The following is a 136,246-nucleotide window of genomic DNA, read 5'->3' as shown; positions in this document are numbered from 1 at the left end:
GCTGGAAGTGTACAACACACTTACCATCATCCCAGATGGAGACGACGTAACGATGGAGGAAGTTCTCCAAGCCTTCACGGAATACTGCAGCCCTCGAAAGAACGTGGTTTTCGAACGCCATCAAGTCAGCAGGAATATCGGTGGACAGGTTCATCACAGTGGACAGGTTCATCACAGAGCTACGCCAGAAGAGCAAAGACTGTGAGTTTGGCAGAAATGAAGATGACATGATTAGGGATAAATTAGTGTTTAGCATAAACGATATTCGTCTGAAGGAGAGACTGTTGCGTGATAATGAGCTCACTTTGCGCAGAGCGATGGACACATGCAGATCAGCAGAGCTCGCTAAGTCACAAATACAAGCGATGCAGACGTCACAGGTTGTCCAAGACACCTCAGTAGATGCTTTAAGGAAAGCAACAGGGCAAACGCGCACAGGCAACTGGAACGTGAGCAAAACAAGCAGCAAGAGGCATGTAACAACAACTGTCTGGAATAAATGTGGAAACAAGCATGAGCCTCGTCAATGCTACAGAGGTATGCAGAAGTCTTCACTGGATTAGGCGAGTTCCCCGGTGTTCATCACATACACATTGACCCCAGCATCACGCCTGTGATTCATGAATGCCGAAATGTGCCCCTCTCCATCATGGACCCACTGAGAGAGACACTCAAAGACTTACAGAACAGAAAAGTGATAACCCCTGTCAATGAACCGACAGAATGGGTGAACAGTCTTGTTGCCACAAAGAAAAAGAATGGCGCGCTAAGGGTATGTTTAGATCCTTGCAACCTGAACGAGGCAGTTAAGCGTCAGCACTATTCCATTCCTACACCGGAAGACATACGCAGCAGATTAGCAGGAAAATCCATCTTCTCCATCCTAGATGAGAAGGATGGATACTGGCAGATCAAGCTAGACGAGCCATCGTCTAAGCTATGCACCTTCAATACGCCGTGGGGCCGGTTCCGCTTCCTCAGACTCCCATTCGGGATCAGGTCTGCCAACGAAGTGTTCCAACAGAAGAACTCTGAGACCTTCGGCGACATCCCAGGTGTGTATGTCATAGCAGACGACATGATCATCGCAGCGTCATCGGAGAGGGAACATGATGACATCCTGCAGAAAGTGTTAGAGAGAGCAAAGACTGCACATGTGAAGTTTAACAAAGACAAGATCCAGTTCAAAATTGATACAGTAAAGTATATGGGACACATCATCACGGCAGCAGGACAAAGGGCTGACGACACAACGATCAAAGCAATTGTCAATATGCCAACCCCAGAAGACAAACAAAGTCTCTAACGTCTGCTGGGAATAACAAAATTCCTGGCGCAGTACATACCAAATGAAGCCTCACTCACAGCACCCCTCAGACAGCTGCTTAAGAAGGATATAGTGTGGCAGTGGTGCCCACACCACAGCTCAGCACTACAGACACTAAGGACCACCCTCACACAAGCTCCAGTGCTGAGGTACTATGATCACAAGCAGCCGCTGACTCTACAAGCTGATTCCTCGAAAGACGGACTGGGAGCCTGTCTGCTGCAGGACGGCCGCCCAGTGTGCTATGCCTCACGGGCGCTCACCGACACAGAAAAGAGGTACGCGCAGATAGAGAAAGAGTTGCTGGCCATAGTGTTTGCTGCTAAGAGATTCCACCAGTATGTCTACGGTAGACCAGTAATCGTGCAGTCCGATTATAAGCCTCTGGAGGTCATCGTGCGCAAGCTGCTGAGCAAAGCACCTGCGCGGCTGCAAGGAATGCTTCTACAATTGCAGAGGTATGATCTACACGTAACATACACACCAGGCAAGCACATGTACATTGCCGACGCACTCTCACGCGCCACGGCAAGCAGAGAAGGTGAAAACATTAACGAGAACCCCTGTGATGAGAGAGTTGTGTATGCCTTGGAGGCCACTGATTCCTTGAGCGAGGAAACACTCAGCCAACTAAAAAAGGCAACAGCAGCAGATAGCGTGTTACAAGCTGTATGTGAGAAACACAAGAATGGCTGGCCCATGAAAAAGAAAAGCTTGGACAAGAAACTACACGACTACTGGTCGGTCAAGGACAATATAAGCATCGATAATGACATTGTCATGGTCGGAGACAAAATCATCATTCCCCAGAACTTCAGGAATACGGTTTTGGAGAAGCTGCATCTTGCTCACCATGGAGTGCAGTGCACAAAAGCCAAAGCAAGAAAATCCCTCTACTGGCCCGGCATGGCACGAGACATCGAGGCAATGGTGGAGAAGTGCATTCAGTGCCAGCAGCTACAGCCCAAACACCAGGCCGAGCCACTCATACCACATCAGATTCCAGAACTGCCATGGATGAAAGTCGGAGCCGACATCTTCGAGCTACATGGTCAATCATATCTGTTGTTAGTTGATTACCTGACCAAATATCCTGAAGTGCTTAACCTGTCTGATAAAACAGCCTACACAGTGATCCAAAAGATGAAATCTGTTTTTGCCAGGCACGGGATTCCTAGGGAGATAGTGAGTGATCATTTTCCATTTGCCAGCTATGAGATGAAGTCATTTGCAGCGTCATGGGAATTCAAACTCACACACTCCAGCCCAGGTTTTCCCTCGTCAAATGGAATGGCTGAGAGAGCCATAAAGACTGTAAAACATGCGCTGAAGAAGGCAACGCAGACCGGCACTGACCCACATCTAGTGTTGCTGTCACTGAGGAACACACCGGTGACGGGACTGAATGAGTCGCCTGCACAGATGTTGATGGGAAGAGTTCTACGGAGCACACTTCCGTGTTCCAGTGCCGTGCTGACGCAGTCAGTCCCACAGCATCTTCACAGCAAAATGCAGAACCTACAGTTCCGCCAAAAGCAACACTACGATCAGCGTGCAAAGCTCCTGCCAGTGTTGACCTCGGGAGACACCGTACACATGCACACACGGCGCGGCTGGGAGCCTGCTGTTGTCATCCGACAGCGAGATGAACCACGCTCCTACACTGTGCAGACGCCGGCAGGTAGGACAAAAAGGAGGAACCGGCGACATCTGAGGAAGATACACCCGGATCTGTTCATAGACACTGACCGTGATGAACAGTTGGACTCGGAGGTACAACCCTCTCAAGTGTCAGTGGACTCACCACCACATGACCTGCCACCACACAACCCTCCTCCTGTGACTACGGGCAGTACACCCACATGCTACACAAGGAGCGGCAGAGCGGTTAGACGCCCTGCCAGATTCAATGACTGATTTCAGGAATGTTTATATACTCATTCACATGTTTGTTGATAAAAAAAAAAGAGAGAATGAGGACTGTTTAACCTGAAATGTTTCAAGAATGTTGAATGTTCTAAATGCTTAAATGTTTCTCCAGAATGCTTAGCAGGAAAGTGATTTGTAATGTTTAATGAAAGCCATTAGTCTATTGAGAACATGCTTTATTAATCATTGAAGTATGCAAGTAGAAAAGACAAGTTTAATGTTGATGCCATAGCGTTAATGGTAAGCAAAGAGTTAACTGTTGAGGTAACATACGTATGCCACTTCTCAGTCGGAAAAGAGGGATGTGGTATATTGGATCGAGCACTCGGTGCTCGATGGTGTTGGTCTGTGACGATGGACATGTAGCGTGTTTAGCCCGCGAGTAAAAGAGTGACTTGTACCGCATCCTCGTCTCCGTGCATTTGTGACTAACGGTGAGTTAGTTAACCCACGATTAGTACAGCTATAACAGTGTACTATACTAGTAGCATAAAGATACAACACATGGCATGTTAAGAATGACATTTTACCATTCATTAGCAATGAAACTGAAGGACGTTTGGGGAATCTGACCTCATGTCAGCACTTTTGGATTGTGAATTATGTGATGTTGAATAAAAAAAACAAGGCTGTTCCATAAAACCTGAACCTATTACCTAAATATACCCTCCAGGACCTGGGTATCTCAGGCACCGCGCTCTCAATCTTCTCATCCTACCCTACCTCACCGACCACACTTACCGGGTAACCTGGAGAGGATCTGTGTCTGAGCCTTGTCCTCTGACTACTGGGGTCCCTCAGGGCTCAGTCCTTGGTCCTCTTCTCTTCTCTCTGTACACCAACTCTCTCGGCTCTGTCATTCGCTCGCATGGCTTCTCCTACCATAGCTACGCTGACGGCACCCAATTGATCCTCTCGTTTCCCCAATCTGAAACACAGGTAGCAGCACGAATCTCTGCCTGTCTGACTGACATCTCTCAGTGGATGTCCGCACACCTGAAAATTAACCCGGACAAGACTGAACTTCTCCTCCTTCCAGGAAAAGGCTCTCCCACCCACGACCTGACTATTACCATCAACAACTCAGTGTTGGCTCCGACTCCGACTGCCAGGAACCTCGGGGTGACACTCGACAGTCAACTCTCCCTGACTCTCCCCAACATTACCGCAACGACACGCTCCTGTAGGTCCATGCTGTACAACATCAGGAGAATACGACCTCTCTTCTCACTCAGAAGGCGGCACAGGTTCTGGTCCAGGCTCTGGTCATCTCACGGCTAGGCTACTGTAACTCCCTCCTGGCAGGTCTACCTGCTAATGCCATTCGACCTCTACAGCTCATCCAGAATGCAGCTGCTCGACTGGTTTGCAACCTCCTGAAATTTACCCACACTACTCTGCTCCTCCGCGACCTTCAGTGGTTACCGGTGGCCGCCCGCATCTGCTTCAAAACATTGGTACTTGCGTACCGTGCTGCGAACAGATCGGGTCCATTCTACATCCAGGACATGGTCTAACCGTACACCCCACCTCGTTCACTTCGCTCGGCTTCTGCCAATCGGCTTGTAGCTCCTTCACTACGAGCTAAACACTCAAAGTCACGACTGTTTGCTGTGCTGGCTCCTCGATGGTGGAATGAGCTCCCCATTGACATCAGGACAGCAGAAAGTCTCTACACCTTCCGTCGCAAACTAAAAACACATCTTTTTTGACTATACCTTGAATAGGGAAGGTAGCGCCGTAGCAGCACTTTGGTAGCACTTAAATGTCTCTTACTGATAGCACTTTGTAGTTTAAATTCATTGAGGAAATTGTACTTGCTTGATTCTTGTTGTTCTGAGTTTGGACTCATGGTCTAATGCACTTATTGTAAGTCGCTTTGGTTAAAAGCGTCAGCTAAATGACATGTAATGTAATGTAAAAATATTCTAAATTGCTTTAAAAATAAATACATATACTACTCATAAGTTCTACATTTATTCATTAAGACATTATTTTGAAATGCATTCAGGAAACTCAGAAATCAGGTTGAGAAAGCAGCAGCTGGACCATCAGGGCTCCAGTCTTACATTATTCTGTGTTGAGGTGTATTATCATGGCTGACAGTGTAAGCATTGTCTACCTGTTTTAAGTGAATTGTGATTATGTTAAAACATGCATGTGCAGACTAGGATAAGTTCTCTTTGCTCTTTAGGGAACAGTCAGTTTGAGTGACAGTGACCGTCATGAAGTGAGTGTAGCAGTGTCCTGGACATGAGGAGTGAACCATACCATCCTGACCTTTAACTCATCAGAGTCCAGCAACTTCAGTACATTAAGTTACGGTTTCAGGCAAAGTGATAGTCAGTATCTGTGGCTGCATTGTAGCCCTACCTTGAAAAAGGTACTTTGTTTTCAGTGTGTCAAAGCATACACCATCAAAAAGACCACTTTGGACAAAAATAATGACCCAGCCTTCTGCTTTAAAGGATTTTAGTAATTGGAAAAATGCCTTTGGAAGCTTTAAACGCCATCAAGCGAGTAAAGCACACCATCATGCTGTAACAACAAATGCATTGGAGAAAACGCAGTTCACACCCAACTACTAACTGCAATGGCTAAAACACAGCAGGAGGCAAGGCACTGTCTAATAAAAAGTATGATAGATTTATTTTAAATTTTCTAATTTCCTTTGTCTTTTTTTCACTACACAACTGGTAAAAGTTGTTTATATATATCTTGGATATAGAATATACTGTTACACTATATTGGCATTTTAGCAGAACTTTTCTTATTCATTTATTATTATTTATTTGGTGCAGAATAGTGTTTTGTATTTTAAACTAAGGTTTTATTACTGTAATTATGTTTAGACCATTTCCAAGTTACACAAATGTTAATATATGCACAAGAAGGTGAGAAGACACCAAAAGAGAAAAACCTTCCTGTAAAACCTGCACCTGACCTTCTGGAGCCAGCTGTTCTGGGCTTTGTGGAGAGCGATCTTGTGCTTTTTCAAGTATGTGTCGGAGTCTGAGCGAGTGGGCTTTGAATCATGTCGTTCAGATTTTGAAGGTGCTGACCTCAAAGAATTGTTGGAAATCATGAATATATATTCACAACTGCCGAAGGCTTCCAGCAGCAGACAGATTGAGCAACTCTTGAGAGATCTTGCTCCTTAAAAACTGATTCAAGAGCTTTGTTGACATAGCCGGGCCAGCTAATAGTGCATGTTCGTGCATGTGAGCGTGCACACTGGCTAGCTCATAGCCGGACCAACCCTGTGGTTACCCCTCTGTTAAACAGTGTTTGCTCTGTCAGCTGTGAGCTGCCGGCTCCCCTGACAAGAGAGCCCTGTGTGCTGTAATGTCATACATTAGTATGCTCAGGCGTAAAAAATATATACTTTAATGTATTTAAAATACCCTTAAAATGTCAATAGTATATTGCAAATATACTATCAAAGAAGTGTACTTTCTGCAAATATATAAAAAGTATACTAAAGTCACGCTTTCGCCTATTTTAAAAAGTATACTTTTAACTCACTTTAAAATAATTGTACTGTAGTATACTTTCAAGAAATATATTATAAGAAAAATATACTTTAAGTGTAAGTTCTGTACAATTACTTAAATGTACTTCTTTGAACTTTGTTTTCTAACATATTTTTTGTATATTTCAAATATGCTCTAAATTAGCATTGAAACAATGTATTTAAAACACATTTGATAAATACATTTTTTGTAATTAGTAATTACACTTATTCATGCTATTATCTTTATATATTAATTGTGTTATAAATAAATATGCTAAGTATATATATTTTTCATCTGGGTGGTAACGAGTAATCACAGTAGGTTACAGGAGCAAGTCCACAACCCTGCATAACTTTTCACCAAATTTAATTGAAATCCCTGTGGATGCTGGTTAATATTTGTGTGTACAGATGAATGTATTGTTTCCTCTTTTTTCTTTCAAATGTTCTGTCTGAATAAGTTATTGTGACTGCATGTAAACCAGAACAAATTCAATAAACTATTGTTCAACCCCCAAACACTTTGTTGCGATATCCTGCTTAATTACATAGACATATGTTACAACTTTGACCAAGGACATTACGTTGGCAGTGATTAATACATCAAAAAGAATAGTTGAATTGATACAGCGGAGTGGTATAACAGCAATGCATATGTTGGCCACTAGGCGTCTCTGTTTCGTCAGAAATGGCACCTCCTCGGGCCTTCAAAGAGCAGGTACTTTCACATACTCGTACCTCTCTGCGTGTACAACAAAGTACTAATGTACGCCTGAGAAATACTAAACACTGCTAACGACTGTTACATTAAATTAATTTCAGCCACACTCCGCCCCCTCTCTCTACGATGCACAGACTGAACCAATCACGGCCCACCTGCAAGCTGCAGCTGTACTGACTCAAACTGTGGGAAGTGGAGAAATGCCAAAGAACCAATCGCATAGCGGCGAGCCGGCGCTGAATTTATCTATTGGACTAAACTCCTGTCAATCACGACAGAGCAGCTCTGCGAGGCTGCGGTGAACACTGGCTGGCTGCAGCACAGAGATGTGAACAATTATTTGCCATGCCGCAAAACCGGGTAAGAAACTAACTGTTTAATATGATACGAAGTGCTGCTGTGCTTTACCTGCTGCAGCTGCAGTTGACTGACACGTGCGTTCAGCCTCTAATTGAATGTGTGACATTGACGTGAAGCTGTTATGTCAGAGCTTTATGCATTATATCTTCATTTATAGAGCAAATGTAACTGAATATGTCTCGGTTTCAGTTGCAATGGGCAGCAGTAAACACCGGAGGGTCGTGTAACTCTGCTGCCATTTTAACAAACGCACTCGGGCTTGTTGCAAGGCAGTTACCCACACGGGATTATGTTGTGATGTAAACAGTTCAGAAACGTCCTGCCAAATGTTGAGGGGATCCGCTGAAGCGCATGCAAAATGTGCGCCTGTTGTGCTTGTAAACATCTCAAACGGGACTGTGCGCGTGTCGTCACCTTGTGTCACACGCAGCTTTCATGCGGCAGCAGCTTTTAAAATGTTGATGAAATGCGGGTTAGAAATGTAACATCCACTCATACAACACTGCCAGGAGAGGAGGATGAAGACTAAATATTGTTAGTAGGGTGAAATGGAATGACTGTCTTGTTTAATCCATGCAGTGTTGGATTGTATTTAGATTTGTAATTAACAAATGGGGTTAACAGTGAAATACTAATGTCTAATGTAGGGAAAGGAGCAGTTTGTAATGTTGTGCTTAAAAAAACAAAATAGCTCTGCATTATCATTCAAATAATAAATAATCTTCACAGAATCTAAAGCTGTGTGCTACTTTCTCAATGACAGTATCTGGACAGGACAGGTGATGAATAGCCGGAGATCTTCTCGTTGCAGTGCGAGCCCAATCACTCCGCCTGGGGGCTGACCACTTACTCGGAGTGCTCGAGTAATAAACGTTGCACCCGTCATGGAGGGCACACACACTATGTTGCTCCTCTATGCACCCATCTGTGAGCTAAGCAACATCAGCCTATATTTCCCCAAGAGGCGGCCCTCAGGCTTCAAGTACAAAAGCCCCGCCCCTCATTCCAGAGTAGGCTGTAATGACCATGACCGGGAAAAGGAGGATCTCGCTGTGTCCGAACAAAGAGGCCAGTCTTCCGGTTCCTCGGGCGAACTCCTCATCACCCAGCAGGCAACAAAGGAGGCAGTTGCAGAGCTCTGCTGGCTTGCGGCGGAGCACCACCAGTTGCTAGCAGATCTCTTATCGCTGTGTAGGGATTGCGCCGTCAAAGTCAGGATGGGTAACCAGGATGGGAAACTCCAGGATTACATGAAGGGTCCGGAAGTTCACCGTGGAGGTCAGGTCCTCAGCAGCAGCAGCTTTTCTCTCCCGGTGTCTCCAGAGCATAAGAGAGCTACATCCAAGAGCAAAAAGCTGAAGAAGTTGGGAGGCAAGAAGCTTGACAGCGGCGAGAATATCCTGCACGGTAAGATCAAGAGGAAAGGTCAGAGTGGAACTACATCTGTTAAGCTTCGTTCCCACAACAGTGTGTCCATATGTTCAGCCTCAGTAATGCAGCAGATCCCAGGTACCTCAGCTTCTGGCCATGTCACCGACAGCGGCTCTTACGTCTGTGCAGCCAGTAAACCCATCCTGCCCATGGAGGAAGCCTTCCAGATCACTCGTGAGGGTTGGGACTTCATGGAGGACAACCGGACATTTGACCCCGACATTGATTTCTGCAACGACTTCTCTGAGTATGACGGTGAGCTGGGTTACGAGTCGTCATTCTGCAGCCTGATGGACGGTCTGACCCGGCGAGAAAACGGGAACAACCTTCGCCCAGTTAAGAGGTCCGATTCCCTGGGTGAGACCGTTTCTGAGACTGTATCAGCAGCCATGTCCGCTCAGCAGCAGTATGGTGAACTCAACCATATTAATAAAGGCGTCAGGGTGGTGGCTAAAGTGCAGGATGTGGAAGGGAGAGTGCAACTTGTCAACCATACAAGCCCCGACAGGGCAGGGCATGTAATGCTCCATCCATCCTGCCACCAGGGGTTTGGAGAGAGGAGGGGACCAAACAGAGATCACCTGGGAGGCAATAGAGAAAAGATGGGTAACAAGCTCTCTGAGGGGCTACGGTTGCCCTTATCACATACCACCCACCCTCACCCCCCAGCTAAAACCCACACAAAGAGCCCTTCTTCACCATCTCTCGCTGGGGTCTTCAACACATCTTTCCCCGCCTCCAACAGTCTCCAGAGCATGTCCCCAGTCCTGTCCCCTCTGTGCTCCAAGCTGGCAAGCCCACAGCTCAACCACCGCATTGTTCTGCTCTCGGATAAGGATGTGGACCACGAACAAGACAGCTCCAGTACCAAAGATGAGCCCAAAATCTTCTCCGAGGTCATCGACAAGAACGGCAACAAGCGCACCGTCACCCATCTGGAACTGAACCTCAGCAGGCGGCCCAGCAACTTCAAGTGGAACTCCTCCAGCAACTCCACGACAACAGGTGAGTCATTAGAGATCACACTGCTCCTCCTCTGAACACACCGCTTCATGTTCCTACTCCCTGCTGTGACGCAAATGTCGACAGAAGTGCTTTTATCATCTTCGTAGCAAGAAGCGATTGTCAAAATGTGCCCTTCATTTTGGCATTGCTGTTGCTGGATTTCAAAGAACGGAAAAAGAAAAAGAGATTTAAGTGTGTGAGTCTTTGTCAGCAATTACTCTGCAGCATTGTAACTGACAAACATTTTATTTTGACACCCCGGCCGTTATCTAATAAACCAGCTAGTCCATTCAATAAGCATTGCTTTCTAAAAAGTCTCTGTGAGCCCTGTCCTGCTAGTTTCTTTGTATTGCTGTGTTCACATCTTGGCTGTGACCACACATTTAAAAACTACCCAGCAGAGTTGCACAAGGGGCAAACGGGGCCTGAGAATACTTTGGCTGATGATCCACTTTAACTCTCTAAGCGCCGTAGGGAAGGCACAGATTAGAGGCAGTGTCCCAGATCAAAGGCTCAAAGTAGACACGGGGTTCAACCTGACCAGGGTTCTCGTGAGCAGTGTTAACTGAAGCATTACCAATTTGGACTTTTAGGGACCTGCTGTCTCTCCCCTAAACCCACATCCTCTCCAGTTCACAGGAAACTGACAAAGGATCCGTGACCCAGCAGGCCCAAGGGTTACACAGAACAGGATTATGACTATTCCTCTTTCGATAATCTGTACCATTGTGTTTTACGCCTCCAATTTAAACACTCAATATTTGCAAAGCCTTAATAATGTGCAGACGCATTATTGCATTATGTACCTCTGTAACGTGGTTAATCATCCCTTTCAGTCAGCACAACACAATCTAAATCTAAATCTAAATCTTAATTTGCAGCAGCATCAGATGGCTTTCCATTGACTGATTTACTAACAGACCGTGGGTAATGGTTGGCTTTACCTCTAATTCAAGAACCGTGCTGCATTTTTAAGGAAGCTTCAGAGTATTTCAGTTGCTTCATCACATCACAGACCAGCACCAGCTCAACCGATACAGCCAGCGATGCTCAGCAACAGCCGGAGGAGGAGGAGTGCTGAGCTCTGTGATGCTAAGATAACTGGAGGATAGGGGGATAGATAGCCCAGCATTACTCATGTGGAGATAATTCCGATCAGTTCCTACTGAAATGACACTGTCCCTGTGTGTCCTCCCCTCGGCACAAACACACATACACACACACGCACACACACATATACACACACACACACACACACACACACACACACACACACACACACACAGGCAGGCATCAGAGCACACCTTTTTAAAATGTCTTTTTTATTAAATGTAATGTTCTTGCAAATGTGAAAAGTGACACTATGAGCAATGTTTTTTTTTATATCCTTAGCATGGGCCTCAGCTGATGTAACTGTATGATATTGTAAGCCATAAGCTGTCTGTATGAGACTGACGGAGCAAAGATACACTTACATTGTTGCCTACGTCATGTGAACCAAATGCTTCATGCTGCACAGTCCTCCCGGTCAAGGCTTAAAGCTTTAATCTTAAAATAGATCATTTTTGTCAATTTTTTGACGGATCTTAGCTGTTCACTAGATCGCCCTTGTGTTGCTTGATAATGGAATACACTTCAGACGTTAACGCAGATAAATGAACATCACAGGGTCCAGCCAAAAGGGCTAAGTGGGTCTGTGAGAAGCCCGGCCTCTTTATAGTTTTCAAATGGTGAACTAATTATAATCCAGGTTCTTTCATCTCAATGCTTATTAATGATTGTGATGAAGCAGACAGGAATTGTGATTTGAAAGTTATACGTTCTCTTGTTTAATGTGCTAATGCTCCAGCTCTGTAGTCTGTGGAACAGAATACCCCAAAACATTCACTGTATGTGGTTGCATGTGTGTTTACACATTATATACGTAATGTATGTTCCTTAGTTTCCATTCACGTTAGCATTTGTGTTGCTTGTTCTCTTATCTACTCTCTTTTCTAATCATCAGTGTGTAAGAAACTTACAACCTGCGATAATCGATTGGGGACAGCGGAAACAAGCTACACACTGACGTATTATCACCTCTCAGTGGAAATGGGAAACATTTTTCTATACATTTGCCTATTTTCTACATCAAGAAGATACATTGTTACATTAGCATTTATTTTGGCCACCTGGTAAATGTAAGTCCACGGGGGCAACTGTGGCTCAGTGGTGAGCAGGGTCGTCCTTCAATCAGAGGATCGGCGGTTCGATCCCCGGCTCTGCTAGCCTATGTTGATGTGTCCTTGGTCAATACACTTCACCCCAGAATTGCTCCCGTAGCTGTGTGTGTGTCAATGTTAGTTACTCCTGATGTGCAGGTGGAACCTTAGCTCCTCCCATCAATGTGTGAATTGCTCCTGCTAAACAGCGTAATGCTCCGCTCTGCTCCCCAGCTAGCCATTAACTTGGTCTGTTGGCCGTTTGTTGCTGAGCGTGTGGCATATAGTGGGTTTGTAGAGCTTTTACATTGGCCTGTGAATGAAAAATGATGATGGGACAATAGAGTTGTGGTACAGAAACCAGAATAATAATAAGCTTAAAGATGCTATAAAGCTCTGTAGAGCTGAGGGCAACCCTTTTCACATTACACTGACCCACTGCCAAAATATTGATAACAGCTGCTTTAAAACATCACTTCTAATCTCTCTCTCTCTCTCTCTCTCTCGCCCTTCCCTCCATTCTCTACTTATTTTATTGTCCGACATATGGCAGGCAATACCATAATCCGATTACCCAATACGTTCCTGCAAGGTCATATGAAACTGATCAGTGCAGAGCAATATCGCCCCACTCTCCCAGCTAGCTGTCATTCAACACAAATGTCCCTGCCGAGCAACATTGTTCCACCCAGTGAAGACAAGGGCCGGCTCTATTCAGATAATGAGGTGGATTCTACCAAAACAGGCTTCTCTAAGTCTGCATACTACATGCAGTGAAACAGGGCACAAAGATCCTTCTCATACAGTGTAACTGGTTTTCTTTACCTACTACCATCTTGGCAAATGTTAGATATGTGCCATCATGCTTTTTCCGTATGAGCAGCTTTTTAAAGGCCACTTCTTTTAAACATTCACCCACCACTGGACTGGAGTGACTTTAACCACATTTCCTGTCTTCCAGTCAATAGCCCACCAGGCCCAATGAAAGCACTCCTCCCTCTTCCTCAGTTCTGTATATCCCATTAGCCTCCAGAACTGCATTTCAAATGAATAACGATGCATCATGTCATGCTACATTGCTGCTCTGGCCCTCAAAGTGCAACAGCACTGCTCCCTGAGTTTCAACTTGTAGCTACCTCTTACATGGACCTCAGCACTGCCGGCCAAATCAGTCAATCAATCATCCAGCCTGACAGCCATGCACGGCCGACAAGCCTGCGTGGACAAATAATTTTTACCGGCGCAAAAGAAACCTGGTGATTTATAACTCAAGTCTATGATGCTTCTTCCTGGCTAAAAAGGGATGGAGGGATGGAGGGAGGTTGAGGCTGCCAGGTGCACTCAGTATGCCACGTGGCCCAGCTCTTTTACTGATGAGGTTATAGATTTGTACTGGATAAAATAGGGCAGACTGGGCAAAGCTGTTTGAATGTCTGTAATAACAATGAGACGTTAGTGTGAGAGGAGATGGACTGGTTTTCATTTGTGAAAGTTCTGCAATTATAGATATGCCTAATAGATTTCATGTCTGCTTAGTTGTGTTCAACACAGCGTTCTCTGACCACTGGAGGAGTTATGATAAGCCGACTCTGTGGAAGTGGATCATTCAGCTCTTACAACACCCACCTGTCAGGGTCAAACATCAGATGACCTTTGAGCTGTGCCAAACACTATATTAAAATCCTAATGCTTGCAGTAACACACGCGTCCTGTCTGACAGCTGCTCACTCACACACTTTGATTTTTCCCTGTCAAATCACTGCACTGTCAGTTAACACCTGCACGTACTGTAGAGGTCTGAACGTCTCTATTAAAGTATACAGGCTTTGCTAAAGGGCAATGTACTATGTATGTGTGCAGACTCAGACAGGTTATCTCAGGTTAGGATGTTTCAGTCGGCCTTGCATACTTTGCTATCCGACCAAACTGCACTGCACCTTGTGTCCCCTCAGTTGTGGGCGCGGTGATTTAGTATCAGGTTTTTGAGCAGCAGAGAGAGAGGTTATATGGCAATAAGCACTCAGTTTTCCCAGTGACAGTGAACTTAGAAAAGTGCAGCGCCTTCATTACCTATTTCATATAAGAGTTGCTTCTCCAGATTACTGTCATTACATTGCAGGGTTGTGCATTACATCACTATGTCTCCTTTCTAGCATTCAGCACTGACATCAGAGCTCCACTGCAGTGTTTAACTACGGGGAGAAAACATGCCTCTTCCTCTCCCCGTCCAGATGGTGGCAGTGTGGGCCACCGGGCACTTTGAATTATGCCACTGTCGATTTGGGAAAGCATTGGCATGTATAAGATCAAGGTTGTTTAGCCGAGTCGTGAATGAACCTAGGAAACATATAGGAATAGGTGTTCATTGTTTATTTATGCCTATTTCATATATTTAAGAGAGATTGTAGAGAGAGAGAAGGCGAGAGAGCTGTTTCTGAGCACTAGTTTCTTTCCTTGGCCCGGACTGGGCTTAACTCTGCATTTGGAAGTGTCCCAACCTACAGTCAGCAGTTCCCACTGCGGGACCATGCAGCGCAGCATTATCATAATGAAACATTATTAATCTAATCCTTTTTCCCCCTGCTGTCCAAGTCCTAGATAACTGGTGGGACTGCAGGCATTGCTGCTGTCTCATAATGTGGTAGAGTACTGAGGCTGAATCTCAATGCTTCCAATTTTTGATGAAACCCCCCATGCGTGTGTGCGTGCGTGTGTGTGTGTGTGCGTGTGGCTTTAAAGAGATTCAGACAAGGGTTTAGAAGTGGCTACTGGGCAACAATATGGCAATACCGTATGTCCTCTTCAGGGATACTCATTACAAAGAGACGTTATGGGATATGTCCGCAGCTTATCAAACAGGAAGAGACAATGTGATTTTTCTCGGTTTCCAGCTCATGATTCTCCCAAGCAAGTCTTGGTGTTGTTTTACAGCTGAGGGGGAAATTGAGGTCAACGAGCTTCAAGATCTGCACCGTCCCCCTCTCATCCCCACACTTCTCTCCTCCGTCTCCACATCCTTGTTCTTTCATCTCACTGTCCCTGCGACATATCTTATCTTGCACTTTCTTGCATGACTGATACTGTGTTTCAAATCGCATTCTTGCTTCTTTTTTACTTTTAATACGTACTGTAGCTGCCCTTACAAAGTACGTACGGCTTGTGTACTGCACATGTGACAGGACGCAGTAGGACATCCTACATTTGACATACTATGTTTTGGTACACACTAGATCTTTCTCTAAATGTTGCATGCATCAAGGCAAGCTATAGGCTATCATGTTCCCATACACGTGAGGCACTAGCCTGGCTCCTGAAGTCAATACCATGTGACTTGGTTGTGGCACAGCGCATGAGGGAGGTTCTTCAGGTTGAGGCTGCAGTGTGTCACTGAGCAGTAAATATTAAGGACCAGGTGTTCTAAAATGCTCTGAATTAATCCAACCTCTCCGGCATACTGCGGCATAAACAGAACTGAGGGAAGACATTTTATTGAAAAGTTTAAAATGTACGTTTGTCAGTTTTAACTTCAAATTCTGAAATGTTATGCGTCACCTTCTGTGTGACTGCCTGGTCAGCAGATGGCAGTCGTTCCCCATCTAAAGTCTTGTATTTACACTCCACACACCTATCTGCAGCGGACCTTATTGTAGTAATGCTGAGCAACGCCATAGCTCTGTTGCAGTGCATCTCTTGAATGCAAATCAATAATGCTTTTGAGGCTAGTGCTCTGCAGCCATTGTTCCTTATTGGATCTGTGTGGCTTTCTGCTGGTGTCAACAATGGGAACAGGGCCGGGCTAAGTGCAGATAAAAATAGCTGTGTGCCTCAGGCCTACAGCACAACAGTGGTCTCTCTTGCTTGATGCTAAAAGATTCTGATGCCTACTTTCTAACTGGTTCCGCTTTTATTCCCCATGCCGTCTCAGACAGTGCTGCTTAGTTAGCCTTGTCACACACCTGTAATGCTATTTTGTTTTTCCATGCTACGTTTCCTTGCACAAAACAGTGTTAATTACCCTGTGGCGGTGTGTTTGTTTGTATAGAGGATTCCCTCTTGCGTCATGATGACATTTGGATGCTGGATGGTGATGACCCTCAGGAGCCCCTCTCCCGCGCTCCACGCCCTGATCACCTCGACTTCCTACGCATCACACCGCCTGAGGATGACATCCTCGGTGACACACCCTACTGTCCCAAGCTTGAGTGTACGGTGAGGATCCTCAAGCAGCGCAAACACCTACAGATCAAAATGAGTTGTAATGTGAATTTTCACATAGAGAGCAGTGCACCATAGACACCCCCCCCCCCCCACCCCCCTCCCTCCCTTTTTGGGACTCAAAGGGATTTCTCTCTACTGGGGCATTTAACCACCTGATTAAATTCTTAGAAATGGATTAACAGGTCACGGATTCTAATCTGTAGAACGTGGTCATAAACCAAAACTGTACGAGATCACTCCACTCAAACCTTTTCCGTACAGAGCAGAGACAGGAAAAGCTCTCCTTCCTTTGTTGCATTATCTGAAAAATCGTTCACCTTATTTTGAAAGGTTTCGGCTATTAGGAGTAATTAGTGTGATTTCTATTTGTTACTGAGTGGAAGTTGCAACACAGGATAATTTGCTTGCCTCAGAGCATGTGACTAATGTAATCCTACTGTACACTATGTGTGTCTTCAGCAACAAAAAAAGAAAGCCTGCAGCAAACACTGCGTTGTTTGTTTTCCAGGTTTTGTAAGTATGCAAATACGTAGTATAATTTAAGAACTGTCAAAATGCTCATCTAAATATATCATTGATAGCATTATGTGAACTATTTCCAAGTCTTTCCAAATTTCATGATGTTGTTTGGCAAAGGTCATTAATTCCTTTGGCAGATGAGACGGATTACCTGGGTGTGGTTTTAGGCGGGTAGTGTGTCAACACAAGGCACGCATTGTTTTGTAAATACCAGTTAACATACCAGTATGACAGCCATGCTGTACAGGATGAGACACTCTGTTAAAATGACAGCCAACTCGCATACTTCATTGTCACTGTCATCCATTTTCATGTCATTAGAAAGACACACCTCATGTTCAGTGGGTTGAACACAGCTGAACACAAAAGGTTGTGACGCACAATCCAATTATGTTGGTTAGACTTGATAGTTTGTTAGACTTGATAGTTTGTTGTGTTGGCATGATCTGTAACTTGTAAATAAATTATTTCATTCAGATCTGCGTTAACATCACAGTCCTGATGATCAGTTGTGCCTCTTTCTAATAAAACCTCTGTGGGAGATTTGAGTGTATGAAATACCGTTCCTATTACATAACTTAATTCCTTGGCCAAACAAGTCCCCTTTCTATGTGTGGCGAGGGGGAAAATAAACTGCATTACTAGAAAAATGCAATTACAAGTGAAGTTTCTTTTATTTTGTTTAGATGTATATTGTAAACAATAATTTAAAAAATGCATGCAGTTTTGTTGCTGGTTCCATGTTCACTATTTTGAAACTTAAATATTTTTTATTTCTCAGATTTCTCTTTCAGTTGTGTTTCTTATAGCATCATAACTAATTATTTATTTTTCAGAGCAAGACATTATTTAAATGTTTCATTTAGTGAAGTAGTTTTACTTGAATACAAACATTTGAAATGCACACTGTATAAATGTGGCCCTTAGTACATTTAGAACACCTTTTTAGCTCCAACTATGTTTACACCATCAGGCAGTCTAAAAGGATCCGTTCATGGAGGTTTTGTTGCTAAGGGCAACCATAGTCTGAATTTTCCATGCATTTTATTTTCTCATATAAATGTGTTAGTTTTCCCACACAGATTGTATTACCTACTAAACTTACGCTAACGTTAGCTTGCACACCTTTTACAGCTTTTTCTCTGTAGAAGACACGTGTCCTTCAGTAGATAGAGACTCATATGGTAAGTGATTCAACATGTCTTTTGTTGTTTTTTACCTAACTGTTTTCTGTTTGGTTGTTCATGAGCTGCTAATCACACATGATAGCCTCTTAGCACGTTAGCTCAAGCTGGCCAAGGCAAGGCTGGCTAATCACCCCATCTTAAGCCCCACATTGCAATAGCTCACTGCTTAATGGTGCAATGCTGGGATAATGGACCTCAGCAGCTCTCCACCTGACCACACAGACTGACTGTTCACTCTGTACTCTGGCAGCCATTTTAAGGAAGTGAGCCGTAATCAGACACCTGTAGTGCTACGATCTGCAGGTCCCCTCCCAGGGAGGGAGGAACCTGAAGGGAGGCGTCCCCAGACTGGGTAGACCAGTGAGACACATTCTTTTCGCAACCTGTAGAGGGTTTTTTTTTTTCTTCTCACACAACAGCACACAGGGCTTTTCTGTGAAGTGAGAAACAAGCTAAAGGAGACAGAGACTACAAGAACAGCTTAGTCATGGACGGCAGTGTGTGTATACCGGCACATAGAGAAGGATAACCCACAACTTTATGGGTACTGCGACTCAACTTGCCGGAAGAGTCGGGAATGCTTGTGTGAAAGGCAGGTGAACTATGCTCTCCTGCTCTCCCAGGAAGATTACAGCAGGACATGCTTCCAGCCACTCAACAGCTTGACTTCACTTGCAGCGTCATGGGAAATCTTATTGGCACAAGGGAGACTGAGCGTTACTGCTCACAACATACAGTCAGTAGTAGACTCAATGTGAGATTATGAAAGTCTACTACGTGGAACCTGTTTGCTTTTCACTAAACGGGAATACAGCATAGTGGTAAGAGGAGCTGGAGAGATTTGTCCATACAAAGGCCTTTTTTTCCCATACAGCGGTAGAGGTGGAATAGGAGCCACTTGGATAACTGGAGGTGTTGACCGTTGATACGTTTTGAATGGACACTTTGCCAGAGCTACCTGTTTTGGTTTTTACTCTCAGTTGGTGTGGCGCTTTGAGCAAAAAATGGACAGTTTGAATAATAACTCAGAGGGACTGGGGAAGCAGCCCACCAGTTCCCTCCTGAATGTCTTCAGCAGCATCTTCAGCCGAGAAAGACAAGCCTCCTCAGACAGCGAGTCGGCCGTGCTGACGTCTTTCAAGGAGCTGTCAGATGAGGACAATGGTCTACCTGAAGGCGATCAAACTACTAACAGTGAAAACAATCTCCAAGGGAGTGAAGATGTGCATCAGGATAATGTGAACACAGGTCAGAGTGCTGAATCATTGGAAACCTGCAAGGGGTCTGATGACCAAGTTAAAACTGCAGTTGGAGCCTTGGTTGATCTAGATCTGGTCCAGGTCACTCGGGTGGAAACATATATTGACAATGAGGAAAATGAAGACGAGGAGGCGGCCCACAGCAGTGCTAGTCTGTCGAAGCCCACCCTACCTGAGGAGGAGGAGGAGGAGGAGGAGGATACTAATACAATGGAGCATGGTGATGGAGATGAGATAAAAGATGAGGCTGAGTATCAAGTGCCTGTGTTCAGAACACACAAATTTACGGAGAGATCCCGCATAGAAGCTATTCTATATTCAGACAGGTTTGTCAACAGATCTAACACTAGTACATTTTTGGCCTCTTTAGTGTCCAAACAGGCAGGTGGCAGCAGTCTCGAGAAGAGCACCACCACAGCGTATTTGGATGTAGAAACATCTGGTGCAGGAGAGAATAGTAAAGAGGATGTAGGAACAGATAAAGGCGAAGAGTTGGCTGGAATAGATGGTTATCTGCCTGTTTCTTCCATCATCTCTCAACATCTGGATTTGGCCTCTGATCATAATTCTGCCACAGCCTCTCCTCTAAAGAAGTATTTAGATAATACACAGAGGGAGGAGACACATGCGCTAAGGGTTCAAGCTGAGGAGGGGGCTAAGGAACCTCTCTCCAGCCAGGTGTCCTTCTCTGTTCCCTCCGGCCCCAAGACTCCTGAAGTTTCAGTCTCCAGTCCAGAGGAGCAGTCGGCCTCTGGTGGTATCACAAGTCACCCTACAGGGACTAAAAACCCCATGCCGCTGTCATCTGCTCCTGAAGAGTCTCCAGGGGACATCCAGCCAAGTAACAGTCCTTCCTCACAGATCACAACTTATTTAAAGACACTAGAAAAAGATTCACCACCTCCAGCTTCATCCACTGCGCCCACCTCAACTTCATCGCCATCCACCGCACCCTTCCCCAACTCATCCTCATCCCCGTCCACAGCACCGTCCTCCACCTCATCCATGTCCACAGCACCGTCCTCCACCTCATCACCGTCCACTGCACCCTCCTCCATCTCATCCCCGTCCACTGCACCCTCCTCCACCTCATCCCTGTCCACAGCACCCTCCTCTACCTCATCCTCATCCCCGTCCACAGCACCGTCCTCCATCTCATCCCTGTCCACTGCACCCTCCTCCACTTCATCCCCGTCCACTACACCCTCCTCCACCTCATCCCCATCAAGGGGGACGCTCTCCTCCCCCCCTTTCTTCCAGATGCCGGCTCTCTTCAGTGGGTTGCGGGTGCTGAAGAAAGGAGCGTCTGGGAATGACAGGGAGACCGTGTCAGAGATCAAGCAGAGCGAGAAGGATGCTGACCTGGCCCTGCTCAGCCTGAAGAAGACGGTAAACAAAGCCAAGCTCATCCCCGAGCAGAAGACGGCCACCTCCCCAGCCAAAAAACCGGCGGAGCCTAAACCTATTGCGGAAACTAAAAGCACTGTAATGGGACATCTCAGTCAGCTGCTCAACCTAGTCAACCACGATGAGACCAAAAGGTCAGACGTCGGGCAGGATGGTGATCCTGAACACCGCAGAAAAGAGTCTGAGAATGGAGAAGAGGTTCTTCTAAGCCCAGAAACCCCCACATCCCCACAGGAGAGAAAGAACACCTCAGACCTGGCCTATGAAACCTTCAGGAACATCCTCGGCCCCAAAACTGTCAAAAAGGAAAAAACAGGAGTCGTGGATCTGGAAGCAGTGAAAAAGAAAAACAAGAATGACAAGGAAAACCTGAGGGCTATTTTTGAGAGATCCTTCAAATCCCCTGGAAAGGAACCTAACAGTGCCGCAGAAGTTAATGTATAAAATCACAATTATTTTTCATATTTTGTTCGTTATTGGAATTTTAAGTTGCACAAGGCAGATTGTTGCTGTATAATTGCATTGCCAGTGCCAATTGCTTATGCATGTATTTTCTCCCCACAGACGGAGCTCACGTCCCCTACTGACAGTGAGGACCGGACCCCGGGGCGTCTTCAGGCTGTGTGGCCACCACCCAAACCCAAAGATGAAGAAGAGAAGGTGGGGCTCAAATACACCGAGGCAGGTAAGAACCTCAAGCTTCCATAGACACGGTAGTCTGTCTTTACATCTAAGGACCAGGAATGCTGACGGAGCATCACGCCGTTCATACGTACACTGACAAACCTCATGTTGATTGACTTTCTGGATAAGAGTATGTAAATCAGAGTATTTTTGAATAGATTTTTTGTTAACACTGAAACAATAGTCACGCCTTTGAGCAATCCCACTTTATCTAAAACCCTAAAGTCATGTAGAGCTAGCTAAATATCGTCAACAGGGTGGAACACCTTCTTTAAATCCATTTAATTAAGAACACAGTGAGGCTGTGTCTACACCTTAATTCTGTTTGTGTGGTTGCTGTTTCGTCACACCACAGGATCACATGTGTGGGTGTTCGAGGTAAAAACATTTAATCAAGTATACTCTGGGCAGCATGCCATGTTTGGCCCTTCGATTAAATTACAAAGTAAAAAGCTTTTCTTTCACCTTCTGGGTACATGTGAAATTGTGTTGAACTAAACGTGTATAGTGCGTAGCTGCAGCAGTGAAGCAGCTGTTGGGTGTTCTGTGCAGCTTCATCCCAGAGAATAGATTAAGACGAGCAACCTCGGATTATTTTGTTGATTGGTGTTCTACGGTCGAGCTTTGCTCTTGTATAAGAGAATAGTGTGTGGACGTTCAGAAGCAGAGCAAAAGTCCTGTGTGGGCCATATAGATACACCAACACATTCCTATCATATGCATTTCTTAAAGACACTTGTCTGTTATTTAGCACACACTCAGGGCCTTAGATCGCAGTGCAAATAATTTACTATTAAGTGGAGTTGCAGTATATTTAATTGATTTTCATGATCAGCCTGATTTGATTCATTGACTAGTTAGTCAATGCTGGGGATTTTATTCTTTATTATAAATTGGAATAATGACTTAGAAGTGTAAAAATGAGCCCCAAACTCAGGCAAAAAATAGACGAGACGCTGGTGTATACTGTGCAACTCTGTAGTTAAGGATACCAAGTCACACGAAATATAATAAGGTGTAAAATTGCACTTCATCACCAACTTCGCAGTAGAAAATGTCAGTCTGTGTGTCCTCGGCTTCTTTGTCTTTCTGGGAGTGAGAGGGTGGGTTTTGATTACCTATTACGATTCCCAGCTGTCAACTATTCCTAATGGATCGTTGTCCCTTGTCCTGGGTGCTTGTTGACCCAGGGGGTGATGAAACATCACAATACGCTTAAGTACAAAATGTTTTTTGAACTGACGAGGTTGCTCTGTATTGTTTGGTGTCTATTGTAGTTGTTTATGTTTCTAAATCCTACTGTATTATCATGGGGTTTAGGTCCTATATCCATAATTCTCCTAAACGTTAGGAGAAGTATGTTGTGGGTGATCTTTTCCCTTTCATGCTCATATTAGAACCAACAGATCAGCATTTCTTGTGTTTTGTGTTCATGTTGTTTTGTCTGTGCTTTCATTTGAGGCAGCAGTGTCATTTAAAACTGGTTGGTTGGGTTGTAGATTTGGCACTTTAGATTGAAAGTGACCCACCCTTCTGTTGAATCTTACCAATAACCAGCAGGTCATTTTGGTTTATCCCTTGTCTTGCAGATTAGCTTGATAATGATTTGCCATAACAATCTTTTAGCCAGTAGCTCAAGAAAACCTCAATTTAAACCCTGTTCAATTCATGAATAATTAAGAAAATGAGCTGTGATTTACAAATTGAGTATATTTGTCTCCTTGTTCTGCCTCCTTTCAGAGCACCAAGCTGCCCTCTTGCAGCTAAAGAGGGAATGCAAGGAAGATCTGGAGAGGATGCATGTAAGTTATCAAATGACTTGCGGACATTTTATGAACACTGACACTGAACACGTATAACATATTGGAGAAAACAAGCCCAGGCGTGGGTCTCTGTGGGCAGACTAGTTTAAGTTAAGGAAGGAAGTCATTACAAATGTTAAATGGAAACCAACTAACATTTGGGCTTTGTGAAATAAAGTCTAGTTATACATTTGTAACAATAATTCATGTGTGTGACACATACATGAACAGCACTTTAAGTTACATTTATCAGGCACTATGTAATATCTAGCCTGACACGGCAGTTGACTCTCCTGAACACAAGGTGGCACTAAGTAAGTATGAAATGCTCCAGTGCAGCCGACTGGTGCTGAACATGTACTTGCAGCAATAGAAGCTTTAGGATGTCAACGATTTTTAAGTTGCCCAGTATTGTGTTGGACATTCTTGAATGTAAATTGTTGTCAACCTGTCCATTAAATTATACATATTTAAAGTGTTAAAGTAATTGAAAATGTATCAAACTGTTACAAAAATGTAGTGTGCCTTCAAAATATTGTATATGTTCTCAAATGAGGCACAGATGAGGAATAATAACCAAAGAAAGAGCCTGAAGGGAGTAAACTAACACATACAACTTTTTGAATTAATGAACTATGTGTTCCTAATGACTTAATGGCTTGATATATGACTTTCAATGAGACCTTTAGCAACTTTGTACAAAAAGTACATAAAGTTAATTATTTATGTGACATAAAATATAGGCAAAATCTTACAAAACACGTTGAGTTAAAACTGCACTGTCGATTAAAGAAAATCCAAAAGATCCAAAAATTATATATAATTTTTACTTCCAAATATCTTCCAAACACACATCCAGAGATGTCATCCATAGTTTGTCTCCAATATGACTGCTCATTCCTAATTCAAAGCAACTGTATCCTTCGTCAAAAGGAGAGGTTAAGAACAGTGCTTCACAGGTGTTTTTCTTTTGTCCGTCAACATAATCAAGAGTCAAACTTATTGAATTCCCTTTGGAAAACCAAAAGAACATAGCTGTGGTTGTGTTGCATCATTCATACCACTGATGAATAGATTTCTGGGCTGTTTCTTTGAAAAGTCTGACCTCAGAGTTGGTTTCTCAGCCTGTCTCAAAGCCTTTAATTTGACGTGGAACTTTTAAAGGACTGATGCTGACACTGAGAAACATGTACCGCAGTGGAGAGAGAGTAGGAACGTGCCTAATGCTAATTCTAAACGGACACAAGTTAATAAGGAACATGAGCAAGATTTATTGCAGAACAATTTATTTTCTGTATCAAATCAATACTTTGCTTTGGTAAGATTGTTTTGGGATGGAAAGTGAGGGAAGATTCTGATACTCTGCATTTGTTTTGTCTCTGGCTTTTGTCTCTTGTTCCTAACAGTCTGATTTTGAGCTACAAATCTTCCAACTGCGAGGTGAGCATGCTGTCTCAGTATCGCACCTGGAAGGACTCATTGCTAAGATGCAAAGAGACAAGGGGTACAATGCAGGTCAGGAGCGTGGCGAGCTCCGCGACGTGGCTGTGTCCACATCAGATGACCTGACACACAAGACCTTCCGCACCGTGAGTATCCAGACGGACAGGGAGACCTTCATAAAGAGCCCCGAGAGGGACGGTGACTGGCCTGCTCAAAGCCCCATCCAGAACGTGCCAAAAAAACTCAACCTGGACTCCATCGGACTAAATCTAAAAGCTGGCCCTTCTGGACCACCCCCACCTCCGCCACCTCCTCCCCCTCTCCCACCAGGCCTCTTCGGACCTCCTCCTCCTCCCCCTTTGCCAGGCACCACTGGAGCACCGCCGCCACCACCTCCTCCTCCTCCTCCTCCTCCTCCCCCTTTGCCCGGCAACACTGGAGGACCGCCACCACCCCCTCCACCACCTCCACTCCCTGGTTGTGGTCCACCACCCCCACCACCACCTCCCCCGCCACCTCCTGGCCTACCTGGATCGGGTCCACCTCCTCCTCCTCCTCCCCCTCCTCCAGGTGGAGGGCCGCCACCTCCTCCCCCTATGGGGGGCTTCAGTTTCGTCCAGAAGGTGGAGAAGGCCCCACGGAAAGGTGCCATTGAGCCTGCCTGTCCCATGAAGCCTCTGTACTGGACCAGGATACAGATAGAGGACGACAAGTATGTGTAACATTGTTTAAATTCCCTCATATTGCTCTGAACGAATATTTGTGTTTGATTACAGCTTGGCTCATATGTTCAGTGTTTTAGCCATCATTTCAGATTGTAATAATAACATTATACTCAGAGTTGAGGAGAAATCAAAGGCAAAAGGTAGAATTATTGTCCACACTGTCCGTTGTAAAGGTCTATCTCAGTTTACAAACTGACTTCCTGGTTCAACTTTGACCTACCCTAATTACCATAGTTGTGTGCACACATCTTTTCTGTGAAATAAGGGGTAATTGTCCACATTTCAGTGGTCCACACTTTGATATTTACCAACAATAGAAGTTGTGTAGTTGTGAAACTATTGACTTGTTTATACCCTCTAATTATCTGACCTGGCACGCCCCATTGTAGATATGTTGCTGGTGTACGTCATATTATAAGTTTATTTATATTTAAAAAATTAGCGCCAAAACTACAAAAATACAACTCAAATTGTCATTGATATCCTTTTAAATTGCAGTGATTAAATCATTAGTAGCTCACAAAAATCATAGCATGGCTTCTCACACTTGCATTTCTTTTCCCTGAACTAATTTAAACCGACGGCTACAGAAGGTCAAGGCCTTGAATAACTTCAGTTTGTATTTGTATTTATTATATATTACCGTGATAACTGATAAAATAACCTGATTTTAATCAATGATTGTTTGGTGGATTACTGCAGAATGTCATCAAAGTGAAGTTTAAAAGTTGTTATCCCCGAGCTAATGAAGCTCTGGGCGTCATTGGCACTGGTCTAATGCAGTCTTAGTTTGGCCCTGAACACTCGTGTTCAAAGAGATATTAAAGATACGGCTGGTGCACACACTCGTCTACTGGCCCTATTGAGATACTCTGTAATTGTAAGTGGATTATCCAGCCCATTTACTGTGGCTGTGGTTGTTGCCTTAGTGCCAGGCTCCCAGGTTTACGGCCTTGTATTTCCATGGCTGGATTAGTGGGAGAAACGTGGTTGTGGTTCTCACTCTCTCTGGTTCTGGCGAGCGTTGGAGGACGGACTGACTACACTGCAGCAGTTTCAAGTCATCTATAAATTTAACCGTAAAGAGCCAAGTCAAGGGGCATTAAATGGGTCAGATGTTTAACTATAGCTGGATCAGCTGTGGGATCTCTGTTAATGGTGTGAGGTTCTGAGTTATGAGGGGGGAGCAGTGTACGGTTTGAAATGGTGCCAGGTGTCTGAATGTGAGCCGAAACTCAGAGTACTGTGAGCAGGATGCGGGTTCTCGTGGAGCTGCATAAAGAAAAAAGGGAACGGAGCTTTAAGGGGGATTCAAGCTCAATTATTGTCACGATCTGGTCAATTAGAAAGTTGTCTTGCATGGAAATAGTTCTTGGTTTGGATGTAATTTTCTTTTCCAAGCTAGTTTCCTGCGCAGTTGGGTTAAGAATCGGCGGCTGTTCGCTGGACTTATTTTCCCAAGTCTTTCAGAGAGGAGTGCAAAATCACAGGCGGATTTTGGGACAGTATCATTATGTGTTCAACAGAAAACTCTTGGCTGCCCCAGATGAAAACTCTTACCACTGCAATAGGAGGCCAACTGCAAGCAGAAATTGGACTTACTCAACCCTAATTGAGTCACTGGTAATGCAGTTGTTCTGATATTTAAGTCCTGATAAGCCCGCCAGCGCTTGTGTCAGTGGGCCGTGTCCAGGTTCTCTCTCTCACTGGGCTTCGACTTGGAGAGACGGACCTGCCATGAGACATAATGTCGATAAACAATGACCTGCAACGTGTGATAATAAGATAATAGAAAAAACTGTAGTTATGCACGTACAGCATATTATAGGTGTCGTCATTCCTTTATTTGTCACCGTTTTTTGATGTCGGTTTTATTAATATACTGAAGGAAGGAAAGCATATACATGTGATGATAACAGCAACAGAGTGCTTAAATCCTGAACATCCTCTTGACTTTAAACACTTCTTGTTCCTATTCTGCCTCTGTTTGTTTATTCCATGTTACTCGGCAACTTCTGAAACACATCGTCGCCTCCCGTCTCCTCGTCCATTTGCTGGAAATGATCTTTTATTCCCGAAACAAGCTTGTCTTAAAAACTTTTGTTATTTTTTATCACCTCCCTCATAAACAGTGCTTCTTAAAGTTGAGATGGTCAGTAATTGCTGCCAAGTCTGTGTGTGTGTGTGTGTGTGTGTGTGTGTGTGTGTGTGTGTGTGTGTGTGTGTGTGTGTGTGTGTGTGTGTGTGTGTGTGTGTGTGTGTGTGTGTGTGTGTGTGTGTGTGTGTGTGTGTGTGTGTGTGTGTGTGTGTGTGTGTGTGTGTGTGTGTGTGTGTGTGTGTGTGTGTGTGTGTGTGTGTGTGTGTGTGTGTGTGTGTGTGTGTGTGTGTGTGTGTGTGTGTGTGTGTGTGTGTGTGTGTGTGTGTGTCGGACAGCGAAATGGAAAATGAAAAGCAGTGGGCAGGATGAATAAACTCTGTAGTCTGAGTTTCAATTTAGATGCCTAGAGTTAAGTTAAATAAATCACAAATTCAAACTTCACTTAATTTTCCAGCAACAACACCCTGTGGGGTTCTCTGGAGGAGCCAAACATTGTCGGGGCCAATGAGTTTGAGGATCTTTTCTCCAAGGCCACGCTGCAGACGAAGAAGAAGCCCCTGTCCGACACCTTTGAGAAGAAAGCCAAAACGAAGCAGGTGAGTCACACACTCCTCCTCAGTTTGGGTTACAACTTCTCATTATCTTAGTTTTTCCTTGACGTTGATTGTGTGGAAAGGACAATTCCTTGTTTCTTGTTTTGTTTTTGGCATACGATGGATATCTTGTGCACTTTGTCTCTTGCTGCGGCCTCCTACTTTTTGAATGCTGCCATGTTCAATCCTAAATTAAAGAGAGAAATAAAAGGTGATCTAGTGCAAGCCTCAAAGTTGAGTTTTTATAGACTAAACGAGTTTAGAAAAGTCAGCAAAGGTGTGCTTTTGTGCCAGATTGATCTACCGTCACCCCCCCACCATCAAAGACACACTTGTTAATGTCTTGTCAAATGCTGCAACTCTGCGTCTCTGCTGCAGCCAGCGCCGTGTCAGCAGCCTGGCTGACTCGTGGTCCTCACTGTGGCGTCCAAGGAGTTAAAAATCGGCCAATGCCCCAGACTGTCCCCCCTAAATCCATACACATCGCCTATTCTGATCAATTTCTTAAGGCTCCACTCTGCTCCAGAGGGTGTGTATGTGTGTGTGTGTCTCTCTCCTCTCAGTCTGGTCACTCTAAAGTGGCAAACTGTCCAACATTTGATCCAACTCAGATCCAGACACTAATCTTGCCAACTGTCTCCTGTCTGGACATCAGCCTGTAAGAGGTTTGACCCCATTAATGAAAACACAAATTATTATCAATCCAAAAAACGCCATGTCCAAAATAACAATAACAAATACAAATGTTCATTTGAGAGAAGGACCCATATAATATAGATATTGTCCACTGGCTGTGGCTGATGTCTATGTTTAGACATTTTGTCCCCAGCACTGTGATGAGACGGAAGTCTAATATTTAATATAACAGTCTGTGTTCTGATTCTGATTCTGAAGTGTTTAGAGTCAGCGAGAGCATTCAGAGTCCAGCTCCACGATTAAAGAGGGGAAGTGAATGTGTGAAAGGCATGGTTGCTTTCAGCCCGCTTACGAGTCCAACTCGCTGGAAAGGTTGTCACAATAAAAAATTGTTTACTTCATTATTTATTTATTTGTTATCCTTGAAAGTTTATACTCTGAGTTATAGGGAGAGAAATCATTTGAGGGAAAAATCCTCTGAATCATCAGCTGATAATGGCTTCCAAGAAGTTCAGCTGGTTAACGAGTGGGAAAGAGAGCGACTGGGATGAGAGCAGTGTTGGAGACTAGGTGTTACTGAGGTGAAGATGATTGGATCATAAAGGTGGACTGGATGGGGGCTAAAATGTGAAGACCTATTGGATGATTTTTCTTATTCTTCTCTCTATTATAGCCATTGTCCAAGCAATGTATTCCTATGTTATGCCCAGAGCACTTGTTGACATCTTGAAATATAAAGCTTCAGACCAACGATACAAAATACTAATTGATTCAATTCACTATCATAGAATAAGAAGCACAATAGAGAATATTTGTTTTTTCCATTTTCCTTAAATACATTACTTTGAAAAGATTTATCAATTCTGAAAATGGTTCCAGATTTATTTTCTGACATCGACAACTTCATCAACAGTCAGTCATTGTTTTAACCAAGTCTCTTTAATGAATGGGATTCACTTTTTTTGCTCTCAATTAGTCTCTTGAGAGTGTTTTTAGTATGAGTCCCTTAAGTTTGAGTTACCTGCCAAGGCGAGAGTTTGGGGCGACTAACACTAATACCGGTGGACACTCATTGTACGCGAGATGCCTCCACTGAATCCGAGTGTTTCAATTAGCTTGTTTGTTTGCTTCTATGTGCGTTTCGCTGTGCGTGCGTCCGTGTGCTGAAACATGCGTGGGCACGTGTGCGCGCGCGTGTGTGTGTGATGACGGCACGTCCTCACGAGTCATTATGCACTTGCCCAGAAAGTGTTGCCAGATCATGCTAACACCACAGCCCGGGGCGGTGTGTGGCGAGAGGAGATGAGTGGGGGGGAATGGAATGTGTGTGTACATTATGCATATGAGCCACTTCCCCGCTTTCCAACAACTCCACAAGCCAGAAGTTGAAACTCGGGGGATGCAGCCGAAGCCTACATTAGTAAGTTAATCTTTATCATGTGTGCCATAGAAAAATCAAAGCTCTTGTTTACTCTCGAGCCCTTCTCTCTCTGATGATTAGCATATCAAAGCGGAGGAGATGACATGGAAGAGAGCTCTCCCACCAGACCGGACCAGACTGGACCAGGTGTATAATTGCAGGCATGTGGCTCTGCTCCACTGGCGAGAGGAGGCAATGAAGACCGGGCACCTATAGGAGAGGTGGGGGAGGATGCGCATGTCGGTGCATTCTGGATTGAGGGATTAGAAGGGAGGGAGAGGTGGATGAAGATGAGGAAATCAATCGAGCTGAATGTGCTGTTGAGTTCGTACGTGAGCAAATATGCACATCCGTAAACACAAAAACAGCAATTTCCTCGACCGACATCAATCAAACCCGTATCAAGTTTATACATGGCGGATCTCCTTAAACAAACAGCAGCTTTAACCGGTTTATGGGGATGACTTATGAGCAATCATAGTGCGTTTATTAAAGACATATTTGAAGCTCTGGCTATGACGTGGGAGAGTGGGTGTAAGATTAACACCGCTGGGTGAGACTGGGGTTGATGAGTGTATCGTAGGTGCTTATTGATGCGAAGTCTTGATCCAGTTGTTATTTTAACATCTGCCCGGGTGATTCCAGACAGATAATCAGACAGACGGTCACGGCGGAGCAGGCTGGCTGCTCAGCCGTGGTTGTGTAAACTATCTGCTCGGCTCTGTACCAGCATCACCCTGCCCACCTCGCCTAACATCAGCCACCTGCTTCAGCTCAAGCTGCTGATACTGCCAGTGTCTCCCTCCATCTTTTGGTTTATTTTCTTAGGCCGCTCGCTTTTTCTCTCCCTCCTCCCTTCTCCTCTTTCCTTTGACCCGTCTGTGTTATTCAAGTGTCCGCAGCAGTCTCCAACGAGAGCCTCTGAGTTCCCTTTTTGTCCACAGGAGGGAGCCGGTAACTATTGCTGTCTACCTGTCTCAGCATCAGCATCCCACGGCTCCCTCTGCTTACCCGAGCTGTTTGCATGTCTGATACCAAGCATTCAGCATCAGTTGTCTTTTCTCATTAGCGTAACTGTTTCGGCTAATTGGCGAGTTCTGCAGCCACAGTGAGCGGGAAGGGTTCCTGGCCTGCTTTTAGTGTGGCCCGTCCAAAGTGGTTAATTAGAGGTGTTGGGAAAGCCCCCAGAGTGGGAGATCCCCAGTGATCCAGGTAATAGAGCTGGAAGCAGCATGGCACCCTCTAACGCCCTGTAATGCAATACCCACTTCTAAGGCTTCTGCTCTCCAGCTCCCATTGGACAGCCCAGTAGCCGACAACGCCATAATACCTAATGAAGAAGCCTGACACATTAACTTTTAGAGCAGGGCTTTACCTTGCCAAAACTCGCTCTGGCTTTACGGCTAATTCAGTCATTAGTAATTGTGACCATGTGTAGGCACAAATAAAAATCCTGTGAATTTATAGTTTGTTATAAAAGCTTGCTCTTCTAGACTGTCCTTTTATGGTGCCACTTATGCCTTTGTACTTTCACTGCGACTTGATATTTTTTGATTATATCTCACACATGTTCTTCGGTAAACTGGAGGAGGTGCTTTTCTGTTTGACTTTGCTCCCCTCATTGATGTAACTTGACAAAGTGTGTCTCGGGCTTTGTATGCATGCTCCGCACTTCCCAGTCGTTTGCATCACGATGATGGGTTATGACAATGTGTGTTGATTAGTCTGGTCGTTTGGGTCGACCCAGATGATCCCCAGGGCTGCTTAGACTAACTGGTGCTCCAGGCTCTGTGTCGCGCTCATCGTCTATCATCTGCTTCCACGAACGGGGGAAGTGACTAAGTGATTTTCACCCGGCCTCTCATCGCAGAAATTAAATTTTTGTTCACCATCTGTTCCTCAGTTTGTTTTATGCCTTTTGTTTGAATGATAGCATTGGTGATACACATTGGTGTGAAGAAATCTGAGCTATGGTTTGGAGTAGAGATAAGACACCATATCAGATTTGAAAGTTATTGACAGTAAAAATGACTTGACATTTGAAACCAAAATCATACAATGTGGTGTTAATGTACATGAATGATGTTGTTCTCCTCTAAATAAAGAGTCGCTATCCTGTCAACCTAAAAAGAATATATCAGCTTAAGCCGTATTAACTGAAATGCAGACTGTGGGTTTTACACTGAATTCCACGAATATAATATAATAATATTTATATAATATGAATCCATTTGTTTTCTTTTTTTCCAGTTTATCAAGCTGCTGGATGCGAAGCGTTCACAAGCAGTCGGCATCCTCCTATCAAGCCTGCATTTGGAGATGAAGGACATTCAGCAAGGTGAAAAAAACTATTCTGATGACCGTCTGTTCAACATGTCAAGTTGCCTGTGCACACCATAATATCACTTGAATCTCTCAAGAACTGAGCTCCTTTTCCGATTCAACGGCAATAAACTGAATTTACAGATTCTTTTAACTGTAAATTGAGGACGACTCCAGATGAAATGCAGATGGGAGTTATTTTTAGAGATGAGATGGCGAGTCGTGCAGCAGAGAATAATTTCCAACCTCTTAACAGCTACTAATTTGTAACTAGAGACACTTTTCTTGGATTAATTTGTGTGGTGGAACGCAGAGTTTTTTTTTTCGAATTACCATGGTGGGAAAGAAAAATGCCATGATTTGTCAAACTGTGAGACGGCCGCACTGGGATAAAAACAGCCTTTATATTTTTCTGTTGGGCTGCTTGAAATCCCTCCTGCACTGGTTAAAATCAAATAGGCATTTCCTTTATTTGAGAAGCTGTGTGTGTGTGTGTGTGTGTGTGTGTGTGTGTGTGTGTGTGTGTGTGTGTGTGTGTGTGTGTGTGTGTGTGTGTGTGTGTGTGTGTGTGTGTGTGTGTGTGTGTGTGTGTGTGTGTGTGTGTGTGTGTGTGTGTGTGTGTGTGTGTGTGTGTGTGTGTGTGTGTGTGTGTGTGTGTGTGTGTGTGTGTGTGTGTGTGTGTGTGTGTGTGTGTGTGTGTGTGTGTGTGTGTGTGTGTGTGTGTGTGTGTGTGTGTGTGTGTGTGTGTGTGTGTGTGTGTGTGTGTGTGTGTGTTGGGGACAGCGTAGATAGGCCAGGAATTGGTCCTGTCCCGGGACTGTGGCGGAGAGAGCCTGCCGCCTGCTAGTCTGAGCATGCGGCCAGCAGATCTGTTTATTGTAGCCAGTGACGGTTTCCACAAGCCTAATGGGACTGACACCCCACTAATGATCTAAGCATGTACAAAACCACCTTTCACAGTTAGCAGACACTGCGCTACCACATAAAACCACCTCAAACACAAGCCACACAGCACCAGGACGCCCATTTAGTTGTTATATTCCCCCCCCCCCCCCCCATTTTCTCTATGTTCCAGTGTCGGCTTGTGGAGGTGGTTTGGTGAAACACCCAGCGTGAGGCTGCTTCCTTGTGCCTTAATGGGGGTTGTATGTGAAATGGACAATTTGAATCTGACAATGAAGGACAGAACCTTAATAAGCACTTCTAAGGGCTCAAGTCCCTGGCCTCGCCTGCTTGCCTCCCCTTTTGTTGCCAAATTAAAATGACATGGGACATGTAATGTAATTAGAGCTACTAGGGAGAGGGAGAGGAGGGGGAGAGGGAGGGGAGGAGAGAAAGTAGCACTCTGGTGGAGGGAGAGAGGGGTTCAACTGCACCCGCCTGGCTGGGGGACCTCAAGGGCCACCATGGTTCAAGAGCAAGGGGAGCCTCCCCCCCACACACCACCTCACCACACACGCACACACGTACACACATACACATGTTCACACGCCACACATGCCCTTCCACACCAAAGCCGATGAGTGAAAAGTGGAAGGAGAGGGTGTGAGGCGGTTGGCAGGCAGGCTTTGATCTGTCGGCGTGGAGAGATATCCGGCTCCCCTCGGATCAGAGTGCTCCTGTGCACACTGGAGCAGACCCCCCCTTTGGTGTGTGATTGACGGCTGCATGGCTGAGGAACTGAATAATCCACTCTAATAAGATGTAGGAAATGGACCTCCAGCGTTCTCTCTGATCCAGACATTGGGACCACATTGACAACTTCTTTGCAACAGCTGCGAACCATAATGCACCTAACTTTACCTTGTTAGGTGGAGGTGTGTGTTTGAGGAGACGAGGGCTGTGCAGTTAATAAAGTATGAAACACGATGCATGGCACTGATGCCAAAACTGCTAAAACTTGATGTACTGCTTCACAGTGTACTACAGGAATTTTGTCAGTGGCCTACAGATTTAACGATAATTATTCAAACAAGGCTATACTTAAAACATGAAATAAATGTGCATTTCCTCTGACAAATTCAATGTTTAGCAGTAAATGACATCGTCTCAGTTCAACACACTTGTGGTCACAATAGCAGAAAGGAAAGTTAACCCAGTTAACCCAGTTAACCCTAACCCTGAGCCAGAAAGTTAATCCAGTTGTTCAGGTTACATATAGGAAGCCAATGTAATGTTTGTTAATATTACCTAACTTTAGCTTTATTTTACTGTGTAACTGACTAATTGTGCCACTGTTACAAAGCATTGCCCATTTACATTCATAGATAGATAGATGTATAGATAGTTAGATAGATACTTTATTCATCCCCAGGGGGAAATTTGTTTGTAGCAGCAGCAAACAAGGTTACAATATATATACAATGCAATACAATAGCACAGCAGGTCATATTAAATTAAATAATAAAGAAAATGAAAAGAAATGCATAGTATATACAGTGTATATAAGTGAGTATAAAGTGAAAGAGGTGCAAGGGTTATTGATGTTGATTCAATAATAAGTTGTTATTCAGCAAAAGGGAATTTCACGACATTACTGAAGTCAGTTTGTGACTTCTCTCTACTCTACTGTAACAACTACATTGTACTATTAACAGCCACGCTGTCATTGTCACGTGGAACAATTAACAGTGGCTGTTATTACACTTTGGTTTCCCTTTTTAAGTTTTTCTTGCCAGTCTTTGGACACATTAGGATCTCTAATGAGAAGGTTCGGAGCCTTGATACAGAGCCTTTATAGCACTGGATACGTTTACTGTGTAGCTGCGTCAGTTCTTGGTCGTGGGGGCCGTAAAGCATTGTCACATTGAGTGACTGATTTGAGAGCAGTAGGTGGCATGCAGCCCTCCTCAGCTGACACCGACCAGACAACTGCCAGCTGATCCAGCAGCACTGGAGCATCCCTCCCTTTGTGTGCTCTGCCCTCCTCCCTCACTGAGTCATAAACCTGTGACACCTCTCAGACACAGAGCAGGAGTCATTCTCTCTTTTTGCTGCCCTGTGTTCAGACTTCCTTGTGCACTTTTGCTATTACAAAGAAACCTCTTTCTTTTTCAGATCATTTCTCAGTCCTATCGTGTCTACATTTTGAAATGTACTCTTTTAACAGCCTCTCTCTCTCTCTCTCTCTCTTATCCTTCTTCCTTTTTGCCTCCTCCTGCATCCTTTGTTTCTCATATGGCTCACCTTCTCCTGTCTCGCTCTAAAAAGCACCACAGTCAGCTGCGGTGGTTCTCACCGTGGGCCCAGAGGTTAAACAGTTTCAGGCTTTCTGTGTTGAGCCGTGCCGGCTCCGTAGTCTCAGACCCAGCCTGGCCACACTGCCAGCTTCACAGCCTCCAGCGAATGTTCTAAATTAGATGTATAAATCAACTCCATGGAAATTGAATGATGTGTTGTGGTTGTTGGTGCAGATGTGAACAGACAGAACTTTCATCCTGGTTAAAGTCAGATATTGCTCTCTTTTTCATTCTCATAAAATCTATAGTATGTCTTACAAATAGTCATAGCCACAAATACGATGTTTTATTAACTGAAATGGAACAAAATTACTGGTCTATCATGAGTTTACATCCCTAGTCGGAAAAACAAGTTTGTTCTTCGAGCACTGGCAGCACTTAAAAGGCAGCATGCTTCGGCCAAGATCTTATCCATTTATTAGACTGACTGCTTATAATAAATATCGTTACTGTTCCAGCTGTTCTTACTGTGGACAACTCTGTGGTGGACTTGGAGACCATTGAGGCTTTATATGAAAATGTAAGTATGAAGGAGCGCTTTGTCGAAGGTAATAAAACAAAAGGCTGTAAAGACAGCTTTAAAGAAATGGAGAAAACCTTTTGAATTTTATTGCTACAAATTGGTTTTACTATGGTATGTGTCTTATCAGTCCACATATGTTGTATTATTGTGTGACATCTTGCACTGCAACCTATTCAAGTGTCTACTGGATGTCATTCTCTTAGTGGAAGTGTTGAGCTGTGTTAATATTCATATTGATTTTGGACTTTGTTGTGATTCTTCACAGAGGGCCACCAGTGACGAAATGGCCAAGATAACCAAACATTATGAGACCTCTAAAGAGGATGAAGTCAAACTGCTGGACAAGCCTGAGCAGTAAGATCGCTTCTACAAAAATGTTGTAATACTTTCCAAAGACGATTATTCATTCATAAGTCATTATAAACTTGCCAGTATTCATCAGATAAATTAATGTGAGTTCAGGAATTGAGTTTAATTTATTTGCCTTATATTTCACCAAGTCATTTAGCTAGATTAAATTAATTAACATGGAATTTCATAGGGCACATCATTATCAATAAATGAAAATGAACTTTCATTCCAGCATTAATATAATTAAAACATTTTTAAGATTACTTGTGCGCTGCGGATTGGATTTAAATCCCAATTTTAATCATTTCTTAGTCAGTTTTTTTTATACTCGTCAGTCATTTTGGCCAACATTTACACATTGGAGCATAATGGGTCCATTCCCTTCCTCAGCCTTTATTTTTTTAACATGCCTCTCCAACCCTTCGTGTTAAAGCATACGCATTAATGAGCATTGCTTCGGTAGTTTCTGTCAGGGTTAAGTAGTCCGGGCCAGTTAACGAGGCCTGGACCCAGCGGTGCCGCTCAGCCTGGCCTTCTTATTTCCATGTTTGACCAGAGCCGTCACTACGGCTGCCCGAGTCATCCCTACTCAGTGTATACCTCCCATCAGCAGGGCCTAATCACTCAGGATGTTACCGCTCCCCTCCCCTCTGACACGGCACTGTTTACATAAGTCGTCTCGCATCAGGCCGGAGCTACCTTTGATCAGTCTCTGTGCGGCGCTCGTTGCTCTCTCCGCCCGACCCCGCGGACCTTTCAAACCCAGCCGAGCAGCACCGCTCATGACTATCAGCTGCCTGTGAACAGCAACATTGACTCAGGCGGCCTGCCTGCATGGGGAAGCACAGCCTGCCAAGGACCCAAAATAGTTCTTCCTGTTAGACATTTTGTTTAATTCTGTCATAACACATCACACCCCATTCTCTTCCACCACCTCCTCCTGCCCTTTTGTTTTCCAGGTTTCTCTATGAGCTCTCCCAGATCCCCGACTTCGCGGGCCGAGCGCACTGCATCATCTTCCAGTCAGTATTCCTCGATACCATCTCCTCCATTCGTCGTAAGGTGGAGATCATCTCGAATGTCAGCAAAGTAAGAACATTGCGTCAACAAACAGTGCTTCAGAAAAATGTCATTAAGCTGTGTGAAGGTTTACTAACTAAGGGTGTGTGTGTCTGTGTGTGTCTCTCTCTCTCTCTCTCTCTCTCTCTCTCTCAGGAGCTGTTGGAGTGTAATAGCTTGCGGGATGTAATGGGTCTTGTTCTGGCCTTTGGGAACTATATGAACGGTGGGAACAGGACAAGAGGTCAGGCTGATGGCTTCGGACTGGAGATACTCCCCAAACTAAAGGACGTCAAGAGCAGGGTAAAACATTTCTCACAATTTTACACTGAAGATCCGCCATAGTTCCCTGATAACTCTTGGCTAAATAGGCCAAAATAATCCAAACGCAAAGATATATCAATAACTAGATAATATATGTAAAGTATGATTGTCATTTAATCCTCAGGACAATCGTATGAACCTGGTGGATTATGTGGTTTTATACTACCTGCGCAATTTTGACGAGGTAAGGCACCATCAATCAAATTCACACCATTTTATACTCCGACACTCTTAAAACATCTGTAACTCATCACTCATGTACTTTTATATCTGATCCACTGCTCCAGCATGCCGGCACAGAAAAGAGTGTGTTCCCTATGCCGGAGCCTCAGGATTTCTTCCAGGCTGGTCAGGTTAAGTTTGAAGACCTCACTAAGGACATCAGGAAGCTGAAGAAGGATCTGACTGGTAGGACAGGTCCTGTTGTTGTCTGAAGTACATTCATCCCACATTGCATTTTAGTGCCTTGGTCATATGTGTTTCATTATAAATCAGTCAGTGTAATTGAATACCGTACCATCTTTCACCGGTGCAGTTTGCATGTAAATCCCACGTACTCTTCCTGCCCCGTGCAAAGAGGTTTCATGGTGTATTCAGGACCTCGGATGGCCTGAGGCGGCTTTCCCCCGTTACCAGACGGTATATCTCTTAACAGCCGTGACATCATAACACCACACCCTCTCCCCTTTCAGGACCAGTGACGAAGCACCTAGCCAAAGAATCATCTACATTTATTTTTTGCTGTCCCTTCTTATTCAAAAGCAGAAGTAAAATCCCAAAGGCAAATACCAGCTCATTGACCATAAGAGTCACAAATGGCGGATAAATAAGCAAACCCGATTTTGATGCTCTGTGCTCAAAGTGTCGTGGGCGCCGAGCCACTCAGTAACCCAGCCAGTCAGTCTTGGCCAGGGCCATGCGGAGGTTAAAGGCGATGCCCCCCAGTGCCCCTGGTGTCTGTGGTTATTTAAATCAACCAATAATACGGCATATGAAAGCAATTAGATATGCTCCGCAGCTCTCCCCTACGTTTTTTAGATCGCTGTTAAAGCCCTCTCGTCTCTGACCTGAGGGAAAAATACAAAGAGTCTACTAAAGTACCCAGACCCACCTCAAGCTGTCACTCATTTATTAGGAAAAATGGAAGACCTGAAGACAATAAATGCAACACAAGGGCCCTCGTATTTGATCTCTGCTGCAGCACAGTCTGGCACAATAGTCCTCGGGGGGTATTGGCATCACAGGGCGAGCATTGGATTCTGGATGTTTGGTGAGGTCCACCTCTGACTTTCACCATTTTTATCCTCTCCAGCCTTCAAGAATAAATATTTATGCCTGGCTATTATAAACTACCCTAAAGAAAGCAAGTGGTCTTGATTATAATGCTAACACATATCACTTCCATCCACTGAGAGGCCAATACTGAATCACACTTTGGTTTACTGGCTCTGTTTGACTGAGACGAGCGAGGCTGCCTGCCCCTCACCTGATCCTGAGGTGGCGACTGCAGTGGTCGATGGTGTCTCGCCCTCCAGGCTTGGGTCAAAGGTCAGGAGACTCTGTGCTAGCAGTCTCTCCTCAGACAGCGGCAATGTGTGCTTGTCTCATAAGAATCTCAGCATACTGTCTTTTAAAATTGGCACGGTCGTGTGTTTGTAGACGTAATGACGCTTTTGCTGCATGTGTGTGTGCAGCGTTTAGTCACCAGTGATGCTCAGGAGCGGGACCTGGTCTGCTTGTCTGGCCTCTCCTTCACTGGCTTGTGCAGAAACATGATCCTCTTTTGATGGGGCTTCCTGTTTGGGGAGAGGGTGATGACCTCTCTCTGTGCTCCTCTCAGGGGGAGGGCTGAATGGGGGGCCACGGGGACCCCGACCTACTGTAGGACTCTCGGCTCCTATAAAGACCGATATCTTCTATTCCGTTTCGGACTCAAAACATGTATAGTAGTGCAATTAGCTTCGGAACCCAGCACCCAAACTAAAGATTACGTTTATCTTTACATAAAGATCCCTTTTAACTGCTGCGTAATTGGACTGGACAGAGAGGAAGGGACGCTACCGAATGAAATGGGATCAAATAAAAAGAAACAGTCAGAGCTCATTTGCTGCTCAGGGGAGTTTAGTGTTTCACAGAAGGCCTGGCCCGGGTTAGGCATTCATCACTGGGGAAAATCAGACAGTGTCCTGATTTTAAATGGCCTTTAATGTCAAGTTCAGGCAGGGCCTTTAGCCTGAGGTCGGTTTTACGACATAGGCTCCTCTCAGTCACTGTTCATCTGAGCAAATAAAAACAAAAGTAATGCTAAATGTTTGTTCATTTGTCAGTGATTGGTTGCAAACAGCCTGCACGTTAAATAAGAATAACATCTGGCCACGATGTAGAGGCCCTTTTACCAAACAAGACTCTTCACAGATTGAGCTAGTATGACGAGTATAGATAAATATTGCACTTATTAATCATAGCATTCCCTCGTGATTTTAATGCTCCCAGCATCCACATTTTAACAAGAGTTGATGCTCCAGCTCATATTCTAAGTCCTGCCTCATGTTTCTACTTGTCAGAACAGTATTCTCCAGCTAAAATTTAGGAGAAGGGTTTAGTGTGATGGATATGGGTTGATTTATGAGGAGTGGAGAGGGAGTCTTGCCTTTTCTTATAGAGGCAGTCTCTTGGCTGGCCTCACTGAGGGGGAATAGCCTGATACAGTGTGAAGGGGGGGGGGGTCTGCTGGGATTGGAGATAATTGTGGATGCACTGTACTGGTTTAACCTCTCTAATAAAAACATTTTTTTTACAACAGAACTTAAGGTTATTCATCTGATTTTACATTATTGTACAATTTAAAATGACAGTTGGAACTGTAGTTCAGCTGGCAACTGCTCTTTTTTTAACAAAAAGGGGCCAAAAAAGCCATGTGTATTCCTGTGTATTATGCGTTTCTCTGCCTAGTGTTTTGCTCCCTCAGTGTTTACTTTAAATAATGATCCAGAGCTACAGAGACGAGAGCCGGCGCAGCGTTTACGAGACCGAAATATGCATCACACAGCAGGTTCATCTTGTGGTGCTCCCCAGGCTCCCCATCCAGTCGGGCATTGTCTTGGTGTGCTGGGATTTCCTGGTCTCTGGAGAGGGGAGCTCTTGCTTATCATAAGCACATATTGACATCAAAGTCACCCATCTTTCGCTAACCACACATGGTAAATCCTGGAACAGAGGTCTGGCTGGTTTGTTTGTTTTTCTTCCCGTTAACTCCACCACTGCCCGCCTTTACCCACAGCTGTTGTCGTGCTACTTCAAAATACACAAAACTGGAGCTGGTCGACTTTCTCCCATTGGGATATGATTGGGATATGATGGATGACTCCTCTGGAGTAATAGATGCATGTTTGCAAATGGTGCTTGAGTGCCTCAGGATACCGGCTCTGACTCCATCTGGATATTTCCACAGGGTGATAGGCTGTACCTGCGGCTCTGGTTAGACAAATTACTTCTGGACCATGTGAATATTCACAGACCTCTGTTCCGAGATGTCTCATCCGTTTTTCCCCTTGTATTAACAGTGGCTTTAAAGATCGCTGTCTGTCTGTATGTCTGCGGAGGGAAACTGGTCCTCTGTGGCTACACGACCACACGGTGAGCCTGATGAGACAATCCATGGGTGTCGTGTAGTCGTGTATACATTTTTAATTGGATGTTAGATAACTAAGACACTATGATTTACTTATGTATCACATATATAGATGTTATTATTTTCTGACTAGCAGGTCGATTGGTCATTTTGCTATCTACATCTAAATGGTCATTCGATTTTCACATAAAAATAAATTCTATATATACATAATTCAGGTTTGATTCGCAGTTGATTTATTTATATCATTCAAACAAAAACATTTTTGTTTTGCAGATTATGAGAAGCACTAATACCAAGTCAGCATGCCAAGAAATATATTGTGAATATTTATATTACTATAGAGATATATCTATATTTACAAGTCTTAAAATATACTGTGTATCTAAAATAATAGTGTTAATTCAAGATAGCTGTTATTCTTTTTAAACTCTTCAGTCTTTAATTTTACCTTTTTTATATCTATTTATTTTCTGCATATTCATGAAGCCCAATCAAACAGACATGATGTACATGTTGAAAACAAACATTTAATACAAACATTTTGTTAAATACTTTTTACTTAAAAAATAAATCAAAAATCATTTCTAAATACTTAGTAGTATGCCATTGTGTGTGATACTGTACGATGTGAAATAAAGTGTGAGGCATAATAACATGTTCCCAAAACTTCTAAATCGGATTCTTGTTGTTTTGTGGGAACATTATAATTCACTGCTCCATAAACACACACGTTGCTTTTATTTGTGACCGCTAAAGAATTATTCAGACGAAAGCCCATAATATGTTCTGAGATCTTCTGTCTGGCCTGATACATGGAGCCATATGGAGATGCATTACTCGCAGGAGAATCTTCTTTTTCAATGCACTCTTCTAAAATATGTATCATCACTGCTAGACAATGTCTCAAACTGGAGTTCTAGTTTTTATTCTTTACAGCTGCTGTGTTTTTGTGGGCTTCCTTCTTGCAGCCTTTGCTGTCTGGACCACATTTGGACGAGAGCCGCCTCTAAATTGTAGACTTGCTGTTTTGAACACTGTTTTAATGGGTCCTCTTGAGTTGGGGGGATTTCTGGTAAGGAAACGTAGTCTGTCCAAACAGGATATCTTGGTCATGTTTGTTTGGTTGCTGATTTCTGTTTTTTATTTTGATCACTGCCGGCTCTTACTTTCCACAAAATACCCTGGAATCCAAACTGTGAGGCCGTGCGTAGTTACTCCTCAATTTTAATGTGCAGACGTTGCGTTTCCTGTCCGATTGATTGAGAACGCCAATAAATAAAAGATGTAATCGACTTGAGTTCACCGAGCTGCAGGTGCAGGATCTCCACATGCAAAAACACATGAGAGCCACACTCTGATCTAAAAGCAGCGACGCAGGGGAGTGAGACAGCGGTCAGACCTCTTGTTGTGTTGCGGAACTATTACGACATGCAGTCATAGGCAAGTTACGGTATTTATTGCAGCCATTAATGACTTGCAGGTTGGATGTGCCAAAGTTCTTTCACCAAGCGTGTGTGTGTGTGTCTGTGTCTGTCTGTGAGCTTGTGTGAGTTGGGCCATTTGGCACAAAGCCCGTCAACAAACAGCAAACACATCTGCTGCCCTCACATGGACAGACATGTCTGATTATAAAGGGGAAATCTGTCTTTTCAGAATACAATATTAAGTTATCAGAAACAACAACAACATGTAAAACAACGGACAAATATTCCTGATTTATAAACCATGGGACGCTTTCCTCCGATGGTATCAATTGAATTAAATGCTCTCACTGTTTACTCTAAAGGGAAGTTGTCCTGTGTTAAGCCCAGTCACTCTTCATTCCCCTCCTTTTGTCTTCCTCTGTCCTCTACCAGTTTGTGAGAAGAGCGTGCAGAAGGTGTGTGCTAACCCGTCAGAGGAATACCTCCAGCCCTTCAAGGAGAAGATGGAAGGATTTATCTCAACTGGTGAGTCAAGACTTTTCATCTGGGGCAAAACTATAAACATGGTGGAAACATTGTTCCACATATGGTTTGCAAGTTATAAATATATAGCAATTTTGCTCCTGACCCTGAAAAAGAATTCTCAGTGTCTTCAAAGATGAATGAAACATTCGGAGGATTTACATGAAACAGACCTTACAGAGCTAGAAAAGACCTGTTTTCATCCAGACACGCAGCATGGGACCTTTTTAAAAAGGGGAAGGCATAATTATGTTATGTCAGACAGTCGTGTGTGTGTGTGTGTGTGTGTGTGTGTGTGTGTGTGTGTGTGTGTGTGTGTGTGTGTGTGTGTGTGTGTGTGTGTGTGTGTGTGTGTGTGTGTGTGTGTGTGTGTGTGTGTGTGTGTGTGTGTGTGTGTGTGTGTGTGTGTGTGTGTGTGTGTGTGTGTGTGTGTGTGTGTGTGTGTGTGTGGTGTGTGTGTGTGTGTGTGTGTGTGTGTGTGTGTGTGTGTGGCATCTCATCTCTGTGCGCCGTAAGAAGGTTTGAGGACATGAGTCTCCAGGCCTGTAGAAGGGATCACATTGCCTCTAACGTGGTTCTCATGTACTCTCGGCTGCCATAAAGCTGGCAGGACACCTCTGGCTGCGGCCTTGTAAAGACTGGCTGGCCTCACTGGATCAGGTCTGCGGACCACCGGGACAGGAGCAGAGCCTCCCCCGACACATCATCTCTCCGTCTGTCCCCTTTCTGACCTAGACACTGGTCTTCCCAGCCTCTGCTATAGTTGTAGGAGCTGCCACTTAACTGGTAACATACGGTTAAAAAATACCCCGACTCTGTGCCTTCTATGAAATCTACAAACTGCACATTGGGGTGATGGATTTTTATGGAAAAAAACACAACGCAAGCTTGTAGTATTACATTACATTTCATTTAGCTGACGCTTTTATCCAAAGAAACTTACAATCATACACCGTAGACACAGCATCGGGGAGCAATTCGGGGTTAAGTGTCTTGCTCAAGGACACATCGACTAGGGCTAGCTGGGGCTCGAACCACCAAGCCTCTGATTGAAAGACAGACCTGCTAACTACTGACCCACGGTCGCCCCACAAGTGTTCTGTACATCGTAGCTCGCGCAGCAGCCTGTGGACAGATGCTCTCAGAAAGCAGCAGATAAGTGGCGATCACAGTCTACACGAGAGGCCAGAAGGAAAGTGGGGCACGCTGTTTTTTTCTGAAAGTCTTGGAGTTGGTTTGCACAAATTTACAGCAGGAAAACTGTGTCCCTGCTCCTCTATAAGACCACAGACCTCACAGTGAATATATTTTATTGGAACTTTTTTCTACCCACGGAATGAATAGTCTCTAAAAAATAAAAAAGTTAGAAAACAGCAAGCTCTATGGACTGTTTAGTGGCTGCTTACTTGTCTCTACATCCTCTGGATGAGATGTTGCCGTTTGATGTGTATTAATTCGCAGGAGGTTTATTCATGTTATGGCTGCAATTAAACTGGAGATATGTATGTTTTATGATAAGCAACTTAAACCATTAGGCAGCTAGGATGCCTTAAGAAATATGAACGCAATAATGAAACAAAATTCTGTTCACCTCTATTGTATTGGCATGCAGGAAGAAAAGAGTGGCAGATATTGCAAAACTTGGAGGCCCAAAACTATCTGCATGGCCACGTATCATTAGAGGGAAGTGACAGATTTGTGCTTTCTGTAATTTGAGTAGAACAACCCTTTTAAGTACAAGGACTTAGTTTAGATGCGATGTGTGCTATGTGTTAATCGGCATCGAGACAAGAGGAAAGTGTCTCTGTCACACAAGGAGACTGCATTAAAGGACTAATTGCCTGCATTACTTGCAGCGGGGCCGAGTGGTGAAACAACAGACTCCCTCTATCATAAAAGAGTCAAATGAGGTATCTCGCGGGGAGATTGTAGCCAGATGTCTGCGGTGCAGAGTGAAAATTGGTGGGGAGTCCGTGTTTGCAGCACAACTCCTGAAAAGATGTTTGTTGCATACTGCATACCGAGCCCATGCTGGGATTACGCACTATTCTTGTTATAGAAATGTGCCATGACATTGTTCTAGTTATCTTATCCACCTTTACTACCTGCAGCCTCCCTTGAGCTTTGGCCAGTATCGCAGCATATTTGTACGCTTTCAGAACCACTGCGGTCGCCACCGGCTACAGAGCGGCATTGATTTGCAAAGGCACATCTTGAACATAAACTTTCCAGTGGGATACTTGTAAACCTTTCTTTCATAAACAGAATTGCTCCAGCCGTTGCCCATGCTTCGGGAGAAGCGGTGCGTAATCATTGTTCGTGATGATTCCATGGCTTCAAAAGGCCAAACAAAGCAACAGCTCCTCACATCAAAGAGCGGCCGAGGCTCTTAAACTCTGACTCATCAGTGAACGAGTGAATCTTTCACCCTGGTTAATGCTCAGGAGGCTGACCACAGATGCATGTGTTTGACACATGATTTTAGATATTGACATTAACCGTTGGGTATAACTTCTTCCTTAAACAAGAGGATCAAAGTACACCAGTGAATCAACAGATAAAGACTTGTGTTCCCGAGTAGCACTGACCCCTAACCCGGCCTGTGGAGAGGCTCTCAGCAGGGCCTGCAGATGAACCCGAACGCCCCGCGCTCTGCCTCTTAAACTTGTGTGATCGCTCCCAGATCTAACAGGGGATGCCTCCGAAATCAAGTGATCCGTTCTCTTGTAAGGCTGATCCTGTGCTCGTTCCGTCACCAGGTCTATTCTTACCCCGACAACGTATTTCTCTCTTCATCTTTCGGATTATTCTCTGAAGTAAAGTTAAAGAAAACAGCCCGTAGTGGGTTAAACGTCTAATCACCTTTTTCATTTTCCTTTTTAATAGGAGCTCTTTGAAACCTCTGGGGATACTCTTACGGGGGCATATTTTTCGTGTTGAATACCAGCCATGACGAATTGAAAACAAATACCTGCTTTTAATCTCCGCTTGTTTAAGTCTCATTTCGCTGGCTCTTTTGTGGAAATACATGTGTATTATCACTTCCTTGCGTTGTCTTTGTTGCCAGTGAGTCAGACCCCAATAACCAAAATACCACTCGTTCACATGAACATGAATTACGTAGTCGGTGCTGTAGAACTTTCAGATAACGACTGTCCAAGGAAGCTGTTTTTGATGAAGTCTCTGAGATGCGTCCGTGTTCAAATAGAGGCGGTGTAGGAAAACGGAGAGGGATGCTTTGTGGAAATCTTCAACGTCCTCAGCATCCCTCACAGACTGCTTCCCATCTTTTTATCTAGCTGCTAGGTAGAGCAGCGGTTTGGAAAAGTGTGTCAGAGTTTTAAAGCCCTAATTTATTGTCCCTCTCAGCATGCACATCTCATAACTTTCTAGTTAGCGACTACTGGTTTCATGTTTGCATGGGGAGCGGAGGAAGAGAAACTTCACACATCCTCTCTCTCTCTCCGTCTCTCAGCCTCTCGGCTCCAGTGCCACCTCTACACAGTCGCACCAGAGGGGTACCTCAGGCGCCAGCCTGACCCCCACTGAGACTAACGCCATTGGTCACGCCCCCCCCCCCCCCCACCCCTCCTTTCTATCCCAGACATAGCCACAACCTTTATTCATTAGGTTTACCTCAGCCCCGTTGCCCACATACATGTTTAAAAAAAGAGTAAAAGTAAAAGGGGTGGTTGGTCGGAGGCTTAAGCTAAACCTTCTCCCAAAAGACCCCCAAACCTGCCTTTGAACAATTTTTTGGAGACTTCCCCCTCTTAAATCTTCAAGTAGGAAAGGTCCCCCATCATTGTAAAAAGGATGAATCTGGAAAATGCAATAAATCTGAGATCACAGGCACTCTCTGGCCCTAGATAAATTCTTGCACCTCGGCCTGGCCCGCCGTACACATCTGCCTTGCATTTAGACACTTTTACATGGCAGGAGTCCACAGGAGCCTCCAATTCCCAAGCCTCCCTGCTCAGCCCTGCATCGGTCCAGCTTGTATGTCGACAAACAGGCCGCCGCTCCCCGCCCCGAGGATCATAAAGCATGTCAAACTTTACAGTGTGCTTAACTGTCACTTGGATAACATGCTCACTGTGTCACTGACCCACTCAACCCAGGGCCCTTCTTCTTCTTCTTCTTCTTCTTCTTCTTCTTCTTCTTCTTCTTCTTCTTCTTCTCGATGGGCAACCTTAAGGTCGGCTAATGAACACAGCGCCCCCCTCTGGACCCGCTGGTGTTTCTGTGATCATTTCTCAGTGTCTGTCTGTGGAAACATTTGGTTATCTATGTCACCAATAGCCTCATAATCTGCCCCACGATATATTTTATTCCAATATTTGTTCCCTTTTTTTTACAGCTCAAAAGGAGCATTCAGCTGAAGAGGATCGACTCAATGAAGCACAGAGAAGGTAGGAGACCAACTTTAACAATCCCAAGGCCAGATGCATTTAAAATTACAAATGAAAGATGTTTGTATAGACAATATTGATATTTTCTGTGGATTTTATTCCTCAACAAGGGAATTATTCAAGTGTCGTGCAGTGCAAACATCACATTGCGATTATTTAACATGCTTCACATAGATAACATAGCTGGTTTCTGATGGCACAATAGTTGCAATTTGTATAGTCGCATAGAGTTATTAGCCGCATAATGAGGTGAAGGGGCTTCACGGTATCGTATTGAGAAATTCTGAAACTGCACACCAACTTTGAATTCCATTATTGGATGGGATTTGGGAGCAATTTATTTAGCAGGATTAAGCACCGTTTTATATATATTTTAACTAGTTGTTACTTAGTTCAGGGCCTTTTGTAGTTTGTCTGAAAGACAAATAAAAATGCTTTCCAGAGACAGCAGTGGATTTCTACACACACACACACACACACACACACAAACACACAGCATACTGTATTTTAAGCCTGAACGCCCTGTGCTTCCTCCCCTTCAGTTCCTATCATTCTTATCTGCCGTGTTTTATGCAGAAGACTCCCGAGAGTTTTCTGAGAGATTTATAGGCGCAAGACACACTGGCAGCCGCCAAGCTTGCTGTCCGAGTAAAATCATATCTGGAACATTTCATATTGGAAAAAGATGGTGGGGCAGACAAACAAAGCAAATAGATTATTTTTGCCTTGTTTGGATAGAGAGCAGAATTGTTTGCTTTATATCGCAACTCTTCCTCTTCCAAAATAAATCACGAAAGCAAGTGAAAGATGCTGGAAAATGGAAACTATAAACAATTAGGAAGTTGATTGCCTTGGACAATTACTATAACTCAGATAATGCTTCCAACTGTTCTGTTTCATGTTGCTGTTTTTTGAGCAGAGAGAGAGAGAGAGAGAGAGAGAGAGAGAGAGAGAGAGAGAGAGAGAGAGAGAGAGAGAGAGAGAGAGAGAGAGAGAGAGAGAGAGAGAGAGAGAGAGAGAGAGAGAGAGAGAGAGAGAGAGAGAGAGAGAGAGAGAGAGAGAGAGAGAGAGAGAGAGAGAGAGAGAGAGAGAGAGAGAGAGAGAGAGAGAGAGAGAGAGAGAGAGAGAGAGAGAGAGAGAGAGAGAGAGAGAGAGAGAGAGAGAGAGAGAGAGAGAGAGAGAGAGAGAACTTGGTGGGGAATATTGATCTAAAGGGCCCCGCAGCTGACAGCACCTTTGCCTTTTTAATGAAGTTTTCCTTTAATTTCATCTAAAGAGGAGCCTGGCTGACTTGCGTTAGGTAGAGCAGGAGGCGGGTGGGGGGGGGGTGGGCTCTTTCTCAGGTTCCCACAGAGCCACCTCGTAAAAGTGACACGCTGTTGATGAATATGGGCGTCAGAGGGCTCACTGGGCCCTGGGTGGGCTCTCACATCTGCGCTGGATGAGGGATCCTCGCACAAAACACACACACAGAGCAGCAACATGGTGGTGTTAATGAAGGAAACGGACAACACATCCTCAGTGCTACCTAACACCTCGGCCTCATGAGGAAACAGTGAGTTTAGACGCCTGCGAGTCAAAGTCAAGCAGCAGGGAGAATGGCCGGATGAGAGGAATCAGCATCAGGACACGGACAAAAATTAGGGCGGATTCCAGCTGCAACGTGTCCGTCAAACAGGGTTGCCACTAACGATTTATTTTCATTATCAATTAATCATGGAGGGGAACATGTCCAGAAACAATTTCTGGTGACACTTCACATTGTATTTGTTTGTTTAATTTGCATTTTTTTGGTAAATATAAACTTGACCTTATGATTTGATAGCCAGCCGTAATCATTTAAGCCATGCTAGTGACATGGCTTCATAGATGTTGTGGAAGCTTAGCACCTAGCTTCTGGTTCACACTGTTAGCTTCGTTAGCTCCCTTGTGAGAGCCGTTGAGCGGTAATCTAAATGCTCCCAATCTGTTTCTTGAACTTTTGACTTTTCATTTATTGCCAAAATGGTCCAATACTTTGGTTTGTTAGAACAAATAGCGTCAAAATGAAGGACATTCCCATCAGCCTCAGCTGTCGTCCGTGTTTAGAGCTAACAAGCACATTTTACCTGCCGAAAGCTAACAAAGCATGTTAGCGTTGTCACCGTTACGCGCTGCTGTGTAGGATCTCTTAAAGCTGCAAGCCTAACTCTAGACTTGTTTCAATATTGATGCATAGCAAATGTATGCAAGATCATATATATATATATATATATAACAAAGCTGATGTTAGTGCAGTGACCTTATGTAAAATCATTCACAAAACTTAAAGGGCTTTTTTTGTTTTTAAAGTCACAATCTGTTCAGTATTGCAGAAACCACAAATGAAAATATTAAACTGCTGCCCAGCACTGCAAGTGAGAAAGCACTTTGACACACTGCACACGATTACTTTAAGCTAAATTGTAATTAATTGAGATGTCAGTTGAATGAAACATAACAAAAGTCATTCCATGGCCTTTCCCCTCAACATGCAGTTGTAATTTGTCTGGTTCATGTTTGGGTTCACTGAGGTTTTCAGGTTCTGTCCTCGGTTCCGTCTCATTAAGTCCGCTTCTCCCACAGCATGCTCAATTTCCTTTGGCCCGACTGCGTCACCAGTCCTGGTTTCATTGACGACTTATTCTACCCGGGTATTGTATGATGGCAATGGCACAAAATGGCCTAGTGCCAACAACATGGAGTTTACTTCTTCTTTTTACTGGGGAAACAAAGGAATGCAGAGTTTACTCTCCAGATATTTCCCTGATTGTCACGGCTGCTCGTGGTTTCGTAAGGGGTCTTTCTTTTCTCTTTTTTTTCTGTATATAGCTGTCAGTGAGGAATGCCGGCTACGGGTGCTGCAGTAAACCCTCTCACGGCAATGGCATCATAGCATGTATATTACAGAAGAGTGTGTGTGTGTGTGCGCGTGTGTGTACATGTGTGTGTTCTGCGCTCGCAAATGAACAAAGGTCAGCTTGCTTGTGTTTGTTTCGTAGGTGTACTGGCATGTGTGAGTGTGTTTGCATCTGTTTTGAGTGAAGCGTTTGTGTATCTGCTTGTTGCATATCCTTGGGAGGGTGAAAGGAAAACCGCTGTTGCTTGATTTGTGCGTGCTTTGACATGATGACCCAGGGTCAGCAGAGGAGCTGATGGAGAAGAGTTCATCATGGCTGCAACAAAGATACCTAGGACGGAAGGCCTGTTTGGTCAATCAAAACATCCCAGAGCCTCTGATTTCTTTTGTAGCGTCCACGATGATCTACTGCGCTCTCACTTTTTTCTTTTTTGTTTCGAGCATCATAGCAAAATGACGCATCACTGGGAAATGTGAAGTAGGCTCATGCAATGCAGAAGGCCCTTTTTTTATTTTTCCTCCAGCTTTTCGCAAGCCGTCTGGGTAGCATATTGTAGCATTTCACTCCACAGCAACGTGTCTTAGATCATCGTCGCAAAAAAGCCACCTAGCATCTGGAGGTCAGAGCCTATCTGAGTGTCAATGGGACAGGGAGCATCCTTTGAATCATAGTCCCCTTTTATCAACCCTTTGACAGGCACGGCTAGAAAATGTCTTTCATGTTTGGGTTAGGGACGGAATCCGAAGCAGCAGGCTTCTCTTCATGCCCTGCGTGTGCCGCTGGGAGCCTTGCAACCAGTTCAGATTTGGTTTCAAGTGAACAAGGCTGGGGAGCCGCGCTACATTCCCAGTGAACAGAAAATCCAGACTCTGCTTATCCCCATTGGTTGTTTGTTCCAGAAGCAGCCTGTTCTTGTCTGTCTCCGTCTCCTCTGGCAGTCTTCCCCCTACAGGCTGTGGAGGTCAATGTGATAATGGAGCCACCGCTCCTGGCTCTCCCCCGTGGCCCAGCAGGGTGGACGCTCTCCTTCCACCTCACTTCCTCGCCTCTCTGTCTCACTCTACATCCATCATTTGCCTATTTAGTCTGTTTCTTGCATGCATTCATACACCTTCGCTTCCTTGTGTGTTTAGACCTCACTGGAACGCATTTTACGTCTGAAGTATTTAAGTATTAGTAAGACAACACTATTTGTGCCTGTGTTCTGTTTTCCAATATAGTTTCCAGGACACGGTGAGCTACCTTGGGGTCAAGCCAAAGTCTGGGGAGAAAGAAGTGTCAACGAATCTCGTTTTTATGATTTGGTACGAGTTTTGCAATGACTTCAAGAACACCTGGATACGTCAAAACAAGAAGATCTCCAAAGAGAGGTGGGTTGGATTCTGGTAGTGCTCTTTCTGTGGAGATTAGTATACTTATCAGGAGAAGTGTGAAAACAGTTTCCTGGGAGCTTTAAAAATCTGGAAAGAAATCATTACAGTTATCTCAGATTCCTGGAACTTTTCAACAGTAAGTGTTCCAACTTTGGGCATTTACATTACATTATCTGCCTATGGTCCCCCAATGTAATGAAGAGCAATGCTACATTACTGGAGTGCCTCTTAAAGGGATGGTCATATAAGACCTGACTGATATCCTCTGCAACGCCTGGTTTGAAATATCTGCAGAGCACAACCTTGGCTTCCAAACTAAGCCTGAACCGTTTCATCCTGGGGTCAGACTTCTTGTCTCCGTCACCTTCTGATTGGTGCTTAACGACCTCGAGACATAATGTCAAATTGGCACTAATTGTACAAGCGTTATATGTGCAGATGCTTAATTATAGCAGAGAGGGAGGCTATCAAAGAGGAGGCAAACAGGCATAGCTGGAGCCTCGGCCCTTCTGTCTGAAGGACTGGGGCCTGAATTTATGATGTTTCCTCTGACCTGAGGCGTCGTGTCGGTGGGGCGGGGGCGACAGCAGACCCACCTGGCGGCCTCCTGGCTTTACTAGCAAGCGTTTGGGAGAACTGATAAACACTGTAATGATGCTGGACATGTGTGGGGACGACGACTGGACTGCACAGGAGCGAAGCTGCTCGTTACTGCGTGGTCATTTCAAGCATCATGCGGTGGCTTCATGGCTCCTCCCACTTGGAGGTTGTCATAGCAGAAGACATTTAGTGTCCTCCAGCTGATGTCTCAGCTCTGCCATGGAGCCGTGTGCTCTCTCTTAATTTTCTACGTGGTAATTGTGTCTCATGCTACTCACAGCTGATTGTGCTTAAGTACAATTAATTGTTTGTACAGTCATAAAAGCCAAGTGTTTTTTTAAAGGCTGCCTCATTATCTCATCAGCTCGCTCTCAGAGAGAGAGAGATACTGTTTCCGCAAGCTCCACGAGTTTCATGATTTAGTTCCAAAGCCTTTAGTGTGTGCTTCTGGTTTTAAAGGGTCTGCACATATCAAGTCTTTGTGGATTTATTTATTTCCCCCTATAGGTTGAAGGAAGCTCAAGAAAACATCAAGAAGATCACAGCGGAGAAGAGAGTCGAAACCAAGAAGATCAATGCCAACAGTCTGGTAAGAACTGATCTAGATACAGCAGAGAGATGGCATTTCCTAAAAGCTGCTCTTTCTTGTGTCTGCACTGAAATGGTTACACCACCACTTCTTCTTCTTCTTCTTCTTCTTCTTCTTCTTCTTCTTCTTCTTCTTCTTCTTTCTCGGTTCTTGCCAACAGAAAGAGAGGCTGCGGCAGAAGGAAGCAGGCGTGTCTTCCAGCTGAGTGAAATGACAAGTGACGGAGCATCGCAGATCAGAAAGTGTGCAGGCCTCATCGCTCCTGCTTTTACCACCTGCCTCAACAACAGGACTCACAGCCCCATACGGACTCACAATAAAACCTCTTACTACTCCCCCTCTGCCCTCCTAACACCCTCCCATCCAGATAGAAGCTGGGCCTGCAGCGAGGATGCATGGCTGACACAGCCGCAGTGATTGGAGTCTCTAAAGCCAAAGGTTGATCTCATTCATCCGGCAGGGCGCGACCTCTGAGTGCCCAGCTTGTGAAAAGGTCTCAAGGGGTCAGTGGGATTCACAACAGCTGACGCATCCAAGAGGTTCCTTCTGGATCTATTCAAGAGCTGAGAATCCCATTTCTTTCAGAACTGTAGATGTTAGACAGCAGAGTGATAATGCTCCTACATATATTAAAAATGTGATGAAGTTATTGCTGTTATGTGAACAGATACGGCAGCGGAAGAGGAAAATCCCTGTTCACAAAACAAATCTCTCTGGAAGTGATAAAAAACAAAGAAAACAGTTGCTCGTCTTCTTTGCTGTAGCGAATATCTTTTCATTCGCCACGGCTCATTAAAAGTCTTGCAAATATGTCATGCTGTAGGACCGAGTGGCGATGAGAAGTATGATGGATGATGTGCGCCAGGCTTCACATGCAGATGGAGACATGTCGGGTATAAAATGCGTGTGCGTGGAGGTTTCACTGTATTGTGTAGCACTGCATCAGACTGACCTCTCCTGGGTGACGATGGCCAGAGAAGGGCAGAACCTGGCAGCGAGCCACACACACACACACACACACACACACACAACTTAAAATCATCCAAAGAACACAACACAATGTGGCCGTGCACCCACTCCCACTTAAAAATCCGACATAAATGGTTAATCCCTCTTCACGTCGTGTCCACAACTCCTTTAAGCACTTTGCTGCGTGTCGTTGCCGCTATAAGCCACTCCCCTGTTATGCTCATGTGCATTTTTTTTCCGATGTCTTGCACCTTTTTGCACCTTTTTTCCTATGCAAGAGTATGAGACCAGAGTCCTCAGAATATTTATGAATTGTATTGCGTCATGATAAAATCCTATTCGATCTTTTTTCTTTTCTTTTTTCTAAGAAGGTTTATTAAAGTGTATGTTTTATTTTCGCAAATGTAAGATGTAACCACGCTCCAGAAAAGTATATTTATGTATAGAATGATTATTTTCTGCCAAAAAGCATCTGCTTTGGTCCCTTTTGAGGGTGTATTTGTATGAGTTGTAATTGACTGAGAAGCTACCGGATAGGTCAGTCAGATAAAAGATTTATTTTCACATGGATATTGCGTGTATGATGTGGCCGCTGATTTACAGTGTAGTCTGTGGATTTTTTTTTTTGTGGAGGTTTTGGAGAGATGAGGGTTGTATTTTGTTTTTTTAGAACATTTAAGCATATTACCTGAAGCCATGTGAGTTGTTATACCGCAGACAGACTTCTTTTATCAGAGTGTATATATAAAACCGCCCATTTAATTACTTTTTTTACCCTCCCAAGTCTTTTTCACGTGGCATTTATTTTGTAAAACCAGAATCTAGATATGTCATCAACTGTTTTACTTCCGAGGGTTTGAAAAGCAAAAAAAGAGCAGATACCAAGGAACTGTTGTAGCCTCAATGTTATGTTGGTTCATAACCCTCAGTAGCTCTCATATAGGTGCTCTGTCATTTTATGGAATTGTTTTAAATTTCAAGAATAAACTACTGGATGCTGAACAAATATCTCAACATGTTTTTCTGTCAACACTTCCACTTTCACCAAGTAAATGTTATATTCATGTAAGAAACCAGAGTCATCAAAGTGGATTTGATTACTCACAAATCAGCATAATTGAGTCAGAATTAAGTCAAGACTTGTACAATGATTAGCAGTGTTAATGTAAGGAAGTTGTCTTGTTTTAGGAATGAGATGGACATCTCAGGGTTTTAGCCCATTTGTTGAAGCACTCAAACACCAACATTCATTCAGTGTTTAGGACCTGGTTTTACATATTTGCAGTAATTTTAAAAAAACTAATTCAAAAGCCACCAATTCATCCTGATGACAAATGTTAATGTTTTACTGTTCTCAGCTAAGTAGATTTACATCTGGCCTTCCATCCTAACTTGTATTCAAACACCAAGAGTCTTCAATATGGATGGCTGAAGAACAATGCTTACCTCAAATTAAAAATAATAAACAATCAAGTTATTTGTGCAACATTGGCTTGGTGGACTTTAAGCATGAATCCCCTAACCATGTTCACTAGAGCACCACGTGCTCCCCCTCCGCCACATTTGAGAGCCATGTAACAAAATGACGTTTGAGATCATTTTGAGGCATAATTGGAACATATAGTGTTCCCGCATCTTTTCTAATGAGCCGGACTACGAAGACATTTCTTCCAACGTCTCCTCAATAAGCTGGCTCCACGCAGCAGTTGAGGGCATAATTAAACATTTTGTTTAACACACCGTCCTAATTTGAATCAGGTGTACAGTCACAGATGATAAGCACAATATTTCTACATCCATTTATTGATGTTTTCAGGGATAATTTAGTCTAAGGGATAAACAAACCAGTTACATCAAAGATGGCTGTACATTTTACAACTATATAAATCGCTGTACATTGTCCGTTTTAACTAACAACAAAAGCCTCTTTAGAACTGAGTAGGCAGCCCACCTTAAAAAAAAAAAAAAATAGAAATAGAAATTCACAGAAATCAATTAACGGTGAAAGATTCTTGAAACTTCGAAATAAAAATCATATTTTCCATTTACAAATATCGCCACTTATCCACCATAGTCCACACAGTGGAAACACCCAGTCCAACAATCATACAGCATAAAGCACACAAAAATACAAAATGGGACAGGAATGTTTTCCCGTCATAATAAGCGTCTTGGTGTATTAAATAAACCGGAGTGGTGCAGTCCTCTCGGGGTGAGGAAGCCGTGCGTAAAACGTGCCCATGCCAAGTCAGCGTTCCCGTGCAGTGATGTTTGTTTTCAAAACTTGGCCAATTGGTGAGGAGCAACATGTTGGTTGCAGTTCATCGTCGGGTTAGAAATTGCCAGTCGATATTTGTTCACGCGTTGTGCAGAAGAAACCCGCCGTAGCCTGCACGTGAGAGGCCTTTCCGGACGATTCCTTCAGATGGAGACAGGCACGTGTTCTCGTCTGTGTGACAATCCGATGCGCGATGGATAAGAATGAGAGAAACACACACGCACACACGCACACGCACACGCACACACACACGACACTTTTCTTTAGTCCAGGTCTATGGATATGCAGCGGCACTGTTTGACGCGCTGGATGCGTTTCTTCTTGGTGGGTGGCTGCTGGTCCGGGCAGTTCAAAGTAAAAGTCATGGTGGTAAAACGCTTCGGCTTGCAAAACGAACAGGACTGGAAGGCTCCCTCCTCCCTGCGGATGTGCCGGGGGATGTAGAAGGAGTTGCACTGTCCGTAACAAAAGCGGTTGATGATGGTGCGGCTGACGCAGCCCTCCTCGTGGATGGTCTGCTTGAGGGGCTGGGTCTTGCACCAGTCCCGTTTTAAATACTGGCGCTCCGTCACATGTAAAGCTTCCTGGCTGGACTCCAGCACCTCGTCGGCCGGTGGGGATGAGCCCTGCCTCTGCCGGGACCCGGAGCCCGCCTGCGGAGTCTGCGGTTGCTGCTCCGATTCGTTTGGGTTGGTTTTGTCAGGATGAGGAATGGCGCCTTGTGAACCTCGGTTTCTTTTGGAATCCACGGGAGAGGAGAGCAGCCCCAAGATGAAAACCACACTGCAGAAGATACGCGTTGAGCCGGCCATCCTTGGGGAGAGGAAGAAAGTCATTCATCTTCAATACCGTTTCAACTGTGGGCGCGTTACGCACAGCTGTCAAAGCGTTTACGCTGCGTAAAAACGCACCCATACAACTTTCTTTTTTTGCTTTTGGGTTTTTAAAAGCATGCAAGACGACACTGAATTGTAAAACCAAAAGTAGCTGTATATTTGATCATCAGTCAGAGTGAGGAATTCAATGCATCTTCTGGTCCATTACGTTATCAGGCTATCTCTTGTACAAAAGGCACAACACCAGATTTAGCCAAAGCAAAAACACCTCTACCGTCCTTGTTATTTAATAAAAGCAACACCAGTGGACAAGAAGCGTGCAGCGTGCTACGTTTTAAAAGCCAGATCAAGTTCAAACGTGGCGGAAGACGATGTGTGAGGATGTTATGATCAAATCCACTCACCTGTTTGAGCCTCCACTGCTGTTAAGTGCGTTGATCTGCTGCTGTCAGCCCTCTGCGGCACCTACTGCTGTGGACTGTACGCTGGCGGGGCTGTGGATGGGTGGGACACGAACCGCTCCATAGACACAGACAGGGGCCAGGGGGTTTAATACAAATTGCTCCAGCGCCGGACTGTCTCCCTTTTAAATGTCTGCCAGCTGAGATGTGCACAACAGTTCCCTCAACATTATTGGCTAAGCACGATGTAGAGAAAATCAAAACTATCCGCCCCCTCAACACTTCCCTGAACCCACTTCAAGGAAACAGACAACCGAGGAACAGCGAAGCAGGGAGGAGGAGGAGGAGGAGGAGGAGGAGGAGGAGGAGGAGGAGGAGGAGGAGGGGGAGGGGGAGGAGGGGGAGGAAGAAAAGGGGGGTGGGGGGGCCGAGAGAGGACAGGCCTGAAGTTTATGCGCACATGGAAAAAGTAAAACTGTTGATGTCTTTTTATCAAAAGGAACATGATGATATTAAGCAATATACCACCACTTTTAAAGCCGAAAGGAGGAGTTTACGTTCTTCTCGGAAACTATGAACGTGCATGCAATCTAAGGATTAAATCCATTAGAAAGGTTGACTATCACATTTCCACACACCTGTGAATCCTCAACATCTTCAGCATTGGGATGTCGCCGTAAACTCCTTACAGACGGCTGGAGACCAGAGTGGAGCCCCCCCCCCCCCCCCCCCCCCAAAACTAAATAAAACATCTGCTTCGAAACCGAAGATTGGACATTTCTGGAACGCAGTTTAGTGGATGGCAGCCTGTGGTACATTACATGGCCTTTTAGTGAATACGGTTCCACAATATACGTTTATTTACGCATAATTAAAATGAAAACAATGAAGTGAATGCCTTTTATTAGCTATGGTGAAAATAATAATTAAACAAGAATATAAAGTTTGTTGGTTATGGATTAAATAAGTAATGCTTTATAAATCAGTTGAAATCCAAGAGCAGCTGCTGGGTTGCCAGGTTGAGAACCAGTTATATTCTTTATGTTTAGTACAATGCAGTTACTAAATGTGTTATTATTAAATGTGATATGTTGCTTAATGCTTTCCCTAATATGTCACAAGTTTGGAGTTACCGATGCTAAAAAGTGGTTTATTTATTTATTTTGGTACCCTGTAGGTATTTCCAAAACCTTAATGGTCCATTAGTCCCTGCTTGAACTAAATATAACTTTCTAAAAAGACAATCAGGTGTCCTGCTGAGGGGGAACGAGCACATCCTGGAAACTCAAAAGTAATGACGTAGATGCTTAGAACAAACAGAACAAGGAGTTAACTAAAGTCACATTTTCATCCTTAATGGTACTCTGGAAAAAAAACTCCAGCCCCCACACGGTTGTCGATTTAAGATTAGAATATTAAAAACATGTAATCATAAAAATCATTCGTATCTACGTTCCTGGATTTTCAGTATAGGTTTGTGACAGATTGTATGTTGTCCCAACCGCAAGTCTGCAGAAGTCACAACACTGATATTAATAAGCTGGTCCAGTGATGGTTTTAAAGCGGACATGTATCCAAATCCCATCCATCCTTCTGCACGTGTGCCCCTCCCAATGGGCTGAGGAGAATATATCTGAAGGAAGGATTCTAAACCTTTCACTGTTTACTCTTTAGATTCAGATTACAGGAGAAAAAGAAGAAAAAAAAGCCTCAGTTTCAGATTTTACACTGAGCAAAAACAACATTTATTTGATAGATTCTCCAGAGAGGCACATGGTATCTTTTCAAATATACCAGAACCACATTTTGTTCAAATAAATGGTGTTATATCAAAGTGTAGTTGTCTGGGTTCGTTACAATAGGAACACGTGCCACTGAACAGCGGTTGTACTGCGCCCCCTTGTGGCGCCAACAAGTACCAACTATTTATGCAAACCAGAAGAATTCCACTGCAGAGAGAAAGTAGAGAATAAGCCGTTTGAGTTTATTTGTCTGAAGCAGTTCACAAGGCAAAGCATTTTTACTGGAGGCTGGTTTTGAAATGAATGTACTGCGATAGACAGACAATGTAATCAATACTGCTTGGCTTTTCTCTCTAATAAAATCCAACAAAAAGGTGCATTTTCTCTTCTTTTTTTCACGAGAGCCAGTAAGAAAATATTGTGTAATTAAGAAACAGCTTCAACTTCAGTAAACAGTTGTTTTTTAAAAAAAAAAGGACATCTAAGGATTAGATATATACACATACACAATGCATAAATAAAAGCACAAGACTTGATCCTTGATTTCTAAACTTTACAGTCATTCCATGTCACATAATCTGGCCTGCACACTAAAGTCTAAACACTACGCAACATAATCATCTGTGTGGATGCTTAACTCCTAGACTTGTTTTACTGGAGTAAAACAAACAGAAGGCATATGAAAATATCCCATTAGAACCCTAACACCACAAAACCGCACCAACCGTAGCTCAAAATAAATTAAAAGCCCTGAAATTATGGATAATATATAAGAGGGAAAGGTAGTCCTAACTAGACAGAGACCTGCATAGTGGGGAGGAATTATAAAAAGGCAAAATGACTTGAAACTATAAATCTACAGGCTTGGTGGCAGACAGCAGTTGTACCTGACTGAGGGGGTTTCGAGGGGACCCTCTGTAATGGTTCAAGTCCTTCTCTAATACCTGCTGCGAGAGAGGCTTCTGAGCTCCTGGTGGATCAGTGACACAACCGTCCACTTTGGTCTTTGGTTGCATCTTGTTGGTCATGTCGGCCAGAGCCGCGACCTTGGGTTTGCGGGCCAAGGTGCTTGGCTTTTTGGGTGGGACGGGAGGGGGTTTCTTCATGGGACAACTGCTGTTGGACACTCCCGGTTGGGCCTCTCTCTGGGAAGGCCGGAGCTGCGGGTGAGGCGAGAGGCCGCTCTCCAGGCTCACGGCCTTCACCACCGGGCCGCTCTGGCCGATGGTGAGCTCTGCATTTCTGGAGGGTCTCCTGCTCTCTCCTAGGAGAGAGTTCATCCTGCGGACGGTTTGACGCACAGGGGTGCGCTGGAACTTGAGCGGCGATCGGGTGAGTTTGGCCATGGAGCCCCTGGGAGAAAGGAGGGTGAGCTTGTTGAAGTGATGAATGTGGTCCGCCACCCGCCGCTTTTCATTCTCCAGGCTGCGCGGTGAGAGGGGTGGTTGGTTTTGGACTTTGGCGCCACTCTCCGGGGAAGATTCATTTTGATTGTGTACCGCACAGGCTACGGTACCAATCTGTGGCGGCGTACCGAACTCCTCTCTGAGGTCGAGGCCCAGCTTGTACGGAGTGGACTGCAGCCCACGGGAGACACCCAGTTGGAAGTGAGCAGGACTCTGAATGTCCAGAGCGTCAATCAACCTGCTGCAGTTCACCTGCTCCACCTCCTGTTCAGAGGCTCCCACTATGGAGGTGTTGGTGATGCGAGCAGCGCAGAGAGGTTGTTTATCAGTAAAGTATACACCTGGCTCAAAGACTATACTGTCAATGTGCAATGGCGATACAGCGGCTATTTCAATCTGACCAAAGGTAATGTTCTGTTCTTTAGCCAGAAGGCTCCGCCGAGTTGAGAAGCTGGAGGCCTCTGTGTCCACGGATAGAACTCGGACTGTGGGAGTCCCTGGAGGAGGAAGGAGGATGCTGTCAGGTGGGTTTGCTGCGTCCGTCTCCATAGAGTTGCAGGGATCCTGTATGACAGTCCGGAGGTCAGTGCCCGACTCCGTGAAGGCCTTCTTTATTTTCAGAAGGGTGGGACCGGTTTGGCTCTGGGCCTCAGCGCTCTCCAGGCTCTCAGCACTGGAAGCACAACACAGCTTCTTGGGAAAGCTGGCCACTGCCGTGGGCTTCGACACGACAATGGCCGGCTCAGACATGCAGTTGCTCTTCAAGCCCATGTTCATGGGGGTGTCTGTGAATGATGCTTGGCCGAAAGCCCGGGCTCCTAAGGGAGTCTCCCCGCTCCACAGGGTCCGGTGGACACCTGGGTCACAATGGGGAGTCAGCAAGTTGTCCTCAGACTTGCTGATGTACTTGGCACCTGTAATACAACATGGGATTTTAGTGTGTGTGGGAAGGAGGGGGGGGGGGGGGGTTACAACTTAAAACACTACATATGCAACATTACACTAGAACGTGTCATTTTTCCCCCCATTCGGTACTCACTTTTGGGTTCTGCTTTTCGAGGCAGAACCGATGGACTGAACTCGGTCTCTTTGGTGAAACGAAAACTGGTGGTGCTCTCCTGAGTGGCAAGTCGCCAGCCAATGGACTCAGATCCCTTTATCACCAGCATGAAATGAAAGATGAAAGAAACTTCAGGGAGGCTTTAGTGTATTATTTGGTTAAAAAAGGTCCCCACAGGTGTCACCCGAAATGTACCATTAATATATTAATTCAATGATTGTTGTGGTTAGTTCTTCAGACGTTGAGTGAAGTCACTCAGAAGAAACAAGATATTGGATTTGTTGGTCATCAACATTTTATTAAGTCAGGAATACACAAAACTATAGAACATTAGAAAGCTGTGCACCTTAAACCTTTACCAGCCCAACCAAAAACAGGTTACCAAAAAAAAAAAAAATTATATAATTTTATATATATATATATATATATATATATATATATATATATATATATATATATATATATATATATACACACATATACATATACATACATACACACACACTCTCTCTCTCTCTCTCTTATAGTATATAATAACATTATTTCAAGTGCCTGACAGTAAATCACTGGACATAAGCTATGGCTTTGTACCACACAAGTATGAAAACTATTTATTAAGCAATGTTACAAAATGTGCCACATTCTTTTCAAAACCATGCATTATTAGTTTAAATGGGCTAGCCACTGAAAGTAAACTTAGGATGTTATACAATAACGAAAGTGCTAATGTGCACAGACAACAGATTACCCCATTAAAAACACCCCATGTGCAAATGTTACTTGATTTTAATACAGTTAATTGCAGTATATGCCTGAATGGCACAGATCACCACCCACAGTCTATCTGTGATAGGTGGAATGTGGAGTCTGTCGGGGAACCACACTTACAGCCTCCTTGCTGCTCTTCCCCAGGCTGAATCGCAAGCGCAGGGATTTGCGTGGTGCTGCTTCTTTTTTGTCGACTTTCGGAGAAAAGCATCCAGCTCTTCCAGACTCCACCCTGAAGGAGAGCGATAAGCATTCTAACCATTATCAGTATAATTTAGGTTTTACCAACTCTTATCTCTCCTTGAATTCATCTTTTAAAGACAAATGAAAAAAGGCATTGTGTTGTCTCCTTATTCAGTACATTTACAGTGAATCTCTGGACTGCTCCATACTGTGAGCGTAATTTCAACGTGGTGTCAACTTCTGTCATCCCTCAGAGACAAACAACATAACTGTGTTCAGAAGGAAGACTGGAGCGTACCTGTTGACAGCATGTCTGCTGCTAAGTTGTCGGCTCTTCCTCCTCGCAGAGACAGCCGACTGCTTTCTAGACTTCCCTGCCGACGACACGGTAGTTTGGGAAGAGTCCAAGACCCCCGAAGCACTGTAAGCTAGATAGAAGGAAAAAAAAATCAGGGGGCGGGGGGGAACGTTTAACCATAAGCTTTAGAAATAGCAGAATAATTGACGTCTATGTGATCAAACAATCATCGATCAATACCTGATCCAGGAGTGGAGGCCCCGCTAAACAGAGTATTGGGAAGTAATTCTATCCCAAGGGTCTTTTTGACAGATCTACGTTTCTTGTTTGAGAATCCAAAAGAGTGACCCGATTCCAAGGGAAGTTTTCGTTTTGAGGTTGGTGTTGCAATAATAGGAGTTGCAGAGGAAAAGACTGGCAAAAAAAAAAAAGCACAAAAAAGTTAGTATCTTTTTATTATCTATTTTATATGCAATTTTTTTTATATACATTTGAAAACATTCCAAAAGACGACTCGGATCCAAGACACTCAACAGGCCTGAAATTTGTGGAGGATCCATGCAAATGACAGGCAGTCGGGCAAAGAAAACAAAAGCCAACAAAGATCATCTGAAGCAAAGCATAATTTACAATTATTCAGTGGACTTATTGTTAATTATCAAGGCAAATTTGAATCAGTTTGCAGAAAGCTTATTGTTTGTATGTGCATAGCAGATCAATCACTCCAGTAGCATCATGCTAAATGACGGGCAACATCATTTTGTCTGACCTCAGTACCTACCAAGACTGTCTGACTGGGTGGCATTTGTGGGTGTTCTATTATTTTTTATCTTATTCAGGGCACCATTGACCATATCTGAAATGTGAGACAAAGCCAACCGTATAAACAGCATTTACTGACTAAACCTGCTTCAAAGTGAAATGATTCGAGTAGTTACTGATATAAAGTGTTCCATTTTCCTTAAATAGGTTTGTTTAATGTCTCTGGATATTTCTGCCAATCTAAAATTTGAATTAAATATTTGCACACTGCACTTTTGATATAGTCTCACCTCCGAAGCTGCGTCTGGGTCTCTTCTTCATTCCTGAGTTTAAATCCAGCTCCTCAAGTCCATCAGTAGGAGACAGAACCCCCGCTTCACAGCCCATCAAGGCTGGAACTTTCTCGAGAAGGAACTGTGGTAAGACACCTGTGACAGACACAGCAACATATTAGTCCTGAAAAAGCTTTGGAGTGACACAAAGATGACCTCCAGGTGAGATGCATCAAGTCCTACCAAAGTTGTGGGCGTTCTCTATGAAGCAGTGCAATATGGCTGCCTGTAGCTTGAGGCGCTTCTCAGTGTTGGCGTTCATCTTCTCTGTACCGTCTCCAGCATGAAGGATGTTAGGAGCCAAGATTACAGACAAGTTACTGCTGTCCATCTTATTCTCGGCACTCCTGTGATTAAGCAAAGGAAATGAAGAACAGCAGTATAATGTAAATTAAAAAAACTAAAGATATTTAAATAAAAAAATGTTTTAACAAGATTTTAGCAGTAAAAGCAGTCCAATTAAAGAATATTTCTGGCACCTCTTAGACACACTTTGGAGGAAGTCAAAAAAATGACGCAGGACACTGAGGTTTCTGTCAGGTAGTACACAGGTCAGCAGCATGGTGGCAGAGGTCACATCCTCCTCAGCGGGGAGCTGCTGGGCCTTGAGGAAGGCCTCCTGCAGCTCCGTGGGCAACACAGGTTCCGGTAGCTCCCTGAAGAACTGCTTCACCAGACCGGCCACATCGCAGGGAAGTGCGGTGGACAGGCATTCCTCACCCGCATCCAGTTTTGCCTGGACAGACAAAACACACTCTGAAAAAAACCACAATCTGTTGTGTTGGACCTCTTTCAGGGTCACGGTCCCTCTGTGAACACAAGGTCGACTTCAGCAATCACTCACTCTCAGTGCTTTCAGGCGAATGACAGAGCCAGATTTTCTGAACAGGCCCTCTGTGTTGACGTGCGCCAGCAGCATCATACATGCATCGACCAGGAATCTAAAAAGGCAGTGAAACGTCATAATTAGAAATGTACAAGACGGGACAAGAAATAACTTGCCAGCTATAGGCTCAAGCTAACGTAAATATGCACATCTACTTGCCTCGGCACGCTTCCACATTCCATATTATAATATGGTAAGCTCTCCGGGGATACCCCAAAAACCTTTGTCTGTGGGAACAATAAAAAAATAAGAATAACTCATTGTGCATCCATGTTAGATTTAAAACAGGAAGGCTAAACAATGAGGGAAAAGCCCAATCAGCTGATAAGTCAGTCCGCTAATCCTATCACTTATGTCACAACCGTGGACACACTGTTTTGTTTTTTTCAAGCTACAGTTTGTGCCATGTGTTTTCTTCTATCACATTCTCAGGCATTACCTGCAAATGCAGAAGTTTGGTGGCAAAGTATCTTGCAACAATCCCTGTGACTCCTGTGAGCCAATCACAAAGTACCCAAGGAACAGGGCCTTCTTTGTTATTAAATTACCTTCCATTATATGAAGAATGGCACATCTTCTAGATGTAATGTATCCTACCAAAATAACCCAAAAGTCCATCAAAGCGATATGCCAGAAACATTTACAAGAAATCATTGCCATTATAAGTCGTGTTAGACTTTCTGTAACTTTATGGTGTGAATAACCTCGGGAACAGGCCAAACAAAGCCTCGATGCTGACTGACATGGGCGACAACGGCCTGTGAACAAACGGCTCTCATTAGTATGGGGATGCTTTCAGTAATATGCTAATTTGATTAGGTTACATTGATATTTTTTTTTAAAAGTTCAACATTGTCTTGAAGGCTGATACGAGGAACTTGTTGATTCAAGTCCAAAGTTTCAGAGTAACTGCAAATGAAACGTGCTGTCAATTGGCAACAGCTTCTCCGTTAAACTTACCGAGTAGCTGGCTGTTGACTTGCAGCTGGTCGCCTTGTTTTTGTTCCAGTTCTTTGTCTTGATCCCGTACGCTGCGCGGAGGTGCTGCACGGCCACCAGCCGCATCACATTCCTCTCCATGACTTTCATTTCACGCTGCTATCTCGCACTTTAACAAGGAACCACGCAACAACTCGTTCACTCGCGTCTGACAGGACCAGACATCCGCAGTAGTCTTCACCCCTAGTCTTTCTAACGTTAACACTTTCTCCAAACAGTTAAGTCATCCTCGCGCTGCTCGAGCCCAATAATTATTTACCGACTGTTACCTCGAAGCTAAGAATCTCAGAGCGCGATGCTAACGACTTGGCCGACGTTCAGTAACGCAGCACCTATTTCGTGGCTTCGTGCTTTAGTTGCAATGCAGTTAGCTCGCTAACGTTAGCCGGCGAGGTTAGCACGTCACATAAACAAACAAACAAAACAAGCTCATTGGTGTCACGCGACTAGAAGATGTACGTGTAGCTCCTCTCAAGCGGCCCTCTGTGTGAAACACGTCGGTGTATTTCGTTGGATAGCTAACGCTAGCTGCATCGTCGTCTGAACGGTTGGCTGTCTGACTGTTTCCGTAGAGCATTCAAACGGCGGCGCTCCCTCCGCTCTGCGTTGTGATTGGCTGGTAACGGTTCGAAAAATATTCTCTGGGCCGTGTGTTTTATGACCCAGCGCAGCGTCGTCGGGCGGAGCAGTTTCTTTTCGGCTAGGTGGGGTGGGTGCATTTTGTCAACCGGTTGAGTCTATGATACAAACCAGTCGCACCTTTTGAATGGTAGCCGCATACAGGTACAGTTAAACTGTGCGTATATTAATCTTTTTATTGTTATTTTATGCTTTCTGTCTGTCTTTTCTGTCTTCTCTCTCTGTGGTTGCCCCCCTGGCTTGTTGATTTGACTTTATTTCAATGTATATCGCCGTTTGTTACGTTAAGAGCGTGAGAGGCAAGACTTCCCCGGTCTCTTCTACCTTTTGCCATCTTCAGCTCATATGACAAAAGGTTCCTATTTTTCTTCCCAAGCATTTACACTCTGGAGGATCTACTTGACTATATGAAATAAAATGCTGCCCTCTTGTGTCCAAATTAGTTCAGGTGTGACTGTGTCTGATGTTTGGGGCTTCTGTTCTTGCTGGAATTAAAGTATTAGAAGAAAAAACTTGCAAAATGGGTTACAAACATTGGAAATGTGAACTTAATGAAAAGTAAAGTTGACGATGTGTGTGTAGTTCCAAAGGCTTGGTGTCAGTCTGGATCCAACCTTGAAAGGAGTTGAGGATGGTGAAGAAATGGAGGAGCCTAGGAGCAGAGGTCCGTGGCTGAAGAAAGCAAAAGCCCAGGTGATGCCAAGCAGAAGGAACAGGCCGAGAATGGAGAAAGCGTTTGTCTTGGTGGAGCTGTTGTACTGAGATGTCCCTGCTGATGGCTTAAGGAGAACAATCTGTGCACTGTCATGATGAATATATGACAAAGGTGACGATGAACACTACAGCATAGTAACCAATGTCCTGGTGGACAACAGCATCACAGATCCAGCACCTGGAAATCATGAATAATGATGCACTCAGTGACATGAATCTCCTTTTTTGTGTAAAACATGACACTTGGTAGTCAGTAACAGTTGCTTACATTTTGCTGAATTCGGTGTAAATGACCATGTAATCATATTGTCTCAAGGCAAGAAGAGTGATCACCACTACAGCTGGTGTAACTAAGGAGAAAGTGTACATCTTTATGTTATGCTTATGCCTAGATTTACAGTCAATATTAACAAGTGTGTCTTTATACAGCAACGAGCCGCTCCCTCCAACAACACTGTGAGATTCCTGAGTATGAAGCTCTCTACAAATGATGCTGAGCCTGGACTTACCACCACATTTGCTCTGCTGATCGCTGTTTGTACGTTCCAAAAACATTCCAAGGAAAAACATTATATGAATTATGATCAGAACGTACACGGACTAATGATGTTTCCTTTAGCCTCCGTGTCCACCATTTAAAAATGTTTTTGGAAACCATAAACAGCACGTTCATTGAATTAGAATTAGAATAACGAGCGGACTGTAGAGGGCTGAAACATGTAAGATGTCCATTCCTCATAGATACTAATACTGATATATTAATTGTTATTATAAATTCTAAGTCATATTTTATAACACAACTGTGTATTGCCTGAGAAGTTGAACCTAAAACACAGCTCTTCTTTCCTCTTTAAGAAATCCTTGTAGTGTAACCTCATCTGCTAAATGATCTCATTTTTGGCAAAAGCCCATCACTTAATCTTTCTGCATCCATCCATTATTCATTCATTTTCTTTAAATATAAAGAAACAACCTCAGATAAGAAGGATAGTAAAACAATGACAGTATTTGTTCTGTTTCTCAAGTAAAAGTGAATGTTCACTTCTTACTTCAACCACTAGGGGGAAGCACCACCATCCATGCTTCAGCAAACCGTTGCTCATTCAGGTGTGGGCATAAAGGTAGGAGACAAAAGATGGATTGACAAGACTATCCATGGTGTTACTATACTATACTTATTATACTTTGTGTATTTGTATTGTCGCAAGCAAGTACATTATAGGAGATACTCTCACAAGGGCTTATCTTTATTACAATAGAACATACATATATATATATATATATACAGGAGACAACAAAGTACAAATGCATGGTCGGAAGGAGGTTGGTTGTGTGTTTAGAAGCACTTTCTGTGGACAATGGAGGGGCCGGCCTCATCGTACTCCTGCTTGCTGATCCACATCTGCTGGAAGGTGGACAGGGAAGCCAGGATGGAGCCACCGATCCAGACGGAGTACTTCCTCTCAGGTGGAGCGATGATCTAAGCAAGGAGTAAACACCATTTAAGTTTAAGTCTTGATTTGCTTTGTAATTGAACATGATGACGTGAAACATTTGCAGTTCTCTCACCTTAATCTTCATGGTGCTTGGGGCCAGAGCTGTAATCTCCTTCTGCATACGGTCAGCAATACCAGGGTACATGGTGGTACCACCAGACAGCACATTGTTGGCGTACAAGTCCTTACGGATGTCAATGTCACATTTCATGATGCTGTTGTAGGCGGTCTCATGGATGCCAGCAGACTCCATACCTGGTGGAAGACAAGCAAAAGAGATGAACTTTAAGACAAAATACAGCATATTAGATATATCAACAACAACCAAAAGTGCAACCAATTACTCACCAATGAAAGAAGGCTGGAAGAGGGTCTCTGGGCAACGGAAACGCTCGTTACCAATGGTGATGACCTGACCGTCGGGCAGCTCGTAGCTCTTTTCCAGGGAGGAGGAGGAGGCGGCGGTGGCCATCTCGTTCTCAAAGTCAAGAGCCACGTAGCACAGCTTTTCCTTGATGTCACGCACAATTTCACGCTCAGCTGTGGAGCAGAAAGTTTGAGTATTGAGAAACCACACTTGTACACCTCTCGCATTAAAGAAATCAACCATGATGACATAGGCCTACCAGTTGTGACAAAGGAGTAGCCACGCTCAGTCAGGATCTTCATCAGGTAGTCAGTCAGGTCACGGCCGGCCAGATCCAGACGCATGATGGCGTGTGGCAGGGCATAACCCTCATAGATGGGGACATTATGGGTCACACCATCACCAGAGTCCAGCACGATACCTTTGGCAAGCAGAAAAGGACCACTGGGAGTGAGATATGCATGCCTGTTATGGTCTGCCCTCTTCAAGTATGTCTCATATCATAAACTATCCAATGCTGCTGACATCACACCTTCACTTGACAATGAGACATGAATCTATCCAGATGACAGACAGCCGGAGTGTAAATGCTCAACAGTTTCTCCCTGGCAGCACAACTTCCTCTTATTTTAGCTCATCGAGTAACTGACTACATGCTCAATAAAAAAATAAAAAGCTGCAGTGTACTGACCGGTGGTACGACCAGAGGCGTACAGAGACAGGACAGCCTGGATGGCCACGTACATGGCGGGAACGTTGAATGTCTCAAACATGATCTGCAAGAAAAAGCAAGCAGAATACAAAAGGTTTGTCTTAACCCGAGAACAACTATGTGAAAGCGGATCATAGATTAGTGACTGTATAGTACCTGGGTCATCTTCTCCCTGTTGGCTTTGGGGTTCAGGGGGGCCTCAGTGAGCAGGGTGGGGTGCTCCTCAGGGGCCACACGCAGCTCATTGTAAAAGGTGTGGTGCCAGATCTGCCAGAGGAGAGATAACAGCTGATTTCAGGACTGGACCAACAACTGCTCCTCTACAAGCAGCTTTTACAATGGCAGAAAAATGATGCTGACAATTCTCAAGGATGCGGACAATCAGCCGCCATGAATATTGTAAATGAGTCACTGTCAACACACACCTTCTCCATATCATCCCAGTTGGTGATGATGCCATGCTCGATGGGGTACTTCAGGGTCAGGATACCCCTCTTGCTCTGGGCCTCATCACCTACGTAGCTGTCCTTCTGACCCATACCCACCATCACACCCTGAGGGAAGAAGCACGAGAGGAACATAAGACATAGAAAGAAGCTGCTTCTACTTATTCTTCTGTAATTTATTTAAGATTTCTTTTTGTTTTAGTTTACCTGGTGGCGGGGCCTTCCAACAATGGAGGGGAAGACAGCACGGGGAGCGTCATCTCCGGCAAATCCAGCCTTGACCAAGCCAGAGCCGTTGTCACACACAAGGGCGGTAGTCTCTTCGTCGTCACACATGATTAGGCTTTACTGGGGTCTGGGGTGGTCTAACATTTGGGGGGTGGGGAAGAATCACAAGGAGGTTTAGGATAAGAATCAGGAACAGCTGTCTAAACCGCCTGTCATAGATTACATAGCTGTTATATTTGAACAATCAGAAACACTTTATCGCTGGATTGGCAGATGATGTGATGAAGTGACTACACCTGACTCATATGATTAATACATGTATTAGCTGTGATGCAGTGTGCCTTTGAAGACCTGCCAACACTCTCTCATAACTGCTAATGTTATTATCACTTTGAAACACAAATACAACCCACCTCAATGTGTGTATTTATAGAGAGCCAATTAGACATGCCTTTGGGTGCTATATTGGTCCCAACCTGGTTGTACAACTACTGATACCATATCACCGCTGCCGTGATTGTTCCTGGGACATCTCAGAGCTGCTGAGATAGTACCAAAAAGGGGCATAACAGAGAAACCTGAGATCTATTTTAAGCTCAGCACCCACACTGTGCTCAACAGGGTGAAACAAGTGACACTTACATCTCCTGCTATTTCAGGTCTGAGAGAGTCTGAGTCTGAGAGCCAGGCCAGCACTCATCTGTCTGCACACTGTGATACTTTTGTTTTACTACATGGCTCCGTGCTCCAGCAGCCTTTTAGCTTCATTTATTGGAGCATGGGTGGATATGGCCAACTTCTCCACAGCTGTTGTGCACTGATCCAAGTTATACTCCCATTTGAGATACTACAGAAGTTGTTCTGTCCATACTTTTCCACGGAAACGTTCTCGAGCATTTGTCACAGAAAATCACATCATCTAATAATGTTGATTACAATATCATGTGTCAGTCAACCTAACACAACCAGTAACTCCAGTTTTAACTGTAGTCATCATTTTCAGTTTGTCATTATAACATGTGAAAGCCATAAAGTTACACCATCCATTCATTGATTTAAGTCTCATCAGCTCGAAGCACATCGACTTTGTGAAAACTAATCACACAAAGGACACAGATGTCCAAAGCGAATCAGATAAACAAGTTGTGAAGGTACTCACCAAGGTGCACTGGTAGGCGGGATGCTTCCACTGGGACAAAGACTCAGGGTGGGAAGAGCCCCTTAAATAAGGCTCAGACTGGGTCTAGGGACCAGGGGCGGGGCCGGGGGTTCACACAAGTCCAAATAAGAGCTGGCAGCAAAAATCAACAAGCCAGAGGAAAGTGTTTCACATACATGGATGGGACTGCTCTACAATGAAGTCACTTGACTGACACGGTCTTAATGAAGTGTTGGTTGAGAATAAAAAGTTTTGAACTTAATGTGACGGTTAATGGGAAATAATTGGGATTATTGTATTATTTAATAAAAAAGAACAACATTAAGAGTAATGCATTTCATTTCTCAAAAGTAAGATAAAAAAGTAATCTGCATTTCTAGGATAAAAATTTCTCTCATGAACTTCGTGAAATATGTAATTCCATGCCTTAAAACAATGTGTGTTGCAGTATAATTTATTTACAGCCCTAACCTCATAAATGAAGGCACTTTGAATGTCTTTCAATCCGAGTGTTAAAATATTTTGATTTCTGGGCCACTCTATAACAGGCAGAAACACATATGTCATGTATCTAAGAGGTTTTAATATTCTCAGAGGGCCCACTATGATGACCCAGTCAGGGCAGCGTCACTCGTGTCTTGTTAAGGAGATGAAAACATTGCATATGTCTGTGAACCACGCTGCTGGTATGTGTGCTGAGCTTCCTCGACTTGGGAACAGCTGATGGTAACGCCAGCCGAGCTCTGTGTGGGATCTGGCTGTCTGAGAGGCATGTGGTGTCGGTGTTCCCAGCTGATTGGCCCAGCTGTCTCCTTGTAGGGTTATGGTGAGCAACAGAGTCATCTATGAGCAGCCACTAAGGTTCCCGAGCCGTGAGTCTGCAAAGAGGAGGTCCATATTTGTGCCATCCACTTTTCCATATATTTTCCTTGATGTACAGTGTACCTTATGAGGTAATGCTATCCACTATGCTGGAATGATACAAACATTTGACAGATTTTCATAATTCCCAAAGATGGCTAGACCATTCGTATATTTGTAATGATTTAGGACATGTATTTATTCAGGTCTTCAGGTTGAGGAATAGTGAACCACAAGTAAACGAGCAGAATAATATGTGAAGTTATATGATTCTTCTTATATGCATTCTTCTGCTGCAGGCTGCCCCACCAGATACAGAGCCTCCTATATGTAGCGGTGTTACCTCTGAATCTCAACAGATACATGTAGGAGTTGGATGCAGCTGAAGCATCTCATAGTATTTGCATGACAAAGAAGACTTTCATAGATTGGATTGATATTGTACTATTGATACATGAATAAAGGGGATGTGACTCATGATCTGGCTTCTCTACCAAGCAACAGCAAGAGTCATAATGAAGCTTTGTAAAAAAAAGTTATACATCTAGAGAGTGTTTTTTAAATGCTTCAAACTATATTTTATTGAAACAAAATGTATAACAGAGAGCTTGCATTACAAACTGGGGGCGTGGGTTTAAAAAGTCAGATAGGTGTTTCTGCATACTAGGTTCTCACGGTCAGGATATCTCTGCCTCTGCTGCTGCAAAAAAGAAATCCCAGTTATAAATACATTTTTTGACCATAATTGCTTCTTCACAAACAATGATCAGAGCTACAAGGAGTCAGCACCCTCAACTTCAGTAGCACTACTACAAAAGTACCAGAAGTGACATAACATGGTGATAAATTAACTATACGCTTACTTTACTCTTGAATATTATTCCATTGATTATAATCTCATCACAGAAACAATATCATGAATAATATCTTAATTCAGAAATATGACATGTTAGGAAATCTAAATCTAAATTCCTCCTGTTCTATGACCGAGCACCAGCTGGTGAGCCTCTCAGCAAGTGAAGATGCATGTGTTGCACTTATGTTTGTACCCCAAGGATAAGCTCTCCTCCCTTGACCCCCCTCCTTGATGATGCTAGTTAAAATACTTACAAGTTATCTTTAAATTCTTCCCAGAAACACCAGCTTGTTGCACAATCGGTCACACTGTGTACGTATAATCTCAGGACACGAACCTGTTATTAAAAAACTACAGCATAAATTGCGAGCCCCTTATTCCCTTACCTTATACCACCATCTCTACAAATATACGACTCAGTTCAGGATAACACCGCCCTCTCGAGGCCATATATAAAAACGCAACGTGATGACGTTTCACATGCGACACGGCTCGCAATAGCCATGCGCCAGCGAGCTGCGCTGTTGTGGGCGCCTGTGCGCGGTATGTGAGCCACTGCTGAGCAGCGTCATGACGGTGAGGTGACTTTCGGCGGAAGTTTCGGGTCAACAAAGTGTGAGAGGAGCGGCGGCGGCGGCGGCGACGCTTCCTCCTTCTCTCTGACGGCTGTGTGTGGGACAGGACCGGAGGACTGCCATGTAGCCGAGGCAGAAGAATGAGCCGTCAGCGCACCGGAGGAGAAGGAGCAGGGACAGACGACTACACGGTGCAGCAGGAGAACGAGCTCGAGGCTCTTGCGTCTATCTTCGGAGATGATTTCCAGGATCTGCGGAACAAGGACCCGTGGAAGGTAACGTCAGCTCGAGCCGTGAGCCGCATATGCATTTGCGTTTGCGTTTGAGCTGCCGATGGGGAAAAAGTTGACACGTTCCTACTGTTCGTGTTGCTTGTAGTTATCCGAGATGGGTCACCCGCCCCCGCCCCCTAAACCACTTGCGTTTTTGTCGACTGTATTTTCAGGTCAAAAGGCCTCCAGAGGTGCACCTCTGTCTGCGGCCCAACGGGCTGAACAACGGACAGGAATGCTACGTGACTGTGGACTTGCAGGTCAAATGCCCACCGACATACCCAGACGCGTGAGTACTGCCCCCTGACCTGGACCGTGTGTTCACTGTGGCCTTGACTGCCCTGCAAGGTATTCACACGCATCGTGAGGGAAGTCTCTGTATCCAGGCTACTATGGTCATGAATCTCCAACTTCGTCCTGTGTCACAAAGTATCACGTGAAGCTGAGTGTAAAGTGCTCTAATTCATGAGCTTTCTACTTACTAAGACACCCTGCAGAGCTGTATCTAGTTATAATGCCCGGTAAACAACTTAACTTATTATAGAAACTTTAAACTTAACTTTTTTGTTCTTGGTAAATTATTCATTCATACGTTTCTTTTCAACAATTCTAAATTGTTCTATGTTTCTTGATTTTCTTAATTTCCCCTCCACATATATTCGCAATATTGCACTTTTTCTACACAATGCAGGTAGTAATGTTTGTATTTTGCCCAACTGTATGTTCTTTTTGCTACAAAGAACACAAAAGAAAGAAAAGAAACGGTGGCTTTGAAGCATTGTGCCACAGCTGACGTTGGCAGCATTGTCAAGTTTATTTATAGTTTCACACTTTCGCATTTTTTTTTAGAAATAGAGCACCACCCAGACGTCTTTTGCATGTGAAACAGAGTTGTCTTGGGATAAGTGCTCTCATCTAATTTATAAATCCAACATCATGCAATGACCAGCAAGCCTATGAAAACCTCTAACTAATGACTAACAAACAGTTTTATCTGCTTGAGCCCACTAGATTGGTAAGAAATGAGGAAGACGTTGCTTAGTTCTCCACAGGCCAAACTGTCCGTTTACCATTCCAGGACAGCCGCCCATGTGCCTGATGGTAACCCAGGCTCAATCTGAACAAAGATTTAATGTGGAGTTGTAAATGTCATCTCAGTGTTTACCAGTGATCCTTCCCCTTTGGTAATGTATGTATTGTGGCACCAACAGGCCTCCAGAGCTGGAGCTTAATAATGCCAAAGGTCTGTCGAATGAAAACCTCCAGAACCTTCAGAGTGAACTCGCTAAGTTGGCGGCTGCACGATGTGGGGAGGTGAGGATGCACAGACGCAGGTGTATCTATAAACACACAGGCTACTATTGACCTACCCACCTGTTCACCTAGGTGATGATTTACGAGCTAGCAGACTATACCCAGGGCTTTCTGAGCCAGCACAACAAGCCCCCGTCGAGCTCCTTCCATGAGGAGATGCTGAAGAACCAGCGGAGACGGCAGGAGAAACGGGCCCAGGTGGAGCAGCAGAAGATGGACAAGCAGCGCAAGCAGGAGGAGGACATGGTTAGGAGGAGAGAAAAAAAGCCTTTCATGGTGGATTACTTTTATGAGGCTTTGGGCTAATGATACTTCTAATTGATTTGTCCGGCCCACTCGCAAAGGACCTTGAATTTCCTTCTTTGGGACCAAAAACTGTAATCTTATCTTCTCTGTGGAATTGAAACTAAATAATGACCACTAATCCTATAATAAGAAGTAGAAAATTCATTGTCTAATAAATCATATATATATATATATATATATATATATATATATATATTAGAAATTCTACTAGATCTAATTGCACATAAAAAAAATACTGAATATCATGCTTCTGCTTTAAATTTGGGAAATGATTGAGGATGTATCATGGAAATACTATAACCCCCAACAACTGACAGAAGTTGACAGGTATTTTTTGTTTTTGTAGGAAAAAGAGATCATGGCTGAAATCCAAAGAAGAGAGGAGGAGAAACGAGAAGAAAAAAGAAGAAAGGAAATTGCCAAACAGGTCTCTGCAGTAAAGCATGAATCTTTTCATATTGCAACACCTGCAGAAAGATACCATGAAGAAAAAGGGTGTTGTAATTGACCTTTTGTGGGATGTTTCCATTCACAGGAGCGACTTGAGAGCATGGATCAGCCAGTCCCTGCTAACGCCTCCCCTCTCGGGAGGAGCCCACCCAGCTCCGGTGGAGCTCCTCCTGAACTGATGGAGGTCAAGAAAGCTGCGGTGAGCCGCCGCCGAACGGCCTCGAATCCACGCCACAGGTACACGGCAAAACAACTGCTGCTCCTCGTGTCGAAGAAACATTGTAATGATGCCTAAAGTTGTATCCGTTTTCCCAGACGTGACACGGTTAATGAAGACAACCCTCGTTCACAAGAGCTTCTTCACTTCTACAGCAGCACTTTTGGAGAGCTTGTTGTCCACAGAGGGAAAAGCTTAGGTGAGAGCCGCCTGAGACATGCAGCCGGTCTGGTGCAACCGATGCCCTGGTAACCTGCTTGTACATTTACGTCTGTGTTCATGATACTGACAGGTGTAGGCGAGAGGTTCCGCCGCAGCGTTTATTATGGATTTGAGGAAAACTCTGGAGACTTTGCTGTGATCTACGAGTGGTCCCTACACTGGAACAAGAAGATGGGCAAGTTCTTCACCAGCCAGGAGATGGGGAGGATTGAGAACTGCAAGAAGCAGGCAAGTAGAGAAGGAAACATGTATTATCATTAAGAATTTAGTGATTTAAAACCACATATTTTACCGTTTTTAAGAGCAGGATAATTTCGTCTGAATTCCTGTGTAGATCAACGGGGCAGAAAATGAGTTCAACTCCCTCCTGCGGCTGGATCACCCAAACTTGGTGCGCTACATGGCGATGAGCTCCACTGAGAAGGATGACTGCCTTGTGGTTAACCTGCTGGTTGAGCATGTGGCCGGCATCAACTTGACCCACAGCCTCAAGGCCCACACCCCGGTCCCTCTGGATAAACTCTGCCACTACACGGCCCAGCTGCTGGCTGCTCTCGACTACCTTCACTCCAACTCCGTGGTGCACAAACAGCTGGGGGCCTCCAGCGTGCTGGTGGACTCTGAGGGCAATGTCCGACTGACCGATTACAGCTTATCCAAGAGGTTTGCAGATATATGCAAAGAAGACGTTTTTGAGCAAGCCCACGTGCGTTTCTCAGAGGACACGGCGATGCCAACGAAGATGGGCAAGAAAGGTGACGTGTGGAACTTGGGCCTGATGCTCCTGGCTCTGAGTCAGGGGAAGGAGGTGCAGGAGTATCCAGTGACGGTGCCACCCAGCCTGCCTGCGTCCTTCCAGGATTTCCTCCAAAAGTATGGATGGATGGAAACATCACAAGCATCTCATCTGAAATTATTTCATACATAGATTTCATCAAATAGACAGTTTCCTAATTTGCAATGTGTCTGCTTTGTAGCGGACCACCAGCACAATGAACTGTCTATTGTGTTGTGCGTGTCTTTGTCATAGGTGTGTGTGCCTGAATGATGCTGAACGCTGGACAGCCCAGCAGCTTTTAGACCACTCCTTCCTGAAGCCTCCATCGCCTAAAAACCTGCCACAGCGCCGGGATTCCAGCACAGACGGTGATATACCTGTCCATATACAATGTGTAAATGAGGTGGACAAAAGATTAGAAACGCTTTTGAAGATTCAGTTAAAAAACAAAAGCACAAATTACAACTAATGTATCCTAAAATGTAGTCAACAAACAACTCGATTCGAGATTTCTCCAGAAAAACTGAACTGTATAATCATTTAGTTTATAAAATGTTCTAAAATAAATGTGCCGTCTTCAAATAACAATGGAAAGTTCAATTTACCAAGCAACAAATACTCTCATTTAAGAAGGTGTAAGTAGAGTAAATGTTTGTTTGATGAATAGTAGCGTTGTTTTTGTCATCTCAGATCCTGCCGTGGACTCTCCATCATCTGTCATCCCACCGAGCCACATCCTCAACGCTCCGTTCAGCTTCGGGGTGGAGAGGCAGTTTTCGCGCTACTTCAATGAGTTTGAAGAACTCCAGCTTCTTGGAAAGGGAGCTTTTGGTGCTGTTATTAAGGTAGACTCTTTTTTGACACGCCAACTTTTAATTGGAGAGGACGTTTTACACTAGAAGGTCGGCTGCATATTCTTCCACTTTCCCTCTCCTGCATCTCCAGGTTCAGAATAACCTGGACGGCTGCTACTACGCTGTGAAGCGCATCCAGGTCAACCCGGCCAGCAAACAGTTCAGACGGATCAAAGGCGAGGTGACGCTGCTCTCGCGCCTCAACCACGAGAATATCGTCCGCTACTACAATGCGTGGATCGAGCGGCACGAGAAGCCCTCGTCAGGGGTGCTGAGCAACACCGACAGCTCTGAGGCCTGGAGCGCTGCCGACAAGCCCCCTCAGTGCGAAGAGCCTCCGCAGCGCATCAACGAGCTGGGCCTCGCTGATAACGCGGAAGACGCCGCGCCGCCTCCGTCCCTGTCGAGCTCTGTGGAGTGGTCCACCTCCATCGAGAGGTCATCCAGCGCCAAATGTAGCAGGCACCAGTCGAGTGATGAAGAGGATGAAGATGACGAAGATGTGTTTGGTGCCTCTTTTTTGTACGCGTTTCTTTTTTTCTTTTTGTGGCGCAAGACATCCGCCTGCTCTTAGCAGCATGCATCACTATTTTCTTGTCTTCTAGGCCATCAGATAGTGACTCAAGTGGCGACATCATCTTTGACAACGGCGATGGAAGCACAAATGAGATGTCACAGGTTTGAATATTTCCACTTCATTATTCATTCAGTCGTTTGTGTATGTCAGGCACAGTGCAACTAATAGCTGGTGTTTCTTCTCGCAGGTCGAGCCAAGCAAAATGCCGGTGATGGACACAACGGAGAGCACAGACTCGGATCGACCCCTTCTAATAGCACATTACTTGTACATACAAGTGAGCTTCACCTCATGCTCCTTTTTTATTTTATGAATGGCCACTATAGGTCTCTGTCTCACATCTGATGTTTGTTTTCTGTTCCTGACAGATGGAATACTGTGAAAAGAGCACTTTAAGGGACACAATAGATCACGGCCTGCACCAGGACCAGAATCGTTTATGGAGACTCTTCAGAGAGATACTGGATGGCCTTGCTTACATCCACGAGCAGGTGTTTAATATGTGTGTTTTGAGTTTCCACCCTCCTTCTAAAGCGAATAAGCCCATTTGCCACAGAAGTGTCCCATAACATCAAGGATTACACTTAGAAATCCAAGCCATGTGTTTTTCATACTTAAAGACCTTTTGTATGGTAACAACAAAAAGGAAGCCATGTATTCAATTACCCGTGACCGAGCAGATCTCTCCTCTCTTTTAGGGCATGATTCACAGGGACTTGAAGCCTGTCAACATCTTCCTTGACTCGCAGGACCACGTGAAGATTGGGGACTTTGGCCTGGCTACAGACCATCCTGCTAATGTGGTATGCTTTACCCTAATGCAGTGTGCAGTTAACAGTTTCACCCTGCTGTTAATTGGAAGGATTTAGTGTGAAATATTGTCTCAGTGCTTCACTTCATAGTTAACTCCAGTGATGAACATGTTGTCAGGCTGCAGGTAAATTTGAAGTGGAGGAGAGCAGCTCAGCAGTGATGCCCAAACCAGACCCAACAGGTGCAGAGTGTTTGGGGGGAAAAAACATTCACACAGTGTGACTCTGTTTTGTCTGATATGCATGTTCTTTCCTGACACGTTGGGCTACTTTTGCATCACCATTCTCCAGGAAACATGACGGGCATGGTTGGTACTGCGCTCTACGTCAGTCCGGAGGTTCAAGGCAACACCAAAGCCACCTACAACCAAGTAAGATTCCGATGTAAAATATACATACAATTTAAAGTTGAGATGAAATGCGATTTGTCTGGGAATCATCCAACCTTTCTGTCCTCAGAAAGTTGACCTGTTTAGCCTGGGCATCATCCTGTTTGAGATGTCCTACCGGCCCATGACCACGGGTGCCGAGCGCATCTCTGTCCTGAGCCAGCTACGTGTGGTACATCCATATTCAGGACTGGGAGCAATCCATGTGGGGAATTTAGGGTGCGTGGTACCTCTTACTTACCACCTCTCTTTTCCCGCCGCAGGAGCCCATGACCTTCCCCGAGGACTTTACTCCGTACGAGCAAGGAAAACAGGTGAGGCCGCTGTAGCGCAACCTTTTGATGGGAATCCTTTTCCTCTCTGTTCTCATTCGAACAATAGAACGGCTCCATGTGTCTTTTCTTTGCATCTATCAGAGGAAAGTGATGGAGTGGCTGTTGAACCACGACCCGGCTCTACGGCCCACCGCCCAGGAGCTGCTGAAGAGTGAACTGCTGCCCCCACCACAGATGGAGGAGTCAGAGCTGCACGAGGTGCTGCAGCACACCATGGCCAATATCAACGGCAAGGCCTACCGCACCATGGTTGGCCAGCTGTTCGCCCAGAACACCTCTCCGGTCATGGATTACACCTACGACATAGACCTACACAAGGTAAGGCTTCTGCTTTAGCTGTGTTTAATTTTTTATACCATATTGTACCAGTTCTGTACTGGACTCAACATATGGTTGCGCTTAATTAGATAACGCATCGGTGCTTTATAAGGAAGTTAAAAACATATTCATTAATATTAGACCAGAGAGAAGGTCATGTGTCTAACATTTGGTCAAAAGGCAGTTCATGTACTCTGCAAGTTGTTCCCCTCGCTACCTGCAGATGTCACTGCGGACGTATGAACGGCTACACCAACACCTCAGTGCCACTTCACTCATCTGGCCTATATATAACCGACCAGCAGAAAGTCTGGTAGTGCTTAATCGATGTCTCCTGATCCCTAACAGAGGCGGTTTGTTTGGTCTCCCTTCAGGGCAGCTTCAGCTTGAACAGTGCCAAATTGCAGCAGCATGTGTATGAAACGATCACCAGGATCTTCAAGAAGCATGGTGAGTACACTACGTTTGTCTGGTGAGTGTGCTTGTGCGTGTGAGTCTTTTGTTGACTCTCCACTCCGAACCCCTTGGAGTCTTGACCCGCTGCAAGCCTGTTTTCGGACCCCTACATGCTCCAGTGAATGGCAGCTAAACAATAAGTGCACTGTTGGGCAGTGCAGATTCTGTGCAGGTGCAAGTGTTGTTTTTGTGCACACTGCTGACGATGTCCAGCTGAGCTTATTTGTTTATGCTCAGTTTGTATCTGCTCACATGCATCATCTCTTTTTTTTTTTTCGGGAGAAGGTTCTGCTATCTTATGCAGATGTTGCAGTGATGCATGGTGTTTGCTTTCAGGTGCGGTGCGTCTCCAGACACCGCTGCTCCTCCCAAGAAACAGGAAGTTGTATGATGGCAGCGAGCCGGCCTGCTTCATGGACCACAGCGGAATGCTGGTTACACTGCCCTATGACCTTCGAGTGAGTCAAACATGGGCACACGCATAACACACGCACAGGCGCGCATGTCCGCACTTGCACTCAAACACCAATTATTCAACAATTTGCATCAGCACATGCGGACACACACATGGTGTGAGGCTGCAATCAGCAGCCGCCTTGAGATCCTGCTACTTCAGGAAACCCTGAGGACTAAATGGTTGTTTCCACACTGATTGATTACAGCCTTGTATGCACTGATTTCACTGTCATTATGTGTGTGCACCAAATGTCTCGACTCTCTTTGTACTTTAGATGGCGTTTTCAAGATTCGTCGCTCGCAATAATATCACTTATCTGAAGAGGTAACGTTAAATGATCGAACACATTTGTATTCCAATAATCCTTTGTTGCAATGATAAAAATAGTAATTTTTTAGCTAAAAGCTCTTTTTAAAATAGTTTTGCATTTATATGTGACTAACCTATAGGTACTTTGTCTAACATACGAACATAAGTGCATAAATATGAATTTTTTTAAAAAAAAATTATTTTTTATCTAAAGGTCCGTTTACCTTTTTGTAGTTATGCTTAGGTGATATTTTTGTGATACAGGTGATAAACTCCAGTGTAACAATATTATCAAACTAAAATAAATTGAATTCACTGCCAAGTTAAACAGTTCACACATAACATCTGACATTCATGTGGACAATAAACATGAATGTCTCTGTATTTCTTTCAATCTTTCTCAAGGTACAGCATCGAGCGTGTATTCCGCCCCAGGAAGCTGGATCGCGCGCACCCAAGGGAGCTCCTGGAGTGTGCTTTTGACATCATCACACCCGTAACTAACAGCCTGCTCCCGGATGCCGAGACCATTTACACCATCTCTGAAATAGTCCAGGAATTTGCCGTGCTCCAGGTTACATGAACTACCTGAAGTTAAATTATCCAGTGAGCTGACCGTTTGTGCTGTGCTGCCTCGTCTTTATTCACATTCAGAGCAGTTTGCCGATGAGGGCGGGGGGGGATGCATCATTGTTTGTTTTTTTCCTCCAGACGCAATCGTCACAACCTGTCCCGTTTTTCCCCTTTTCACGTCCCACTCGCATTCCTAACATACCAAAGTATGTGTAAGCCTGACATATTTACAGTGTATTTATTATTTGCATAGTAAATCTGTTTTGCACAGCTCTGTCCACTTCCTTCCCTGCCGCCAAGTACAATGCACTTCCTGTCCACACATCCCAGTGCTGCTTCAGTGTCCAGTCACAGGTCTCCTTGCATGAACCCAGTCCCCCCAGAGTCTGGCCTCTGGTTCATCCCTCATAGAGCTTGTTTCTGATCCCCTCCACCGCCCTGCTCTTTGTGTGAAAGCTTTTAAGAAGACCGATGGAATGAAAGGGCAGCCGGACGCAACAGTCATTATTCACTGAAGTGCCCATTGTACAGTAGTGCTTTTGGTTTCCACTGTAATTGCAGCCAAGAGGGTTAACGGTGTGTTTTTGTGCCTCCAGGAAAGGAACTATAACATTTACCTGAACCACACCAGCTTGTTCAAGGCCATCCTGCTCCACAGCGGAGTCCCTGAGGACAAATTGAGCCAGGCCTCCACGATACTGTGTGACGCCATGGTCAGTGCAGTTCACACGTGCATCACAGATGTTACTTGCATTGCCTGACTGTTTCTGATATGCTGGTATGAACATGTATAATATTGTTCTTACTAAATATAACAGTGTTAACATTCCTGGCTCCTTTTTCTCCTGTCTTTGCTCCAGAGTGAAAAGCTGACCAAACGTGAGTTGGAGGCAAAGTTCTGCAACTTTTCACTGTCGACCACCAGCGTAAGTCCACCGGCTGCATGAACCTCCTGTAATAAACAATCAGTCCTGCGGCAGCAAACTTGTTCTCACACTCCTCTGCTGCGTCCAGTTGCAGACGTTGTACAAGTACATAGAACAGAAGGGGAATCTGCAGGACCTGGCGCCACTGCTGACATCACTCACCAAACAGAAGACCGCTGCCACCCTGTTGGCCAAGCAGGGCCTCAAGGACCTGGAGGAGCTCACAATGCTGCTGCGCAGACTAGGAGTTAAACTGCAGGTGATTTGGATTCTGGGTAAAAGAATGTTAAAAGAAGAGCCAGCGTGTCCGTTTTCGTCCCTTTGTTAACACGGATATATTCTCTCTATAGGTGGTGGTCAACTTAGGCTTAGTGTACAAGGTGCAGCATCACTCTGGGGTCATCTTCCAGTTTGTGGCTTTCATCAGGAAACGCAAGCGAATTGTTCCAGATATAGTGGCTGCTGGAGGACGCTATGACCACTTGGTAGGTCATGACAAATATCTATTATTATTATTATTAATATACATTTTTCATTCCACACTTAAGTATGTGAGCCATATTTCTTGTATCTCACATACAGCTCTTCTGTCTGTATTCCATATGACTCGGTCTACATGAAACCATTATGGGCTTTGTTCTGTGTCGCTAGATCCTGGAGTTTCGAGGGCCAGCTTCCACAGTGCCGGTGCCCTCTGCAGTCGGGGCCAGTGTGGCCCTGGACAAAGTCTGTGCTGCTATAGCCAACATGGAGGAGCCAGTGAGAGAGACACACACACACATACACACACACACACACGTCTGAAGTTTCTAATTATTGTGATGAAAGAGCAGCAGACAGCTACATATTTAATGATGCCTTATTACAGCCCTTGGCTGCCACACAGACACTTTTAGCAACGCGTTAATGACTACGATCACAGTAAATCTTGACGCCATCAAGCTTTTTTGCAGGTGCATCATTTCCTATATTTTCTATTTTCAGAATGTGAAATGATGTGCCCAAAAAAACTCTGTAGGTCTCGATGAAATTTGTACTTCAGTTCACAGAACCATTCAAAGTTTACAGTGTTTACTTTTCTTTAAACAGCCATCAGTGAGCTCCTGTGATGCGCTCGTGGTCCCAGTAGGACATTCTTCAATGTCCAGAGCCATCAATGTTGTCCAGAAGCTGTGGAGCTCCGGTGTTTCTGCGGACATCGCCTACGATGTCTTACAGGTGAGCGGCCTGCCTGAAAGAGAGCTGCATACATTGTCTGAATGGTTTCAGGGTGGAACATCATATCAAGGCAATTTTGATTGACTAGTGGTCTGTGGAGTTATATTGTAAACAAACAAAGTTATGTTGTACATTCTGAGTTTTTCACCAACAGATTTGGTGTTTCCTTGAAGTCTTCCAAAAGTGTTTCCTTCCTCATACATCATTAACAGCCAATGTTTTCACCTGGAACATTTGAAATATTAGTTATTGTACAAGGCGCTAGTGGTCAAATGTATTTTTTTTAAAATTTCGTTCAATGAAATGTCTTCAATTGTAATCTAGCAGTTGAAAAAGCACATGAAGTGTTGGAATTGGTCCACAATGAAGCGTTTAAACTATGAACTTGAACCTGCATGTCATTAAATAGTGTATACAGGTGTATATGAAGTTCATCATAAGAACCAAATATGCCACAAATTATTGTCATGTTTAACGGTGCTGCATTTGTGGTTGAGAGAGAATCATTGAAAATATAAAAAATGATTGAAACTACGCGTTAGTGCTGCAAAAATGTAGTCACTTAAAACCTAGTCACGCAGGAGCCATTAAGGCCCAAGTCTGAATTCCTCTCGGCTAAAGGAAGCAGAGTCCACTTCACAGTAAGTCACTCCCTTACTGTTTCCGGACCTGCAAAAAGAAGGAACCTGCAGAGAGGACGTAGCTGTTACGTGAAGATCAAGTGTGTGTTTGTGTTCATACACTAACGATTGCGTAACTGAGCCCTCGTGTTTGTTGTATGTCAAAACTCAACCACGTTTCTGACTTTGTAGATCCCCGAATGGGAATTAACCTTTGTGTAAAATGGGTGATTTCCCTCTTGTCCTGTCGTCCCTCCTACAAAGGGCAGCACCTGAGTCTCGCTCTTGAGGGCAAATGCCCCTCATCTGTCAGCAACAGCCTTATCGTGACGGCATCAGAAATAGTAAACATCCCAGAGGGCTCACTGGCCATACTGGGACAATACAACGTGGAGCCATTGCTGCAATAATTGACTCAGTCATCTGTTAGACAAGCTTCCAATAAACTTTTATAATAAGCTCTTGTTAGGCGAACAGTCAAACTGAGATCAGTCCCTTCAAAGTGAAGTTATTTATCTTATAGTCCAAAACTCCTGATGCCGTGCCTCTGCCACATTCTTCATGTTTATATGACAAACTAATCTCAGCCTTGTGTTTGTGTGTTGCTGTAAACACCCTCCCTGGGATATTGCTGTGCCCACATATAAATACTCCATGTTTTTCCCCCCTCTATTACTCTTTATTACCTATTGTTTTAATGTTCCACTTCTGCAATGGACAAATGTTTTTCCTTTTTAATTGTCTTTTGTACTGGAAAAGTTACAGGAAAGTGTGGGTTTGGCTGAAAACAAGCATCGGTATGTCCAAATAGTGTGTGTTTTAATTATGAATGCAGTCAGTGCCTTGACCAGTTGCGAGTTGGTCAGAACACCTTGTTCCTCCTCACCCAGCCCTCCCCCTCGCCAGACTTTTGTTAACACCTTTCACATGCTGGCCTCTTAACAGGCCAGAATCTGCAGCTTTAATTCATCCTCAGGAGACAGTTCCACTCTTAGCTTTTATTAGCCAAATATGGCAAACCTCTTCCACATGCTGTCAGCTTAGGCATATGACCCAGAGCTGCCCACTGCCAATGGCTTACCTTTGACTTGACTTAATTTGTTCTGTCAATGAGAAAGTTGTAAGAAAAGAGGAAGTTTTAGTGCTTACATGATGACGATGCACATTGACACGCACTCACTCACTCTCTCTCTCGTAGTACACAGAAGGATTTGTTCTGCATCCCCGTTGGCTCGCCGAGCAGCCAGATGAAACTTTTGGGCTTAAGTTGATGGGAATTAATTGGGCTTACACAAACGTATACATGTATACATGCACACTGTCATGGTTGAATGCGTTACCTGAATACACATTGGCTTTGGTTGTGACTCCCAGCACAGTGCACACTCGCACTCTGGTTCCAAGCAAAACTTCAGTTAAACTGACTGACTGCAGCTATAGAAGACGTTTTGAATCCATCAGTTCAATGTTCCCCCAGAATGAGTTCTTGTTTTCCAACCCATGTTCAGTCTCAGGAGACGTTGATGGAGCACTGCAGGCTGGCTGGCATCATCTGCATGGCCCTGGTCTCTGACAAGGAGGGGAACTATGTGAAGGTAAACCAGCCAGATAGTGGCGCAAAGCATGTGCAGTAGTATTTCACAATTTAAGAAGGTACCATTTAAATTCTTAAGAAAACAGCTTTTCTGCAGATAATGATGCTTTTAAGCGTCTTTGTGTATTTTGAAAAGCGCTATATAAATTCGATTTATTATTATTTGCAAGCTGTTTTGATAAGAGAATTATGGAATGTTTTCTCCAGCAGCACATGGTAACGTCATCTTCTGCCTTCAGGTCAAATCATTTGAGAAGGACAGGCAGTCAGAGAAACGGATTCCGGAGTCAGACTTGGTGGACCACATCATTCAGAAATGTCGGACCAAATACTTTGAGGAAAGAAACATCAGGTAGAGAAACTTAGTTTTAATGTGTTGCTCAGATGTCTGCATGATGTAAGGGGGTTGTTCTTATATAATGTTGTCCTTGTGCCCCTGCAGAGAAATCTCTGAAAGCACGTCTCAGAACCCAAAAGGATCACTGCTCAACACCACAGGTATAATTACCACGCACTCTTTCAGTGAGCTTCTATTTACAACTGAAACTGTCTATTTTTATTGTCAGTCTTTCTGCAACATGATGCAGTCACACCCGTTTGTATATAGTTGTGTTTTGACTACACCAAAGTGCTGCAATAAAAGTGTTCGACTATTTAAATACAATGCAGTATCTGCAAAGAATGACTGATCTTCGTGTTGCATTTTCACTCCTGACATTTAACTGAGTCGTTACCTCGAGTGACGTATGATTTGGGCTTTGGAAGTAGTGTTTGAAAGTGTTAAATTTCACACCAACTTCTGGCATGCACTGTTGGAAATTGTAAATGTAAAAAGCCTTCTGATTGGATGAGATGTTGAAATGGTCCCTTTCCTCCTTGCAGGCTCTTCCGAACAGCATGGGAGCAGCAGCACCACGAACATTAATGTGAATGTCATCAGCCCGGAAAAAGTTTCTTCTAATGCTAGACGACGCTACGAGACTCAGGTTTGTGATTTATACACACACACACACACACACACACACACACACACACACACACACACACACACGTTTGCATACTGCTTTTATTCTATTTAATTACTGAAATCAATGATTGACTTCTGACAGATGTTAGGATGTGGTTATCAAACTTTAAGTACAAATCTTGAAGACTTTTATTTTAATAAAAGTCTGGTAAGTCACGATCTAGCTCCAAATGAGGTAACACAATGGTGATTGCGCTTTTGGCCGACTGATGAAAACCCATGCATGTTGCAGAATTATAAACTGCGTGCCTGTGGCAACATTCAAGATCACACGTAGTGCACAATTAGTGACGCGGTTTCCAACGACCACAGACTTGTTCTTCAACTCACTGGTGTAAATGGACCTGTAGGTGTAAAGCGCTTTTCTAGTCTTCCGACCACTCAAAGCGCTTTAACACTACATGTCGTCATTCACCCATTCCCACCCATTCATACACTGATGGGAGGAGCTAAGGTTCCACCTGCACATCAGGAGTAGCTAACATTCACACACATTCATACACTGTAGGCATAACTACATGAGTGTGTGTGTGTGTAAACTAGATCCAAGAACACTTGCAATTACTGCTTATTTCCATTGGTGCATTTAAAGATGATTACTATTCTGCCAGCTCATTTAATCATGGAAACAACAATTATTGCTTGCCACTGTTTTTCATTTCTTTCTTCCTCACTTTGTTTCTCTCTAACTCTCTCTCTCTTTTAGATCCAAACCAGATTGCAAAATCTCTGTACCAATTTGCAGAACAAGAGCAATGACATTGAAGTTCTGGCGGTAAGTCATTTGTTTGTTTATCCCTCCCAATCCCAGCTACCCGTTTCAGCTCTCCCACCTTATCTCTTGAATTCATGTGTGAAATCACAGCGCGGAAAGGGTTTTTGATGGCTAAAACTGCAAACATCACTTGGACAGCCCTTTTATAGTTATTTGCCCGGCGCTAAAATCCCCTGCTGGAGGTTAAGAGGGCTGCAAATCCTTTACAGGCGCTACAGAACAGTGAACACTAAACAGAAGGCAGTCACAGTGTCATTTCGGGCGATGTAAATGGCTGCCATATTGAGTTTATTTGTGGTTGCGTTGAAGATTTATGACCAGATATTCTCAAAGTAAATCATCCTTCAGTGTCTTATTCATCATGTCGCCGCATATTCCAAATACATTTGTTGTCCCTGTTGGGTCTGGATAGCATCAGCGGTACATACAGTAAATACAAGTTATTGAAACATAATCACCTTGATTTTGGTAAGCAGTTGCATAGGTCCCTTGTTGTTGCATGCGAGTGCTTATCAGTCAGACTGGAACACCGCAGTACTCATTTTCCAATGATAAACCCAGGAGGCCACTAGACTCTTGCTGTGAAAGGGACACAGAGTGCTTTCAGCATGGTGAAAGTGGAATTATAAGTAATTTACTGTAAGAGAGGACTGGATTATCTTGTTATGATAGAAGTGCACAAGCTTTCAAGCAGCGGGTGCACCGGTTGATATTTTTAGCTCGACTATGAATACGCTTGTGGAATTGTTGAAACATGAGATAAGGCTCCATTGTGTTTTTGTGTAACCCAGCTTGTGTTGTGTCCCACAGGTGGACCTGCTGAAGGAAACGCTGGTCAACTTCCTGACCCTGGAGGTTGGTTCCTTACTGGCTTTATCAAGACTATTGCAGAGTTAATAAAAGGCCACATCCTTAATGAAGGGTGGGACGGAGGGGGAGTGGAAAGGACGACCAGTCAAGGTCACGGTCAAGATCCTAGACAGGAAGACGGAATCCCGTCGCCTTCCTTACAGGACCGATGAGGAGTGAGGGAACACCCCAGCCTTTTTCTATAGCCAGGGAGATCTGCTTAGAGCCTAATTTGCACGTCTAACAAGGCTCACATATGGGGCAGACTTGTACTACAGTTAACAAAAGGCATACCTTAGAGGTGTGACTAAGGCTGCACTCATAACAACCCTGGTTCCTAGGAGCAGAGGTTAGAAACATGAAGAAATCTGAACAACGCTCGTAACACCACTGTTATATAAGCAAAAGCGTCCCGCCATAAATGAATAGGCCACCTATACAGTTGGCCCCTTTCAGCACGTGTCAGAGAAAACACATTTAGTATATAAAACACATGACAATACATAGTGCGTATTGCCGGGCGTGCAGGAAAGGCCTGCTTTAGTCATAAGTCACACACAGAGCCTAGGAAACTGTAAACCCACTGAAGCTTTGGGCCTTCTCTGCACCACAACACTTGACATGCACAAATATACTCCAAGGCTGCAGATGGAAAAGCCCATTCATTCCTCCAAAATATCGTCTACTTTTCTGTTGGCAAACATGAAGAGACTGACACCCTGTGAGTCGTCTACAACTTTGAACAGAGTAAAACTGTTCTGAAATTGGCTTTTGTTTGATGTCTGTATTGCATGTACCATTTTGTCACGCTTTCTTATTTTGTTGCATGAACCCCTGGTCTTTTTACTTCTCTTCTTCCAGTTTGATAGCGAAGAGCAGTTCAACAGCAGTGTGAAGACTCTGCTGCATCGTCTCCCCAAGCAGCGCTACCTGAAGTCCATCTGCGATGAGATCCACCAGTTCAAAATTACAAAAAAGTGAGTTGGGTGTTTTGGCATGTTTGTGTGTTCCTGTACTATTGTGTGTGTGTGTGATCGTGAAATTAAAATGCATCTCTGGCTTGCTATATCATTATTGTTTTGTTTTTTTAAAACAATGTCTACAAAGGTTTGTGCCAATCCATCTACAGTAGTAGATGTAGAGATAAGTGAGAACTTTGATCTCATGGTTTGGCTGGATACAAAGTCAGGGGCTCACCAAAGGTATTAGGAATTATACTCTCGGCAGCATGAATATCTGAACCAAATTTCCTTCCAATCTTATCCATATAATAGTTGTTGAGACAAATTACTAAAAACTAAAAATGTTGTTCTAGTGGTGAGGTTGGGAATCATGGCAATCCATCCAGTTGGTGTTGAGATATTTAGTAACACTTAATTGAATGAGAGTACATTTGGTAATTAGAAACTACTTTAAGGAATGCAGAAAAGATTTAAATAAGAGAAAATAGGGATGTATCGTTATGACTTTTTCAAACCGATACCGACAGCAGTGTTTAATTGATCTCACTGTGTGGATGTGACTGGGCTCTTTTTATTTTTTGTGTTTGGCAACATCAGGCTGGAATTAAACTTCGCTTTCCTAACTTTTAAACATAAAATGTAACAAATAAATACATAGATATACTGTACATTTATTAAAATGTTATTTATTATTACAAATGACTATAATTGCAAAAGTGATCAACATTTAATTTAATTCAAGTAAAATAATGTTACTATGTGTAAATACTATAAACCAATTGAATGGATTGATCCCTTTGCCATTCATCCCCAAGAGAAGGTGCAAGAATCCCAAGCACAGCTTTGTCTTTTGTGTAAAAAAAAAAAATAAAAAGGTCCGCAGCGAGAACTTGATACCGTATCGACATTTTCCGAACAAACCGTTGCAGACGCATCGTCTCAGCAGGAGCCGTTGTGAAAGATGAGCCTCTCTGCTCCACTGACTTGTTGTTTTTATTGAAATTAAACCTGAAGTAAACGGTAGGATACATTAAAGACCAACTTAAAAAGGCAGACTTCCTTGTATGGTCAGCTGTCACTCCAAAGCTCCGACCCAGCCCACCCACTCCAGGTGTACTAGTGACAGACGGTCCTTCAAAGGGAGCGGTAATACGGATAACTACTGCCTTGCAGAACACCAAATCCTCAGCTTATCCCATTTCCTAAGGTGAAATCTGGAGAAGGATTTGCCTTATTTGGGCTTCTGATGTCTGTCTCCTAACACCCAAGTAGATTGACACTGAGATTGTCTTGTGCGGGTTAACTTCATCCATTGCTGCGGTCGTGGATAGAGCAGTTAAAATTCCCAAGCTTCCCAGCAGAACGTTTGCCTCGTGGCTAAATCCTCAGTGTTTGAGCTTCTAGTGTTGTGACACTCGTGGGTGCCCATAGAGCGCAACCCTGTGAGGGATTCAGTGACATTTTCTCATTAATGAATAAGATGGCAACCAACAACAAAAAACAACAAAACAAAGAATTAAATCAAAGCTTCTCTTTCTGCTTTCTCGTCCGCCTCTTCAGAGCAGTTGGTTTTAATTTCCTGTCTGGAAAAAAGTCTCTCCTGATAAATGAGCGTCACAGAGGCAACAATGGGTATATTCAGCATGTGTTTGTTTAGTTGTTTTCATTCAATGTGGGGCACAGGCTACGGAGGCCAGATGAGTAGGTTAAAGGGCTCATGCATCGCCTGGCTGCAGGAAGACCATAAACTAAACTTATCCCAAGGGCTTTGAGCTTTCCTTTCAGCCAAAACTGCTGTGGGCAAGATCTGCATGTGCGACCTGTGTCTCCTGCTGTTTTAACAAGTTTGTTTCTGGTAATATGTGATGATGAGTTCAGGGACTCTCGGCAGTGTTGAATCCTGTGTAACATCACTAGACTGACCTATTTATCTCGAGAAATCCAAGCCGTCCCGACTGAATTTCATTGTCTTGATTTTGAGATGACCCATTTGGAAATTCTCCCTAATGTTTTTGTGTATTGTTTTAATCTGGTAACAAACAGATGTTGTCCTCTTGCAGGGTGGCTGTGGTGGTCTTGTACAGCTACAAGGACGACTACTACAAGATCCTTCTCTGAAAAGGAGGAGGCCCAGTGGTCTCTCAGGAACTATTTTTATTCATGGACCTACAGAAACTCTTTTTTCCCCCACAACCTTCCAAGGCGTTGACTAGAAGACTACCTGCCTTTATTGTCATAATGGAACTATTGGGAGGTGAAAAATGAAAAGGCTTTTTACTGAAGATTATGTGTCACGAAGGCAATCATTTTACAGTTCTTATGGGATGGATAGTTGTAATAAATAATTTTTTCCCACATCGAGCTGTGATTTTAGTTGTACATGGGAGTACAATGCAGCCTTATCTGCATATTGAGTATTATCTCGTAAGCTAATGCTTATTCTAACTCATACTTATAAATGGCGGTATTGTTCACTGGAGAGAGTAATTGTGAAAATCAAATATCACTACTTCTGCGTAGCCTGAAGGTTACGCGCTTCAGTCGTTGTATTCGAGGCCTGGGAAACTGACCGAAAGGTTTACTTCATTGATCCTTCCGGAGGAGCTTCCTCACCTTGACGTTTAGGAGGAGGCTTTGACAGACAAGTCAAAACAACAGCCCAGTCGGTCTGGGGATTATCCATGTTTCCAGGCCTGGCCTGCATATCTTTGTGTTTTATTAGCCCATCGGATGGATGAGGTGTCCTTGCTCTTCGCAAGCTCTCAACTCTTCAAAGACCTCCCTTGGAAACAAACTACCACCCCTAAACACATCTGCTACTGAGATAAGAGAACAAGGGAAAACGGTTAGATTTAAAACAACTAGAAGAACTCAGATAAAGTCCCATTTGGGGCACAACTCCAGACCAGATGTGCATGAACCCGCAATTGTAAGAGTGAAGCCGAAAACCACTAACGGATACCATCTTGAATGACATCACTGCACTTTGGGGAATTGCGGGCCACTTTGGTTCAAACATTTATTTTTCAAAATAAGTGTAAATGTTACAGTTCATCATCTAGGAAACATATTTACAGGTTTTGCAAGAATAAAATAAATAAGGTTGTAGAGGATATAGCAGATAGAAATGGTAAATAGTCTACAATGTACAGCAGCTTTGGCTACCAAAAGTTCATTTTTCAAAAAAGAAAAACTCAAACTATAGTTTAGTATTAATAAATAAAGCTATGTGAAAAAATAAATAAGGTACTCTTCTGTCCTAATTTAAACTACTTTTTCTTTTTTCTTTTTACAGATAGAAGAAAAAAAGAATCGCGTAAGCTCTTACTGTCGCCTCTTCATTTTAAAGCACATGGTCATGATTCAAACAGACACAAATCTACTGAGTTACTAAAACACTTTGATATAAATTGGTCTCCAACCAATTTTGGCATGGGAGAGGTCTTTGTATTGAGAAATTGGCAATGGATTGAGAACTCTGATCCAAAACCTTTTCCCTATGAAACCCCAGTTTGTTTCGTAATGCTTCTCCGATTCCCTCCTTCCCTGTACTGATCAGATTGGTGCGGAGCCTTTAGCTGCAACAGCGTGTTCACTTGAGTGGTTTAACATCTCTGCGGGCTTAATATGCCGATCAAATCCCTGATTAGGGACTTTATCCCTACAAGAATCCTGCAGGGAGCTCTCTCTCTCAAAAAAAAAAAAGAAAAACCACTGGCTACAAAGAAAAGTGCTACGTCTCTTTAAAAATGCTCTGTAATGTGTACCAGTATGTACAATTACTAGCGAGCTCCCCATACACTCTTCCACTTCACATAATTCATTTGTATATGAAGGGTTGATGAGAACCATCGGTGACGCTGTACAACAATATCTGTTCATCTTAATATTGGGTGACTATATTACTGTTTTTAGATTCCTTGATGGGGGTGAACGGTTATTAAATGAAAACAAGATATGCGTTAAGGCTATAGTATTAAGGCTTTAAAATGAATCAATACTAACCATCTCTAACATTCGGTGTGAACAGTAGCTCTATACACACACACACACACTATATCACATTCCTCATAGGTCCAGCTGAAGCGTCTGGCACCACTCTGCAGTGAATAAAATGACAGTCTTCCTGGATGAACATCACTCCACTTAAACTCTGCACTTTTTGTAATGACAACTAATTCCTTCTGGAAGAGTCTGAGGGGAAAGATGAAGCCTATTGGCTACTGTATGAATACGTTCGTAAAAGAAGGGGTTTGCAGGTTTCATTTTGTAGTATTGGGGAGTTTAGTGAATGGAATGACGGGTCATTTGAAGGTAGAAACAAGGCTATTATTTGGGAAGCGTGTCCTTCCTGAACATTGATGGCGGGAATGTTTAGACTGGCATTTTCACAATGTGTCATTCTGGCCCCACGGAGACACCCATAGTAAAAACGAGAGATGGCCAAGAACAACACTACAACTAGTACAAATACCGTAGAAATATACAAAAACTAAGACGGAAACCACACATTCTAAAGCAGGGGGTTGGATCTGGGGGTCTACATAAAGCCTATTGACTTGATTTTTCTGCTTAACCCAATTTGATCCAACTGGATTATCAGTTCCTTTGGCCTCCCTGCTAATGAGAATGTTTACATCCACAAATCACTGCTGAACTCGTGGGGAGGGCAGCATCCTCTACACCCCTTTTAACTACGGCCCAAACCCCTGTCCTAAAGCTTTTTATGCTCCTCTTATTGCCTAAAAGTTCCAGTTTCAAATGAGGCAATAATAGGCAATAATAATACAATGTTCACAGTCAAATTCTGATTCTTACAGAGGAGCCTCTTAGGCTGCCTCCCTCTCTGTTTTAAAGCAGAGCCGGAGTGGCTTTGTCCTTTTATATGTCCACCCGTCCGTACACCTCCCATTGTCTCGCTCCACCAAAAAAAAGAATATGGACATATATTAAAAGAAACAGAAGTCACATGCTTTGTCTCTTGCAGAGCATCCTCAGATTCACACAGACAGAAGGGTGGGAACAAGGCAGCGAGGATGTGTGCACCGTTGCACTAATCACCATGGATACAGCAGTGAGAGAGAGAGTGGGGAGGTGCCGGAGAGCTCTGATCTGCAGAGTTTCAGCGGCGTTGCTTTGAATTTTTTTAGCGCGCCGTCCAGTTGTTGCCCATGCTCAGCTTGGCCCGGGGGATGGTCATCTTGTCCGCACACGTGGAGCCCATTTCTGGAGAGAAATGGATAATGCCGCAGTCGTTCTTCGCATTCTGAAATTTGTTCTCCTTGGAGGGCTCCATGTAGACCACCGAGTTCTTGTTGACGTGCTTCTTAAGGATCACCGTCTAAGCAGGAAAAGGAGAACGAGCGTCACACCTTGTTGTTAGACTGACGCCACAATTCAATTCGCCGTCGCTGGTTGATGATGAAAGAGTACTAATGTATGTCAGCTCGCACAAGATGGCTTCAGATTTTCTGACTCTACAACCTCATTTCATGGTCGAGTTGAAGACTTAATGATGGACATGACCTTGTTCCAGTTGAAAGTGCAGCCTAATATCAGAAGATGGAAGAGCAAGGAAAACTCCCTGTGGTCCATCCTCAGATTAACACTGTCCATGATATTTATATGAGGCAGTCTGTCCAATTTATCAGAATTTCAAGCCTTCAAAAACAACAAACTGATTTATATAATTTATGGATTAACTTCTCACCTTCTTGGGTGCACTGTAGCAGGACATCTGCACCCACTTCTTTTTCTTGTTGATGAGTAACGCCACGGCGAGAAAGATGATGATGGCCAAGAGGAGACCTGCCAGGATCCAGGCGGCTGATTGGTAGATGACGGCCATCTCCGTTTGGCTGGGGTAATTCTCACCCAAACCTGGCTCATCTGTGGGACACAGGACAACACTGACATCAGATATCAGTCCCACAAAAAGCCTTTTCATGATGGTACCCACCCCATTTACAAAAATCTAAAAACAGTGTATTCCTTGTGTCTCAAGAGAAACCCCATTTAGCCAGTGCCCCTTAATCTGTGTTTAAATCAGTTAGATTAACGTTCACTCATTTAACAAGGAATCCCAAACACTCTTTACAAGGATACACATTGCAGGGAGAGTTCACACAATGACTAGGATGGTGTTACCACTATCACTATGTATTGAAGGGGAACAGGGAGAAGAGTGAGTGTGGAGGGATTCAGTGAGCAGGTACCTGTATCAGCAATGATGGGCGGTACAGTGACAGTGGTGATCCACACCGCACTCTTCACTGTCATAGTGGCCGTTGTCTTGGGGGCTTTGGTAGACACCATCACCGGCACTGACGTCGTAATTTCTGTTCAGACGGGGGTGAGATCTGTTACCAATACCATTTCAGATATCAACATTTCCAACTGAGTTTGTGTATGAACCTGGTGTCTCTGTTGATAAGCCGTGTTTACAGGCACTGTGCCCTTAACTTCCACTGTACAGCTTTGTAAAGGCATTACGTCACAAGCTCCGTTGTCCACAGGGCAAATAACAAAAACAAAGGCCAGAAAACGGCAAAATATCAGGGTGAACAATGGGAGCCTATGCTGAGGTTTTCCTCTATAGGAAAAGCTGACATGGAGCTTTGCCTTCCTGTGCCGCCACAGAGAGAGCGGTGCGGGCCGATTCAGCCGGGGACAGGAAACACGTGTGAATGTGCGGATGCTTGAGGAATGTTTTCGCTCCGAGTGGACCGTGTGTGTGTGTCACATGGAATGTTGTTGCGAATGATGGGTGTTTGCCCATGTAGCGCCAGAGTGGCTGTGTCTAACGAGCAAGCACATACACAGTCAGTCTGGAAGTTGGCATTCCCTCAGTTACGCCCTCTTTTTTGACATGTAGCGTTATGAATTTTAACTTTCCCAGCAACAGGCCTGTGCCTTGTTCCAGTTGCGACCGCAGTTTTGCTCAACTTTGGCAGTGACTTGTTCTCAGTTTGTGGAAGTGTTACATAAACTACATATTGAAATGTATAAACTCAAAGTTGAGTTTATTTTTTATGTAATAGGAAAAGACTTCTTTTTTTACTTATAAAGGCCACTTTCTCTTTAAAGAGACGCACCTCCATACTCACCGAGACAGTGTGGGCAGCACTGGCCCTTACGTAAGACGGGCACCCTGCAGCTGGCAGCCGGACAGCGCTGAGAGAAACACTGAATGGTGCCGTTGTTGCAGGTGCAGCTGGTGCAGGCGTTGGCCTTCCAGGAATCCCCAGACAGCAGCACGTCTCCATCGCTGGTGATGCAGTACTCCTGCTGGCTGTTGTTCACTGGCAGCAAGGGGCTCAGCGTCTCCTCTGTGGTTGCACACAGGTATAACACGGGTTAATAAGGAAAATACACAAAGGTTAAGGGTTGTGCGCTACGTTGTGTTCCAGCCTATTTCCTCACTTAGTAAGAGTTGGCAATGTAAGGTTATAGCCTAAGTTTAGCTGGTGGAGAATTGCCATTTTCGAGTGATATATATATATATATATATATATATATATATATATATATATATATATATATATATATATATATATATATATAGTAGCTGCTTCTTTAGTGGCCTGCTTCAACATGACTCTTGCACTTATTGCAGCTGTATGACAATGTCAATCCACTAAGGTTATTGAGGCTTTAGAGTTTGAGAAAAGATGCTTTACTGTACGCTAAACACGAATACAAGTCACTCCATGTGGCAGAAGTCGTCTCAATCGAAGGCCTTACCTCTCCCTCTCATCAGACCTCCGCGGCCCTGAGAGCTATGGCCTTCTAATGACCAAAGACCTTTAGTTAGCGTGTACACACTGCACTACCCTACTGTATACATACATCACAGGGCCTGTCAGTGAGATGTGTATTATTCCCACATTCCTGGTGACCAGGCCCATACATATATCAAAGGCTGGCCTCTGACAATCTGCTTTTGTAAAGGGAGATGCCGGGAGATAAGGCGGGCCGGCATTCTCAAGGAGCAGCTCTCAGGCGCAGTCATGCATTGCTGATTTGTGGGCCTCATGCTCGGGAGTACTTGGGATATGTTGATTCTAAGTGTATGAGAAGAGGCTTGAGTGTTTGGGTACAGTTGTAAATAAAATATGTATGTGGGTTTTGCTTCTCGCCAAGACGTTTATGTCAAAGTTTATTCCCATAACCGGAGGAATATTCAGTGATATCATTCTCGCCCTTCCAGCTATAAGAGAGTTGGATGAACCTCCGGTGTGGGACCACTGGGGGAAAGTAGTCCACGTATGCTGCTGCCGCCCTGGAGAAGCTCTATGTACATCCAACCGGTCTTGGCTGGTTTCTTTATGAGACTGTGTGCCTGACATTAAACTGCTCGACAGAGTGCAACATGCAAGACTTTCCATGCTGACATGCTGATAGCACATCTAAAACAGATTTATATGTCCCCACCCACTACCCCTACCTGTGAAGCCCACTGAGTTTTTTATCTGAAGTTACCACTGCTTTCCAGTCGCCCTTTCTTCTGTTACCTGGGCATGCGTGGCAACAGGTGTCCTTGTTCCGGATCGGTGTCTGGCAGAGAGCCGGGGGACACACTTCGGTGTCGCACAGCACACGTCCTTTCCTGCAGGTGCACCGTGTGCACTCGTCCAGGTTCCAGGTTTCCCCCTCCACATACAATTCCCCCCCAGGTGCTCTGCACACCACCATGTCCATCCCCTCTAGCTGACCGCTGCCTGACTCATCTACAGTAGAATGGGGAGGGAGGGAAAGAAAGGAAACAGTCATGTTTGTGACATATCAAATTCCCATTTTAGTCCGTGCCAAACAAAAATTATTCCTAACAATAGCTCCTACACGATGAAGTTAAGAGAGAGCAAAGTCATAGGTTATTAGAATAAAGATGCATTGGAAACCACTAGCCATTAAAAAGAAGCCTCGAGCAGTTAGAGTGGTGTCCAAGATGATTTTCTTTGACACTGGTTTAGTTGAAAACATCTCTGTCCAGCAGAGTAGCAGACATCTGCAAAGACTTAGCCTGTTGTCCCCTGACTGCAAATTGTGTGTAGCTCCTGAAAGTTGTAGACATTCTTTCACTCCTAAATATTTGAACAGCCAACTGAGTCACTCCTCCATAAATATCCCGCATGAGTTGGAGGGTTGTGGATAAAACTAAAAAAAAGTCTGGGTGTGGATCAGTGTGACTTCCATTTTTAGAGGAACAGACATATACTGTGTGTTAGAGCGTTTAGGTAGCCAGCAAGTCTAAGGCCTAAAAGCTAAGGATCCAAAGCTCTCTATTGAGTGAGCTGATAGAGGACTGTATACTTTGTATTGGCAGATGTTTGAATGTGGATGCGTGCGTGGCAAGCAGGCATGTGTATTAATTCCAACTAACACATTTAAAAGAATAGGCACTCTAGCGCACAATAGCGCAGACCTCCCCCAAGGCCAAGCACTATCTGGCAATGCTAACGAAAGTTAAACATAATCTGTGTATCCGCCCTGTGATTCAGAATCACTTCAAAGTGTATGAGTTATTCCTTGGGAATCTGGCTATTGGGCCTGTTGCTTTTCTGTAGTCATACTGACAAACAGGAAAACAAACCAAACCGAGAACATAACCTCCTTAGCGGGGATAAAAAAAAAGGGTTAAAATATTCTATTTCGACACATGGAGCGGTAATCTTGATGTCAACGGCTTCATGAGAATGACCCAAAAAAAACAGTCAAATTTCCCAAATGAAGGATTAATCAGATTGGTTACAACTTTTGTAGTTTTGGCCATCATTTTTATTGGGAGTTTGTTTGAAGCCGTGTGACTGTGTTACGTTTCTTCTTCTGAGCGATGTCGCCACGTTCCCAGATCACGGCAATTAACTTCATGACAATAATTACCAGGTTACCAACAGGAATAACGGCCCAAACTACAACTACTGGTTGCAATTTAAAACCTGGTCTAAAATAAAGTCACATTGGAGTTTTTGAGTTGCAGAGACTTACCCTCACAGGTAGGACAACACTGGTCAGGCCTCACAACTGGATGAGAACAGCTGGGCACGGGGCAGGATATGAGCACACACATCTCCCGTCCGGAGTGGCAGTAGCAGTCACGACAACCGTCATGCCAACCGTCACCTTCCTCGTAGCGTTGCCCATTGGAGGTGAGGCAATAGCTGGGAATCGGGGCAGGAGCAGTGGTGCTTGGGACGTGGCCACTTTCTGAAGACACACACATGAACGGTTCAGACATTACTAGGGTGGCTGAGGACTTGTGGAACAGCTGTGCGAAACTTCAAAAGACAACATAGCCTGCTAAGGTGTCCTATAATGTGCCAGTAGTATTGTCGTATGTCCAATATCATTAGAGGCTGAAGTGGTTATGGTTCCATACACCAGAACAAGCTTGAAACGGGTATATGTGATCTTCTTTTAGTGCGTACTTATGTCACAATGATCCATTTTTAATCCAGCCACAAATTAAGCTTGATACTTTCCCCAAAATGTTTGTCAACTGACTGAAACTAATAGGTTGTAGCTGAGGGACACATAGGGGCCCGGCAACTGGCAACAGCATGTGTTAAACTCTGCATGGCTCTCAAAGTTGGTAGGAATCCACTGGGATCTGGAACAAACACAGTGAACTGAACGATGTTGCAGAGTCCGAGCAGATGTTTCTTGTCTAAAAAACACACACGAAAAAAAAAAAACATGCTTCCAGAAAAAGTTTCCTATCCCTAAATATTTTAACAGCCCTGAGAGAGAGACTGGTACAAGAGATTTAAACATCAGGTAAACAGCAGTTTATTGGTGTTAGTCTGTGTGGTGTCCTTCTATTTGTGGAGATGAGGTGCCCGCTGCACTGATCCACTCACCATAGGAAAACCTCAAGTTTATTTGAAGCTGAAATATTTATAATGCAGCTAAACTGGCAAAATAAACGCATCGCTTAAAATGTGGCACAGCACAAATATGGCGCTTGCAAACTTGTTTTACAGTTAGGGGGAGAGGAATCTAATTAGAGTTGCACACACAGCGCTGGATAAAGCTAAACACCAACAAGAACTAAAACAAGCACACATAAAAATCTCCTCAGAAGAGCACCAGAAGGTCACAGGAATTCAAAGCTGCAGTTTAGTGGCAGGAAATCAACTTGCCTATCTCAGTCCAGCCTAACACCCCGTACACTGCTACAGTCGAGAACATGTGTTGAAACCAGAGTTGCGTATCAGAATATATATCACTCGTAAGATGTAGCTATGATCAATTGAAAGTAGGGGTGATGTATTGATATATCGGTTCGGGAAGTCTCCCGTTTTGATACTGATTTGTTAATGGATGAGGGAAATTTTTGGCCCAAGACTGGTGACCATGGGATGGTCAATATTTCCAAACCAACACGGTTCATCCTCTGAGGACCATGAATATCCACAGTAAGCAAAATCGCTCAATCCCAATACCTTGTGAAAGCAATCATCCCCAAACCATTGTCACATTATTGCAGTCAGTTACCTTTACACATGCAGATGGAGCAGCCCTTCCTATTCTGTCTATAGCCGTCGCTGCAGTGCTTGTCACAGGTGAAGGGAGGACACTTGATACAGCGGCACATCTCACAGCCATGCTTGTTCCTCCTGTAGGGCAACAAATGATGAAGCAAACACATTAAAAACTACGCTACTTGAAGCACATGTCGGGAAGTAAAAGCAAAACAGACTGCCGTCGGTGCAGCTTGAATAGTATAAAACTGTCTTCACATTGAGGATATCTCCGAGGTGAACAGAGATCTGGGGAGCAACGTGGTGTTGTGATTGAGGGAAACCCAGATGCTCAAGTCTGGTATAATCAACATCTGGACCGGCTTTCTCCTCTCTATATTAGCCGCCTTTGAAGAAGGCCTAATAAAAAGGCCAACACGTGACATCCCTGTGGTTTGCACATCATACCAACCCAACGACTCTGAAAGGAGCAATCTAAAGCCAATTCAGATGCTTTCAATTCCCTCTGTTGCCATCCTTATTGCTCCAAGAGCCTTGGGCGGACATATAGGAGCCCCTAACAGCAGCGGTCAGACAAGAGCTGATGTGTGTGTGTTGATGGGGCAGTAAAAGAGAAGGACAGAAAGAGAGGGAGAGATAGGTCCTTCGGGTGCTCTGGTAGAAGCTGTTGTCTTGTAAATTAAGTGCAAATTTAACTAAACTGACCAGAAATTAATCTTGAGTCAAGTTGTTGGACCAAAGCACAGAGGGATATATCTTCACATCGGAGCATTAGGAAGTACAGAAGCTTCAGAGGGAATCAGGCCATTTGGATACAATTATAATCCTTATAAAACATGCATGAACTGCAGGTTGATAGATTGTGGAAAAGCCCCAGGTGAAAGAATGACCTGTATGGTCTCTCGGCCTGGCCACCTTCTCTATGCCTCCCAGTCTCATTCAGCTTCTCTCGCCCAGCTAGCCTCCTTCCCTCCATCGAGGTAAGTGATGATACCTGTTTTATGAAGCAGTGGCCTCACTAGGACTGGGTAATGACTCTATTAATCTTAATCTGCCAGGGCAGCATAAATAAAAGAAGCCCTCGAACCCGTGGACAGTGCTGCGTCCCATAAAGAGGGCCGAGCATCTCAGGCTCAGCAAACAGTGGACCCCATATATGCTGAAACAGCAATAGCAGCCATTGAAACAACACTGCGAGGGCTCGGCCAGTGCCTCACTGTACAAATACAGAGACAGAGAGTGCTTGCGACCTTAAAGCAAGGCTTTGTTTAAAGATGGTGTGTGGAATGCTAAGCAGCGCTTTGGGCTCCAGGGGGACGGGGAGGCTCTGGGGGCCCCGGGGCCCTGGCACTGCTGGCTCGGCACAATTTCCAGTGTGCAGCGACTGTGATGACCAGAAGAATGCCAATCATGACCCGAGCGGTCACAGTGATGATTTCTTTGAGCTATGATGGACGTAAAACACAACTTCAGCCGTAGAAACTGCACTGATAATGTTCTTCATCTGCACCGCTGACGCAAGAGCAGTGTTCAGTACGTGGCTGCACACAGTTTACACTCATCCGGTTTTGAAAGCCTGCACCTTCAGTTTTGGATATGTAGGGTTCGGGGTACAAGTACACACAGGGTCATCAATACCACCAATATCAACACAGAGATCCTTTGTGCCTTTTGTTTCTTTGTGGTGGCTGCATGCAGAGGTCCTCTGTGAGAAGACAGATTTGCATTGTCAGGCTGACAAGCTCTGAGAGGATTTTAGACTTCTGAGGTTAGGCCTAAACAGCTGCTTATTAAAGATGAAGCCACGACTTCCTGCTCTTCTTTTCCCCACAGGGTCCCCCTCATCCTCTCCTCTGGTATCCCACACAGACATATCGGGCCCATCTCAAGCCTTGGCTCCGCAGAGCACGCTGGAGATGATGCGTTTTTGATCGTTGTTTTGAGACGGCACGATGATTTATGAAATGAGAGTGGTGCCTGGAGACTGAGCTTCCCGGTAGAGAGCACTTCCAGATGTTTTTATTGGGTAAAATGGGATTCGGAGGAGATGAGTTGCAAGGGGCTGAGAGGCTGGTGAGGACCTCACAGTAAATAACTTACACACAAACATGCACACAGATTTAGAGACCTAGGATTTACCACAAAGCTAGGCCCTTTGATCTGGGCATCACTTCATAATATGAGTATTGAACTTCCAATCCAACTATAGTTGAATACAGGAGGTTAATGGAATTTCTGAAAACTTAAACATTTCGAAACAAAGATTTTAAGGGTATTTTGCATTGTACATTATGAAACTAATCACCTCTCACCAACCTAACATAATGTCCAAACAAATTATATGAACTTTCGTTACTGTAACAAAGTCGTTTTTTGTGTACTTTTACAAGTGATGAGCAGTTCCTATTCATCTGAAGTATTGTACTTTGCTACATTTCAAGTCTGCTAACATGCTAAATGCTAAATGCTAACATCCTTCAGCGGTGACTTCTGTGTTCACGGAGGAACTTTGACCTTCAGGGAGTCGTGTGACGACTCTCTGCTGTTTGAGACTGTTGATGCCTGATGTGACGGGAGAGAATCATTCATCTCAAACGGGTTGAATCTGAGGAGCTCAGTGGGACCAGAGAGGCCGAGTGGACTGGTTATACTGGGACAGAAGCCGATTAGACTGGTTATACTGGGACAGAGAGGCTGAGTGGACTGGTTATACTGGGACAGAGAGGCTGAGTGGACTGGTTATACTGTGACAGAGAGGCTGAGTGGACTGGTTATACTGGGACAGAGAGGCTGAGTGGACTGGTTATACTGGGACAGAGAGGCTGAGTGGACTGGTTATACTGGGACAGAGAGGCTGAGTGGACTGGTTATACTGGGACAGAGACGCCGAGTGGACTGGTTATTCTGGGACAGAGAGGCCGAGTGGACTGGTTATTCTGGGACAGAGAGCCCAAGTGGACTGGTTATTCTGGCACAGAGAGGCTGAGTGGACTGGTTATACTGGGACAGAGAGGCCGAGTGGACTGGTTATACTAGGACAGAGAGGCCGAGTGGACTGGTTATACTGGGACAGAAGCCGATTGGACTGGTTATACTGGCACAGAGAGGCAGAGTGGACTGGTTATATTGGGACAGAGAGGCCGAGTGGACTGGTTATTCTGGGACAGAGAGGCCGAGTGGACTGGTTATACTGGGACAGAGAGGCCGAGTGGACTGGTTATTCTGGGACAGAGAGGCCGAGTGGACTGGTTATACTGGGACAGAGAGGCCGAGTGGACTGGTTATACTGGGACAGAGAGGCCGAGTGGACTGGTTATTATGGGACAGAGAGGCTGAGTGGACTGGTTATACTGGGACAGAGAGGCCGAGTGGACTGGTTATTCTGGGACAGAGAGGCCGAGTGGACTGGTTATACTGGGACAGAGAGGCCGAGTGGACTGGTTATTATGGGACAGAGAGGCTGAGTGGACTGGTTATACTGGGACAGAGAGGCTGAGTGGACTGGTTATACTGGGACAGAGACGCCGAGTGGACTGGTTATTCTGGGACAGAGAGGCCGAGTGGACTGGTTATTCTGGCACAGAGAGGCCGAGTGGACTGGTTATACTGGGACAGAAGCCGATTGGACTGGTTATACTGGGACAGAGAGGCTGAGTGGACTGGTTATACTGGGACAGAAGCCGATTGGACTGGTTATACTGGCACAGAGAGGCAGAGTGGACTGGTTATATTGGGACAGAGAGGCCGAGTGGACTGGTTATTCTGGGACAGAGAGGCCGAGTGGACTGGTTATACTGGGACAGAGAGGCCGAGTGGACTGGTTATTCTGGGACAGAGAGGCCGAGTGGACTGGTTATACTGGGACAGAGAGGCCGAGTGGACTGGTTATACTGGGACAGAGAGGCCGAGTGGACTGGTTATTATGGGACAGAGAGGCTGAGTGGACTGGTTATACTGGGACAGAGAGGCCGAGTGGACTGGTTATTCTGGGACAGAGAGGCCGAGTGGACTGGTTATACTGGGACAGAGAGGCCGAGTGGACTGGTTATTATGGGACAGAGAGGCTGAGTGGACTGGTTATACTGGGACAGAGAGGCTGAGTGGACTGGTTATACTGGGACAGAGACGCCGAGTGGACTGGTTATTCTGGGACAGAGAGGCCGAGTGGACTGGTTATTCTGGCACAGAGAGGCCGAGTGGACTGGTTATACTGGGACAGAAGCCGATTGGACTGGTTATACTGGGACAGAGAGGCTGAGTGGACTGGTTATACTGGGACAGAAGCCGATTGGACTGGTTATACTGGCACAGAGAGGCAGAGTGGACTGGTTATACTGGGACAGAGAGGCAGAGTGGACTGGTTATACTGGGACAGAGAGGCCGAGTGGACTGGTTATACTGGAACAGAGAGGCCGAGTGGACTGGTTATACTGGGACAGAGAGGCCGAGTGGACTGGTTATACTGGGACAGAGCGGCCGAGTGAACTGGTTATACTGGGACAGAGCGGCCAAGTGGACTGGTTATACTGGGACAGAGTGGCCGAGTGGACTGGTTATAGTACACTTTGAGAATGAACAAGGCACTGCTGTGTCCACAGCTCAGCTTATTTAATACCTTATTATTATTCATCAGTTCTATTCACAGACTGCAGACTGTCGGTTTGGATTGAGTGGGTCTGATGGCTTTGCCCTTGTGTATACGTTTATAAGTTGCCTTTAAACATGCTAAAAACATGGATGACAGATCGTGAGAGAAAGGAGAAACCCTCAGGGTCACAGGGCGCACTTACACATATCCATAGGGGCAGGTCTTGGTGCAGGTCAAGGGTCGGCACTTGGGCACGGGAATGCTGCATTCACACACCTCACAGCCAAAATCATCCGTCTTGTATTCCATTGGGCATTGGAGGGAACAGTATTTTCCCAGGTCAGGGCAGGAGTCATCTGAAAGAGTTGAGAGAGAGGTCATCTGACCAGGGGCACAATAATCCATCAAAGGCAAAGGCATAAGTGTCAATGGGGCTCCTCATGGGAACATTCCTGTGACAGAGAACCAAATATGAACATATCGTCTTTGTTGCTGTGGTTGTCAACTTGTGTTGGTATCAGCATGACGGGTAACTACTGTATGTCCACCATTATGATATAAGAAGCAGCATGTCAGAAGAGACCCATGCTTTTGCAAGTCAGTCTTTGGGTCAGTCTTTAACCCTTTAAGTTCAACGTAAAGCGAGGAAAGTGAACTTACTGTTGAGGCACTGGCAGAGCAGACATCCATTTGTGTCTTGTTGGAAGCCGTAGGGGCAATCATTCCCTGACAAGGAGCAGTTTTCCAGGGGAGGGCATAGCAGGGGGCTAACTGTTTCGTAAGAAGGCTCTAGGGAACACAAGAGATGATGGAGGGTAAGAACTTTGCATGAGTGCAACATTATACAAAGAACAAGCTGTGATTTATTTTATGACTTTCTCTCTGTTTTCTTTATATATTTGTATGCTCGGATCCCCTCAGGTGTTCTTCTTCATCGATGCTTTTTGTGCCAACTGTAATAGCTACGTATTTACACTGCTCTTATTTTGGACTAAACAGTGATTACAGATAAATGTAGAGCAATTACACCAGGGTGGGTCGCACTGTTGGAGGGTTACATCTTTCCGTCTTATTGCTTGGAACTGTCTCCCATTAATAAGTTGAATGTGTTTTAAAAAAGCATGCTTGAGCTCGAGGACTACCGGTGAAGACAAGCAAGTGTCCCCGTGGTATGAAGTTAGACAGCCCAGTGCTCTTGAATCAAGTGAGGACAGTTTGAAATGCATCGCACCGTAGCTATTCCCGTCAAATGTTGGTTGCCACGTTCAGTGTGGGAGGATCCACTTCAATTATGCAGCCCACTGCGTTAAAAGCGCGGCACAGGCTCACACACACAGGTGGGTCTCATTTTGGCGGGCAAGGGTAATAAAGGAACACAAAGAACCCTGCAGCTTGAAGAATGTTCTGTGGCCTCCTCTTTAATGAGCCCATGCCGACACGGCCTCTGTAGCAAAGCTGCGGGGCCACAGGAGCCTCCGACATGTGGTATGTGGGCTAACGTGTACCTCATAGCTATGAGCTGTGCATTAAATATGATTAATATGAAAAGGTCAACACAACTCTTTACCTTCGCAGAAGGGACAGCACTCTCCGGGGATCTTGACAGGGTATTGACAGCTCTGTTTGCAGGCCATGGCCGTGCAGTGTGGTTCTCCATCCACACACTGGCAGAAGGTGCAGTCGTCCTCTTTCCACTGCTCCTCGTGGGCCCGCAGCTTGTTATTCACCCAGCAACTGGCCTTCGTGCTGTCCATCGACAGTAACTCCACATCTGAGAGGACAGAAAGACACATTGCGGGTTGGGATATCTATACATATATATGGCGATATCGTGAAATGAGACTGGATATCGTCTTAGATTTTGGATTTCTTAATAAGTGTTGTCGTTTCCTGGTTTAGAAGGCCGCGTTACAGTAAAATTATTTGACCTTCTGAGTTTACCGGAATGTTCTAGCTGTTCTGTCATTTGCCTTTACCCACTTAGTCATTATATCCACATTACTGATGAATATTTATTAAAAATCCCATTGTGCAAACATTTAGTAAAAGCACCAATGGTCCCCCTTCAGTATCGTCATTAGGTCTTTGGTCTAAAATATTGTGATACTTAAAAAAATAGGAGAGGAATTCTCTGATTTTCAGCAAAGTCATGTATAGTCCAATGTACCGTGTGCTACATCCTCTACTGTAATTTAATTAACAGGAGACTGAAAGAAGCAGGATACTCCATAACAAGATATGGAAACTGGCTTGTCACCAAGAGCTGTTGAATTTAGATATTTAATCTACATTTACAAGTGGAAAGAGGCCCCTGGCTTTGAGAAAACATACATAGGGATTCAAGTTGAAATAAGACATGTTTTAGGGTATTGCCACGTCGTCCTGAGAGAGATTTGATCATTGTGGAAACATAAAGGGTGATGACATTGCTGGTCCCCACAGTGTCCGCTCACCTTTTGACTGAAAGCTTGAACTCATCCATGTGACTTTCAGCCGTGACCCTTGAGGTTGAAGGTGTTTGATAGTTTTTGGTCCGGAGCAAAAGAAAGCACTTTGTACTGAGAGCTAAATTAGTTTGGCACAGTTTCAAAGCCAGTCTGTGAGGCCATTGTGCTCAGCTTGAGGTGGTGTATAATGCCTGAGCCTGACTGTGGAAGCCTTTTTTTCCATTTACTATAAACAGTTTTAATTGTTTTTGTTACACTGTTTATTTTAAAAGTAGGTTTCAGCATTTCTTTTCTGTGTGTCAGTGTGAAACCAAAGCGTGTTCATATATCTGTGTGTTTATGAGTTTGGTGCGGCTTACTAAATATGTGTCAGAGGGAGAAAGGGTGCTGTGTATTGTGCCCAGGGGGTCCTATTTGCCCTATCTGATCCCAGCTGAGTTTTGGCTGCTGAAGTTCCTTCCATCTGGCAGTGATTAACCTCGTCGGGATCCATTTTTATTTATCGGCGCTGTGCTATGACCCTTATTTTGAAACTTTAAAGGGTTGCTTCAGGATTTTAGCATTTCACTTCCATGAAGCTGGGGGATGCATGAGAAAAATATTTTTTTTAAAGAGTGTTGGATATTGTTATTTTTTGTGTGCCCATTACTGGTACAGGTCCAAAAACATTCACATACCATTTTAAGGTCTACTCATAACAAAAAATATCTGTCTTTTAAGATAACAAATACTGCACTATGTTAACAAGCTAAGCACAAACTCTTTCTGTCTGATGTTAAGTTCGCCTTTTTGCCCAGAACAGCTGTCTGCTCCTGTAAAAACAATAAACTGAAGATGTTTAAGTGTCCAGTGATGATTCTCGATGGGTTTATGGTATTTCAAATAGTCCTTTAATCTCCTGTAAGAAATATTGATTAGTTCATTTCAACCAGGTGTACATCTCTTAATCTAGAGAACCAAGCAGTAAGTAAGATGAGCTTTCCATGAGTAGAAGATGAAAGCATTCAATATCGATCTATATGCATGTACATATTCCAGGTGTAGCTCCAACACTGCCCGAACATAATCTCGTCTGCCAGAGGCTACAACTGGCTACCATCTCCATCCACTGACTTCTGGCAGACTGTAATGTGGTTGCCATGTGCGCTGCAAGCCCGTTTTTAACAAGTGCGCATATCAGACCCCCTTACCTGGCTTTGAACACATGTGTTTTGTGATTGGATACCCCCCATTAAGCCAGAACCAGATATTACAAAGCCAAGCTGTACACTCTGAAAGAGAGTTTTTATGTTCTTTAGTCTCCCCAGTGGAAATGAATCCCTGGTTGGCTCTTTAGTGTGCGTCTTGTTTGCCAGGTATGTTAACAACTGTGGAAACTGGTTATATGAGGAAGCCATTAAACTAGGGTCACTGGATGTAGGTGTTGGGCATGTTGAATGTTGATATCCCCTCTACCGGCACCACCTTTCCACTCTGCCAGCTGGCCACACATGCTCTCTCGTCTATTCCACATCCTCCGTAGCGTAAACCTCAGAATATCACAATTTCAATATTGTAACGTTTTGCAAAGTGAAGAATTAAGTTGACACATTTTAACAAATAAAAATGTATATGTGTGTACCTATGCAGACAGGGCAGCACTCGCCCTCAGGAATGTAGAAGTTTTCACAGTCCAGCTCAGCGCACTCTGCTTTGGAGCAGAAGGAGATTCCTCCCCGGCACTGACACAGCCAGCAGGGGTCCATGCGGTACACCTGTCCCTCAGAAAACTCCTTCCCATTGTGGACACACTTGGGAGAGACTGAGGAGAAGAACATGGAAAAGAGGAATCAGACAGCTGCTGACAGCCTTTAACTGAGAACCACGTGGGTGTGTTAATGTATAACACCGTTTACCCTGTCACGTTTTTGGTGTACATTGTGTACATTGTGCATTTGTACACTTGTGGAAAGATTAACTCAATGATTTTCTCCTCATGACTATATATCAGAAAATTGCAGTTTGGAATCACAAATGTCAAGCTTGATTAGTGAGAGACTATCACAACTGTATACAATCAATTAAAAATGCATAAACACATCCATTCCTTTTCTGCTATTGATGGAAGTGTTTATTTTAACCAAACGGTGCTGACGCAGACACTGATGGCTTAAGCCTGTGGGGTGGAATGGCATTTATCAGACAATGAAGCAAGCCAAGTCCATGAGGAGGAATTTATCTAGTCTTGAAAAGGCAGCGAACTCTTGCAGTGACGAGTAAAAGAAAACAGTAGTGGGTCTGAGGCTTTGGCAGAATCTGGGCTCTGTGTGCTGGTGGCATGTGGAGGGAATCAATGATCTGACCTGCCTTTCGCAAAAGCATCCAAGCACTTAGAACCTCTTTCTGCTGTGTTCCCTCTACTGTGAAATAAAATGAGCTTAGTTATAGCACTGTTGGAAAACCAAGGTCTGGTCTTGTTTACAAACAGGCCCAGTAAAGACCAGAATGTGTCCAGGAAAACTTGATTGGACACTTGGCCTTTAAAGGCTGAATCTGTACATAAATATCTGTACGCAAATTATTAAGTTGCAATTGCCACATAATTAAAATGACACAGTTAATTATTCAAAGCAAATGGTGGTAGTTGTGTCACCAAAAGTAGCAGGAAGATCACAGCATGACAACTCAACGGTAATACTAGATTACATAGTCAAATGAGCCGGTTTAGGTGACTCAACATTCTAAGATCTTGACAAACCACACGGCAACTTTTCATCAAATCCTCTCCAACATTAGGGGAGTGTGGCAATGTGGTTATGTAAGAACGTCTCCAGACTAGTTAGGAGAATAAATGCATTGCACAGATGCAGGCAGATGTGGGGCCAGCAGTTTCTATTAATGAGAGGCAGAGGCTAGGGTGGCATCTGTACTCCATACCTTTAAATGCAGACAACTCCCGACATAAGCACTGCACTCTGATTCAAAGCAGGTGGGCCAACTAAGTTTAACGTAGAGCTGGGACAATTTGTTGATCATTTATTCTCTTTCTTTCTGTTCCATTCTTTTTGCCTTTTCCTCTTTCTCTCTCAGTATTCCCGCAGTCCTGCTTTGCGTGCAGACGTACAGCAAAGTTTTTTAACGCTCACAGAAGCAAGAGGGGATGCTCACATGTGATTTCCGCAGTGTTTGTTAATGGTAATCCCTAAAACAACTTGCGGCACAGAGTCTAAATTCCAGTCATGCTTTGTGATGTCCAGTATTCTCTAAATTGAGTAGAGGATTGGATATGGAGATGGTTTGGCCATAAAACATTGACCCTAAGCTTGTCTACATCATTCATAACTGACACAGACAAATGAAGCAAAACCACAGTGGGAAACATGACTTTTCCCAGAGAAGAATGAAAAAAGAATAAAATCTATATCTTTTGATCGGCTATGAATATCAAATGACAATGTAGAAATACAAGTTTAGCTGATGTCACAACAATCACTCATCAATGTCAAATGGACAAAGTTGTTGCGTGTTCACAACAAACTCAAGCTGAGCCCCCTGTGAACCCGAGTGCGGTGATCTCAGCCTTATTGCTCAACACTGGCGTAAATCTCAAAAGAACATGTGCAGTCCTGAACCTCCAGGGATTACTACAGGGGACATATGCAGAATATTTGCCAGCTAAGTGTTGATAAACAGCAGGCAATGGCTAAACATAACCAAACAGGATCATCTGTAACATCAGATGACCTCAGGTCAGGACGGTGCTGCCAGGTTTGGTCTGCCACTCAGATACAGCCACTCTCCAGCCAACAGTGGAAAGAGACTATTGTCGGCCAAGTGGGCAATGGACACAAGTTCATCAGTCCATGCCTGAGCGGATGGACAATGGGGGTTGTGTTAAAGGGCGTTCCATTAGAGGATATGTATGGTATTTGAAAGCAACATAGACTTAATATGCATAAGATACAGTATTTTTAGCCAGTGCTTTGGGGGCCAATGCAGGACTGGGATGATGACTAGGGGGCCCAGTTTGTGTCCTTGGCCATGTCCCGGTCTGTGGAGCTTTCTGACACGTCGCGCAGTCATGCAGGCCTAACGGACGGTAGGCGCAGGACAAAAGGGATCAAGCCCCAGGCCCAAAGAGCAGCAGACACTTGTTATCAAAACACTGATCCCATGGCCCCCACGGCTGCCATTCAGCCCCCGCCGGCCTGCCGGACTCGATTACCCTCCCCACTGGCAGAGTGGAGCACATAAAAAGCATTCCCATCAATGAACTGTTGAACTTTTTCCCTTTGGACGTGTGACCAGACAGGAACCCTTTGACACTGCACTTCTGTTGAGCAAATTTGTAGCCTAAGCACTTTTCTGGTCACTGGGCTCGTTAAGTCCATTAATTCCGGGACACGGCACTCATTTATGCATGTAGAGGGGCCAGAATGGGAATTTGTTCTGTTGGTAAAACAGCGAATATTTGTTGGGAGCGCAGAGTAAACCGACCAATACCACAGGTCCCCTCCCTGCCTTCCTGACTCTCCTGGCTGCCTCTGGGCCACGTCAGAGAGCACTGAGCTCTTTCTATTTGTGCTCCACATTTGCTCTCTCTCTCTCTCTCTCTCTCTCTCTCTCTCTCTCTCTCTCACTCTCCCTCTCCCTCTATACTGCATTTCTCTTTCTCACCAGGTGAGAAAATGGTACAAGAGTGTACTTCAGACCAGCAGTTTGCTCTAAAAGACCCATTATATTTAATATCCCTTCAGGCAATAGAAATATTGTGGATACACCCCTTCAGAAATGTCTTTGAACCCTGGTCTTAACCGGCCCAGCTTGATAAACAGCCCAACAGTAATTATCCAATCAGCAACTTTCCTTTTCATCTGTGGACATTAGGTCAGCAGGGAGGAAAGCCTTACTCTAAGGGGAAATAATTGCTTCCTCAAAGGCGATGAATCTCACACCGACTGTGCCATTGCTACCCCCAGTGGGAGACCAATCAGAGCGGATCATGTAGTGTGCAGTTCAGTGCAATCACCTTTCTGGCACTCGAAGACATCACAGCAGTCGCCTGATTGACCGCTGGCCTGGCTGAGTGGCACGGCACGCTGTCCGCTCGGGCACTGGGGCTTGTGGCAGGCACGGAGGTCGCAAGTGCACTGGGGCAGTATGGAGGGGCAGCAACCAGTAGGGGGCGTGTAACTCTTGGTCAGGACTGAACCCTTAGGGCAGGAGGGCACTGGCAGAGCAGGACACATCACCCCGGCACACCTCAGCTCCTCTGAAACACACACAGTGATGGATGCACGTTCATATTAGGATACAGGTGTAGTGAAAGGGACATGGCTTTTGCATCTTTTTAATAGTTTGTCTTCCTTTGTAAGACAACACCCTCAACTGCTGTAGGCTCTGACAGTCCCCACACTGTTCTCCAAGAGGAGGGAGCGTTTTTCTTTGCTTGCACATGTGTGCGCATGTGTGTGTGGGGGCTTCTTGTAGTGTCAGTTGAGTCACTTTAGAACAGTTTACACAGTCACCCAACACAAACTGTGCGCAGTCATCAGATCCCTACTTCAGCCTGTGGCAGCCTCACAGCATCCTGTCAGAAGTGAGAGCGGAGCTCTAGACACGACAAGGCTCTGTGCGTATCCTGTCTACGGGCCTCTGATCCCACCCAGCCAGGCTCACAATCCAAACAGCCTCTCACGCTCTAAATCCAGTCATTAATACCAGCCAACCTTCAGCAGAGCTTTTCTTCTTGCCAGTTTAGAATCTCCCCTTCACTTAGCATACCAGGATGTGTTTGTCTTTTCATTTGCCAGAGCCAACATAATGGCTCTGATACCCCTTGTTAAAGGGGAAAGCGGTACAGGGGTACTGGAAATCTGGGCAAGGGGCTCAGGGGTGTATTTTGGAGCCTGTTCAGGAAAAGAAAAGTGGAGCACCCCTCTGTACTGCCATTGTATGAGAACAGTAGCTACCTTACAAAGATTGGATTACCCAAACCAAAGGGATGTGTTTATTTTGGTTCTCAGTGTCACTGTAATGTATACAGTGCAGGCAGAAGAGAAGGACTGGGGAGAGCAGATGCATGTCCTGTCCTATAATTGTCAATCACTGAGCAATTACCCAGATCTCCTATTAAAAACACAGTAAATACACACTTGGTTGCACTTTGACAGCTGAGAGTGAGAGTGGAAAGGCAGCATTAACTAGTGCAGAAATGATGGATGAGAAAGAGGAACATCTGGTTATCTCGTTTAAATTAAAGGAGAAAATGTGTCAACAAATGGCTGCCTTATTAAAAAGTTAGTTATGACTTGGTTATGAGGAATGCTTGACAGTTTTTGCATTGATATGGTTCTTGAGGAGAGAGACTGATAAAGGCCGAGGTTGCATAACAGCGCTTGGGCTTTTGGGGTTTCCCCTGAAGCAGAGTTTTCTTGATGGTCTTCCCAGACTGGCCCTGACTCCACAGTGCAACACAAGTCTCTCAGAGGATGTACCTCATCCCTGACATGTGAAGACCTGTAAATGGATCCCTCTGGGTTTTACCACAAGGGAAACTGAACCGGTGAGCAGTTCGGGGTTCAGACTACTGATCCCCTGATAATGATTCTGCTCTGCCAGTCCTCAACTCCTGAGCCCGACCTCTAATTCATACTGTATATTGTCAACCATTCCATCTCTTTAAGACCTGATGCTCTGCCGAAGTTTCGGTCAAGTAACCGTTTGATGCCTACCTGACCTCGAATACACATGGAGGAGAGGATCTTATGACTGCTGTATTTTGGTGGGTGGGGTAACATTTCTGACAGATGAAATTAAGGATTGGGGAAACGTTGACATTTTCTGGCTCCAAATAAATAGAGCAGGAGTGTGAGGTATCTGTACTGTACTGTTTACTCAAGCAACCTGGGAACACTGAGGACCGCCACAAAGCTCTCATTGATAAACTTTGTAGCTGAATAGTCTCATAGAAAATGAAGGGAAAACCCCTGAATTAAGGGAGGCTACAACCCTTTTAACGGGTTTTGGCCTAATTCCTAAGCAGGAGTTAAATAAACTTCAGTTGGAAGCGCTGATTGGTGAATATTTTACTTCCAATAAAGTCTTACGAAGTCTGCTGCTGCTCAGTTGAAGACTGGTTTTGCATATGAAAACCTCACACTGCTTGAAGCGAAAGAAAATGCCCTGAGACGATCTTCCACAATGTTCTTCTCTGACAAACACTTTCTATGTATTGTATGCGTCCTAGAGAAGGCTGATTACCCCTTCAGTTGTGATAATGACTGGGGTTAGAGTGCGCTGGGAAAAGCAGCTGGCAGACATACCATTGTCATTCAAATGAATAGAATTGTATCCATCCGTGGAAATGGTCCAGCCCTTGCAGGTCCAATTAATATAATTTTCTTGCCGGCACATTCATAAGCACAATAGGCAGACGGAGAGGATGGGAAAAGTCAGCAGCAAATGGATTTTATCCTGTGCTGTTTGTGTTCTATCTCTGAGCATAAAATGGTTGTAATTACAGAGTCAGCAACCACAGAAACAATCTTCGTATCACAATGGTGGCCATGCTCCAGCTTGCACAAACACAAAAGGCCCGATTTGGTATGCTTGATAAATTCTCTCTGCAGATTAGGCAATATGCTCATCAACAACTGCAGTACAGCAAAGAATGGGAAACCTTTGACCTCAATGCACAACCTGCAACATTACACACACACACACACACACACACACACACACACACACACAGGTCTGCAAGAGGTGGGATACGGAAATTGCTTAATTACCACAGAAAGGTCTCTTTTGTTAACAATGCATATTTCTGGCATCTCAGCAGCTCATTGAATAAAGAAAAACACCTCCTATCTAAATGGGTTTTTCTTCTCTTTAAACCCGGGTACAAGGAGCGCAGTCTTTCCTTAAACCACAGCGGCTCGGCCATGCAGAGAAGGCTGTGTTGACAGCCTGAGTTTACTCATGGAAAATGCGCACAATGTGAGTCCTGTTCACTGACTGACTTTGGAAGCACGTCAGCGGAGAACAAAGCTGTCTCAGTCCAGCTTCGCTCCGTGGGTTTCTGGTCTGTCCTCAGGTTTTATAAAGTCGCTCCGTAAAAGGGACACATCAGGGCCGTCTCTCACGTAAAGCTGTGGCCCAGTGCCCGCAGCAGTGAGAGCTGAGAAAGTCAGCATTGTTCCCGGTGGTTATCAGCGTGTGTGAGTGTATGTGTGAGGACCGCAGGAGCAGGTCTGAGAGGGGGTCCAGGCCAAAAGGCACCGACGGGGTCACCAGGCGGAAACACTTTGTAGGAACTTCACACCATGGTCAGAAATCTTGAGGTAGACGGGCGAAGGCACGCAGCAGCCGGCAGCCATGCATCTGCTGCCTGCACGCCTTGCTTTTCTCTCGCTCTTTGGCTAAATATTTGCCGTGATCTCAGTGTCCCGAGTAACACCGCTGGCAGCTGTGAATGAGCATGTTTGGGTGAGGTAATGAGTACACATGTAGGTGCACATTTGCACATCGATTCTTCATGTGTTTGTGTGTATGCACAGCAAGTGTACATTCCATTGAAACACACCCTTCACTTGCCGTCAGATGGCCAATAAGATTATGCCAATGGCCGAGAGCGTGAGGAGCTTCAATCTTACTAAAGGGCCAGTTCTTTGGTGCTCAACGCGAGGCGTGGTTAATCGTTATATCAGGCACAAAATGCTTCTACTCTGCTCCAGGTTATTGAACATAAAGCACTGGGCACCACCTTTCCCATTAATTACTTAGACTGTGGCGGCCCGCCATAGTCTATTTTACTCCGGCATAGTTTCATAACGAACTGAAAATATTGGGCTGGCTAGCTCTCTACGTGTGCATTTCCTCCACTGGCACGAGTTTGGCACCGAAAGTGAAAGTGGATCATGACTTTAGGCCGCGTCAGCTTCACAGCACCCCTTAGTGCCACTTTCAGGGGTCATGAACTGAGTGCTCGCTGTGCCCTCTTCCTGCAGGGAATGACCTCGGCAACCCGTCTTAAAACAATGACCACGTCCCGTGCTTTGTTTGTGTGACTTTTTGCAGTGTCATCGCCATTCATATTTATACAACCAAGGTTTTCATTGTTAAATGATTTACTACAGCATAGTGTAAAAATACTCAGAAGTAAAAGTTACTTAAGTAAAATAAAAGTATTGGCATCAAAGTACCAAAAGTAGAAGTATACTTATTATGCAGAATGGCTCATTTCAAGTAATATATTTAATGTAGGCGTATATCATTGGATTATAATTATTGATGCATTAATGTGTTCTACACTGCCAAAGAAGCATAACTAGTAATATTGTCAAATAACTGCAGTGAAGTTAAAAGTACAATATTTCCTTCTGAAATGCAGTGGACTAGAGGTGTAAAGTTACATAAAATGGAAATAGTAGGCTACAAGTACCTCAACGTTGTACTCAAGTATTTGAGAAGCCTAAATGTACTTCATTATGCTCCACCACTGCTAAAACAAGAGTACACAATTGTTTACAGGAGTGCAACGTTCTTCATTAAACTGGCCTCTTAATGTTGCTCTCACAGTGTACCTGATTGATGCACTATGAGCCTTCCCAGAACCCTTATTGAGGGTCCGAGGTCCACCCACTGTAGTCTAACAAAATCCTGTGGGAGACATAATTGAATAGCTGTCACATGTGCTGTCACTCAAGCAACACTATAGTTCAAAACATGCACCATCAGTATGTATAGGAGACCTGGGGTGGTGAATACATTGAGTTGAGTTATGTCTGGATTTGACTGTTTGGATTTGTTCCCTTTCAGGAGAAAAGAATGGCGGATGATGGATGAAATATAACTGGGAACTAAAGTAGTTGGAATGGGTCTTGGGTTTGAGGTCAAGATGTAGTGAATGGAGTGAGGGTTCGAGCTGGACGTGCAAGAATGGTCTGAGACGTGTGTGTGACTTGGCTTTTACCGCTGGCCTAATGCTGGTTTGGCTTAACCGCAGGCCATGAGCCGTGAGCGGGTAGACAGCCATCCCAACATGCCATTAAGGGAAGTTCTTTGTCTCATTCGCCACACAGGACTTTTGTTTCCTCTTTGAAATCACTCCCCACACACACACAAATAGGCACACACTGGGAAACGAGCAGCTTGCAGGGTACAACAGGGGGCCACGGTTTACGCAGACGGCACACACACACACAGCGCTGAGACGTCTCGCGCCCCTGCCAGCCGGCGGCGGTCTGGCTCGGCCAGTAATAGCTCTGCCACAAAGAGGGTGCAGCCAAGCAGAACTAACAGTCCGTTCACAAGGGCAGAGAGGGGCAGGACGGAGGTGGCAAAGGTGGGAAGATTTGTGGGAACAAGCTCAAGTCTGTGCCATGCTATCACTGTGGGCACTGCTTCCCCGTCTGGTGAACCGCTCGTGAACTACCAAGTGCCTGTGAGGGACATAGTTCACTTATTCTATCCACGCTATCAGTCCACAAGGGCAAGAGAGCAGACAGCCTGACTGCTTCTGCATTGCTTGGGTTTTCAACGGTCACTATTTCTGAGCAAATGTTAGTATTAAGCGATGCCAGTTGTATGAATCACCTAAACACTTCCAAAATGCTGGCTTTTTTTCCGTCAGTGAGTAACAGCAGGGGAATTCCTTAAACATAGCACTTTGGAGCCTTATCATAAATGAAATATGTAAACCATCCTAGAGTGTAAAATTACCGAACACCACCCTACCAAGACCCTGGGGCCTGTGCTTGACACAAATACCTCAACAAAATGGTCGGCTTCACTTGCGATTTCCTATCTTCCTGCGTCTGCCTTCCCCCTCCCTCTCTTATACTTATCACATCCTCTTTCCCTGACATGTGGGTATTACGTCTGTTGCTTCTGATTGAACGTTTGCAGCCAAATTACATCAGCGTCTTGAATACCAGCGGAGAACAGGATCCCGCTGAAACAACACGAAGCAACGTCAGGAGATTGAACACCGACAGTGTTGGAGCGGAGAAAATGTTGAGTTTTAACAGATCACAGTGTGTCACAGGGGAGGGGTGAACTAACAAGACCACTGAGTGAGTCAGAGAGAACGTGAATGGTCAAACCATTTCCATGTGTGAGCATATTTGAGAGGAGAATCTGTGTTCCGACTGATGTTGGGACACAAGGTCTGCTGTGTGTGTGTGTGTGTGTGTGTGTGTGTGTGTGTGTGTGTGTGTGTGTGCGCGCGCGCGTGCGTGCGTGCGTGCGTGCGTGCGTGCGTGCGTGAAGGGCGATTAGTGAGGCTTTCCTGCCCTGGGAGACAGTTTAGAGGATACATTTGCTGTCACACACTCGCAGGGCATGCTAACACTTCTTAATAATGGCTTGTGTCTCAAGACAAGGAGTGGTTCATGGACGCAGTCTCAATGGAGTCCAACAGCACTGAGCGAATAAGATCCTAACCACAGGGTCCCGGTGTGGTTGCGGAGGACGCTCACGCTGGTGACAGACGGAGGGAAAATGTCTGCCGGGAACATCTAGATAAACAGGATAATTATCACACACAGACGTGATTATATTGAACCACGTGTGCATCTGTCCACATGCACATGCATACTTGCAGACATAACAGACGCACACACACATCCTGGTCTCTTACTTAATGAGGGGCCATCAGAAGGGCGGCTGTGTTGTAGTGAGAACTCATAAGCCGTTGAAAAATGTTGTTTACAGTTTTCGCTGGTGTGAGTTTAAACTGTCACCGTCGGCTTTGTAGATGAGGGAGCGACAAAACGAAGCACTGGCTGTATATCTTTCACTGTAACGCTAGACTTTAATGATTTTACGTCTAAACAATATCATGTTTGACGAACACACTTCCTGTGGGACATACTGATCGAGAACATCCACACGGCTGTAGTGTAAATGTTGTGATATTTGCAGACTCAATAATCTCAAATATGTTACCGTTTTGTCTATCTTAATCGCCGTTCTTCGCCTGAAATGTCAGTACATTTCAAAGAGAGCATCAAAGGGGAGCAACATGAAGATAAAAACAGTCACAGTCACAGGCTTTGGACTTAATCTGTTTGCCACTGCAGTCGGACATTTTTCTTCAGGATTCGGCTTCCTGCTTGTTCAGTAAGATGAAGTGTACCCAACATACTCAGAGGTGCAGTGAGTTCACTCAGTAGCAGTCTTGTCCCATTTTGCAAGTGTCAGTCAGGAGGAGCCACTTAGCGCCCGTCTCTCTTCCAGACACCTCACAGTCCAAATGAGGAAGTTAAACTCTCTGTGCCAATAACATTTTGCACTCAGAAGTGTCAATCATGGAGGGTGCGAAGCGTGGAGGTAAACACACATTCTTGTATTGTCACACATCATTCAAGAGATTCTTTCTTTTTTTTTTTTTTTTTAAAGCATCCATCTGTGGAGCTTTTTGAGACTTTTCCTGGTTTTGCTACTCTGTCAGTCAGATTCTCACTTTCTGTCTTTCCTTCTTGTTTTCTTTTCATTATATCGGTCTCTTCTTTTCCCTAAACCTCCTCCCCCTTTACTTTTTCCCACTGTGCATGACATCATGGGAAGTGCAGTGCTTTATGCATTGTGCCTGTTCAGCTTTACCGGGACTCTTTATGAATATTCAGGGAGATACATTAGTGCAATCACACACACAGTCTTAAGCACTTGATCTTTAAAGGAACTCATTTCTTAATATGAAAGATGGTTTCCTTTAAAGTCACACGGTTTCCATTGGTCGCTGGCAATATGCCTCCTGTCACACATAATGGGCTCAGACATAAGGAATTCTGTGTTCCACTCAAAGGGGTTATTTGTACAAGAGCTGTAGCATACTTTATATCAATGTTTCTACTTGGGCATGGGCTATGAATGATAGAATCCTGTTTAAAAGTATCTTCGTAGTCGCAGACACTTCAGACTCGGGTATAAATCTGCACATTTCAACACTAAATTTGTTGAAAATGAATAAATGCTGCTGTGTGGTTTGTCAGTTCTAGTTGCAGGTCATGTGAAGGTTACCTGCGGCTTCCTGGCACTGGCTGCGGTTGATGTAGGCAAAGTGGTGGTGGCAGCTCTGAGACTCACACACACAGCCCTCGGAGGTCAGGTTACACCCAGAGAACATGCAGGCCGGGTTAGATGGTCCCACGTACTTCTCTCGGTTTCTTTCCCGGTGCTCGTGCCTTCGACCCTCTGAAATCCCGCCGTGGAAACACACACACACACACAACGGTCATCAATGAGTCACAGACAATGGCATCACTCAAGGGTTAGTGGGGGACCACTCCACAAAGCCTTAGCGTGTGTGTCATCACTATGATATGTAAGTAGCATTACTCACCTTAGAGCCACATCTGTTATGGATTAGCTCTTCTCAATGGACAGTATTATTCTCTCTGACTCAGATTCTGTGTGTGTGTGTGTGTGTGTGTGTGTGTGTGTGTGTGTGTGTGTGTGTGTGTGTGTGTGTGTGTGTGTGTGTGTGTGTGTGTGTGTGTGTGTGTGTGTGCGTGCGTGCGTGCGTGCGTGCGTGCGTGCGTGTGTGTGTGCGTGCGTGTGTGCATGTGTGTGAGTGTGTGTGTGATGGGGGAACAGGGCTCACCTGACTTGCTGGCCTTCATGCAGGTTTCCTGGTCCGGGTAGGTGAAGGAGCCCAGACATGAGTGACGGGCATCGCACACACACTGACCTCCGGCTCTTTCACAGCCTGTCATCAGGGGACAGCGCTCGTCCTCCAGGCCTGCCTCTGAACGCTCAGGGAGCACTGCGAGGGGGAGAACAGAGGACATCATTAGGTTGGGGGAAGATCATGAACTTCTCACTTGGACTGGGGTTTGTCCATTTTAACTGGGAATAAAGAAACATTGGGCAGAGTTACAGATAAAGCGTAATCGCAAGCTCAAATGAGCCAAGAACCGAGATTTGTTTCCCCAAAAGTGCGGAAGGGTGAGCCAGCTTACAGCTTTGGTTGCAACACATTGCCCTGGCACCACCATTACTGAAGTGACTAGTCTATTTCTGGGCTGCCATCCCTCCTCCGTCCTTGCCATGCCACACTACTTCAGCCATTGAGCCCATTTGTTTGCTTTTGTTCCACAGCATGGGGGCCCTTCCAGGGATTTCATCTCTGCTGGCCGCTGGGACGCCTCCTCTGTACCGACGCCACTTGCACAACTTATTGTTCCTTCGTCTGGCGAGATGGCACCTTGATGCTTTGCCCGACTTGGACCCAACTTCACTATAAGAAGGAATATCCGAGAGAGTAATGTGTCTTAACATACAAATCGCCCGTAGTATTCCTTTCCCATGCATGCATGAATAAACCCATATTTGCACCCCCAAATTACCATCCTTCACAGTTGTCCAATCCCACTAAGAGTGGCAGCAGAGTAAACAGGATGAGACAAACTGTAACCCTGAGTAACCCCTTGCCAGGCATTTAGCTCCCAGGCCTCAATCAACAGTGTGGAAGCGCGATCGCAGCTGATCATAATACTCTGGCTTTCTTCCCTACACACCACCAACAGGGGAAACGGTCCGGTGAAAAAGTTTCACTGTGGTATATTTATTGGACTACGAAATAAAGCCTCTTAAAATGAAAATCAGTTTCATTCTCAGTTAGTATTCAGAGAAACAATTTTTAAACAGTTTTTAAATGCTATAAATCATAATACAGGACACATGTGTATCCATATTCATTTAAAATAAATGTTTCACGATAAGAAAAAGTGGGACTATTTCTGTAATTAATCGTACCATTGAAGTGAATCAATGTGAGTGTAGAAGAAAGCAAACTCTTTCCCCAGGTTGAGGTTGGTTGTGTGCAGGACTCCTTGGCCCAAGGGCACGATAGTAAAGGTAACACTACCTCTTGCCAGCCTGTGTGTTAATAGTCTCCCAGATGGCCAGCGAGACTGGCAAAGCACAAGCAGCCTTTTGAATAGAACCACACCAAAACTTTCCCTGTGATTTCCTTTCACCTTAAAATGATACTCAGCTCCACATTTTTTCCATTCCGAGGCTTTCCTGTGCCCGGGAGGGTATTTTCATTTGAGCTGGTATGGTTGCCTTGTCTGTGTGGAGTGCTAAATCTGGCATGTCGAAAATGAGGTAGAAGTCAAAACAATGAATGACAGGCTGAACTCTAGAGACATTGTCTCTTTAAATATTTTTTTGCTTGACCCCTGTCAGCCCAGCTTGTTCTAAGCTGGTCTGCCTCAGCCTAGCCCACCTTTGGTCTGACCCGGGTCTGGTCTGGCCATGATATCTATTATCTGGCCTGGCATGACTCTAGCCAAGGTCTATGGCTTCATCCCAGGGGGATTCCTCTCTCAGCAACTGAGACTACTTGTCTTGGCATCCAGGATGAGAAAGCTGACCTCTAGAGGCCCTCTGGCTGATAGTGAGCTAAAAAGGAAGTCTTTGAAACATTAGATAATACCAGAGGAAGGGAGAAATAGAAGGCATGCGAGTGGACATTGCGTCCATGTAAGATAGACATTCTGTTACGTGGTATGTTAAGTGCCTCCGGAGCTAGTGGAAACTTTTGTGGGAGGGCAGACAATGAGAATACAATGAGAGCATCAAAACAAATAATGTAGCTACAAAGATTGAACGATTTAACCTCGCTGAAGCAAATATGAGAAGGGGACAGATGCATTTGCCCCAGAGCAGGTGCCAGTGTACTCACGAGACGCCTGACAGACTCAGCCTACAACCTGAAGCTGCAGCATTTGATTCACAGCCAAATTCCCTCATGAGAATAACTGATATAAATGTCACAGGTCTTATTTATGGGACGCCACAACCCTTTTTGGTTCTCATACCTCAATAAATGGCAGCAACGCCTGGATTTAACCACTTCAACAGTGAACAGTTTATCTCCAGCAGATTTCCAATTCTTTTTTAGAGTCCAGTATCTTAAATTATATTTCCAGGTCTGGAAAACAAATGCTCAGTGACTATTGCTGTTTCAAGCTTGGCCACAGGAGCCCTGAAAAGTTAATTATGACAGCTAGTCAAAAAGGTTGTTACCATCTTATCAACAATAACCGTTTAAAAACTAGATGATGATGCATTAGCAAGGTATACTCCTCATATAATATGCAATATGTCACCTGTCACAGGTTGCTGAGCCTCCACACTAACAGATTCCGACCACCCAGAAAATCAAAACTGTGAGCAGAAAAGCAGGGGATCAGAAAGCGGAAACATTTACCCCTTACTCCTGATTGCGAGTCTAATCACTTTAAGACCCTTGCAGCTTGAAGAGGGAAATCTGTGATCAGCCTCCAGCAGCCTGCCTACTGTGGCCCCTTAAAACACACCGGGAGGTGTTGATTTACCCCCACCTATAGACCCTCTATGGATACTGAGATTGTGTGTGTGCGTGTGTCTGATTTAGGGGTCAGCAGCGTGCTTCGAGGCCCCTGAAGCCAGAAGAGGCAGCACGCAATCAGAGGAGCCATTTGGTCTGCCACTCGCTCCAAAGCTGTTAATTCGCTGAGGAGCTGTCCTCCAGGCGCCAGCCGAAGCTGTACACAAGGTCTTCTGGGATGGCCTTGGGCTTGGGACCGCCGGAAGACCCTCCTGGAGCCGTAACTTGGACCACCCCACAAAGGGATGGTGACAGGGCAGGATCAGGCCATCCAGACATCCACTGAGAGCTGCCTACTCTCTCTTACATGTCCCATCAGTCCATTTCAATCATCCAGAAACAGGCTGGACATAGTGCAGGTGGAGGGGCTTGTGGGTGGGTTATTTGTTCCCCAGGGGAAGGCCATTGCTACTTACTGCATTCACTGTGAGAAACCTGACACCCTACACAGTACTTTGACGTTCAGAAAGTTGCTGAAATTGAGCGTAAAATGAGCACGTCCTCCAGTTTGGCTCGGCAGAAACCGATCAGCACAACAGTGTGGATTCACAAGATTGCCAATGAAAATCTTCAGGAGACTTTTGCAATGGTGGCGGCAATCAATAGAGACAAGAAAAGGGCATCTTATTATTCAACAGTGTCCATGTTAGAAAAACGCAGCCATCACTCAACCACAATTCACACTAATTCAAACCATCATTTTTGGCTTCTTTCAATTCACTGCCTTTTTGTATGCATGCCTCTTTGACTTGTGAAGCAAAGCGCGCTGACTAAAGCAGAAGTGTAACCTAGTGCCAAATCACTGATTCCAAACGTATTGTGATGGCTGTGAGCAGAGTGAATGAAGCTTTGAGGAGAAGAAAGAGCAGTTGAACATGACTCCTCTCCTGGCAGTCAAGAGCCCCTCAGACCTGGGGAGCTGCTCCAGGCAGCAGGGACAAGGTAAACACTGACACAGTCATTGCAGTCAGGACTTAACTGACATTTGAATAGTGATGCCTTCAAGCCGCTTAAAGGAAGGGGGTGGTTGCCTACCAAATTAATTGACACCTACAGCTCTTTTCATTGCACTGATAAAGAACTCAGCAGCATATTTAGTCTTTCAATACCACCCCAAGTTATATGATTTCATAAAAATGACACTACCCACCTTTACATACTCCAGTTTCTGGGATTTGGACTGCTCCTGTTTTGTTAACAGAGGCGCAGGTCAGCCCCAGGGCGCAGTAGCCGTGCGCCCAGTCCTTTCCGCCGCAGGGTTCCCACTCCAGCCGGGCACACTGGTCACAGCATCCGCAGGGATCCCTGGCCAATGTCCGGCCACCCTCGCAGCCGTGTGGGGCTTTGCCGGGACAAGTGCGGCGATTACACGGCGTGCACTCGTGAGCCGAGAGCGCACGCACCAGAAAAAGGACATTTAATAACACCACGGAGCACTTGCTGAACATGTTGTTTTTTTTAAAGAAAAAAAAAAAAGAAGCCGTCTGTCAAGTTTCCCAGAGAAATAGTCCGCTTCTGTCAGAGGATCCGCCACATGAGCTCCCCGCGATGCTCACTATAAAGTTGCAGAAGTCTTCCTTAAAAGTTTTGTGACGCGCCTTCCCTCGGGCGCGCTGATTTAACACACTTCAGGAGCACGAATACCACGAGACTGAAGGGATGCGCTTTGCGGCTCTCACGGTTCAGTGTGGGCAGGTAGACGCGCGTCTCATCCGAGTAACAAATCCAAGAGCGAGGCTGTTGACGTCCAGTGAGGTTTGCTGCTGCTGACAGCGACGCACGAGAACGCAATCTGACTCTCAAATTGTCATACAGGCATATAGAAATTAGCGTTGCACCCCTCCCACTGACTGACACGGGCACCGACCAGTCACAAGGAGCGAAAGGAGGGGAGGATTTTAACTGATGTGTCCCCCGCTCGGCAACTCGCCTCCGTGTTGCGCAATGATGCAACTCTTAGTGCTTGAATGCAAGTTGCTTTTCTGCGTCATATTCTGTAAATCCCTGCAATTTTGCGGAGCTATTTGTTGGTTTGAAATATGTTTTTGAAATACATAACAAAGGAGTGTTTTCGCATGAGAAAAGCATGACTTACTCAATTTTCAGTCCTTGCTTTATGTCACACTATTACATTATGAATCTACACACCAATAAAGCGGGTTAGACTATAATTCACATAATTAAAGTAGACTATATGGCTACTTTAATGGCAATAAAATAAGAATATATCGTCTAGACACTCCCTCCCTCATTAAGATGATATCCTTTGTGCCACAGAGTGCATTTACAGCAGGGCTCTTGTCACCAACCCCCTAATTGTTCACTACCTCTGTTTAACAATACAGCCATAAACTCTGTCAAAGCCTCATGATCAAACATTATCATGCTGTATGTCATTCCACAGCCTTACCTTTTGTGCGTGGATGAGTGCGTGCTTAGTTGTGTTTGCAGGTGTCCGACTGTGTATGTAGGTGGCTTTTTTCAAAAGTCAAAAGGTCATCTCATGTTTGTGCTTACATTGGCAGATGGATGGTGTGTGTGTGTGTGTGTGTGTGGGGGGGGGGGGGGGGGGGACAGTGGGCACAGCTGGAGGCTGATTGTGTCAGTGCCACACACTGAAGACCTAAAGAAAGCAACAACAAAAAACCACGGTTTGTCCCCCTTTTCTGCTGCACAAGTGAGCAAAAGCAAAGCCGACAGATTTTTTCCCACGGTGACAGATCATGTATAGTCTTCAGAGGCAGTCGAGTGTGATGGTAACACTTGGGGCGGCTTTAGACAAAGCTGGCTGCCGGCTCTGAGCAACTAATAAGAATTACTGTAAAGTAAATGACACAATAATAGGTATCATGCATCAAAAGTGTGAGGATGGTCCAATATTGTAGATTTTTAAAACATGTTCTCTTCAAAAAACAATCAGAAGTCATCCGGGATAATTTCCCCCACAACACACACCAGCACCTCCCTCATTTGCAACATCTGCCTGGATCCACCCGCTCCAACACAAACACAACATCCAGGAAACCAGCCCCACCGCACGCATAATCAGCCCTTGCAACACAACTCGGCTCTTGTCCTCCAGCTCTCCCTCCGCCCTCCCTCCCTCCATCTCCTCCTTAAAGCTCTTGTCAAATGGGCCGACCCGCTGACCGCTGGCTGGGACACCCACTGTTGGTTGACGACAGATCAGACCAGGACCGTGGAGAGCCTCGGTTTCCATTGACTTACACAGATTGTGGCCCAGTGGCACTGACCTATTTGCCTGGGCAAAGGGCTTTCAAACAGGGACCTGCTGGCTACTCTCATCCTGCTATCATGGACCAGAGGTTTGTTTTTGCCAATTGAAAGGTCACCACAGCACCTTATGGTCCTCTTTCTATCTATCTATCTATACTGGTAATTCCATGTGCAAACACTGGGGGATCATAAAGGGGGTATTTTTCTCTCAGTTGGGCAGCAGGGGAAGCCATCAACAATACAATAACTGGGACCAAACAAGAATACACCCTCATTAGACCGATTCTAAGCATATGCCCTACATCAAAATATTGCATGAATTTGGCATTTGAGAAACTACAACAGTAGTGTATGTGTGCAAATGATGCTTGTAGTCACAGATCTATGGTGAAAATACAGCAGGAGAGGCACCAGTTGTCCCTGTCCTTCTACATTGAAGTCTGTGGTGTGATGATTGTGATTGAGGCTTGTGGAACCATGTCCAGGTGGGCATAATCCTCCCTGGCTCCATGAGACGCAGGTGTCATGGTGTGTGAGATCTGTTCCAGAGATCGGATGACCTCTCTCTGTCATCTACCCCCATTGCTTCTAGTGCTTCTATCCGCTCCACATGCACTTAATTTACACTTGCTTGCTGTGGAGGCGTCAGACTGGTGGTGAGGAGTTGTTTCTGGGGAGTAGATGGGTGTGAATGATGGTTTGGAGGTGAGCTCACCGGCAGCAGCGATACAAGGCTGAGGGTGGCACGGGGCCGAATGTGGAGTGTGATATGGAGTGTTGAGTGCATGTCGAGAGGACAGCGTGCGGCCCACCTGATTACAAGTCCCCAGGATGTGCTCTGGGAATTTTCCCTGAGGATCAGTGTACAGTGCTGGTTATCGCCCTTGCTTAGCTTATCTGTGAGCATGTGGTGCTGGACTGAACCACACTTTGCACCAGGGTGGTGGTGAGGAATGAGGGTAAGGGGGTATAATGGCAAAGCATATGACAGTTGAAAGAGTTTCAAAGCCATTCAGACATCTACTAAACTAGGACATTTCAAACTGAGAGCAGATGATATCATCATTTTTCTTATTCTAGCAGCCACAAACATGAGGTACACAAGAAAGGGCCGTTAACAAACCAAAACCTTTCAGAAATTCTGCCAAAACAATGATTTTCCTAAGAAACGGACGGTTGTACCGGGTATTGAGGTAATAATCCACAGATATGACTACTTCTCTTTTCCATTATTGCCATCCAGGGGGATTCACTCATTTGTTTGGACCACTGTATAAGGAGTTTGGAAACATTTGGAGGAGTCCAAAAGAAAAATTACCTAATTTTGCAGGAGAGCAGAGCTGATTTCCAGCTCTAGTTTACAAAAAACTGAACATTATGTTTTTTATCAATGCTGTCCTCCCCTCTTTTCCTCTGTCCTTGACTCCTTCTCTTTTACCTCTCTCCTCCCTCACTCTTTTCTCTCTGTGAGGTCTATAATAATGTGTTTTGACTTCGTCAGGTCTCCTGCTGTCTCTTTCTCTCTGCCTCGCAGAGTCATCACAGCAGCAGTGATACAAAACTACTACTCCCCTCCACTCCCCTCCCCTCCCTCCCATCTTCTTTGGCCTTCTGCTTGAATGTTGAAGGGATCAGTGGGTTCAACCAGCCCTGAGGGGTAGGTTCTCCACTTTGTCTTTGTAGTAGTGGCTGTTTTCTGTGAGGTAATAGCGAGAGGACATAAATCTAAGCAGATGCCCGGTCATCTCATGAGCATTTCATCCTAATGCCTGAGTTATACTCATGTGTTTTGTGCAGACATATATAATCGTGGGGCAGATTGCTTGTGGCATGTAACTTATTTTTAATTTGGGCTCGTGGTTTTCGAATCCTTCGACAGGCGGTCTTTGATTTCATAGGTGGGAGTTCCAGATAAGTTTGACCTAACACAACTCCATGTTGTCCAATCAGAGTTCTGCGGCATCAGCCGTGTCACATTCTTCAGGAGGTGATGCAGCGCTCTGCGAGTTCTGCAAACCATCTCTGCGGCTCTGTTGAAGCTCTGCACAAGCCTTTCTTCAGTATAAATTAGGCATAAATATTGACATGTAAATGACTGCTCTATGAGGTATTATGAATGTTGTCTAAGTTGTGGCCAAAGCAGATGAGATTTGATTTAATGTGATGAAGTGTTGGAGGATGAGCCCTGCACCTGATGCACATACTTGTTTGATCAACTCTTCTCAACTACTATTTAATTGATTGCCATGCGATTCTCTAGCCAGAAGCACCATGAATATCTACTGACGCATTCTATGAAATATCTCACCTGCAATAAAACATCTAAACATAACCAATACACATCTGCTAGATGGATTGGCAAACACACCTTTGGTTCCTATAGACAATGTATTGTAATGCTTATTCCTTCAGCTCCACCATGAGGTTAATATTTGTGATTTAGAGTCAAATGTCTTGACAATTGTTCAAAGGATTGCCATGCAATTTGCTGTAGACATTTGTCTACAGCAAAGGATGAAGTGTAACCACGTTGGTATTAACTTTTTATATAGCCCCATCATTTGTCTAATACTTTGGTTTATTGCTGAACATCAACATGTTAGCACTGTGGCAGCATGCTGACTGTAGCATTTAGCTCAAAGCACCGCGGGGCCCCAGTAAAGCCTGAGAGAATTGCTAGCGTGGCTGTGGTCGTGTTCTGGGAAGACTTAGGAGCTCAAATCAAACATGGATAAAGTAGTCCAAGCCAGTCTAATACAATAAATTTAAGAATTTAAATAATAAAGGAAATGAAAATGAAAACAAAAGAGACTTACTTCTCTTACCAAATACATCAATACTTTCTAAAAGCACCGTAATGACACATAAGGTTTCTGGGTTCGATTGGCACCGAGAGTCTTCATGACTCAGCCCCAGACCCTTCCTTGCCGTCATGGCTCAAATCCTCTGGCTCCGGTTTATGCCCAACTCTGGGCTTCTCACTCTCCCTCCATCCCTCTCTGCCGTGGGATCATGTGACCTTGCGGAGCAAACGGCCACCAGCTTGTTTGACAATTATAAGTGGCATACTTGCTCACCCCTGTCGTGCTCCGGCGGAACGTTAAGTGGATCTCTCAGAAGTTTTAATCTGAAAATCTATGTGAAGATGAATTCCTCAGAGGATTGGAACCTAAAAGAGCCCTTGTGTCCCATTCCCACAACACCTGCCTGGTGTAATCTTCCCTTTCATACGTGGGATCATTGAGACCATAGACCTAGTGAGCCTCGGAAGGGGCTGGGGTTACAGTAAATGAATATAGGGCGAGGCTTAATCCAATTTTCTACCTGGTCATAAACTACTTTGAGTGGGTGTCGCTGGAAACATTTGTCATGTCGATGAACTGAAACTGCCATGTGCTTATGTGTGAGTGTGTTTGGTTCTCATATATATACCTTCCAATAGAACTGAAGTGTCGTTTTCCCTGGTAAAATGTTCATATTTACAAGCAGCGTACTTGGTAGTTAAATTTTTCGCAATGTGTTTGACATGAACAGACAGGATTTTGTCACAATTTAGAGATCCAGAATAAAGGTAGACAATCGGGTTTTTCGTCCATAATTATTAAAAACCTTTGTTAACTAATATTTTGGCCACTAGGGGCAGTGCAACAATCTGTCACCTTGCAAGTGTGTGAGCAAACAGTTACGTATTCAAACATCAAGCACAGACACAGCATAAATCGTAATCTGCAGTTTTTTTCTAGTGACTCTCCTTTTTGCTCTGTTTTGGTCTCCACCAACTCCCAAGGGAAGCTGGGCTAACTACTCCACTGTGTTTACGAGCTAGGTGCTTACGGCAGGTAGCACACAGCAAGTTTATCAGAGAGATTTTTGTTGTTTAAAAATAGCTGACTGCTACGTCTGAAAACAACACGGACTGAAGCAGAAAAGTCAAGGTGTGGTCAGAAAGGACAAGACAATGAGCTGAAAGACAGTCAGGTGATAATTATCTGTGGGCATGTCACTACAAGCAACTCCTACATTTCATGTCATCTTTTTACTCATTTATTACATTTAGTACATTTTTGTCTTTGCATCTATTTTGATATGTTATAGATATATTATACTGTATATCAAACCAGTAAATTGGTAGCATAGCTTAATCTCATCCTTATGGTCTTGTGGATTGTTTCCCTGTTTCTTTTCTCAGATGTCTGACTCTTCTTCGCCTTTTTTTTTTAACCCAGTAAGAAGTCAGAACAACTGGATTATAGACCCTCCTATCTTGACCAAAAAAAAGAAAGTATTCTGATATAATAGTATTTAAGTACTTTAACTCTTTAATCTCATTTTTATTTAGTGAAAATGAATCAAGCTGGTGAGGCTTCCTGTGAATTCTCAAAATATAATTAACTCTCTGCCTTCACTCCATCGTCATTGATTTAAACATATCGAATCCTGAGTTCCCTCTGCACGTCCAAACATACACCTGCGACTTTACATAGATGGTTCTAGCGGTTTCTGTGCGCTTTGAGGGGAGGCTCCTCAGGTAAAGGTGCCAGGTTTACAGGCAGATCTCCAGCTGGCAGAGGAATGTCACAACCTGTGTTTCAGCTGTAAATTCTGACATAATTACAGTGACACTAACTCAAACACTGAGGTGAAACAACCACCTTGTGAGGGGAAAATGATCACTGCTTAATGTTATGTCTGGGACACAGATATACTCCGGTCTTTGTTGGGGGAAGGAGAGACGGCAGGAGCAAGAATGTAAGAAATGTGCTAGTTCTTTGACCTTTATGAAGGTGAAGCAACGAGTTGACATCATTGCCATAGCCGGCAAGTGTGTGCTTGCAGTCACATGGGCCAAAGGAAAGTAGATACAGGTCAAATGAGGGGGAGAGTGTAAGTTATGTATGTTACATAAATACTTCTGTGAATACATACACTTTATGTGTACTTGACAATTCAAAGTACTTCATGGCAAGGATGGGAGTGAGAGTAAAGGCCATTTTCGTATTGCAAAATGTTGGGAAATATGTTTATTTGCTTTGGGAATTCTTCTCATTTAACCCTTGTTGAGCAAATAAGCATATTTCCCAAAATGTCAAACTATTCCTTCCATTGCAGGTTTTGAGCCTGACTGAGTACTCTCGCTGAATGGGCTGAGAGGTGGGACTTTGAGTCCCAGAGAGAAACAGAAAACTGTTGATTTTCTTCTCTATGTAGTGCTGCCACTGTGTGGTGGAATTTAAGCAGTGCAGTGCTACGAGAGACGCACCGTGTCCCATCGTGTCCAGTTCAGTTCATCACACAAAACATAGACTTGATGATCATGCTGTATCGACTCATGCGCGAGAGGAAACATCTAAAGGCAGGAAGCCTTTATTCCTCCCGGGCCCAGGTTTTTACTGGCATAGTCACACTCTCTTCCTGTTTTTCTCTCACCACTAAGCACCAACAAACAATACTCGGAAGGGGTCTGCTCTTTGTCTAGACGTGATCTGTCAGCTGTGTCTGAGCCGATTCAGTGTGCAGCTCGACAACAGCTACAACAACTGACCTGTCTGGCTGAGTTCAAGTGTGCAGTCAAATAGGATCAAACAGAACTGGCTTCTTCTCTCAGTCCCTCGGTGTTAGGCAGGACTTTAGAGTGAGTCCTACACTCTTCAACCTCTGACAGTGTTCAACACTTTAAACAAGTGAGCCTCCCTTGTTTCACTATTAACACATAGAGAGGAGACCATCCACTTTTAAAAACACTGAGGGACATCCAATTGACACAGAAATTATATACTTTAGGTTTGGGTGGCTCAGTGGTGCAGTGGTTAGCAGCAAGAAGGTTCGGGCCCCTTTTCTGCCTGAGAGGGCATGTTCTGCCTGTGTCATCAGAAATTAAGAATGCTTGTAAAGTTATTGATGGACATGTTTTAAAACTTGAATGAATTCAGATGAGACCTCTTTTTTGTGAATTGGATTTCCCAACCTTCTCCAACCTGTTGAGGATTGTTAGTGAAATGTGAAAAACAATCACTGTATTGCTTTAGGTAAGAGGTACAAATAATAAGGTATAGCAAAAGTTTGAAAAGGTCAAACGTGTTTAAAATCTTGCAATTGCATGATTTGTTCAATAGAGGGCAGAATGAACTAACTATCCAAAAATGCAGGGTTTCTTTAAGGTCAGCGTCAACGGCAAAGAATAAGTAAGACTTTTAGAATAATTAAGAATGGCACAGTTGTTTATAACTGCACTGTGAAGGCACAGTGTGCATAAGGTCAACTGTGATGAACCTCATTATTCAGGAGATCATGGTTAAATCATTATTACATCTATCTTAACTATCGTCAGTAGAGTTAGATTCAGAAACAGTTGATGTATCGCAAAAGAAGACAAGACTGCTTTTGGTAATTTAGTGTACCTTACCTTAATTACTCCCATATTATTCTGTACACTTCAGAACAGAACAGAAGAGGCTGTGAGTGTGTTGCTCAATAGACATCAGCAACACCTTGCTCTCTCTCAACCTTCAAGACTCTGGTGACTAATTTCCTAACTGACATTTGACATTACTGGTCCACCATACAGTCTGCAGATGCCTGTGTGTGTGTGTGTGTGTGTGTGTGTGCGTGTGTGTGTGTGTGTGTGTGTGTGTGTGTGTGTGTGTGTGTGTGTGTGTGTGTGTGTGTGAGGAAGGGGGAGGGGGAGGGGGGCAGAGGGAAATGAAAAAGAAAGAGAGGGAGCGCCAGTGTCAAAGTAGGTATAGGGGCAGACTTTCTGGAGCCGACTCCCACATGCCCTCTGATTACCTGTCACTGGTCAGACCAACCTCGTCTCTCTG

General features: G+C 44.5%; 6 protein-coding genes and 1 long non-coding RNA gene across 11 annotated transcripts; 3 read left to right on the top strand and 4 right to left on the bottom strand.

Moving 5' to 3' along the window:
- The first annotated feature begins 18,831 nt into the window (after positions 1 to 18,831).
- Positions 18,832 to 55,571, top strand: LOC117751669 (formin-like). 2 transcript variants are annotated; one of them, XM_034563615.1, is made up of 17 exons: positions 18,832 to 21,516; positions 21,643 to 21,763; positions 23,503 to 23,564; positions 24,971 to 25,719; positions 28,285 to 28,426; positions 32,730 to 32,817; positions 36,499 to 36,560; positions 36,829 to 36,917; positions 37,874 to 38,003; positions 38,130 to 38,276; positions 38,422 to 38,481; positions 38,585 to 38,705; positions 43,788 to 43,880; positions 48,238 to 48,289; positions 52,389 to 52,538; positions 53,649 to 53,730; positions 53,891 to 55,571. In XM_034563615.1, the coding sequence occupies exons 1-17, from the start codon at positions 19,417 to 19,419 to the stop codon at positions 53,933 to 53,935; spliced, it is 4,293 nt and encodes a 1,430-aa protein (XP_034419506.1). In that variant the 5' UTR covers positions 18,832 to 19,416; the 3' UTR covers positions 53,936 to 55,571. The 2 variants fall into 2 exon arrangements, with proteins under 2 accessions (XP_034419506.1, XP_034419507.1); XM_034563616.1 differs by lacking the exons at positions 53,649 to 53,730; positions 53,891 to 55,571 and adding an exon at positions 50,894 to 50,961 and having other exon boundaries at positions 52,389 to 52,495.
- Positions 55,572 to 57,240: 1,669 nt separating this feature from the next.
- Positions 57,241 to 58,380, bottom strand: grem1b (gremlin 1b). The gene is made up of 2 exons (XM_034525106.1): positions 58,218 to 58,380; positions 57,241 to 57,790 (listed from the first exon to the last, which is right to left on the bottom strand). The coding sequence occupies exon 2, from the start codon at positions 57,787 to 57,789 to the stop codon at positions 57,241 to 57,243; it is 549 nt and encodes a 182-aa protein (XP_034380997.1). The 5' UTR covers position 57,790; positions 58,218 to 58,380.
- A 1,797-nt stretch (positions 58,381 to 60,177) lies between these two features.
- arhgap11a (Rho GTPase activating protein 11A) lies at positions 60,178 to 67,236 on the bottom strand. 2 transcript variants are annotated; one of them, XM_034525104.1, is made up of 12 exons: positions 66,612 to 67,176; positions 65,811 to 65,878; positions 65,610 to 65,706; positions 65,245 to 65,501; positions 64,949 to 65,112; positions 64,724 to 64,861; positions 64,453 to 64,527; positions 63,912 to 64,085; positions 63,672 to 63,801; positions 63,311 to 63,422; positions 62,402 to 62,516; positions 60,178 to 62,276 (listed from the first exon to the last, which is right to left on the bottom strand). In XM_034525104.1, the coding sequence occupies exons 1-12, from the start codon at positions 66,738 to 66,740 to the stop codon at positions 60,805 to 60,807; spliced, it is 2,931 nt and encodes a 976-aa protein (XP_034380995.1). In that variant the 5' UTR covers positions 66,741 to 67,176; the 3' UTR covers positions 60,178 to 60,804. The 2 variants fall into 2 exon arrangements, with proteins under 2 accessions (XP_034380995.1, XP_034380996.1); XM_034525105.1 differs by lacking the exon at positions 64,453 to 64,527 and having other exon boundaries at positions 66,612 to 67,236.
- An 89-nt stretch (positions 67,237 to 67,325) lies between these two features.
- LOC117725304 lies at positions 67,326 to 68,727 on the top strand. The gene is made up of 3 exons (XR_004608914.1): positions 67,326 to 67,433; positions 67,872 to 68,115; positions 68,433 to 68,727. It is a non-coding gene; the product is annotated as an uncharacterized LOC117725304 (long non-coding RNA).
- A 502-nt stretch (positions 68,728 to 69,229) lies between these two features.
- LOC117725401 (actin, alpha cardiac muscle-like) lies at positions 69,230 to 72,448 on the bottom strand. The gene is made up of 9 exons (XM_034525544.1): positions 72,412 to 72,448; positions 71,232 to 71,389; positions 71,004 to 71,132; positions 70,735 to 70,845; positions 70,558 to 70,642; positions 70,126 to 70,287; positions 69,848 to 70,039; positions 69,573 to 69,754; positions 69,230 to 69,483 (listed from the first exon to the last, which is right to left on the bottom strand). Exons 2-9 carry the CDS (start codon positions 71,358 to 71,360, stop codon positions 69,340 to 69,342), a joined length of 1,134 nt encoding a protein of 377 aa, XP_034381435.1. The 5' UTR covers positions 71,361 to 71,389; positions 72,412 to 72,448; the 3' UTR covers positions 69,230 to 69,339.
- A 2,175-nt stretch (positions 72,449 to 74,623) lies between these two features.
- Positions 74,624 to 93,670, top strand: eif2ak4 (eukaryotic translation initiation factor 2 alpha kinase 4). 2 transcript variants are annotated; one of them, XM_034562947.1, is made up of 39 exons: positions 74,624 to 74,978; positions 75,149 to 75,264; positions 76,187 to 76,289; positions 76,362 to 76,535; positions 76,942 to 77,022; positions 77,131 to 77,282; positions 77,361 to 77,461; positions 77,555 to 77,712; positions 77,819 to 78,357; positions 78,515 to 78,630; positions 78,953 to 79,107; positions 79,208 to 79,638; positions 79,722 to 79,794; positions 79,881 to 79,970; positions 80,062 to 80,184; positions 80,392 to 80,496; positions 80,624 to 80,687; positions 80,797 to 80,876; positions 80,965 to 81,066; positions 81,158 to 81,208; positions 81,311 to 81,547; positions 81,922 to 81,997; positions 82,340 to 82,461; positions 82,735 to 82,784; positions 83,175 to 83,343; positions 83,939 to 84,055; positions 84,203 to 84,268; positions 84,357 to 84,527; positions 84,619 to 84,753; positions 84,920 to 85,027; positions 85,358 to 85,486; positions 87,615 to 87,701; positions 87,940 to 88,052; positions 88,143 to 88,198; positions 88,583 to 88,686; positions 89,434 to 89,502; positions 90,313 to 90,357; positions 91,213 to 91,328; positions 93,374 to 93,670. In XM_034562947.1, exons 1-39 carry the CDS (start codon positions 74,844 to 74,846, stop codon positions 93,429 to 93,431), a joined length of 4,977 nt encoding a protein of 1,658 aa, XP_034418838.1. In that variant the 5' UTR covers positions 74,624 to 74,843; the 3' UTR covers positions 93,432 to 93,670. The 2 variants fall into 2 exon arrangements, with proteins under 2 accessions (XP_034418838.1, XP_034418839.1); XM_034562948.1 differs by lacking the exon at positions 74,624 to 74,978 and adding an exon at positions 75,987 to 76,076 and having other exon boundaries at positions 75,242 to 75,264.
- Positions 93,671 to 94,318: 648 nt separating this feature from the next.
- Positions 94,319 to 136,001, bottom strand: crim1 (cysteine rich transmembrane BMP regulator 1 (chordin-like)). Of its 2 annotated transcripts, none has more exons than XM_034562950.1 (15): positions 135,832 to 136,001; positions 123,417 to 123,578; positions 122,834 to 123,007; positions 114,840 to 115,082; positions 111,453 to 111,632; positions 108,952 to 109,155; positions 108,045 to 108,173; positions 107,587 to 107,740; positions 102,810 to 102,931; positions 101,301 to 101,519; positions 99,827 to 100,042; positions 98,420 to 98,641; positions 97,529 to 97,651; positions 97,024 to 97,202; positions 94,319 to 96,654 (listed from the first exon to the last, which is right to left on the bottom strand). In XM_034562950.1, the coding sequence occupies exons 2-15, from the start codon at positions 123,526 to 123,528 to the stop codon at positions 96,460 to 96,462; spliced, it is 2,472 nt and encodes an 823-aa protein (XP_034418841.1). In that variant the 5' UTR covers positions 123,529 to 123,578; positions 135,832 to 136,001; the 3' UTR covers positions 94,319 to 96,459. The 2 variants fall into 2 exon arrangements, with proteins under 2 accessions (XP_034418841.1, XP_034418840.1); XM_034562949.1 differs by lacking the exon at positions 135,832 to 136,001 and adding an exon at positions 127,342 to 128,335.
- Between the last annotated feature and the right edge of the window lie 245 nt (positions 136,002 to 136,246).

Source organism: Cyclopterus lumpus, chromosome 22, assembly GCF_009769545.1.
Source record: "Cyclopterus lumpus isolate fCycLum1 chromosome 22, fCycLum1.pri, whole genome shotgun sequence".
NCBI lineage: Eukaryota > Metazoa > Chordata > Actinopteri > Perciformes > Cyclopteridae > Cyclopterus > Cyclopterus lumpus.
The sequence above is the reverse complement of the archived record's forward strand: the minus strand, read 5'-3'. Positions and strand labels throughout refer to the sequence as shown.

Excerpts from the sequence above, each read along its gene's own strand:
- arhgap11a (XM_034525104.1), bottom strand. The coding sequence starts at position 66,740 with ATGAAAGTCATGGAGAGGAATGTGATGCGGCTGGTGGCCGTGCAGCAC. Across the intron at positions 64,528-64,723 it reads ACCCAGACGCAGCTTCGGAG|ATATGGTCAATGGTGCCCTG; the intron begins GTGAGACTATAT and ends CTCACATTTCAG. Across the intron at positions 64,086-64,452 it reads CACCCAGTCAGACAGTCTTG|TCTTTTCCTCTGCAACTCCT; the intron begins GTAGGTACTGAG and ends TTTTTTTGCCAG.
- LOC117725401 (XM_034525544.1), bottom strand. The coding sequence starts at position 71,360 with ATGTGTGACGACGAAGAGACTACCGCCCTTGTGTGTGACAACGGCTCT. Across the intron at positions 70,040-70,125 it reads CTACTCCTTTGTCACAACTG|CTGAGCGTGAAATTGTGCGT; the intron begins GTAGGCCTATGT and ends TCTGCTCCACAG. Across the intron at positions 69,755-69,847 it reads CTTCCAGCCTTCTTTCATTG|GTATGGAGTCTGCTGGCATC; the intron begins GTGAGTAATTGG and ends GTCTTCCACCAG.
- LOC117751669 (XM_034563615.1), top strand. The coding sequence starts at position 19,417 with ATGGACAGTTTGAATAATAACTCAGAGGGACTGGGGAAGCAGCCCACC. Across the intron at positions 21,764-23,502 it reads GCTCAAATACACCGAGGCAG|AGCACCAAGCTGCCCTCTTG; the intron begins GTAAGAACCTCA and ends GCCTCCTTTCAG. Across the intron at positions 38,277-38,421 it reads TAAAGGACGTCAAGAGCAGG|GACAATCGTATGAACCTGGT; the intron begins GTAAAACATTTC and ends TTTAATCCTCAG.
- grem1b (XM_034525106.1), bottom strand. The coding sequence starts at position 57,789 with ATGGCCGGCTCAACGCGTATCTTCTGCAGTGTGGTTTTCATCTTGGGG.
- eif2ak4 (XM_034562947.1), top strand. The coding sequence starts at position 74,844 with ATGAGCCGTCAGCGCACCGGAGGAGAAGGAGCAGGGACAGACGACTAC. Across the intron at positions 79,795-79,880 it reads GCACAAATGAGATGTCACAG|GTCGAGCCAAGCAAAATGCC; the intron begins GTTTGAATATTT and ends TTCTTCTCGCAG. Across the intron at positions 84,754-84,919 it reads GAGGACGCTATGACCACTTG|ATCCTGGAGTTTCGAGGGCC; the intron begins GTAGGTCATGAC and ends CTGTGTCGCTAG.
- crim1 (XM_034562949.1), bottom strand. The coding sequence starts at position 127,639 with ATGTTCAGCAAGTGCTCCGTGGTGTTATTAAATGTCCTTTTTCTGGTG. Across the intron at positions 111,633-114,839 it reads TGTCTTCGAGTGCCAGAAAG|TCTCTCCCAAGTGTGTCCAC; the intron begins GTGATTGCACTG and ends TCTTCTCCTCAG. Across the intron at positions 102,932-107,586 it reads ACCTGCCCCTATGGATATGT|GAGGAACAAGCATGGCTGTG; the intron begins GTAAGTGCGCCC and ends GTTGCCCTACAG.